This window comes from Varroa jacobsoni, unplaced genomic scaffold, assembly GCF_002532875.2.
Source record: "Varroa jacobsoni isolate VJ856 unplaced genomic scaffold, vjacob_1.0 scaffold_123, whole genome shotgun sequence".
NCBI lineage: Eukaryota > Metazoa > Arthropoda > Arachnida > Mesostigmata > Varroidae > Varroa > Varroa jacobsoni.
In genome coordinates, this window is record NW_019213025.1 from 484132 (window position 1) to 607655 (window position 123524).

At 40.9% G+C, this 123524-nt stretch overlaps 5 protein-coding genes and 4 long non-coding RNA genes across 17 annotated transcripts in view; 4 read left to right on the forward strand and 5 right to left on the reverse strand.

Moving 5' to 3' along the window:
• Positions 1–1247: 1247 nt before the first annotated feature.
• Positions 1248–50742, reverse strand: TBC1D23 (TBC1 domain family member 23). 6 transcript variants are annotated; one of them, XM_022845285.2, is made up of 9 exons: positions 50652–50742; positions 26027–26141; positions 21127–21232; positions 10190–10394; positions 7020–7286; positions 6107–6572; positions 5472–5924; positions 5062–5206; positions 1248–4775 (listed from the first exon to the last, which is right to left on the reverse strand). In XM_022845285.2, the coding sequence occupies exons 1-9, from the start codon at positions 50675–50677 to the stop codon at positions 4315–4317; spliced, it is 2244 nt and encodes a 747-aa protein (XP_022701020.1). In that variant the 5' UTR covers positions 50678–50742; the 3' UTR covers positions 1248–4314. The 6 variants fall into 6 exon arrangements, with proteins under 6 accessions (XP_022701020.1, XP_022701012.1, XP_022701028.1 ...); XM_022845277.2 differs by lacking the exon at positions 50652–50742 and adding an exon at positions 49226–50566; XM_022845293.2 differs by lacking the exon at positions 50652–50742 and having other exon boundaries at positions 1248–3970; positions 4434–4775; positions 26027–26765.
• On the forward strand, positions 50676–63143 carry AsnRS-m (asparagine--tRNA ligase, mitochondrial). Of its 3 annotated transcripts, none has more exons than XM_022845332.2 (6): positions 50676–50789; positions 60273–60514; positions 60812–60950; positions 61248–61776; positions 62252–62561; positions 62909–63143. In XM_022845332.2, the coding sequence occupies exons 1-6, from the start codon at positions 50676–50678 to the stop codon at positions 63051–63053; spliced, it is 1479 nt and encodes a 492-aa protein (XP_022701067.1). In that variant the 3' UTR covers positions 63054–63143. The 3 variants fall into 3 exon arrangements, with proteins under 3 accessions (XP_022701067.1, XP_022701075.1, XP_022701084.1); XM_022845340.2 differs by having other exon boundaries at positions 62276–62561; XM_022845349.2 differs by lacking the exon at positions 50676–50789 and adding an exon at positions 59300–59639.
• Positions 53939–59138, reverse strand: Nsun2 (tRNA (cytosine(34)-C(5))-methyltransferase Nsun2). Its single transcript, XM_022845324.2, has 10 exons — positions 58912–59138; positions 58545–58674; positions 57638–58224; positions 57223–57420; positions 56802–56926; positions 56526–56671; positions 56186–56378; positions 55559–55721; positions 55013–55348; positions 53939–54441 (listed from the first exon to the last, which is right to left on the reverse strand). The coding sequence occupies exons 1-10, from the start codon at positions 59032–59034 to the stop codon at positions 54271–54273; spliced, it is 2172 nt and encodes a 723-aa protein (XP_022701059.1). The 5' UTR covers positions 59035–59138; the 3' UTR covers positions 53939–54270.
• A 1123-nt stretch (positions 63144–64266) lies between the features above and the next one.
• On the reverse strand, positions 64267–66507 carry LOC111267254 (uncharacterized). Its single transcript, XR_002684500.2, has 5 exons — positions 66487–66507; positions 66162–66221; positions 65895–65953; positions 65583–65687; positions 64267–65199 (listed from the first exon to the last, which is right to left on the reverse strand). It is a non-coding gene; the product is annotated as an uncharacterized LOC111267254 (long non-coding RNA).
• A 381-nt stretch (positions 66508–66888) lies between these two features.
• Positions 66889–67907, reverse strand: LOC147753899 (uncharacterized). Its single transcript, XR_015313733.1, has 4 exons — positions 67763–67907; positions 67407–67437; positions 67145–67182; positions 66889–66959 (listed from the first exon to the last, which is right to left on the reverse strand). It is a non-coding gene; the product is annotated as an uncharacterized LOC147753899 (long non-coding RNA).
• A 599-nt stretch (positions 67908–68506) lies between these two features.
• RpL21 (ribosomal protein L21) lies at positions 68507–70426 on the forward strand. Of its 2 annotated transcripts, none has more exons than XM_022845571.2 (4): positions 68507–68607; positions 69035–69180; positions 69737–69911; positions 70203–70426. In XM_022845571.2, the coding sequence occupies exons 2-4, from the start codon at positions 69052–69054 to the stop codon at positions 70376–70378; spliced, it is 480 nt and encodes a 159-aa protein (XP_022701306.1). In that variant the 5' UTR covers positions 68507–68607; positions 69035–69051; the 3' UTR covers positions 70379–70426. The 2 variants fall into 2 exon arrangements, with proteins under 2 accessions (XP_022701306.1, XP_022701314.1); XM_022845579.2 differs by lacking the exon at positions 68507–68607 and adding an exon at positions 68793–68907.
• Positions 70427–74469: 4043 nt separating this feature from the next.
• On the reverse strand, positions 74470–78550 carry Ubc4 (ubiquitin conjugating enzyme 4). Its single transcript, XM_022845563.2, has 4 exons — positions 77959–78550; positions 75995–76196; positions 75765–75877; positions 74470–75510 (listed from the first exon to the last, which is right to left on the reverse strand). The coding sequence occupies exons 1-4, from the start codon at positions 78019–78021 to the stop codon at positions 75274–75276; spliced, it is 615 nt and encodes a 204-aa protein (XP_022701298.1). The 5' UTR covers positions 78022–78550; the 3' UTR covers positions 74470–75273.
• Positions 78551–78682: 132 nt separating this feature from the next.
• On the forward strand, positions 78683–84851 carry LOC111267375 (uncharacterized). The gene is made up of 2 exons (XR_002684578.2): positions 78683–78909; positions 84357–84851. It is a non-coding gene; the product is annotated as an uncharacterized LOC111267375 (long non-coding RNA).
• Positions 84852–109716: 24865 nt separating this feature from the next.
• The window catches only part of LOC147753900 (uncharacterized), a 22994-nt gene continuing 9186 nt past the window's right edge, over positions 109717–123524 (forward strand). Inside the window, exon 1 of the long non-coding RNA XR_015313683.1 lies at positions 109717–110331. This is a non-coding gene — a long non-coding RNA (uncharacterized LOC147753900). The remainder of the gene's footprint in view (positions 110332–123524) is intronic.

A 123524-nucleotide genomic window follows, 5' to 3' on the forward strand; every position in this document is an offset into this window, starting at 1 on the left:
AGAGTTGCGGTTTGTGGCTTGCTATATTTTTGGCCTGTGGCTGACGTATGTTCGTTGATTTATATGCCTCCTCATATAAGACTTTTCTGCCAACATATTACAGAAAGATACAGAGGAACTTTAATAGCTTCATCTTTTCTATTCAACCTTTATCGACTGCCCCTCTCAACCGTTATACAACCCTTCGGTTTCAAGATTATCCTAATTACCACATACAGAATTAGCTTAATCCGTGATGGTCTGGTAGCAGAGGATCTCGAGCATGTGATCCAAAGAAAATATCCATCCTCCAAGCAGCCTTGGACAACTTGCACCAGGCTTGTCTACCCCTGGCGGCAATGCCACTCTTCCTTGAAGGCTTCCGTCGCCGCTTCAACCTATCCCCAATTCCGGCGCCCTAAAGAAACCTACTCTGATTAAACGTGAGTCATGACGGGCGAGACCTATAGTGACGCGCTATATGGTGCACAGTTTCCATTATTGCCTATACAGGGTACAGAAGCTTCATAAGCCTGATGAATATCGTGTTTAGATTATATGTAAACGATTTGTGATCTGTATCATGCTGTTTACTTTTGACAAGCTTAATCGCTGGACGTGGCATAATAATAGCAGTATTATGATGTATAATGTATAGTGTAACTATTGGTAAAGCTTGAGCTCGTGAACTTCAGGTCGACCACTGCATGAAGCGTCGTGTGATATGAGCTTTAGCTAGATTCGTGAAGCTAGTCCTTTCCACGTAGGAGAAGACACTTTATAGAACCAGTTACTTTTTTGAGCCTTTCATTTTATTTAACCTGGAAGAGTATAACTTAGAGTCATTAGAAAATCTCAATTAGAGTTTAGCAAGAAAGGATAAAGATCGAGCAGTAAGTTACGCTCTTAAAACAAGAGATGACTAGACTATAACTTGAATTTCTACATTAGTTAAAATGACAGCTAACATTTCTTTACGTAAAGAAATTACAACGTCATACAACGTATCTACAATGACCAGAAAAAGTAAACCCTATGAACCGTCAGGTCTCACATCGTCCTTTAGTTTTCCGCCTTTTGAGCTGTCTAAACAGTTACGTGACCTTTGGCACTACCGGATGTTTACTTCTATTTTCACACGGCTGTATGGTTTTTTTCAAGAAATCGAGCTACTGTTTTTTGCATGGCTTCTAAACTAAGCTACGTGCATATAATTGATGTTACTACGACACTATGCAACTCGCTGCTCGATAACTGAGGACATCACCTTTATGTTAAATATATTTTTATTTACAAACATGTTCACTTTTATTATTGTTGCAGTCGGTTGTTCTTGCAGTTTCAGCACACTTCTCACATGTTCACATCGTGAAGGATGGACGGACACATTGCACATATACTCCCTCAGCCATCAGTATTCGTCTCGGTACTTCTAATGAGTGAGAACGTTACGGCTGTAAAAACCAGAAAAAGCAAACACTGGACCCGACAGGTCTCACATCTTCCATTTGATCATTTACTCCTCCTGTTATTGCCTGCGTCTTTTCTCCAAACTATCAGAGATAACGTTTCGACATTCGGTAGGATATTTTCTGCACGTCCATACGTGTAGTAGTTAACTCGGCTAAGGCTTAAGGCTGTTCTGGAGTTTAATATCTGCCAATAATGTTTGTTGCTGCTCTTTACACGACCTCATTTCTGTCATCCTGTTAAATAATATGTGTATGTGCTGAAATGTCACTTCGTACTGTGTTGTTTCCCCATAGTAGTTTATCTTCTTGAATTCGTTAAGAAAATACCACAGAAAGCATTGGAGGACCAATTTCGTTGCAGGATTAAATCGTAGCACGTTGATACACATCATATTTTCAATACGCTTGACTAGGGATGCGTCGGGGAGTTGCGTGTATCCCAGTTCATCAACTAATTGACTATTTCCTGTCCTACCGCAAGCGTCCGGAAACTCTACAGCCCCAAGAGTCTGTCCGCTTTTTTAGGCCAAGCGGAAAACAGATTTCAAATAACTAACAACAATCTGTATTGCTTTTTATATCTACGTAGGTCTGCATACAAGTATCTTACACTCATTCGTCTGTCGTCTGTTTATGATTTCGTACCAAAACACGCACAGTTACTTATCACGCGTTTTTGTATATTGCCGTTACGTATCGTTGTGTCACAATTTGCAGCGATGGTTATTCATACGGCAGTCATACGTCACCTTGTTGCAGTTCCCACTGTCCACTGCTGTCGCTTCGTTAGATCTTTTTATAGAATGAAATGGCAGATGTTCTGAAGAATATGATCTGTGCGCAACGAATGTATATATGTATCATGTTTGTTAGAATTGGCGCCTTTTCGTTCTCCAACATTATTTCTCGCAGAGAGGTACCTAGAATAACTTCGAAAGAAAAAAAATGAGTCTGAAAATCACAGGTCGTCGCGTGTACTACCGATATTCGTTCTGCTTCTGCCGGATTACGCATTATCGATTCATTGTAGCGTTTCGTTCGTTCCTTTGAGAAGCGCCAAGGCCCGAAGTGCTACGTTACTCCTACACGCTTAACTTAGATATCTATGCATTCATCATCCTTTTACACACCGATAGAAAATTTTTGTATCTATATATGTTTTGGGCTGTACGGGTCACGTGGGTGGACAAACAAGAATATGAATAGTTTTTGCAGAAATAATAACAATCGCTAATGATAGTGTTGATAATGGACGTATAATTTGAAACACCCATGTCGAACTGTCAAAAACATAAATCTAACGACGACAAAATGTGCGGCTCCATCATCCGGTCTACAATTTCACCCCAGTCGTCCTTATGTAAGAATTCATTTCTACTACTTCTGATATCCTGGTAACATACCAGCCTTCGATCTGTTCACCTTGCGTGATACCTTCTTGGTTGTTGGAGTTTTTGTCACAGGCTTGCGTCATTTGGATAGGGTCAGCAATGTCTAGCGCTAGAAAAAGTATCACTAGTGAAAGTTACTTAGCATATAGTCGTACTACAAGTACAATGAGGTGAGGTAATCTGCATTAAAATGAAAGTTTACCCTCTCGGGAATCATTTTTCAGTGCTACGAAGCTATGAAGGAAGACCCTCAGATAAAACAGTTGACCCATGAGCGAAGCCTTTCTCCTTCTTCTTCGTGTTGATAAAAGTCGCTTAAATAACGTTTTCTGTGTCTCGAATCGATTTTGTTCTACTATTGTCATATTAACTCTGTCACGCAGAATGACACGACTACCACTTTAACCATGTCGTCAAATGTACTCGTATGCCACGTAGAGTACACCTAGCTTTTAACATCTATTGCCACGATAAAACTATATATATATATATATATATATATATATATAGTGCTTTATCGTACCAATATATATATATATATATATATATATATATATATATTGGTGTATATAAACGTATCAAAAAGGGAATAAAAAGAAGAAGCGTGTCCAGTGACTTGGTGATTAAGCGACAAGATATCATTTGCGTCGGCTCTATACGAAAAAGGTCATTTCGGTTGCGTTAGGACCAGTCGCTTGCAGTAGAAGTTCGAAAATTATAGTCAGCGATTGACTATGATGAGAACGTAGTGAAAGAAACGTAATAAACCTTACCATTGATTTCTGTTCAACGCACATGATAGAGATTAATTGTTTCGAGGTGGACCTGGCTGAAGCCATTCGAACCACGAAGTCTTGATTACTATTCAAATACTATGTGTGCCAATAGGTTAACATTTATTAGTATAATGGGCAAAATCTGAAAAAGTAACTTCCTTCAAAATTAGGCACTCCTCCAGACCAGTTATTCTGTACAAGTTAAAAACAACATGATACCCTTTGTGTGCACAGTCGTCGTAGTTGTTTGTCAGTTGGAACGTCTGCATGGAGGACCCGTCAGCTCAGAATGAACGTCGTTGAACTCGTTCTATCCTTCTCCACCAACGCGCGTGTAAATCATACACTGATCCTAAATAATCAAAACTGATCCTTTATAATTTGCAATTGACTACACATGATAGCAAATGCATCCCGTGCTAGGCAGCAGGAAAATTCGCTAGAGACGCAAAAGCCATCAAGATGAAATTTCCTATGGTTGGTTGTCTTGCTGTGGCTACCATCAATCAACAAAATAGATCAATTCATCATCTATAATTGCTTAATCTAGCAACACTTGATGGTCAATTTTATGGTCGAACACTGCTTTTACTTATGGTCTTATCATTGTTGACGCCACATGGCTGTTGCCATAACTGTTGCTTAGCTGGCACTCTTCTTTTTCCGTTCCGATTCTTCCAACTTGTTCCATTCCAGCTACTTACTATTCTCAATTTCGTCAATGAGCCGCATTACTTGCATTTTGACGAGCTTAATGGCGTCCGCTGCTCTCGGTATAAAAAGCACGTCGCTACCCGTAATCTGAAATGTCTTACCGGGTTCGCCTTCATCCGCATCAGCCTCCATCGGTGACGGACAATATCCGTACTTGAATGTAATTAGCTCGGGGTGGCTCTTTTTCGAGGTTATCTTCACAATAGACACAAGTGGACGTCTTGCTACAATATGTGCAAAGTTTTTCTTCGATGAAAGCTCTCGAAGCACGAATAAATGTGTCCGTGAAATGAGCAGGTGACAGTTAGGGCAAAGAGTCTTTGCTCCCGGCCGCAGCTCTTCGCATTCGTAATGAGCTAATACATCGGATTTATGCTTCCAAGCTTCTACGCTCACTTCTTCAGCTCCCACGGATGCGTCCGAACCCAAACAGCCACCGTCATCTGTAGAGGGCATCCCGCAGAGATCGTTATAGTACTGCCATTTTGAGCTTGAGCCAATACGTAAAAATATAGGTATGCAAGCATCCTTGGATAAACTGTTATCAGGTGAGATTAATTACTATCTGTCCGTTTTAGTACCGTATATAGTACACACAAACGAATTAAACAAATATATCGAAGGGTGCACTTATAATAACGTAGCTTATAATAACCTATATACGCCATACTCGGTGCGATAAGGCTCAAAAAATGATCAAGCAGAGCACGATCAATGAATAAATCATACCAAGAAGATCATCGTCATCAATCGAAGTTGAAGTGAACATTGAATCAGCGGCACGATATCTTTTACCCAGCTTGTCGCCGCTAGACACATGCCGTTCAGGGTTGATTGGTCCACCAATTGGAGTTGAATTTCCAATCATTAGGCCCTAGAGTCAATAACAACAGTGCGACAAGGAATGCAGTAATTAGACGTACAAATAAAAGTACCACTAGATACTTTCCGCAAACGTATTCCGTCCTCCTAAACCATGACTTAAGTACATTAGAAAGCGGGCTTCTGAGCTCATTTGAAAAGCTTCTTACCAACCAAAATAGAAGATGTTCATATTCTAAATCCTGTTCTGGACCTTTGCAATTATAAAAAGACGCCGAAGCAGATAACAATCAAACTTCCGAGCCAACCATTTTTACCTTGAACTCTTCCTTTAGATCTTGTGCTGAAGAAAGCTTCAATTTCAACTTGCCCAAAAGTCCTTCTTTCTGTCGGAAGCGCGAGAAAAACGAGGTGCTTTCCTTTGACTCGTCCGTGTCGGTACTTAGATTCGAACCCGACTTGTTGCTATGATTTGATGAGGCGCACTGGATGCATTGTTGTGGGTTGTGATCGGTGAGGTACTCGTCTAAATGGGACTCCTCGCTGATGAGGTCGTGCAGGGCAGAATATCCACCGCGCACCTGCGAGATATAAGTAACTTGTTTCTGTAAGAACGATGCGACTACCATATTTACGTACTGATCTTCTTCCTCGCGTCCGCTTCCCATAAAGCAGATGTGTTCTCCTGCCTTGCCTGCTTCCACCATGTGTTTCTGTGCGGTGAAAAGCGCTTGTACAGCAATACTATATGCTGTTGGCTCGGACAGCATCTAAACAAAAGCAAAGGAAGTGTTCACCATGATGCAGGTTAACGTCGACTCGATCCAGGATAGACGTTTAACAAGACAGCTGAGTTGAAGTAACGCAAATTTAAGCTCGAAGTAAACTCACAATAAACCTTTGCACAGCTTTTTAGCAATGCCAAACACAAAGTATCGGTTTCTTAACTTACCAGACTTGCGTCTAGGTGAAACGCTGTTTTGAGGTGGCCTGCATTGTACTGTTCTGCTGGCCGGCAATCCACTACAAAGTATCGAACGAGCGATTTATAGGGCAGACTCATGCGCTGCGCTTCGTTGAGCAGTAGATCGGAAGGAGGTACAGGAAGGCACAGAACTTGAGCAAGGCTCGCCGAGATGGCCTCGTCCTCGGTAACGCCCGCTGGCCGGGTAGGATGATCCGGCTCAGGAGTCGAAGTCGATGAGGTCGCGGGCGACGCCGAACTAGACGATTGCGTCCGCAGGCCGAAGAGTGAATGCCGAAACGAGGCATAAATCGACGGCGGAGTCTTGGTCGAGTAGAAGTGCGCCAGCTGGCAGAAGTCTTCGACGTCGTCGGCATTTAGGGCGCAGGGTGCTGACGAAATCGATTCGACAATTTTTTCGCGTGGCTCGGTCTTCGACGCGAGAATCTGATCTCTGCAAGCCATTAATGAGAACATCTGCGTGATACGCCAATGATATTGAACAGCTACTGCAATATTGCATGAAATTCTGTGTAAGTACATAAAAAGCGGTTTAAATAATGCAACAATAAGATATATAACCCTAAAGTGCTGTAAGCTTATTAGAGGCTTAGCAGGTAACATGTTTCTGAGTAAGAGTGAATACGTATTACTGTGGGAAGTAGGAACAGCTAGTACTCCGACATCGAAAGTAACTTCAAACATGAATATACACCCAGAAGACCTTTCCTGGGATATACGTTATTGGCTGAGGCTCGTACAGAGATGGCAAACCGTGGGCGTTAAGGCAAGCTATTTTGCAAGATACTATAAGATTATCTGCAAAGAAAACAGTTTCAGTGAGGATTGGGCAAAACTAAACATCTAAAGTTGCAAGCGTATGTCTTGTTTTCCCTCTTACCTAAGATTGACGAGAAGCACAAGAGCAAGGTAGAAAACGAGGAATGGATCACATATTTGTAGGTAGATATCCCAAATCGATTGGGTTACGGCGAGGTCGCAGCTTTCGCTGAAGACGCTGGCGAGCCACCGCCACGCGTACTGTTCGGGAACGACCTTCTTACTTTCCAGAAATGAGCAGATCTCAGGATCGTGATATTGCAGTAACAACCGCATCAGATGGAACGCTGCGCTTCCAAAACGAGCGTCTCCGTCCTGAAAACAACTCCTGTAATCAGTCAAAACCAAAGTTAATCAATGGACATCTACTGCAACTAAACTTTAGCAAAATATGTGTGTAAAAGATACGATTTTCTGTTCCGTATAGGTTCCGGCACAACTGGCTATCATGGGTTAGCGCGCTTTACAGCAGATACAATATAACTAAAATAGTGAAAAATCAGTTTCACAAAGAAAAGCCTACGTACCCTAGATATTAAGCCATGACAAACATGCGGTCTGAGGGTTCTTGTAGCTTTTTAGTAGATTTGTTGCCATTAACAACAACACGGTTCATTGGTACCGATATTCAGGTGGTTACCCATACTGCCTTAGCAAAAATGACAACAGAATAGATCTTCCACTGATGATGGTGTGTAGTAAGTAGCGGCGTGAAATAAAACTACACCTGCGTCTTCTTACTTTTGAATTCATTTCGGTTTTCTGCGATCTGTGTCGCTGCATAGCTCTGAGTGACTAAAACTGCCCAGTCAGCTTAAACAGGTCGCTGGATAATCTCTAAGCTTTATGCTATCGCTGCTCGCCAATTTTCTCTAATACCTAATGAAATCATCCCATAATTTCGTTTCCATAGTTTTCGTGAAAATAAATACCCCGAATATGGTTTCTTTATCATTTTAATTCTGTATACTTAAAGAGATCAATTCATAACCTGTATAAACTTCTCGGACCTCATATATGATCTGAGACTTTATGTTTATTCAGATCCCTAAGACTTGAGCAAATTCACCTATCGATAGTCGCTTTGTGTATCGTCTTAGCTTCGGATCTTTGTTTGCACACGGTGTAGATCTGAACGATGCCGTTAAATACTAGTAGTTCATTCCCTACTTACAATAATATGATATGGTTTCAAACTTTCAAATTATGCTTGTCTGATAACTCGTTCAGCTTTCTAGAAAATTCGAGATTATTCCAGAAGAAATGAGTTAAGAAGAAACAGCATTTTCTAGTGAACTCATTCCATGTTCGTTCGAAATTCGTGTGCTATCTTCAATGTGCAATTCTTACAACTTTTTGGCGCATACGGCATTTATAATCGACACGCGCTTCAGTCTCTACCACCAGTCAAAGAAAGAATGGCGTCGCTTTAAGGAGAAGTAGCATTTTTGGGTAGTATCCACTGGGTTCAGAGGGAAGGTAGCGGTACTACTACAAATGAACGTTAGGGGGCATGTGCTGCTTAAGATATTTGCCGAAAACGAAACAGTGAGTACAACCCGCTATCTCGAACTCCCCCAGATACTCAAAAACCGTTGAGACGACAATCGAAAGTGCGTAGTCTGGTTACTTGATGACAATACCAGACCTTGTCGCCATGCCTCGACTGCTTACTGAACTGAACAAAGGAATGTCCACCATGCGCTTCTATTAATCCCGATATAAACCTGTGCAACATCGGCCGTCCTATGCCTTAAAAAAGCTACTGATGGGCAAGGCAATCCCGCCATCGATTTACTTGGAGAAACCCGGGACGGGGAAGTTACATATGGAACCGTGAACAAGCTTTGAAGCTGTCAGAACGCTGAGAGGAGTGGGGTGTTGAAAATAAAAGTATCTCTAACATATAGGAAACCATCATTTTAGCCCAACGTTATTTTATTTCAAAGTCTGCCGGATCCGCTTGTGACAGCATAATATTCATAGCTTTGTCCAAAGCCGGTAATCGAAAACTTTGAACGACTGGAAGTCACAAAGAATAAGATACCGTTAAAAATATATACTGATAAAAAAATACCGTTGGTGCTGGAACTCAACGCTCAGTGATTTAGCTTCTGCTTCCTGAAGGTGAGAATGCCAGCAGAATCCACTGACGGTTCGTGAAACAACTTTTACAAAGTTCGTGAAAAACTAGACAACACAACCTTCAATCGAACAACGCTCCGGTCTGTTACTGGTGAAATTTTTGGAGGTTAAATACCATAGAGGCGGCTATATCTCAGAACATAGGATAGGAGAACAAACTTCTATGTATGGCAAAGACCGGTGCCTAGGCAGGTTTCTAGCCGGTAACCGTTGAGCCAGATTTTGTCTAGAGTACACCACACGTTTATTTTCGACCTGCCAGATAATTTCAGACAACTTGTGTTGACAACCTTAAGAACGGCTTGAACCATTACAACTACCCATAGAAGATGAACCTATAGACAGGAAGACTGTCTTGTTTGAGAACATTTATCTTCATGTATAAAAAAAATATTTTCGCAAAACTACCGGATATTTATGGATCATTTTTCGGATAAAATCGAGTCATGTTGAATCCGGGTGACAAATGCATTTCCATTGTAACCGTAAACATGTATCTACCGCTGGTCCAAATTTCCAAACGGGTAGTACCGCATATTGACAACATGCAGTTTTATAGACCTGTTCGAGAAAAACTGGAATTAGATGAACACGACCCGTCCAAAATAAGACCGAAGAGCTTGAATACCGGATATAGAAAAGGTTCTCATATAAGGTACGACAAACGGCCAATTACATTTATCAGCTTCTACTGCTCGATGCAGCCGTTAAGCGTTTCGTCAAGCAGCGATAGCGGTAACGGTAACGGTAACGGGTAGTCTCACTAGCCCTTTCGTAATGGCGTAGTTAAAGATTTTTGCTATACGTACTCAGCCATGCCTTTGGAACAGACTGTTCGCATTAACTAACCGTTTTTGATTTACAGGTAAACTTAAATTGTGCCAAAGATGAAAATAATTTCAGGAGTGAAGGGTTTTTGGAAATGACAATGGAGATTAGTGGGAAACGCCCTGGGTCACTCGTGCTTTTCATAAATATTATTATTATAATGAAATGATCACAACTATAATTGCTTGCTGCTGCGAGCATTAATTCTATATTATACGCTTGATGCTCTTACTGCTATATACAATGCGGCATGCGTACCTTGGTACAAATCGGTGCACCATGTTATAAAAAGCTCCGTAAAGGTCCTCCTTATTGAGACGTAATGCTACTAACGGTTCGAGCAGCGCCATCCAGCCGTTACCGACCTCGTAGCGGAGGTTACTCTGTTTGACGAAGCGCGTGACTACCGATTCCAGGTCGCACAACACCGAAAGTTTCTCCGCTCCCTCATTTCCTAGTTTTTCTGCAATGGACAACCATTTACAGAATTAACGGATAAGGATTGTTTTTTTGAACTATACTAAAGCGACCTAACAGGAAGCAAAATAATTATGCATCATAAACAACATATAAATAGAATTAATTAAAAGCGGTTTCCCATTCGGGTTCCTTTCGGTAGTAAACTGTTGGGTAAGGACTAATCGCAGATAAATCCCACTGTCGAAATATGCTTTTTCGAATAATTTATATCATGACATAAAGATTTACCTTTGAAATTTCCCTTGAGATACGCTGGGATTTACGAGGCCTAAAAGTAGCTGGTCTTAGAGATGCAATACATATCATAGATACCAAGCTGACCATCTTTTTTTCCATACTGAAACTCGAGGTCATCTAGAATACTCGGAAAAATCCCGGTTTGACACAATGGATGGATGCAGCGAACTAATTATTAATGTTTCTACAAAATGGGTCACACGGGCAGACGTTACTACACAACTTTGCATAGCCCCACTGTTATATAGAGACTCTTGATAAGGCTTCCCGCGATGCAAATCAACGTAACCCCACCAAGGTTGTTTTTTTTTATTACCTATAAGATAGTCGCAAATTCTGTAGCAGGATTATTATTACCGTTGACGCTTTGGTGTAGCGATTTAGAATTTCAGAAGAAAGAACAGTTGGAATGACGTTTCTGTTAAATTGGCTCTAAATAGCAGCATACATGAAGACAAAAGACAGGCACGCATCCCTGAGATTTCTGCGTACATTTTGATATACTTCACCTTCTTTATTTGTATATTGGAATTATGAATCACAATATCGTAGAAGAATTAGTTGTTGCTAATTCGTGTTGAAGACCTTGTGTCTCTTTAGAGACTTTATTCAATTTTCTTGGTGCAGCGCGCCATATGATGAAAGACTTCATCCTACCATTCAGTCAACACCCACCACCATCTGCTGACCGTTTGGGTTCTGATATTCAGTTTTCCTTTTCAGCGTATTTCAATCTTCGCGCATCTTAGATGGTCGAAGATTACTAAACAAAGATGTCATTCAAACGGTTGGTACAAGCAACTTTTAAGCATGCGTCCGTGACTCTGCAGAAACTAGGTCATTCGACAGAGGCACATATGAAAAATTCGATTACGAATGAGAAATGGCTTACAGGTTAACACATTGTTGCTATATCAGATCAAAGTATTAATAAATGCTACGTTTCATCGTTCGAAACGAACTTTCGGAATCAATGACTCGGATCGGAACGAGCTGTTACGTTGTTATAATCAAGTTAATAGTATCAAGCTAATTAGTTATAATCAACTTTGGCAAAACTTCGATTATGCGATCCCGAGGAAAGGGAACTGTATTTCTAGAGGGACGACGTTCAGGTCCGCAAAACAAGGTACAAACTATACTACTTACCATCTAGATGCTATCTGGACTTGTTCTGTCCCAGCACGCGTGGATGGCAGTGGTCGTAATGAACCAGTCAAAAATTAGGTAAATGAATCTAATTGCATAAGTTGAATTTATTCAATAAGACAGTAACGAAACAAAATGCCTTTTGACCATGACTAGACCTATGAAAAGGTTCTCTTTCTTTAAGTTCTTTCATATTTCTTTAAGTTAAAGCTAAATCATAGTAAAGTTTTAGCTGAAAGTGATCAACATCCTCAAGATACGAAGGAAAAAGCTCAGGCTTTTTTTTTTATAATTCAAGCGGTCTAGAATCATGAATAGGCTCAGAATACAAATTTCATTTTTACAATTCTTTTATACTGCAATATCTAGGCGTACGAACGAACACAACCCAAAGCAAGCGAGACCTTGAAACGATGGAAAAGGCTGGAAGCTTCGTTTTGACATCGATTCATAGGTAATCGCTTCTGCCAAATGTACAATATATTATGTGAACGCTCATTCAAGCAGAAAACAAATCCTTATTTTTGCAGATGCTACTCGTTGGTACATATATGGTACTATTTTGTTGAGCGTCTAAGATCGGATGGATATGTACCACAGGTTACGTTCGTATCACCTATAGCACATAGAAAAGTGCTACTCTAGTCTTTTCACTTGCCATAGTCATACCAGGAACTATTTCGTTTTCCTGTACATTTATTATGCTAATTCCAAATCAGGATTTTAGCTGGCTGACCAAGACCGAAACATTAACGTCGAACTTGAGAAAATCGGTACCCGTGGATGCTTGTCACAAAAGGACAACTAACTAATTTACAAAGTTCATTCATTTATTATGGCACTATTTTTATTAGTGTCGATAGGCGTGGGCCAGGTTTATTAGAGTTTAGCATAATACTCTAGATAATACTTTTAGATTTCGATAAGCGTCATCGTCTCGAAGCGGTCATACTTTGTCGCTCACTCCCAGCGTCACTGTCGCACACCTGTTCGCTCATTTTAATCGCTCAAGTCGAGCAGAATCAACAATTCCAATAACAATAAACAGATGGGTTGAACAGCTTTCATAAAAAAATGCCGGGTTAGGGCTCATTTCTAGCATGAAACGTTCTAGTACAATTCTAGAGGGCCTTGTCCTTGTGAACAGAAACATTTTACTAAGAACAAAGCAAACAGCGAACCAGACGAGCGTTTTAATGGTACGAAATTCACGTCAAATATATCTTTATGTGAGCCTTAACAATATACGCTCAGGCATCTATACAGTAGTAAAAAATGATCAATACAAAAAAGTCCTGTTCATTTGAAAATTCGGGAGACCACAATTGCTTACGGTAATGTGGCCAGCATGCACGTGCTTACGTACCTAATCACGTACTCAAAACAATGGTACAAATTAGAACTATTACCATACAAATATCATAGATTAGACGATAAAATATCTGCCATGACAACACTATCAGCATTAGGTACGTCACAGACTGCCATGGCCTGTCCGTGGCTCTATGCAAGCTTAGTGTAGTCAGGTCGGGCAAAAGCAAAAGGTCGACACTTTCCGCTGCTGTCCTGCAGGAAGATAAAGACGAGGCTGTACAGGATACCGGGCTCTGATCATCCTCCAAAAATGGCAAAAAAGATCGCAACTGGATGGTAGCGTCCCGGTCTAAGCAGATCATGACAACAACGGCAGTTACGATTCGCTAGCAACAATACTGATGTACAACCGCAGATAGGCACAAGTTTTACCTTTAGTCCTGCAGGAAGCAGGAGTGATAATTAGCGTCTGTGGCAGACGTCAGTGCATAAACGGATCTAGTCGACAGACACAATATAATTGAAATGTGAAGATTCAAGCCTTTTCATTTGAATGGATTGAAGTTTCACTGGCCGCTCTCACTAAAGCACAGCTATAGGAACTAGTATTGACCTGTGATCTCAATTCAATATGAACGAGAGCGCCAATCAGAGCACTCCATCATTGCTAAAGTTCAACATTAGGCGTCAACTTTGGGTCGCTTTTGAGTGCTGCACTCTTCGCAGAAGGACAGTAAGTTGCCTGAAGCATTTTCTAACTTTAGCCCCAATAGACGACAGAATACTGTTAGCTAAATAAAGTGGGTAGGCTCTATCCGATTTATTCATGGCCATTAGGGCAAACAACAGCAAACCTACTAGTCAGCGTTACTTTCAACAATGTTACCTGTTGCGTCGATCGAAGCAAAAACGGGGATTATGCAATCGTACTGGCGCTAGTAACCGTTATTACTTATTTTTTTACCTTTACTATTATTACAATTGTGATTACCTAGCTTCGAGTCGGCCCACCTCGTGAATACGCGCATAAAGCGATAAGCGGTGACAATACGTGGTCTGCTGCTGCCTTAACTGCCGAGACTCTGGGTCACAATAGCGCTAATAAATAGTTTTGGTAATAATAAATGTGTCCTTGTAGTTAATAAAACTACAAGGACACAGTTACTTTTCATCGTTGTCGACACGGCTTCGTCGTTCTGGATTATATGAATACATTTAGGCACAACTGCGGTCGCTTGCCCATAATCTGCATCTAAATGAAGTATTTTCGATTTTCTCACATGTCACGGCGCTAACATCTCCGCTAGACTCTGGCAGACTCGATCATTGGACATTCGACATAACTAACTGCCAATTTCAGTTTCAGCTTCCTGCCTCTGCTACTGTTAGTTTATTGCGTTGTTAAAAGTGAACGGATCTTCTAGCGCAAGCATATAATAGGCCGATGATAAATAGTCCTCCACAATGTGTTCCAGTTTATCTCGAATGTCCTGCAGCGTAGTAAAAAGATTAACAAATGTTCTTCCGGATCACAGTGACAACGACATGCAAAACGAGCGCGAACGACCCAACACTGAATGTAATATAGGACTATATCTTCACGTCGCCAAGACGTTGATTCCATCTTTTCTGTGGCGACGAAGATAAATCCGGTAAGATTTAAAACTTCTGTACCAAGTTATTCCTGAACGGCACAGAATCTGAATTACGTAAAACGCCATACACGCTTCACATATTATGTTTGCGTTGGCCATTTCTGCGTATGCTACGTTTGCTCACCTGTCAAACGGCATAATTCATCTCAATCAAATGAAATCTCAATTCATGTGACACAATTTGGTTATGTTTTCCGTTTTGACGTTGATACTGATAAGTTCCAAGTTATTCTCAGCTAACGCCGCCAGTGGATAGCCGCTGTCGATTTTATGCGACCGTAGCGTTGCCTTTACGATCGCCATTATTATCTTGACTGTAACCGTCAATTCAACATAACATGCCTACCCTTTGATTTGGCATACTTCGCCATACAAGCGACCATTAAGCACTGACAGCAACAGGTGGCGGCCGTCATCAGCAGCAATGCGAACGACCGCACGTCAGGCCTGGCCGGTTGGTATTTTGCTGGATGACGTTCGGCTACTGCTATTTTCCAGCTACTGCTGCAGGCGACACCGTCAAGGTCGCATAAACAGGTCCTCCTCGATGGCCTCGGAAAGCCCGTTGCGCTTGAAGCACCGGCGGCTGTAACCGCGGCCACAGGAGCAGGGGCGGCATCATGCATCAGCGCCGGCGAGGGCTGCAGTTCCGATGAAAGCCGTAGGCAGAACATTGTATTAACGGCCAGAGCAGCAAAAGGCACTCGTTCTATCGCTGTCCCCAGCGAATGCTGGTTACGACTGGCCGTTATGGCAGCCAACGGGGCCCAACAGCAAAATGGTTCGACAGACAGTTGAAGAAATTGAGCCACAGAAAAACCGCGGCTGTTTGCTGTTGTGGGCACGAGGCAAAACGGAGCAGAAGAAACATGGGCAAGTGTTTTCAGTTAATTAAAACATAGAAGCTAACGTAACCTTCCAGTCGGCAGGTTATTCGTGTGGACGAAAACAAACATCGTCAGCATTTACTAATAAATATAACAAATAGGTGTAACCGAAAATTTTCATCACTTGTGACTACTCGTAGTGTATGGGAAGTCTGCCTCAAGAACGAAACGATAGGCCGATTGATCAGTGATTGTCAACGAAATATCTGAACCACTACCGCTAGTAGAACCAGTTAAACAAAAACTCCTCGGTTTCCTAATCTAACAATGCCGGTTGCTTTGACAATCAATAGAAAATTGCAGGTACAGCGTATGATTACTCTTGACATCAGTGCTTTTGTCATGCGAGTAAGACAGATAGATTCAAAACGAACCGAAAAAGTAACTGGAAAAGTAACGGTTGCTACAGCAGTGAGAGCTCTAGAGAGTCACAATTTCTAAGTTTCGATATGGTCTATAATATGTATACATATAACCAGCAAGATGTATTCACACAGAAAAAAAAAATACGAGTCATCTTCTAATTATCTTCTGTATATTTCCGAAGTCCATCAATTCGTGTCGTTCCACAGGTTGCCGACGTACACTCACCACAATGAGAACTCTCCTTACTCGAGACGTTCGATGATCCACTGCCCATCAGTTATAGTTCAGTACACGTAGAAGTTAGTTGGCGAATTCTGGTTCTGGCGGCTGGAGTTCAGCATATGAACATCGTCGCTAATTTTGCACACGTCTTTAGAATACGAGGCATTTCCTAGAAATCTCTGCAAAATGGTTGATGCCTTCAATTCAGTTGGAACGGCTATATGTTACTGTTCACGCTTGATATTGTCCCGAATCTTTAAAGCAGTTGATTGATTGCCAAAAAACAAGTGATAGTAGGCAACTGCACCGCAATACATCCGCTGTGCATCTGCCTAGAGACCAGCCTGAATCCGAAGGCTTCTATGAACCTAAAGATTTTTCCCATTCACTTGACGCAAATGCCACACGTATATGGCGTTACTAATGGCTAATTCCGGGCATTTTCATCGCTATCGTAACATCGCTTGTTGCCAAACTGAATCGAACTTGCGGCGATACTGGTGCGTCGTCACGATACGTCATTGGAATTGACGACAGAGCGGGATGGATGTAATGGTCGGCTAAACTCCAAGGCCGAGGTCCGTGATGAGGCGTTTGTGTTTGAAAGAAACCGCGTTTCTACGAAAGCTACTATTTCTTAATTCAACAACCGTGAAACAAATCTCTTTTGTACTAGCAACACATACATGTCATACATAGTGACATACATGTCGCGACATGACGTTGTAGCAGTTATGTATATATACATTGCAAAGTATATCTGATCCTATCCACATTGCTTAGGCGCAAATTGGCCCCTACGGAACTAAACCAAAGAAAGGCGAGACACGAGCCACCAAATCGGTGTCCGTTCTTCCTCATGTCCTTATAGCGATAAGCCATGTGGATAGCTCTAAGCGCCTGACTGCTTTTAGATTGAGCTGTCTATATAAAAAGGTCTGACTTGTTACGTTTGGCGATTGCCGATGATTGCTTTTTACTAAAATTAATATCTAATAATAAAATATGAGTGTGTATCTAGCGGAGGTACCGCTTGGACAATCTGTCAAATCAAATCAGAGTCAGGATACATGACGGCTTCCCATAATATTCAAGTGTTTTTCTGTTAACACGGTTCTTTGACTAGAACGGATTGAGCAATCATACCCGCCTTGGTTTTTTTTCACTCGGCTAAAAGATATTGTGTACGTGCATAAACAGTTAAAACGTGGTCATTAAGTTTACTCCGGAGCTTGAGAGAAGTAATGAAAACGCACAATCAGATAGATAGCTCCACCAGCCACTATCAACCATCGAGAGGCACGGTTTTATAAATTGCAGAACTCTTAGTAAAAGTGTTTTCATTGCCAATAATCGCTACAAACTTAAATGATAATGATGCATAACTTGAGCTAAAGTTTCGTATTTCCTACTTCTGCCTTTCAAAGTTAAATGAAATCGAAGGGTGGTAAATGTGTCACAACGTCACACACATTCAATGTCGTGAAGATAACGGTGTCTTTATATACCCATTAGATAGTCCTCGCTAGCATTACATCTATGCCTGGGGACGGCTCACGGTCGTAGGTAAATAAGGTTATGCGAGTTGTTATTCAATTAAATTACACAACGATAAGTTACCCCCGAATACGACCCGATTAAAGATGACTATATTGGTCTGGTATAAATAATGCTAGAGCTATTATGTGTTCCGACTTATCTGTAGATTTACAGATACAGAGGTAGATATAAACTCATTTATATAGAACCCTAAAAATAGCATTCAAGTAGCCAAAACATGAGAACATACTATGAGAAGCTTATGGTTTCGTGCTCTTTCTATTACTTGATCGGGAAAACTCGTCTTCTACGTCGTCTCATCAAGGACGTCATGCTTTTGATTTTTTCCCATCTGCGTCGGTATTGTGTCGCAATCCCTCAAGTGAACGAGCTTTTAAGTTACTTGCAGTGTGTTTATTTTGCTGAAAAACTTCCGATTCTACCGCTGTAGTCACTATAGTTGAGGTGTTTCCGATCAAACAAAGCATTCGGCCATGATTAAATACTTTCAAGCAGTTTTGCGATGTTTAATTTTATGCCTAAACCCTGTCTGCGCTTTAATTTCTTCGACGAGACCGCGGACGGACAGTTGTCAGGAGATGCCGCAGCTGATAGAAATTCGTGGTGACAATTACCGGCGCACGTACAGACACGCGCGTATAGTCTCGGAGACACAATTTACTACTGCTATCGAGGTCTTCCTTTCTAGAAGTTGACACTGGCACGTTTTGTCCATCTCTCGATCGAGCATCCCACCAATTTATATCTATAACAAATTGTCATAGGGGAGATTCCATTGTACTAGAATGGGATGTTTCAGAATGTATAGATACAACATTGTGTGCTTAATAAGGCGGGTACGTACGGGTACGCTTGTTCCGTACTAAACCTGACCTAGTGACTGTGACAGGGCGCCGTCACTACAAGAATTTACTCAGCTGCCACTGCCAGTGGCTGAGTTTTTTTCTTCCATGGTACACACATTAATATATACATACATAAACGCCAAGAACAACCTACTGTGAATGGTGATCACACCTAACGGCAGAAAGAAACAGCTGATTGCAATACACAAACGTTGTAGCCGTCCAATCTACAGCCTAATATTCCATTTGGACTAACCTGTCTCTATAGGCGCTTTCGACAAACGAGCGTTAATCACAAATCAACGATAGAAGGGTTCATGACACATCATAAATAATTCATTCACAAATAGACTAGCGCTGTTGTTCAATATGCGCCATTCCTTAAAACGATCGTCGTATTGAACTTCTACATGAGATATACCGTGGCGTACCTTCACAGTCAGTGAATGCTGTCAAATGAAAAACAGAGTTGCAAAAAACGAGTATTTCGTATATCATGCATTTGGCCTGACTACGAATCCTTCGTTTCGAATTCCTTTCGTTCGCGAACGTTTCGCGAGCAAGAATAGGTTCTAACCAGTGCCGTCCGGCCGTTCGCAGAAGAGACATCATCGACTGCTCGAAGACAATTTATACAGGCATTTAACACACTGATTGCATAAGGCAAAAGCAGTAAGCTGTTACCAAATACTTTGGTCGACCTTGAAACATCGACGTGTAGTCCGTAAGTAAGGTAAAATCGCTCAATGCCGACTTGACAGTTCTATATAATAGTATGAAGAACAACCTTAAGCTATACATATCAGCTGCCTGTCCTAATTAAGGGTAACAAATAGGACGACTGAGGAGATCACTTGCATACAACGAACGCGTGTGGCTAGAAGTAGTACGGTATAACTAAACAAACCCTATGCTGACCTTAGGAGGCTTACGCTTCAAATGCACGTATATAGTATTGATGGCAAATTGTGATACATGCAAAAGAAAAACTGATAACGCCTGGCGTAAATTAGATTCAATCGTACTTATCCCTGAATCTGCAGCCTATCTTCGAGGTAGACTATCTCGTATGATACATAATAAACAAGTGTAATTCAGGCGCCTACGAAGTCTATCAAACTGAATACAATGTTGCTGGGACGCTAGGAACCAACCACAAAGCCTCCTCTAATCAGGAGAAAAAATCGCTTTGTTGGATGCTTTTCCTCTCAACGAACAAAACTATTCCTATCACAGTGCCACCCCACTGATGAGTGCGCAAACGATTTACATAGAGAACGATACCCGCAGTTACCACCAGCGTCAACGATATCGGCATCAGTCGACCCTATGGACTATAGAGATGTTGTCCTAGCGTCGTGCTTCGCTTTAACTCTGTCCCCCTGGAATCGACGATAGTCGCCGGTATTGACGCTTTGGCTGGCAGCTCGTCCAGAAATGTTAGCAAAAAGGGCAACAATGGGCAGATCGGACTAGCTCCGCTAGAATCAAATCAGATTTGACTTTATCAAAAAATGCTATTCTCTCTGTCTGCTGTCGAAAGAACACGCTACGTGGTCGGTCAATACGAAAGAATCTCAGATACATGTCTCGCGTTCCGTGTTCAGTCCATTGTTTGATAGTTAAGTGCTAGCGCCTACTGCGATAGTATTATTTTCACGTCACGCAGACAAGCTCGTGAATATAGGGGTTGGGGTGTATGATATTTTGAAAGGATTCGCAAGACGACGAAAAGCGTAGACATAAAAGGCATCTTTTTTTCCTAGAACGTCGACGAAAAACGGAATAAACACAATCATTTTCGTTGTCAATCATTGGTTTGTTACAGTTAATATGACGTTCTGAGTGCAGCAAGCCGACACGCAATTGGAGATAACCAGCTATAAAATCAGCTTTTGTATCAGTATATCCGGAAGTAAAAACGTACTCTAATGTATATAAAAATAGAACAAAATGATTTTATATATCTACAGTTAGAAGTGTTTATCTGGGTGGCAATATACGATAACACACATGTGTTATTATGTATAGATTAATTTGAAAAAGATATTTCAAGTTTATTGTTTAGAACTAGACATAGACTTTGGTAAAATATTTCAGTCTATAACCTATAAGTTGCACCATTCCATATAGACAAAGCAGTCGTTTTCCTGCTTCACAATCTATTACGTTTTTGCGTTTGATTTACGTCACTTCCGATGACAGTTGATACAAGCGATTAAGCCTAAATCTTAGAACAAAAGAAAATCTGAAACTGGCGGAATAATGATAAAATATTAGAATAAAGCGTCAAATTATACCTGCTGACCCAATTATAGCTATTTTAAATGTTTACATAATGTTTTAGCGCCAAGCGTTGCAATGTTATTGTCCCTAAACAATTGAAACAAACTCGTCCTACTTAGATTTGTTGCTAACTGCCCTATTTTATTTTAACAATGAGCTTTGGGGAGCCGAATTATCTAGGAAATCCTACTCACCAACAAGTTTCTGACAGTCCTGGCGGATGAGCGCTTGCTCTTGAAGATTGTACATTTCATCCCATGAAGACTCATGCTTTCGGCTATTTTCGAGGCCCAGGCTAACCTGAAAGCGATATATACAGCTTAGTTTTCTGTTATTATTCAACAGGTCCCTGATTGACAAAGCTGATCGGTTCGTCGTATATTTAAATACTCATAATCAATAAAATTCTTGTTTACCGTAGCCCGCAAACACGTTCCTAGGCAAATATCCAAGTAATCAGCTCAAATCGGAACATGTTTAAATATAAAAAAGCGCAACGTTTATACTAATTTATGTCCTAAGAATAGCTACCAAAAACTTGCATTACATCTTTTCAAGCACAAGTATCTAAACGCTCCACCTAAGCAACCATATTGCAATTCAACTACGCGTTTTGTAATGTCTTTTTGCCGCAAAACTGTTACCCTGCCATTACCATTGACTGGTTCATTATCGACAAAATATATCTGGCGCGACTTGCGCCTATTTCATATTATTATAATAAGTGCAAGTCACACCAAGTCATTGTCGTCACTGAACGGTTTTGATAGTACTCAATTCCGCCTAATTACCGATACATTTTCATGACAAAATACCCATACATCCCAATAAAATTCATTACTAGCGTCTGCTACCTAACTTAAAAGCGCGATGAGACAATCAAGATCGGAATAAATTATATATAGTATGAGTAAGCAAATTAACACATGGACAATAATCAACATTTTCGGAGACAGACAATTTCATGTACACGACAGTACCGTACGTTCATGTACAGTACAGTAACACGACAAAACACCGAATATTTCTAATTTGTGCGAATTTACTTCATCGCTTATTAGCTAGCCTTTCTATAGACCCCAGAAGGGCAATCCCAGTCGGAAAAATTTGTCCGACCTTTTTTTCGACTATATATTTGCAATGAATTCATAGTAAAACTAGTACTTTTTAAATTATTGGTTATTCAAACAACATGAGATTGGGATGCCACCGCTGCCAAACGTAATCATATTTACTGAAGAGAGGTCACAAGCTCTCATGAATAGCAGAGACGAAAAAGAAGGCGTATCTGCTTCAGCAAAATCTAATGAAATGAAATTATTATTATTACACCATGTTGAGCGTTGTTCTATCAGTAAAACTGCTGCGACAAGGAAAATAAATACGCCTACAGCTCCACTGGCAAAAACGTTACTTGCAGCGTACCGCAATAAACAAGTACTCGGTGCCAGTATCAGACAACCCTGCAAAGCAATAATTATTGCTTCGTTGACACCGGCGAGTGCCTGTCGTCAGCAGCCAGAAATGCTGAATACTCCCAGCTGTAACGGCTATAGCAACAGCGGTAGTAAAAGACTCAATGTCAATGATGTTTTGGCTGCAATTGGTTCGCCAGCTTTACTGCCCAGTGACTGCTGCGCTCATTCTGGTCGTGCCCACATCACAGATAAGAAAAACAGGAGTCGACAGACACCGATGCCGTTCGACACGCACAATCTTGTTTCGTAGGAAGGCTCAGCTTTTGTTTCACGCGTTTGCATAGCACTCCTTTCAACGGAATCCTATTAGCTGGAGTAACTTGTCGCCCTGTATGGTGTTTGTTTTCTGCAATATCCCATACATACGAATACATACAACATATAACTTTTCACAAATGATGGCTTCAGCTATATGACGCTCGTCCAACGCTGGCATAGAGTTTTACTAGCACAAAGTACCAAGTGCCGTATATGCGTGATTTCGTCGCTGTCCGTTATCGCCAGCCGCGGCCTACTGCACTAATGTTATCACTACTGCCAGTCAGGAGTGGCATTTTCTTCCCACTTTCAGCGACGACTCATGTAAGGCCTTTCTTCAAGGTTTTCTTTTGGGTCCGCAATGCAGTTATCTCCGATAGAGCGTTGTGTAGTAGGTTTTTAGGCCGATCGGTGGACATTGACAAGCGGAGGCAGTCGCAATCGCTACCGCTTTAACATAGTCCGGCTACCGTCATTACCACTGGTGCTGCATATTAACGCTAGCGTCACAGGCAGCAACAGTCGGTTCGTTCCATCCGTCCACGCGGCCGGCCACCAAGCCTTATTACATACCCGTGCACGTGCCGACGCAAGCGACGAGCAGTATAACCGATTGCGAACGTCAACGGCAACAGCAACAGCAGCAACAATGGCACGCTGCTAAAACGACATATCGTGCAAACGGTATCTATGTTATCCGTATTAATATTTTGTACATTTATTTTGATGCGATATGTTTCTGAAGCGCTTTTTTCTAGCATTAGCATTTTTAAATGTACATATCAGCTTAGGACAGTATATTCGCCCCTTCTTGCCCACTATTTTGTTCACATTATTTAGTATTTTTAACATTCGAGAATGCGTAGCGAAAGTTACATACAAAAGCCCAAGTGTAATGGAATCTTTCTGGGAAGGAATGGCCGACAAGGGATACTGTATACATACGCGAAAACAGCAAGACGGAACTATTAGGCCATTTTTAAGACAACGAATTAGCTCTGAAGTTTATTTATTGGATAAGGATTAAAAATAGTTGCCCTCTAATGAGCAAATACGCAACAAAGAAAAATCAGAACCCGCCTGTACTCTATAGTTAAATATTTTATTATTAAATTAGTAGTATTAAATTCAATCGTTCGAAAATTCACTCGCAACATAAACTATATTTTCTTTCTTCAAAGCGTAAAAACTTCTTCAACAGTAAACAAACAATCATTAAGTTGGTAGAACTTAATCTTTGTTAGTGTCTTTTTATCACATAAACAATCTGTCATGTGAAACGGCATGAAAATGTTGATATATCAAGTCAATATTCGGTCTCGACAAATGTGCTACTATATTAGGGCCTTATTAGATCATATCATTGTAATTGTCACGCTAGTTTGTCTGCTTCGAAGACCATGTGTAGATATTACAGCATAATATGTAGTTACTGTGCAACAGACAATAAGAAGGGATACCATTTTGCATGGATAAAAGGTCTTCAAGTGAGGAAACCGAAGCATGCTAAAGACTTTTCTTATTGACTATGAATTGAGCGTCAGTTTGGAAGAATTATTTACGCACAGCTAAATGAAGATAAGATTGGGGATGGGTACGACCCGTGTTTTCGCTCAGGGTACCCACTAAAATAACAATCCGTTCCTTTGCTACATCGTTAATTAAACCCAACGTTTATTTATAATAAATGAATCGTATCAAACTCGTGAGATAAATGCCAAAGCTTCCCAAAAACATTAGCCTTACACGGCCATCCAGCAGTAACCTCTAATGGGCTCATATGAGGATCGGATGGCGCCGGAAAAGTGGAATTTCATTCGAGCAGTTACCGTTTATAATTTTCATTTGGAGAGCATCGACTGACTAAATTCTCGCAATAGAAAAAAAGTCTCGCAGTAGACGCACAATGGTTTCCTATAAATATTTGGAGTTTCAAACGGGTCTTGCTAATAACTTTCTTACAGTAAAGAGCTGCACACTGTGATATCTGGGCTAGAAAACGATTAGCTTTTGTATATATTTAAAGCGTCTGCACGCCGCAGAATGGTGTGGGCATCGTAGCGGGATACCTCGTCGGACCATCAATTTGAAGTAAATATGTTAGACGGATAAACACCAGCGCCGCTAGTCTAATAAAAAACATGTACTAATGTTTGCGTTGGCCGAGACAATCATCTAAATGATCTAAACAGGTTTCTTTTCTACTTACAAAAGATGTTGGCAAGGGTATTTTATAAATGATTCATAAAAACACAGCTGAACGGGGGCGTTTCACCTAATGTATGACAAACAAATAATAACTGCTTATTAAATGGTGAGCAAGGCGGCTTTAAATTTAGACGTCGGGGATCTACTGTTATCCCGTTACCCACGTTATCCCAAACGAAAAAAATCCGACATGCAGTTAATGATCATTCTAATCATTCGTACAATGTATGCCTCAAAAATCGAGTAAACAAAGATTCATTTCTACTCACTTATAACATCTGCCATCATTACAAAGAACTCACATACATTCAACGTTTGTTTGCCATTAGAAATAAGCCAGGTAATATTAACAGCGAATTTTTGTATAGTCACTTCTGGCCAATGCTAGCCACCATCCGCACCCCAGCTAACAAACTATATTCGTCTATGGAAACGAGCGCACAAATGGCGTACACAGGAGAACGCCCAATTCGAAATACCTATTTATCTTGCTTAGATGGAGACTGATTGTTCTATCTGCACCAGCGCAGTCCAGCAATTGTGTGCCGAAAAACCAGGAAAACCAGGAAAACGGATTACAAGAAAGAAGCACCGAGGTAAACAAACAGATTCTGACAGACGCATCGGGCTTTTTCGTAGTGCCCGTGAATGATGTCTCACTGCATTACTGTTACCGACAAACCGTTATTGCTCCAAATTATTTCTCACTATTACAAAAGGTTCAATCCTATCAAGTAGAACTACAACACTTTGCGAGACACTCGTCCGTACGTTCGCTGCCGTCCTTTAGCCAGGTTAGAGAGAAATACGACCGTCGTGTAAATATTGCTAATCATAATACACAAACTATTGGCGTAAAATGTTTACGACCTTTTCTACTCTTCTTGTAAAATAAAAACAAGTCTATGCTACATAAATTACGAGGTAGTGCCTAATTATTGCGGACTGGTACCCTTATCTACAGACCAGTCCGTCTAGTCGTCGATGCAATAGAGATTTATGTGGACAGCATCTAAAGTATTGGCCCATTAGTCCCTACAGGTGCACGTACATTCACTATGATAGTTACATATTCATACATAACGTATTCCACAAACAGCTAAACATATCTCACCGGACAAACAGAGTTGAAATTAATTTCTGAGCTCACCTTCCAGACTTGTGTGCGCAAATGGTCGGGCAACGTTCGGAGTTTGCAGATCTGTCGGATTCGTCGCTGATCCAAGTACGCCTCATCTTCAAGAGCACTCTCGAGCTCGAGGACCCTGCAGAAGATCAAATTGTTATCCGAGATGACTGAATAAGTGTTGGGGTCGAGGTAAACATCCTTACGAAAGCGCATCCTTGACTTAGATGTGGTCGATTTTGTTCCCAGTTCACTGCCACAGAAACTCTTTCATAACATAGAAGAACGTAGAGCCCAACCACTGCTGAATGCTAAAACCACAATCTTGTTTGGATTTGTCTTCAGTGGAATTAATCAATTGTCTTTTTGTTTTTGTTTCTGGTTTTGTTGAAGTTAACTAAGCTGTCAATAGCTAACGCTTCGTCGACACTTCGTTTGTTCACACGCGCACAGAATCGAGGGGACCACTGAGCCGTCCAAGGATGTCTTTGCAAACCAGCAAAGTAACCCTAAGACGTTGAGTCAAATGACTCTTTTTTTTTCGCTCTCTACTCTTCCACAGTCTTTCCCTCGTTATTTGATAGATTTCGACATAGAGTAGTGAGAATCATACAAACAGTTTTCATTCTCCCCTTCTTGCAAGCTCCCTGCCAACTCCTTTCAGGAGTCGTATCTGTATCGCCGCGCACTGCCCCTCATCAGCGCTCGTCGCTAGTAACATGACATGAATAGACCTACTAGTGCAAGTAGCCGGCGTCGATAACAACTACAATGAGCTCTCTGTCTCTGCGCCGCGACGAATCGTTCGCTGCTAACACTTGTCGCCGCGGTGGCAGCAGATGAGTAAATTAGCCAGGCACCTAACAAAATTTCCGCTTGCGTTGCCGTCAGATGGCGCTGCCGTGTCTGAGCCGCCGTACGCGAACCGACAAGGGCACGCGCGTAAAATGTGAGGGCAGCGAAAGGGATCCATAGGTAAAAGAACAGCAAGCAAGTGAGAGAGCGAAAGACGACCCTAACGATCGTTAATTATCGCAGCTTGTGAGATTGAAACGAACGCAAAAGAGGTGAATTATTGGAAACGGTTTGGTAGAAGATAAATAATTGAAGCAAAAGCCTTTTCCTTTGTGATGCGTAAAAAGCCAGAAGGCAAAGAAGAGCGTAAAGACAAAAATTACACATTGTCCTGAAAAGTAATATAGAAAATTTCAGATGTCGGCATGCAACACCAAAAGACCATTCGTGAGTATTCCAACACTTCCAGGTAAACCGCCGTGTCATGATCTGTTTTTATACTGGTGATGAGTTCTTCAGGTTTAAGATAAAAGAATTTACTAATCAATTAATTTACTCGTCCGTACTTGCGACTTTTCTAGAATTTTGCGCTTACTGAGAATGTTGTCGATACGAGCTTTTCATATACATCGTCTGCGGATTCAAGCATCGCGGAACAGAATGGCCACATTGAACGACAGCGTACTTGGACAAAGTCTGCGTTACGGCGGCCGTGCAAGTTGGCGCAATGCTTCCATCGCCGCGCTAATCGAAATATGAAAAGGCAATTCTTTCACCCACCGTGCTAGGGGCGGCATTAATTTTTACGGGGGGCGGGAGGGGGATAGTAACACTGAGTTCTTACAAAAGGCAGTAATTACAAAGTGCATAGGCCGTTCGGGGTATATGGGTATTCGAAAGCCCATGCAACCGTTTGGCGTTCTAAGAAGCTACACAATCCGCTGTAGAAATATTATCAAAAGGGTTGACAATGTGACACAACCTGCCACAGTGATACTATGTAATATTGTACATGCACGTTAAGAACCTTCATGTTGAGACTGTCCTCAAGTGCGCGATTACAGCATCAAAATTGGGTGTATCTATTCGCCTAGCAGGTTCAGCCGATATTGTATGATATCGTGTATCAGGTATTGTGTCATGTATCGTTACAAAAAAAAGCCCATTTCACTCTATTTCCGTTTAGTAATTAAAAAGATATTTCCTAGAGGAAAGATGCGTCCAGTGTTGAATACCGAAGGAGTAACTTGATTACCCTTACCTTGACGCAAATTTCGTAATTTCTTTGCCAAGCAATTACAGGTCTCGACTGGCCACTGACTGTATCACATTGCGACTGCGAGGATAAGCTCGTTCCTAGAGTAGTTTTAGCATATACCTATCAGTTTCGCAGGAACGAGCCAATTTCGGCAAAAATAGGTTTATTTCTACTTCTACCAATAGGAATGTGTTATTAAAACGAAGTTATTTTTCATGCCAGGACTGCATGACCTTTTGAATGCGTTTCAGAAGCTACCCAACTTCTAAAATTCTATTTTTTGTTAAAGCCTTCACATAATGTTTTTAACAACTGTTGAGCAACTTCTTTTAGAAGCTATCAGGTGGCGTCACTTTTCGAATACTATGGATTACCATATGGCGATAGGCATTTGAGCTTTCAATAAACACGCCTTTTGCCGAATCACTATTTTGGCGAAACGTTTTTTCAACGGAAAAAATATGATGCCTTATCTTATCAAACTCAGGAGCATAAAATTATGAGATGATGTAGTAAGCACCATTCCGACTGAAACGTTTTAACTGATAAAAAGATTACTGATAAAAAAAAAGTGCGAGTATAATATAGCGCTATCTGGAAAAATAAGCGGTAACCTATCCACATGGTTAAGACAATCGTCGACCACGTCGGGAACGCGTCCCCGGCATTAAGTGTTTGAGTCTAGATTAAAAAATCTTGTATCTCGCTTAATAACTTTCAATACTAAATTATAAAGCAATACTTATACTGCCTTAAAAACAATGGTCTATCGATAATGTTAATACTAATAATAATAATACAAGATCACCGTGATATAACCGTTAGATTCTAAGAAAATAGCTAGGTTCAGTTGCCCAAAATGAAATAATACAGATACGAGATTACATTTGTTTCTTCTCACAGAACCAGTATATATAACTATTAACTTACTTCATATTTGGTTTACAAAAAAATGAAATATTGGCATTTTATAATAATTATGCCTATAGTACAACAAAACCAAGGAACACCACAGTATAACTTTAGCTAAAGACAATGTCAACTCTCTTATTAATTTTCTATAATGTTTATCGCAAAAATTAAAATGACATTTTTTTATTAGTACTCCATTTTTATTTTCTTATTGCAAAATAAGGGAAGCCATGAAAATGAAGATGTGTGGGGATGTATTTATATCTGATGTAAACGGTAGTAGCCTTTCAAACGAATGGACCGATGCAATGACAAACGGTATTCGTTTAAAGAAAACATTTCTTGGCTAACGTGATGGCTAACGATAGCTAGAAGTTTTAGATAATAGGTCAACAAGTTGACGCAGTATACCGTAACACCTCAGATGATCACGACATTCTCGCCGCAAATATACGGAGAGAAGATAATGCCACTACGATTCCGACTAGTCTTACCTTTGCTATTGCGTATCGATAATAACGCACGCAGATACACGAAGATATCTGCTCATTAACGTACTATTCTGAACCATCCTTTGTGATAAAAGTCAACAACACCGAAGCAATTGAAAACTATAAAGCAAGTAAGAAACTATGAAAAAAATAATTATTAAATTATTACCTAAAAAATTAGAACCTTTTATCTAGATGAGGATATACTAAGCAAGGCAACATGTCCGGGAAAAATGAATCGTTTGCTAGAAATCACACAGCAGGCAGGATTCGTATGGTTGCTTGTGCATGACATATTTAAAACCTCTATTATTAGACCAATTATTCATAGTCACCGATATAAATCCTACTGAGGAAATGAAAGTTTGCGAAGGAGGGAAGAAAACTAACTGCGCAGTTATACGTTAACGGAAACTCTTTCAATCTATATAAGTACGAGACGATATGGGTATAAATTACGTATGACCTAAAAAAGCTTCGCTATTTTTATACTTTATTTTAGGGCCTGTTTACAACACTGCAACATAAAGTGTAATAATAGCGATTCGTTTGACTTCCACCAACGAGAAACAATATACATTGGCCAAAGTTGAGCTCCTGTACGCAGAGGAATAAGGAAAGTATAAGAAACAATGGCCGGTTTGGTCAGCTAGGACTTGGCATTAAAAAAGACATTTACAATGGTTGTTTCGAAATTGATAACGTGTCGTATCTCTTGCAGTGTTGACGCAAATGATGTTATTACGGCCGCTCAAAGCCTACTAGAGCACCACACGAAACCATATCTGTGTTTACGACCCGCTACATCAACGATTCCGAAAATCTAGCTGACAAATTAATAAAAGATAATAGCGATTATTTTAACGAGTTGTGAGCGCCACGAGTGCTCACGAAGGCAAAGGCTGTCATTTCTATGGCTGTAGGTATAATCAATTTCTGTTACACATAACATGTAAAAGCAACAACTTTAGGACAAATTACCTTGCCTAGATTAGGACAAATCTCAATACTGATCATGGTGCAAAAACTGAAACAGTACAACAGCATGGTTGTATGATAGGCCTAATCGTAAAATAGTATTAGCTCTGCATAAAATGGCCCTTATATTTAACTGAAAACTGTCGCGAGAAAAGTACGCGAAGCTCGTTTAAAATATTAAACAACGATGAACTCCCATTGTGGCTTTAGAATGACTTTTATCGAACAGTGTACCGTAAAAGATAGCATAACTTACATTTATCATTCGGATACTTATCTCTCAAAGAGATGAACCTACCCGCTATTGCCAGTAACTAAGAATCAACGGTTATCTAGGTGGGTTATCGCTTCTAGCCATAGCAGGCCTAACTTCTGTCTTCGAAAGCACCAATGCTCATATAATTGTTATTGGGGTACAAATATGTATAATATAAAAAAAAGCTAATCAGATACATATAAATAGGTGCCGATGAAATAAAAGTCGTTTCTGGGTTCGGGAGTACAAGCTTACATGAAGTGTGATTAGGATTAGGTCCCATTGGAAATGATAATATTTGTATAATAACGACCATATGATTTTCAGTCGTACCTAGACAAGCTGCAACAAGATAGTACAGTTTACAGGAAAATTGTGCTCAACTGCAAGTCGTATTTTTGGCGTGGGGCAGGGTGAACAAACAAGGTTACTGCCTGTGCGGGACCAAAGGGGGCTATTCACAAAAAGGTTCACATCCCGACAGAACGCTGTCTGATCTGGCACGTAGGCTGGAGGCATCATTAGAGCTTTTACGGTAGAACTGTGAACTTCGTTTGTTACCAAGAAAGGATCTCAAGCTTGCACCCCAAATCGCTGAAGAAGGTTCGTAAGACATGTGGTTACCGCTCCTAGACTAATGACATTACCAATCACGTTATTAAGGGATCATGTCTGTGACCGTTAGGTAGGTTGAATGGCCCCCCGGTTACGTGACACAGCTCCGGCCGACTTCTTTTTATGGGGTTACCTAAAAAGCAAAGCGCACTACGACAATTCACGAACGGTGAACCAACATAAGGAAAATATCCGTCCCGCCATTTCGGAGATGGGGCCAAATACATGCGAAAACGTGGCCAAAAAGCTGGGTGAAACGAATGACTGGCATGAAGAAAGCCAAAAGAGCCCGGCTTATTGCTGTCGCAACTAAAATTTTAAATGTGTAAACTTTGAAAAAGAAAGACCTATGTATTTACGTGCAGATATTTTTTTGTTGACATTATTTAGAAGTTGCGTCCTACCAGGTATAAGGTGAAACGAGTAAAACTCCATTAGGCAATAAATAACTGCTTCTTACCAATTAATTATGATACCATAAAACATACACCCACTACAAGTAGTACGGTGGATATAAATCATATGGGGACAGTTTTCGTCGGTAGCTGGCGTAGGTATCGAGTCTTTTTTATACCATGATTGCAAACACAATCCGCCGATATTCTTTTTATCCTATTTTCAAAAAGTTTTGGGTAATTTATTTACAAACGGTCGGGTCCAACAAAACGCTTATGTAGAAACGACTTTTTCCGCATAGGGCATTTTTATTTGTACTTAGTGCAATATCTAAATGACGCATAGAATTACGAAATCAGCTTGATCGGTTTGGCGGATACGTTTTCAAACGTCTTTAGCTCTTCACCACGAAATGATCATTTGACCTACATACAAGAATCATTATCCATTATCGATTATTATAAACACCTTGGCTACTCTCAACGTTGTTTCGACAAGAACAACCCTTTGCATTGTAGAGGCAGTACTACTTCATTATCTATGCGGCCTCTTGCGTACACAAGCATTTATTAAGATTTAGCTGCTCTGGCCTATTGCTGTCCTTTTTTTTTAGTCAAAAACGCAACGCACGAGATACTTTAATTAACAGACGCGCTGTGATAGAAATGCTAAGTGCTGATTGCCTTTCAAGGTAATCCTAGATCCTAGAACTTATCGTATTTGTTTAGGCGCAGTATTGGGTGGCTGCTTGGAACTTAGTCCACTCTATCTCATTTAGCTCCGTCCAAGTGGGCCGTCTAGCTGACCGGGCAACGAACCCAACCCTGCCTATAAAGTACGAACGCCTGTGTGAATCAAATCTAGAAACACCGTAAGCGAAAGAACTAATGATTTTATTCGGATAATTAATCCAATGATTTCCTATGCAATGCGGTCGGAATCTTGTATGTATCGGAATGTATGGCGTATACATTAGCATCGTAACCGCTCAGTTCCGAGCGTAATGTAAGCCATTACTGCAACGAAGGTTTCGCATGAACTCCTCTTCGAATTATACCACTCTATTGTTGTTTATACTTTTACCGTTGCTAAAACAGTTCAGTTGTCATTGACGAGTGAGTAAACGCCTTAAAAATTGCCTAGTACGAAACGTGAATCGTACCACAGGTTCGTGGGAGCAGATACGAGCCAAAGATTAGTATACTTTAAATTATATTTATTTCGTCTAATTACTATTGATATGTCTAAAAACTTAGCTCGCAAGCTATCTGTTCAAAATCACAGATGAGGAAAGCGTTTTTGGGATGAATAAGTCATATTTCTTAAACTATCTCGCATCTCTTTTAGGCTGGAAAGATCAACGACATGAGGCTCCATTCACCATACCGCATTACAAAGCATGCACACGATACTCTACTTTGTCGCAGACCACGATAACATCACAGTGGAATTGGCCTTCTTTACTAACGACACTTTCAGGCCGGGCCGTGTCGTATTTGGGCTGGTGGATGACGCTCAAATCATTGGCCTTAAGCAGCTTAACAGTTGGTTGAAAATTAGTTGGCGATATCTTCAGCGAATACGAACGAGTAACTTGGTGGCAAACATCACTGGCTACAGCCATACTTTAACGTGTGAATAGTATACCAAGTCTATTTGTCAAACCTTACGACTACAAGTTGAAAAATAGTCCTAGTCTGTTATTAATATAGTTTATACTTTTCCACCATAAAATTTTTGGAGAAATATTGGCCACTTGTTGTAGTCGGCGATGCTTCGAATGCTTCTATGTGCATAATTTTTATTACATAAAATTAAAAGTGTCTTTAATTAAAAAATAAAGTTTAATTAAAAAAAAGTGTCTTTCAGTTAAGACACTTGAAGCTGCCATTTGCAGAACATTTAAGTTTACGCGTACGTCGATTTCTCAGCTGTGTGGAAAAAAACGTAACAATTTATTTGTGCTTTTGTGCATTAATAGACATTTGCTGACCCCATCGCCGGTTCCTAAGTGTGAGAAGGCACTAATGAAAGCAGAAAACTTGGATACTGCTTTGCCTACAAGCGATAACTTCTGCTTTATCGTAGGTAGTTTGGCGTCATAGGCGTCTCTTTCTATAGTACGGTGTCATTATGTTCCCTCTGTAATCGTTTCTGAGTCCAACGGCTGCCGTCCAGCGACGCTACTGCGTCCTTTCCACCACCGCAGCACGTTCCGTACATGCACCCCTAGCTACCCACGTACACCAACTCTACCTGCATCCATGCGGTTAGCAAGCAGCACTAGCGATTGCCACGAGTTTATTTCTATATAATAATGAACTTCTAACATTTAGTTCAGGAAAAAGATGCTTATGGGCGACATCAATATCAACTGTCCTTATCCGCATCCAGCAATAAGGGAACAGTGGAAATATCACAGACACAAGAACAACTAGTGGTTATAGTTGCTCATTATATCGGCAAATCACATAAGATGCTCCGTCGTGCGTCTTTTCAAAAACCTAGTAAATGCTGTAAAAGTACAAGGTGTACGGGCTCGTTGGCATCAAATGACTTCTTTCTTATCGAGTAAATCCGTCCGCGAGACGGCGTCTGGCCCCGTACGCATGCGTACGCACGCGTTACATTCACGAAGCCCTTTCATTCCCGTAATGGTAGTCTTGCTTCATTTGTTTGCCTTCCTGTAATGCGACTAGCTTGGTAACAGCCGTATCGTAAGAGAAAGAACCATAGGGAGAAAGCAAATGCAACTGCGGGTCATTGTACCAGGGAAAAGCTTATCGCATAGACGGCTAAATGCATGTCCACGCTTAAATAGAACGGTGACAGCAACGGAGTCAGCTTACATTTATATGATATATTAGTGTACTGCGAGAGGTCTTAGTCTAGCATCATCATCGCCGGGTCCTCGCGGGTTCACGATAAGATTAAGACATGGAAGCGGCTGTTAACTAAAGTTATGAAAACAATGCAAATGCACGGGCAAAGTATATTCGATCTAATATTTCAACTTCCATTTCAGTAAATAGTTCCGTGCAAACTAAAGCATCTGTCAGATATCTGTCTGCGTTCGCAACACTGTAAACCTTCATAGGCGCGTACCTGCAATCAGTTCAGTGATGTACTACTCTAATGATCCATAAAATGTGCAGTCCATAAAAGCATGTTTTGCTATAAATTCCGTCTGCAACGTAACACACGTTTTTACCGTAACTCGACTTTTCGAGTTACGAAGACGACTTATGTCTTACATAGCAATATATATATATATATATATATACATATATATATATATATTGTAAAGGTATTGTACATTCATTTAAGCTTAGAGTATTCGCACATCATAATATAGTGCAAATACGACCACAGGAATTATTAGGAACGACAGTGGAGAACATGGAACACGTGTTAGGGGGACGGGTAATCGGGTCTGCACCTTTTCATGGTATATCCATATACCCAACCATCAAGAATTGTGCGATATAAGTTAGCTTGCTAGTCAAGTGTGATCCATTATTGCCTACGAGCTACACGACCCGTTAGCATAATCGACATTTTGATAACTGCGCTAAGTAGATGTGATCGACAAATATGTCTTTTGGGTCTATATATATAAGCGTCTAAATTGTTCGTTGTTTTGCGTCTACTTGTGTTTAATTAATCCTATGTAAGTAGCAAGGTTCGTTTCATCATCTGGACGGCTGGAATCTCCCTCGATGTTTACAAGTTGTCCCCCGCAAGCTTATGATTAGGGTAGCAGACAACGTCTCCACGGCGGACAATTTTCTCTCTGACACGGACATCATACAACACGCATCTTTCTTTAGAATAGCAAGATAAATTAATTATTTCCGAGGCCTGCGGGACTCACATAAACTGAACAGAGAAATGGCCAGCTTTATTTGATGTCTGGTTCGCGTGGCTTGCTGATTGTGGGCTGCTGACCTAATTTTGTAACACTATAATGTTTCGGTTTCAGAAAACCCGTACTACCATTTACAGCTTGCCCCAGCAGCGACTGAGACGATAGTGTTTGACACGGATCTGTTTATTCAAGTTTGTAAGTCATGTTCGTGCACAACGTAAGACCCGTTATTCCGTTCTGATTCGATTAGGTACTTTGAAAAACGGACCGCATTTCATGGCCAGTTGGTAAGAGTAGTTTCCACATCAGAGTGCGCATATCCCGTTCTGGATAAGCCAAAACAAGTATTTTAAAACAGACCTTATGTATAAGATACTAAGATCACGAGAAATGATGTCATCATTTGTAAAGATGTAAAGTACATAGTTGTACCGGTTGCTTTTTAATCGTCTAGATGATAGTAAAAATCTATTAAAAATTATTATTATTATTATTATTATTCAATTTTAATTTCTTTTGGTTTCGTGATTTTCCTGTAATAATGCATACTAATACAGTACTGTTAGGTACAAAAATTGCTATTTAGCCTACCCCGTAGCCGGCAATGGGTCTGATGGCGGCTGCGGCTTGTCCTGCGGCGGCGAACTGTTGATAGGGGTTAGCTGCGGTTTGTCCTGCTGCACCGGGGTAACCGGTTACTCTCGCAGCGGCCTGGGCGGCGGCATAATACATTGCCGCCGCATCGGCTGGATCGGAGAGATGGCCCGGATGTCCGGGATAGGCTCCGGCCGTTGCGGCTGCAGCGGTCGCAGCCACGGGTTGAGTGGCCGCGGCCGCGACGTATTGTCTACGCAGCTGCTGTGTCGGCTGCATTGGCATAGTTGGCCTATATTGCGTGTAGCAGCGATCGGTGACAAATGGCGCTACCAAACCGGGAAATACAAAAAACCATGACGTAGTGATAGGTACAAGCAAATAAAAGAAGAAGTGCATGAAACGAAATGTGTGTAGTATGTTCATAATGTCTAGTTCCATTCCGCAGTTATTTGCCGGACTAAATCACTCGATAAAATCTTTGTATCTTGGTCCTTCTGCTAAGCCATACGTTTGAAGCAACTAAGTCATGGTGATTTTTAACGCTTAGCACAGATAAGATATCATACACAGTTCAGACAACATAAAATTTATCCATCGGAAGACAGAGTTTAATTTTATAAAATGCAAACTACAATACCCCACCAACCTTTGAAGAAGACTGTGAGATTATAGTATATTAGGAATATTCTCTTAAAGTTATAGGTGCTTAATAAAAATGTATCGAACCGTAAATCAGTACAATTTCCGCTTACCGAATTACTGATTTTTTATGATCCGTTAATCTTTCGACGGAAATCTATCGTATCTCATAATAGTCACATCACTTGACTAAGCAAAATTATACAGTTATTTCAGTGACAAATCCTTGATTATCACGTTTCTCTGTAAGGCCTACTTTAAACCCGTTCCTTAAGCCGTTCTTCTCTTTCGCTAGAGCGTGACAGATAACTATTTTCATTCAGTCAAGCCATAATGTTCAATACCGTTGTCAAACGTCATAAGGCTGCTCTCAGGATTTCAGCAACATTGCCGTTAAGCTTATCGGCGATGTTTAGTAGACAAAAAATCCTGTTTCCCTCCGCCCTTCTGCTGAGAAAGACAATACGCACATGGGCACGATGAATCTGTTTATCTCAAAAAACCGCATTTATATCAACTGAAAAGACCCTGCCCCACACTGCCAGTGCACTGTCCAACTAAATCGTGGTTTCCTCGAAGATAACATCCATTGATGAAACCAATGCTAACCCAATACCTTGCCACACTACCACTTTCATTAAAGGAGAATCCTGCTACGCTCAAATAATATGCTTCTGTTAATACACGCACGTTCAGCGTGTCGTATTTGCCCTTGACTAAGTTTGCAATCGCGGATTTCGATATGATAAATGCCTCCCTTTACAAACCGAGCCCTTTACAGCTCTTTCAATGGTTTTTACGCTTGTAAATCTGTGAATATATAAACTTGTAAATATACAACGAATATGAAAGTGGAACACTTTTTAACGGTTACGTATTATAACTAGCTGCTTTATAGAGCCGCACAACTGCCTCAAGTAATGTGAAACTAAACAATACCGAAATAGAAAGTAGTTACAAATAACAAACAAACAAACTAAATGCGCAATTGCGGCAAAGTATGACTAATTTCTTTAAAAGTTCATTCTTTCCAACATAAAAAAACAACATTAGAATGAGTGTTAGCTAGTAACGAAGCAAACTAGCTGCTAAACATGTTTCTCTTTCTACGATGCAGACGAACCAGATAAGGTGTTCGGTTATCTAATAATCATTGTGTTATTGCCAGTCAAGCAAGTGCTTCAATGGTTATTATCGTGTTTTTTCAACTTAGACCAGAAACCTAAATGTAGCATATATATATCTAAAAATAAGATCTAGGAATAGAATGGGAACTAGCAACACCGAACTAGACCAAGTTTATCGTTATTATTGTCAAACTAATTAAAAAAATCTTTTCCACAATTATGAAAAACGATTAGTAGACAAAACGAAACATCCAGACACAGTGAAATCTTCTGTAGGTTTCCGACACGAGTTTTCCTAAAAAATTATAGACGGGTTGACTAGAAGCTTTTGACAATGGTTCGTTCGTGTTAAAGATATTCAATTACGCTAACGCTCGTTGCGACTAGGATCGAGGATGCATTTAATAACAATAGGTTACGTTATGTTTACAATTTGGGCTAAAATCAATGCCCAGAGCAAGATGGCTGGCTACCGTGCGCGGATCTCGTATCTAATTCTTGCTTACTCAAAACATGCGCTAGCAGATTAAAGTCTTTTAGTGTAGGTTTATTCATTTGAATTGCACAGAATATAACCATTGTGTTGACAACAAAAAAAAAAAAGAGGAAATTCTTCAATTCCCAGAGCAACGAACGAAAAGATGTTTTTTTTTTTCATTTACCTTTTTTGTCATTTACCTTCACTGAGGTAAAAGTCCCCTAAACGATTGTTTCTGTTTTTACGCGAATTTTCACTCCGTAGATACCATATGACCGCACAAAGTTTAGAGCAAACCTCTCATGTGACCAAAAGTGTCCATTTGTAGTACTAGACGGGGGTTTCATGCATGACAGAATGTTTTCACAGTGAAAATGCTACAAGCGATATAATAACAGTCTTGACAACATTAAACCGATAAAGCTGATGAGATAGGTGTACACACAAAAATATCTCATTTTGGACACTCTGCGTTCCTGTATTGTGGAAAGCAGCTCTTATCGGTCGTGCTCTCAGGTCTTTTTACGTAGGTTATCAGAAATGTATTACCCATCAGCGTCAACAACCATATTTGAGAGATGGGAGATCTGCGGTAATAGCTTACGTATACAACCGTGCATAAACGCAGATGTTGCTACTATAATGATTTTGTACGTAGCTCTGCCTGGTCGAAAAGAAGCTTCATCTACAGGAACCGTTTCCTTATCCCTAATGGATAACTGCTAATAACAGAAAAAAAATATTCACCTATGATCTATTCACGCGCACGATATTTAGCGCTTTACATGATACGTAAGCATGAACTTTTACAGAAATTCTTTTCGGCGGTTGTGCAGCCGCCCGAACAACGATCATCGAATTGGTAGCATAGGAATGCAGTGTTGCAGTAGCTGAAATTGCAGGGCCAAAGGAGGACGTAGTTGCCTCTGTTGATGTCACCCGCTTACCCGATTATAGTGATGACTCCATCTGGCAATACGAACGCTGAGCTTTGAGACGGGAAAAAGTAACGTAGTGTCGTCGTTCTTCAACGGCGACATCTGGCGGTTGCCAGGAAATCCGAGAAAGCTGCCAAGACACGGGACGAGCACAGACCGGAGCAAAAGGTATAGACTGGTGTATAGGAGTATTTGTTGTCGTCTACACCCTGTGTTCATTTCTTTTCGGACTCCAATGATGCTTTTCCGCGCTGAAAAGCTGCCGAAACAGCCTCGAATAACGTGTATGACGAGACTCTCTAGCTGACAGTGCGACTCAAAAACTTCGGAATGACATTTCGCTCTAGATAAAACAGCTCGTTGAATTCGAAAGAGAACGTCCATCTGATATACCCATATTGTGAGTATTTGTAAATATACATAGTTGATGCCCAAAGTAAGGCTTATACAGGCGCGAAAGGTGTTTTCGGTGGCATATGAGACCTGACTACCAATAGACCAAAAATTAAAATTGGATAGCTACAGAAACCAAATTTTACTTCTATATCGGTGTAGTACTATAGAAGCTGTCTCCGCTGCCAAAGTGCAAAGTCCATCTTTTGTGTAAAGATAGGGACACGACAAAATATTAGGTACTGTATAAAAGGCATTTTTATGAAAATCATCGTAAACAACAGGCTCCTTGACCATATCTATAAGTTTTGGCAGATGTCTATAAGTAGCATTTTGATATAATCAAGAGCCGACAATTCGAATGTTAAGTCAAAAACCGTACGTGTACATTAACGAGGGATTTCGGTGTATCATCGTAAACGTCAAACCTTTACCGGTAAGTACGAGAAATTAGTGAACGTAAGCTAAATCGGAATGCCCCAGAGGAACAAACAAAGGAACTAAGTTGCCATCAAACTCGACTTTATGCATGAAAAAAGCTCCTGACTGGCACTTGATGATTATAGCAAATAGGAACAACATGTCTGTAATGAAACGACAAGGATGACTGTTTAAGATGCAGCTTTTGCATGTAGCAGTTGACAGCTAGGCATTTTCACTTGTAGTACAAAGCAACCAGCTAACATCTTCAGTCAGTTAGCCACTTCTTAATAAAGCATCATTCGAATGAGTTGCATCTCATACGAGCTTGACGACCAAATGAATTTGATCACAAAATGCTTGGTTAATAGAAATGCAACGTTTGCAGTGCTAATTCCTTAAACGATGAGAGTGTATGAGGTCGTGGGGCAGGTCAAAAGAGATTTTTTTAAAATTTTTGTCTAATTTGTTCACAACAAAAACTTTGCCCTAGACGTAGACGAACTAAAATAACAGCCTTGCGTGTAGGTAACTGCTGCTCTGCGCGTCATTTCTTGAGGGGTGAATTCGAGCCGATTATGGGTGATCTCACCCGGGAAGAGCAGAGGTAAATGAGGGGATGACGGGAGTCGATAGCCGTCGAGTCCGGTCATAATTCGATCCTGTCGGCGTGTCGACTAAACGCAAATCACTAGAGTAATCAGAAAATGCAACTACTATAACTAACACTGTAGACGTCAAAAGAAAACTACAGGCTGCTTCCACCTTTGCGGCGGAGACTTTTTTTTTGCTGATTTACAGTTGACAGTTGTTCGTAGACCTATATAGTTTGCTCTGATATATATACAAAGAGTGTAGGCAATCTTTAACAAATTATGCTTACCTCGATAAGTCAAGTGATAGACAGATCTACCAAAAGATTGTGGCTAATTTCAACGAGGATAAGTGTCACTGAAAAATGTATCGTAACGTATCAAAAGCATAAACAAAAGGGCCAAAAGAATTTAAAGAACGTTGAAGGTTCTTAGATGAATTACGACTGTGTCATGGCTTGCTTTGGCGAGTGAGTGTCTAAACAAGTTTGATCCCTAGTCTGCCTTTTAATATGCGTAATAATATACGATACTGTTCTGTTACAATTACCTTTTTCAGCGTTGCAAAGTTTTGGTCTTCAAGAAAAGTCTCTATCCGATTATTGTTTGAAGTTAGTTATATCCACCCTCATAGATTCGCATCTCTTCCAAAACAAATCTTTGATTGAAGTCCTGCAGCCAACAAAAAAGGTACTTATACTGTCAAAGGTGAGGTCCGACGGATATAGAAAATTTGGTCAAGTCATGCCAAAGTAAATTTGTGGTATGCGCGGACAACGAGAAAAACTCGTGCGAGGGCGCTCGTCACAAAAATGATTAACTCGATGAATAGGCCTCGGTTGTTCATGTCTGGCTCCACTTACCCAGCGATACCTCACGACTCGAGAATTTACATCATCGGCGAGGTCTTACAACCTGTGAGGCAAGCAACTTGTGAGGAGTTACATTTAAAACACTAGAGCAAAGTTGGTAACGCACTTAGACATTGCCACACCAGTCATTTTTAAGACGCGTTTGTAGCCAGCGCCAGCTGACCTGTCACGCAAAAGACACACAGTATCTATTTATCTCTGACCCGTTTGACCGGATGAAGGACAATTCCACACTGCCATTGCAGGTTGTTGGCCACAAAATGGAAATCGGCGCACTTTATTATCGTATTTGTCTAACACTTGTGTTTATATTCTTCTCTAAAGTTCTATCTTCACCTGAAGCGGTAATTGATATTTGCCATATTGCAATTTGGTAACAGCAACGGCTTTACCTCTGACTAGCTGGCAGCCATCCGGAATTATTTGATGAATATAAAAGTGTATTAACCACTGAGCTCTTTCACCTAGTTTCTGACAATAGATCTCACTTTATCATCAAAAAAAGGTTTAAGCACTCGTACGCCAGAGCCGCTCAGCGTGGCCCATTGTATCATTGTTAATTTTTCTTTGCCGGCACTTTTGTTCGAATGGCGGGGCCCTCGCCAATTGTCGAAGACACGATTCCCTCGCCCAGCAAGAAAAATCAGCTACAGAAGCTCGTTAGTGAAACTATTACTAGAGTTCTCTGTAAATTTTACTCAACAGGCAGATAGAAAATTAACTGAGAAAAGATGGACACTCTTAAGCCGAAAGCTAGTTCTGAGATATAATCTCGGTATGCAACTGATCCATTGGCTTCTGTGTAATAGTACTAGCTGGACGCATTGTTCATACTAGGGATCTAGACTGTGCCTACGATGACTCGGAGAATAATAAACTGAATATGGGGCTTATCTGTTTGAGCACGGCATCTGTCAAAGAACGGTGTCACCTAACACTTCAATGGCAAGATTGATTTACATACACGCTTACTTGCAGATGCCCTCGTTACAACATTTCTCCTTTGTAGATACGCAACGAACGAAACCACTAAAAGCATGACGTTACTTATACATTTTATAGAAAACAGGCATTCAATTTCGCCGTTTAATAAAAGTACGTAAGACGACTTGGTGCGTTTTGAAGTCTAGTCAACCGACCAATCTAGATATATGGATAATTTCTGTTAGCTCGTTAACGAAACAACATGACAAATTTGGTAAAATGACTGAAGTTGGAATGGTAACGCTTAGATAAACCGAAAATTACACTATGGATAAATGGACGGCTCAAAACTTGGCACAAGTGATCACAAATACCGTACTGGTCCCACATTATTAGCGACAGTAACTTAAAACGGCGTATTCAAAACAGAATTGTTTTGAGGCTTTGCTCAGAAACGCTACCAGGTTACCAAGTTGAACCTCATTTCACACTCAAAGGCTTCAAAAAGCATTCTCTTTAACAAAACTTGCATTAGCCTCAAACGAATTTTATAATAAATTATTAGTTAGTATGAAATTCTGCTGATAATTATCTCCTCCGTTCAGAGTCAATAAAAAAAAAACATTACAAACTAAAACAATACAATAGGTTTCAGCAAAGGCTCTTCTTGCAGACAGTAGTATTCGATCTGCTTCTCGCTTTCCAATAAATTATTCGGTAAAACTTTTCGTTCGTTTTCTGGCCCTCTATACTAAAACTATTGCTGCTATTGACCCTACTTCAACAACTACGACTATAAAGATTTTTACAGCAGCGCCCGCGACTCCTATTACAGTTAATATACCGCTGCACAAAGCCCCGAAAAAACGCGCTACGGAGCCCATAGAGCAATGGCAGCAACAACCGGAAGAAATAATTCAGCCATTTTTTCGTCGTTGTGCTGTCAAAACATTAGAATTGGTAGACCAACCAAATACCAGCGAAAGTAACAGCAATTGGAATGGGTCGGGCAAGGATGAAGCGGGTCGCAGATGTTCAAGGACCTTCACAGCACATTCTTTAGTGTGGCAAATACCCTATTATCAACCAGTTGTTGTCGAGATCACCCTAAAGTAGATAGTAAAAACATGAGCATGAATTTCAGTCGATCACTTATCTAAGGCGTCACTAAGTGATCGATCCTTGGTCAACCTGAACCCAGTGATCAGTCGACCCCACCTTTATTGCCGTCATTGATAATGGATTCAAGACAGGTCAAATTTTAAAACTGAAGCATAAAACATACGCTCCTAGAAAACCAAACGGGTAACTAAAGCAAGCTAAGGGTTTGTTGCGATCGGCTAAAAACAGAAACCTATAGCTATATCGATACATTTGCAGTGCGTCAAATGCACGTTAAACACGCTGATGAAGACGTTCGATTAGATCGGACTGAACTTTCAAGCGTAATGAGTAGGAATGGTTAGAAAACAAACGGTTATTGCTACCAGCTACCATAAATGGAGCCGTCAATGTACAACAATGTTGATAATCAGGAATTGTTTCGGCACAGAAATACACAATAAAGCTCAAACGGAGCGGCTCGACTAGTCGATTCGGATCATTTCTCCAAAACAGCTTTTGAGTAAATCGCAAAGTCTTGTAAACGTTTGAATCCACGTAGTTGTACTGATCCACGCCGAGATAACAATTGCACAATGAAATATAGTTACTTTTAGCTTAAATACCGTTTCTTTAAGCCTTTTTATTACATTAAACAAAGGAGTCAGACTGCTAACAGGCGTACACTTACAACTAGCTATAATACTGATAACGAAAGCAAGAAAAATTTGCTTGGCGGCCACAACGAATATATGGGATCCCAGTGAAAAGCTTCAGTTTTTCTTAACTGTTGCAGCTATCATACAGGGTGGACTTTATCAACCATTCAAGTGCAGCGGGCGGCTCAAACATAAATCAACAGATTTTGAAATTACAACAGATTTAATTTTGAAATCATACATAATGGACGCCGTGTATAACATATAGAGCTCAAATTTGTACAGTACTGGTGCAAGCTCGTAAGCGTCTTGAACTTAATTGGAAGCCACACTGATTTATTTCATTGTAATATGCCATTAACGTTTTTCTGGCCTACGCTGATGTAGGCAGTTTTTTTTTATGGTTGCTGTCAGTGCAGGTAATATGTACCGTAATTTTTCAAGCGGTAATATGTTTGTTCATGTGATAATGAAATACGCATCCAAATAAATGTTCCTGTACTAAGGTAGAGGCAAAAAATTTAAAAGGCCACTACAGCATTGTACACGGGTTGGAACAAACTTGGCTTGAAAAAAAAACAAACATTGCATTGGAGATCAATTCCCCGTTAGAAAAGACTATCTTTGAGAACTTTGCATAGCTTTTCGTAGGATTAAATATAACCCAGTCCTAAGCACATTTTTTATAGAGCCTAGATTAAAAGGAGGAACGCAATCTAAACACTTCTGGATATTTTGCTGCGATTGAGTAAGATTCACACCCGCCAAAATTTAACCCCTGTTTATCCCTGGAATGTAACTAGGAACTAGCAATACTTGCCTAATTTCCGATGGAAGCAATTGATCGCATTCATAGTAGTTTTGGCGGTATTCAGACGTTGTTACATCGATTTCAGTTAATCAGAAGCAACAACGAACTTCTTCTAGCTGAGCTGTCATTGTAAACTATTAATTTTCTCAAAATGTTTCAGGATTTACTCATACACTAGGTCACTAAATCACGATACTGAATCCATTTTCTGGTCAAATGATAATGACACGACAATACAAACTAAACAGATGCGCACACACATTTAATATGCCAGAGAAGAAAAAAGAGTGGTTCAACTTGGGAAAAATCGCAGAATTAGTCGTATTGGTTTTCCTGCCTCGGTCGATTTCCATTCGGTATGGTTGGCCTGAGATATTTATAAACGGAGGACATGTTTGCCCTTCCCGAACACACCTTCGCTGTGTCTCCAAACAAAATGTTGGACACTGAAGAAATCTAAAGATCCCAATAGGGAATAGAGTTAGGTTCTTCTTACTCTGGACGTGTGAGTACCCATTATCACAGTAATCATTAGCCAATCCCGTTATCAATTTTGAAAAGTAAATCTGAGCACATTAGTGTTAATCACACCATGTGGTAAATGTTTCCTGCTACCGTATGCGAAACTCTCGCTCAGCCTGAGTTACTCATCTTACTGTGAGCTAATACATATTTAACAAACTATCACGTAACAGATGTAAATAAAGCGCTTTTACCGCGCTTTCCGCTCTGATTGTCGTAGCTGTACATTATCGAGAATTCGATCGAATTGAGGTTTATTCGGTAAAATACATATGGAACAAGATCATGCACGTAAATGTTATACCCCCTCTTACGATATATAAAAACCTAATTAGCAGTAATGTTCATCGTTCTTAACTAGCGACGTTGAGTTATTTAAAAATACCACACCCTTATCAACTCCTGATCCAAGTATTCTCTTTTCTGCTGATGCAAGATGAATAAGTAAACGTCCGAATTCTAACGGTGATCGAAAAAGCATGGTGCCAAATTGAGGTAGCACATTAAACACCATAATTAAAATGAAATGCTACATAGCGTCAACGAGTTTAGATCGCACTCACTCTGGGCTTTTATGATGCATACGGTAGCAAACTCAGAAAACAGTTTGTATGAATTATTTACAGCCACACAATATATACCCTATAATGTAACAGGTAACACGGCACGAAACAACCCTTTAAGACTTTTTTGTATAAACAGAAAAAAGTGTCTTCGATGCAACCGAAACGATTAGAAGACATGTTTAACAAGTAAACCCACTTCGTTTGCATCATACGATAATTACTAACTTTTTTATGGTTAGTACTTGATTAAGTGTATAGTAATGTTATGTACTAATCATGATGAAACAATGACGACTGTAACTGTCGCAATTCCCAATTACAAATAATCAAGTAACTCGTTAACTAGTCATAAAATACTGCAATAAAATAATTGCAGGCGAGGACTAATAAAACCACATTTGAATCCATGCCAAGTGAGTTAAGTGATCGCCACATAGAGTGACATGGTATTAAACTCAAATTATTTAAATTTAAGTGTGGGTAGGCAGTCCATAACCCAGTAGCCAAATTATTTAACATAATTATGCAGGATACATACTAAAAGTGTGTTCCCGCATAGCCCCAAACAAGCGTTTTTTAACGTCTTTCATGTAGATAAAAAAAAAACTGATCCCAATAATTATTGAAAATAATGACACCATTACTAGATCATATCGGTCTGCTGGGAGGTGAAGTTGCTTCGCAGATACTCATTCAGACACTCAGAAATGAAGATCGCGAAATGAAACTAATTTGGGTACAACGTTGAGGTCTTTCTCATATCCGTTATAGAGGTGCCTTTATAATACTCGGTGCGTTTTAGCTGTATTCAACAATTACTACAAATACCTAGTGTGCCCCACAAACCAACTGATGCTCTTTTAATTAAAGTATAATAAAATGAACTTGACAACGACTGGAAACGTATTTTGATAAATGTTTTTACAAGTTTCATTAGCTTTAACAAGTTGTATTGTAAATAGCAAGGTACGTGCAACTTGATTCACACGCTTAAGTCAAGTAAGTCACAGAGGCAGACGTGAACGTGTTGAATTTACACTCCGATTCATCGTCCAGTGTCGTTTTGCACTCAGTTAGATAAATAATAAACATAGCAATAGCTAGATAGATAACAAATAGAAAAAAACAAAACTCAAATTATACTTCTGTTGAATCAAAGTGCTGATAATGTTATAGGTCGTTTTTATGAGGAGCGCTTTTTGAGTAATCGAGGATCCAGCTGCGTTAGTTGATCCGCCTAAAATTCAATTATTTACTGTTTAATTAATTATTACCTTAATTATTATAAGGAAATTATTTGGCATGTCGATTGTGAACACCCGATAAACAGACAGAGCAGTCCAAAGACCTCAAACACTGACAATAAGAATTCTTTTTTTCCAACGAAGATTATTGGCGATACTTCCTTTTACGGTTCTATTTTTCGCCTGCGAAAGCAACAGACACTGCAAGCAGTTAATACAGACACTAGCTGGTCCCACGAAAGCATGCGACGCAAACAAAAAATAGCAGACACAGATGAATGAACTTACTTTGGGAACTACTTGTTCAACACGTACAGGTGTACCGGTACTATTACTGCGTCTGCGATTTGCAATGATCTGATTTCATCATCATAAAATTCAACGACGTAGCGAATTGTATTCCACATACAGATCAGCATATTTATTGGACTAATATTGATGATCACTATATAAACCGATTAAAGCTTACTACCCAAAAAAAAAGTCAAGCTACAGTTAGCTAGCAGCTGTTTTATTAGCTTCTAAAGTTAGCTTTATTCTGTTCATTGAGAATCGACTCGTCCAGGCACCGCATAATAATTATAGTAAAGTTGTCTCGGTCTTGGAAGACACCATTCAAGCAGGTCTTAGAAAATTAATCTAACGTTTAGTCTATAATCTATTGTGCGGATTTAATTATTCGTATAGTAGTCAATTATAATAAATATAAAAGCCAATAAACAGAATAAATGTTAGTATTTGCAAATACAACCAATCTAAACTCAGTCGTGAGAACAACATTTGTTTCCTATTCAACCACGAGGCTGATCAAGTGCAACAATGAATCAAAGTGCACGATAAGTTACCGACTCAAAGGACCGACTATCTCTGCCCTACTTAAGATTAATGTCTGGGTGCCTCGGTCGATACATTCAGAAAGTTGTCGGCTTTCAAACGTTTCGAATAAAAGTTTGTAATTGTAAATTAAGTTGTTCTTGATTGTGCGTTTTTTCACGAAAAATAATAAATAGTCACATTATGTAATAATATTAATAATATTGACTTTGATCACGTCGTAACCAATTTATCGCTGACTAGATACATGTATCTAGTCAGCGATAAATTGGTTTAATAACATGATTAATTTATGTTGCGCACAAATAAACGGTCAAGTGCATTCGGCCTAACCTGTGCAACCTTGTTTAATGCTTGTCCATCATCTGTCGTGCCGAATAATAATAATATTTTTGGTTACATTTTTATGGTCATAAATAAGGTAATGGAAATCGTTAAGAAACAGGCTCTAACCAGGACCCTACAATTATAGTTGTATAAAAAATGGTTAACGTGCACAGCGTTCTACTGCGCAAAGTTCTGAAATAAAACTGCCTCAAAAGTTTCAACATACTGGTACTCAGACGTAGGAAGAGCTTTACCCTTTCAAACACAAGATGGTTGACTCCGTTGCACTAATTAAACCTCTACGTAACACACACCACTGATGTTTTTTGGTTATTTGGAGGAAGTAATCTAATGCTCTCGCTTTTAAACGTCTCTAAACTATTACTACTCGTGTAATCCACTGCAATATTAGCTATAGTCTCGAAATGCAGAGAGGACACGAGAGCATTGACTTCTAGCAATAATCTTTGTGTCTTTTAAGTCATTCACAAGCCACCTAGAGTAAGCTAGATGTAACCAACGAAGCTAAGTTCTGACCAATTAAAACTCATATAAGCTGCCAATCGCAACCTGTTGAACAACGTATGCCATTAATAATTACGATTCTACCGAAATCGCTCTCCTTCTCTCACTGTGCTATCACAGGCCGAATCGTACATAAGCGTCGAAAAAACAGGCCACGATATAACGTCCTCTTACGAGCAAGCAGTCCTCTCGATGGCTGTTTCACAATTGCTGTTACTATCAGTTTTTTAACACAAAACAACGACGCGAAAACCTCAACTGAGGTGAACGCTAGTGTTTTCAAGAAAACGACGATGACGACAACAAAAACAGCAGTAGCAACAACAACAGAAGAAACTGAAGAGAGATCGCGCACTGAATGCTCTTATCAACGCCATTCTTGTTTTGTCCTGCTTGTAGTTGCGGTACCATATTATTTGTATAAAAATGCAACAGCATCACTTGTCCGTAGGTACCCGGAACACTTCGGAACACCCGGGCAAGGAACTGAGCAGAATGCTTGCAGCGATTATAGGTTTCCACTACCAATTCTTTTTTCGGTGCTTTTTTTCGGTACTATGTTGGATTTATTTGAGCAACTACGGCTGACGCGATATACATTTCAATAATGTACACACCAACGCACATGGTCTTACCATTCGTAACCGAGTTCCCGCAGAAATAAGCGTTGATGAGCAAGTGCGTTGTACTTCCGTATATATGTATCTATATGTATTAATAAAATCCTCTCTTCGGTTGCCTATTATGCAGGGGCGCAGCAAAACTGTTCGAATCATTCTTCTCATGCGAACTTCATCATAGATGTCGTACATATACGCAGCGTACGCCGCCTGAATACACCGTGTTATTTCAAAAATACTAAGTAACCTACTAAGCAGGCATATGCCGGCATAAATACTCTGCCCGTAATCCCATTCCGATCTAAGATGCCGTCGTGCCTGGAAATATAGAACCCTTTTTGAATACCACCTTCGAATAGCTGAGCGTGCTCAGAATTCCAACACGTTTAGAGTTAAATGTGTTTAGTTGCTTGCCAGCCGAAGTGATATGTCAGTCAACGTGCTTTATATTGCACGTTTTTTATTCCGTGGAATACTTTCGCCGTCGCTAGCAATTCCCGCTTGACCTATCACAAGTCCGAAGAAGGGAGGACGCCGGAAGCACTCAGTTATGTATTTTTCTCATCCGCATTTGACGACACAAAAAACTGTCATCCGACTGACGTCAACTCGTGTGCTCCATTGTTTATTTACATATATTCTATTGCAGTCTTCTACTAGTAGTGTTACTATTACTGTTATTATGTACACACATATCCATTGCGATTTGTTTGCCGTCTGTTTCTTCTTGTAAGAGTTATGTCTTATTCTGTTGGGTTGTGTTGGGTCCACGTCACTTGCGAGGGAGACTGCCTTCGCTTGCCAACATTTGTCGCTGACGGACGACCAGCAGGATCCTGCAAGTGGCGTGAACGTGCCGTCTTTGATTATAGCGGTCAAACAAAACTTACCAGGCGGTGTCGTCGAGTTCATCCATGACCGACCTTTTGCCAGTACGCTTTACAACAGCACCATCACCCAAATGTTCTAGTTTTCAACAGATAGGACGTCCGGGACTAAAAGCGTCACAATGCCGCAGTTTTTGTCCGGTATTTTCTCTTTTCTTTTTGCTAGTTTTATTTACCAAAGAGCACGAACAAAACTTAACAAGTTCACGGTGGACACCCACTTCACCAATTAATCGCAGCCCGTTATAACCCCCACAATACTACTATAATGGGTGCAGTTGCATGTAAATGTCTCTATATTAGTAATTGAACGCGCTTACGTACCACACACTGGCAGTTATTATATGGCTCCTATAACTACGACTACTAATATTATCACCGGTCACTCCAATATGTCACTTTCACAATGAGCAGCTGCACGAGCACACTGAACTATCAGCAGCAGCCTTCCAGCCCGTTTCACTACCAAAGGAGCACACGGACAGAGTCTGGCAATCTTTCTTCCATGAGAATAGCGGCCGCTGCCTACTGCTCCTGCTGTCGTTAACACAGATCGAGTGTGGAAGGCAGAACCGCTGTGATGTACATAGGCAGTCAGCCAGATACAAATATACAGACACACATGAGTAAAAAGCGGTCGGTACGTTGGTCTAAAGGGAAAATTAGACAATCTAGGTTGGCAACAGCTACGACTGCAGGCATGCAGTTGGCAGAACGAATACAGCAGTTTAATCTAGCAGAACGTAGCCTCTATGGGTGAACTTTGCAGAAACGACCCATACTGAATCGAATAACAAGCTGATGATTTCTGCCTACTGTTTGTATCTGTCGCCGGCCAATGCAAAAACTACAGAACAAAGATAACGGAACAGCTGTTCACGTCACTATTGCTTGGTCGTATCCATCGCGTTTTAGATAACAAGGGATGGCGCGCGAATTTCGAATCGCAAAAAAGTTACGCGAAATAGCGGGATCGAAATGTCGGAAAACGGCTCAATAGATGAATATGCAACTTGACAAGGTGTGTTGAGTATATTGACGCATACACATTTAAAGCTTTTGCTTTAAATGCGTATGCGTCTTTTAGCTGCAACCATAGCGGAACTGCAATACAAGCAGGCGGCGCATGTTAGTAGCACCAGATACCGAAACAGTTGAATGAAGGAATTGCAACACCGTACAAGCTAAATAAAAATAAATAATATAATATCAAATGGGGTGACAGTAAATGATGACTAATTAGCAAAAAAACTTTCAGTGAACATTGATGAATACCAGAATTATGATATAAAGGGTAAAAAATGCCACCTGTTTAACTATTATGAAGTTTCATAGGTCTGTTGAAGAAACGTCGGAGTTGAAGTTTAGCAAAACCCGTTTTGGCTGGACCCCTAGCAAGAACAAGTGTTTAGTACTATACCAAAAAAATGATTTCAAGGACTTGTGGGCACAGAAAGAATAGCTGAGAGTAAACGACCTTTAGATTAAAAAATAACCTTGCACATCTCCCCAAAATATGGGCGACTACTGCCAGTAGTTCGATTGACACTACCATTATGCTTAGGCTGGTTTCATACTTTAGCAATTTAAATCAGGCATTGCAAAATATATATCAACCATGCATTTGTATAAATGAAGCAAATTATTACATCAATCATATAGCATGTTTGCAAACTGGAAGTTAATCTTGGGGCTCGATAAACGTATCACTTTCCCGACTGGACTGCTGCTCTACATGTCATAACTTCGATCGAACTACTTGTAAAACATATCCTGTTTCGTTTTGAAGAGATATCACTCAGAATTATGTAACCACTACTTCGATTGAAATTGTACAGATATACTTTACTGCTTTACTTTCTAAATCCAATTATACGTAAATTGTAAAATTAGGCTCAAAAATACAAACATTGTATTCATTTCGCGTGCCGGTCTAGCACTAGAATGAGTTTGCTAAAAACAGTTTGGTTTCAGCCAGTAATCTAAGAGCGACCAATTGAAGAAAACACTCTTCCTCTTCGTTGATAATTCATGAAACTGAGAAAACGCGATATATTTTTTCTTTGGTGCAAGTTATCTTGCAAACATTCGGCAAGTAGATGACCCTTTTACTCAGATACCAGATTTTGCCACGACTGATTTTTAATGCTGCGACCGTCAACCAATTAATAATTCCACTATGTACATACTCAGGTTGCATAACCGGGTTGTAGGAAACAATCTCCCAATAGACAACTGTCTAACTGCTGTGTTCCAACGCATTTTGCGACATCAGCCGGCCAAGGATCTTTCGATTTGCACGTTTTGAAGACGATCGGATCATACGTCACTACCACTAGTCTTGTAGTTCTGTCGTATAAGTGTCACTGTAAATGCGGCCAACGTTTCGAAAATCCTCAGTCAAGAAAAATCGCATATACCGTGCCTATCAAATTTAGACAATGAGAATAATTGATTATTCGTAACTATCTCTTAGAAAACAGCGTATCTCAATTGTACCCCTTTAAAGTTGCCGCCGATATTAATAGAGCTATCTCCGTATGAAAGATATGCATGTAAGTGATGTATTATATACATTATATTTTGATTAATCTGTGAAAATTTACATAACGCACGCTTAAGATCCCAACAGTATTGTTTCGCTCTGAATGTTCCCGTCTAATGAAGGTAAAAACTACCGATATTGTCACTTCACAAGTCAATCACGTGCTTTAATGAATCTTTCTCTAGTAGGTGTTGGTTGTTCCGCTACGATGCAGACACGCCCTTATTATGTTCTCATCATCTCGTAAATCGGTACCAAGTGACCTACTTCACTGTGTCATTTTCGCTACAGGTTGATTGAGTGGTTAAAGTGCTAACATATACCTACTACTTTACCGATTTTTTCTGTGTGTAAACGTGTCTCGATCGTAGGCCCGGAGTTTTAAGAAAAAGAAGAAGAAACGTACTTATAGGTAAATGGTTTACAAATTGTTAAATTCAACAAAAAATTAAATACAAAAGTTGTTTAGCTTTACGACATATGTACATATGTCGTAAAGATATATATCTTTATGGGACATATGTATATATATATACAATATACAATAACATATTATAAAAGACCATACGTATTTGGCAATACGGGAAGCCGACGCAAAAGCACCATTAAGTCCAAAATAGGGTATTTGACAAAGCAGGGTGTAATTTAGCTTTTATTGGAGTCCCAAGTTTTAAACAGCTTAGCACGGTAGTGCTGAATTGTGTGTAGCGTTAAAAATATAAGGTTTTAATAAGGGCCCATATACTTTTATCATTAAATAAACAGTGGCTTATTTATTCCAAAATACACATTTCAATATAAACTAAAGTACTGTACACATATATCCAGTATTTGGATACGCAAGATTTTCATATAAACCAACGTCGTTCATCGTCAACAGAACGTAGCCCCTATCAAGATAGGGACCAAAACTAACACCTTTTACCTCGTCTAAGCGACGTGACTTTATTCAACCTAAGTAAATTCAGCCTTACCTATGATACGAAGCCCAATTTATATGCTGGCCCGTAACCGAGCTTCCATTGTTTGTGCACAATTTATAAAGAATGAATAGATAGTCAGATTAACGAGCATTTGTCAAGCTTTGACATCCTCCTTCCGAATCTCTATCTTCGGTTTTTTTTCAGGCACTTCGGTTGAAACCTCTTTATCGGCCATCTTTTCTTTATCGCAATTCGTAACCCCAGAGCTGTTGTTACTTCCCTCTTGCGAATTGTTGTTCGTCTCCGTGATTGCCACAACCGTTTTCTGTAAAATGTCAATATCATATCACTCAAGTTACAATAGATAGCACACTTAATTGGTGATCCCGTTTAGGAAGATGTTCTAGTCGGTAGGTCTATTTGTGTGTTTTGCGGGAACATCGGGATATTGTAGAACGTGTTAAATGATTAAAATCCTTTTACTGAACGAAGGGGGCATTTTCCTTGTATTTTAGGTCTTGCGGCCTAGATAACACCAATAGACTCAAAAATCGTTAATAATACGAGCCAGATGCTATTAACATGAACACTAATTTCACTGATAAACTTGCAGCAAATTGTCCACACTGGAAGAAACGATTTCATAATCTTAAGTCTCTTATATATATATATATATATATATTCCTAAAACAAACCGTTGTGCAATAAACTGCAGAGTAAGTTGCAAGGAAATGGCTGAGAATGGTTTATCAATCAACTTCTGTCAAAAATGACCTTACGAAAGACAAATGGATTAAAAGAAAATATACGCGTAAAGATTTGTAAAAAACAGACATCTATAATGGGAAGAGATAAAACATACGAAGAAAAGTAGTACAATGCATAATTCAACTCACTTTATCACGTTCAAGGACACTGTCGCATTCAGAGCTGTCATCGAGACCACATAAGCGTAGATAATGTGGTCTTTCCTGTTTAGCGATGTAGCACCGGAGCGTAGCCTTCCCTAACCGGCCGGAGAAGCTCACATCAAATTCTTCTTCCTCTCCCCGGCACGATATATACGAAAGGATTACACAGCCTTTTTCCATGTCTTTGAAAGCCTCTCGTAGTTTAGATGAGTACTGTTCCTCAAGCGGAAATTCGTGCTGCAGCATCACCGCTGTATCCTCAATTGATAGCCGCAGCCTACGTGCCTCACCAATGTATGGCAACATAGTACTTAACCCCTCCTATTGAACAACAATGAGAACTGAATATAGTTGAGTTACAGAAACGAAGACGTACTTTTTTTGAATCACCATAGAATTAGTGAACGTTATTTCTGAAGACCGTACACACGCCACACACTGCTGTTTCAAGTGAGGTATACGTATTTTCATCAATACAGCACAATTGCACGTGATAGCCTTGATTCACATTCTATGAAACATTAAACGAACCTGCGCAATTCTGAAGTCACAACCAAGCTCCTCTCGTCCTTCAGCTCTGGAGAAGACTCGTACACCTGTGTTGATAACTTTCAGTCGACTCTCATTGTGTTGAAGGACTTCCTTGACTAGCGGCGACACTAAATAGATATTGCGTCGCTGACCCTCTGTAGATCTGTTACATCGAAACAAAATTTTTCAAATTCGATAAAGATACTAACTATCCAGCAATGCTGAAGATTAATTATTACTGCAATACATCACATATGAATTACCTTGCATACGTAAATGGGCATTTCTAGACATTACGGTCAGACATAAATCCTTCGGAAAAATTTCCAATGGTTTTATGAGATAAGCCGAGTAACCCTAAATGTTGAAAAACTCATATGGCCAGTTCCATATCGCTGTCTGTATTAGTCTGGTATTGAGAGATCTTCCCCTAATTCAAAAGCTGTTCAAAAGATGTAAATTGCTGACCATGTTGACTCGATTAGGTCTAGTTGCTTTAACTACTGGTGGAGAATTGGTGGAAATTCGCGCCTAATCGTTTGTTCGAGTTTTATTTGGTTGACTTTTTTCTCTATAATAAAATTAATAAAACATGCAAATAAAGTAACAGCTTGAAATAATTCTTACCGGCACAGAAGTTGGTCAGCTGGAAAATCTTCAGTGAGTTGGTAGAATTTTCGGGTGTTGCAGATGGCTTCATCGAGAGGATCAATGAAAATGTACGGATCTTCTTTGTAGCCTCGAGGCTTCTTCAGTTTGCGATTTACCCTTTCAGGATGCGGCTTATTGGGCATGTCACCAGATTCATCCGCGTCGCCATCTATAAGACACATTATTTAAATTTAATATTATTATTCGTATTGCCTTAACAAACCGTGTAATTGTCTTTTATGACAAAGCAATGTGCCCTCATGTGTAAGTGCACGAACGTCACATAACAGAAAATCGGAGAAAATTTTGATCGCACCTGTCGGTTGACCACCAGTCTCAGACACCTTTTCCACTTCTTTGCCGTGTTCCTTTTTACTTTCCCATGGCAAAGGCTTCACTTTATGGAAAACAGTCACAAAAAAGCCACCGGTATCTTGCTGGTGAGGGAGAATACGGAGACACCTGTCGAATTTCATATAGCATTAAGGCCTAATCATTTTATCACAATACATTATTAAAAGCAACCTCTACAAAAGGACATTAAATGATCATATTGCTTTTTTTATCTTTACAAAATGCGTTTACTCTGTACCTGTCGAGGTTATAGTTCTTGACATCTTCTGGAGCAGGCGGGAACATCCTTGCTGTTATCTGAGTTTTCATATTTTCGGGAACTTTCTCGTAACTGTCGAAAAGCTGAACATCTTTTGATGCGACCTGGAAGGCAGCGAAAACATGTAAAAATAATTTACTCTTTAAGCAAGCTATGCGAAAACGGCTCAGTCAAAAAAATAATAACGTGTAGGCGCTGGCTGAATGAAATCACATTTGATTTTTGCATTATTTCTTTTTATCCTCCTTATTTTTTACGCTTGTTTTATATGTCGAGATGCCTGGCCTATAATTAGATATAGAAGTACCTTTCCAGTGTTCAAACTTATGTACTGCACAATTAGAGAACATCGAAGTCCCACTAAACTGCTGGGGCCGTCAGATTGCATTCGTTTACGTACTTTCCATGTTTCGAGGCCAGGAGAAGCTACAAGTCCTGGTAGACGATGCCGAACATCTTCGATCTTAATGGCTCCTTCGCATTCTTTTAACAAATGTGCTACTACAGCTTCATTTTCCACTGGGTTTAGAGAGCACGTTGAATATACCATAAGACCCCCAACAGTTAGAAGTTCAAGACCCCGGCGGGCTATCCGCACCTAATGGTACAAAACAAAAGTCATATCAAATAATACCGTTATATTAGTAGGTTCTTTATATATGATATATAGAACCTACTAAAATACCGGTACGCATAGCACTGCAAATGGCTTTTGTCTTAAAATCTTAAAAAGAAATTTTGGTGAGTTTGCAATTACTGTGGATAACGCTTCGATAAAATATAAGTATCCTGGAGTATTTGATTGAAATATAGACCTGCAGTCCATTAATGCTGTTTCCATTGGCCGTATTCCATTTCTTCCACAAGTCAGCATTCTTCCGTAGAGTACCATCCCCAGTGCATGGTACGTCGCAAAGTACACGGTCGTATTTCAGCATCTGGCCATTAGCCATGTGTAGGTTAGGCAGCTGAGAGGCGTCGTGGTTCACTACCAGAAGGCACGAAGAGCGAAGTCGCTTTGCCTGATGCATGAGCATGTAGCACCGCTTATTATCAACGTCATTTGCAACAATAAGGCCATTTGGAACTTTCGTCTCACCCTGGTGCAACATTTCTATTATCTGTGATGTCTTACTGCCGGGCGCAGCGCACAAGTCGAGCACCATCTGGCCGGGCACGATGTCCAGCACGACCGGTGGTATCATGGACACAGTCTCCTGTCGGGAGATATTTCCATTATCGCATTCGCTGATTAGAAAACGATGCAGACGTTTGTATTCGTCGAATTTGCGTATCTTAACTCGCGACATGTCAAGCTGCCAAGCCAAACCCCCAGGGTACCAAGATATCTGCTGAGGTGTTGTGGCCTCCGCGCCTCTTAAGAGTTCTGTGAAATATTTCCCTAAAAAAAATAGTGCCTTCTACATTAGTTTTTGATTCAAACCTGTCATTTACATTATAATACAATGTAAATATTCATTATGGCTTATTCTTGAATCAAGTGTCGTTCGCTTAATCAGGAACTCGTTTTATATACGAAGCTGTAATGGCCATAAACAACAAGTACTATATAGTATTCATTTCAAATATTTGCGTCCAGAATCTTTTTTCACCTGTGTATGAAGTATACGTGGACAGAACACAATGTGTCCATCATAACTGTATTTGTAATTTCAATTATTTAAACCGCTTAGTCCAATAAGAGATCAGATAGTTACTAACCTTTGACGATCTTGAGCAAAAATTTTGTCTCTGGGAGTCCCGCAGTAATGCGAAAAGAAGATGGTAGATCCGATTTGAGGCACTCTACCATTCTACCCCATTCCTCATCAGAAGCGACCAGCTTTTGAGCCTGTGAATTTAAAATAAAATAATTATCTTGATTATTTATACACGGCAGGCTTTCTTTTCGTTTTCATAGGTTAGCAATTTATTTTTAAAAATATACCCATGAACCCACAAACATATGGGATGCCCACTTGTATAACAACATTGATTAACAGTGTTTTTATAGAAAAGACTTCAACTGGACATGTTTCACTATGCTACATCTATAATAAGTAGTTTTTACAAACTTCAGACAATCTACCTTGTAGTATTTCTCAAAGCTTCCGTTCTCCCGAATCAGATCCTCGTACGGCGTATGGCGTTTGTTGTCACAGTTATCGCGTCCATCCTTGTGCTGTGGCTTTCTCTTACGCTTATGAACCATTGTGATCGGATCACACTTGGAACTCACCAACTGCTACAAATGTACAAACAACAGTATTTCTAATAAGTGCAAACGATACCTATGTAAAAATTTCAACAAGATTTCACTCCAGACAGCGCGCCAGAACCAGCAAGTCGAGCACCACGTGAGCCCAAAATAATGGAACGACTTTTGCTATGTCTGTAGACGGTTTCCGAAGGATTGGGTTTTGCGGACCGGCAATTGCTCTTTATACAGCATGCGATTTCCAGTTATATGCGCAACTTAATTTGCCCTGCTTAGAAGACATATCCAGCTTTAAGGTACAAGCGCTCCGTTATGTTAACAGTACAAACGCGACGGAGAATTAATGTAGAAAATACACTGCTTTCAAGCTCCTTCTATACCTATTCTACAAATTGTTCTCCGCTTACATGGGTAAATTTTCGCGTAACCTACTGGAAGGAGTTGTACTGAAGACATGCGTACATTCTTTACCTAGTGCTTCAAAAACGCTTTAAGGCATCATTGTTGAGATGTTAACTGTGCTCAAACGTGGGTTGACCAGTTGTCTGAACACACCTATACATCGTCTAAACAGCCCGCAAACCGATGTGACCCTCCTTGTAAGTCAGCTGAGGTTAAGACCTGATAAGAACAGTTATGTAAAACACAGCGAGGATGCAATAATCATTTACGAGATTTATGGATGAGTCTGATACCGAAAGCGATAGTTTTTTAAATAGTCGCAAAGCTAGATTTAATCAGATGTCAGCTTATATACTTGCATGCCATAGCTTTATGAAATCAAATTATAGTACAAAGTATATCACAAAGCCTCTGATTTGTGTATCGATACCCCAAGACGAAGCGCTAACAGAACGGCGCAGATGCCGCGTGGAAAGAACTACCAGTATATAATATTGGATCTTCCCTAGAAGTGTATTGTGTCGTCAACAAAAAGTAACAGTGAAGCTTTACAATAACTTTGCATAAACAAGTATTCTACAGTAGCAAAACCTAATATGTGTTGAATGTGAATAGTAAAACTCTTTATAGATTTTGCTTTAATAGCAACTGGAAAATATTCAGAGCTATGTTGAAAGAAACGTGCGTTCAAACTATTCAGCGACAACAATCAACAAAACACAACTTTGTGGTACACAAAAAGTTAATTTTTTTTTGTCACTTGCTTAACGTGAACTATATAATTTGATTTATTTTGTGCAAACTTTTTTTTACGCCATATGAAATTTCAGTGCTGGGTTCAGTCTGTGCGGAAACACAAAAATATTTTCTTCGTTGATCTTTCTGATGGACTCTCATCACATCGTCTTCAAGCCGTAATTCCGGCAGATAAACTGGATCCACAAGGGATTCCACTAAGCGTCGGCTGCTCATTACGAATCAATGGTGATTTGGTTCCAAGTCCTGGCAAGAACCAGAAGCTCGAGCTGGTGACCAAACAGTTCAGTGTTCTGGGAAAATGCGATTTATCGGAGTAAGTAGATTTGTTTTATTATCGTATGCGCTAAACTGTTTAGTGGAGGAATAAGCCACTCTAACATTCTACATATGCTGTTACGCGATGTTTTTGTTTGCTGAGTGTTACATATTATTCAGTGTAAATAAATAGTTTAGGCAAATGAGTTCATTCCGAAATTATATATCGTGTTTAGATCAGCGGTGAGATTTACTTTTGGTAAGCAAGGTGCAGTTTTATGACAAACCTCACCTAAGAGCGATTTGTGGCTCCCAATGCTGATAAGCTGTCACCCATTTGCTTGAACTATCGCAGCTATCCATTTCGACCTCGAAATAAGTATAATGTTGACTTCGAGCGAGGTCTACAGCATCTACGACCTCGACTAGAAAAGTATGCCGCAGTTCATCGAGTACGGAACAAACTTATACACGCAATGCACTCATATTTCCAAGTAAGTTACTTACCAAGTTTACCGTTCTTTCATAACAGTTCAAATTTCGTGTTGTATTCCATCTGCCTATTTGCATAGCTTAACGCAGTGTATATCTATACCAACATAATTTGAAAAAAAATTCGGAAAATGACAAAAGCCGTAACATATAATGTATTTTGTAATAGATTTTTAAGCGACAGTGGTAACTTAAAAACGCTTTAATATCTTAATTTATTATCAAAAGAAAATCAGAGAACCGAGAATCATAAAATTGATTCGCATTTTTCGAATTTTTTGAATGGACGCATCGTAAAGGATCTGGAGTTCTGCCAGGTACAAACCCCCATTCTTACAACAAATGATTGTGAAGGAGCGGGAGAAACATTTCTCGTACACCACGTCGATGATCTAAAACAGGTGCCGGCGTCACAGGTTACCCCACAGTCTATACCAGACAACACCGAAAATGAAAACCGTGGACTTCGTATGCAGCCCACATATTTCCCATCTCAGTGTCATTTAACCGTTTCATCACAGTTGCATCTCGAGGCGCTCATGCACTCAATATCACGCGTCTATACTATACAGACAGCATTCCGAGCTGAAAACGCATCTTCAAGGAAACACCTCTGTGAGTTTGCGATGCTCGAAGCGGAGCTGGTCATAGAGAGCGTCGACGGCCTTATAGATTTAATAGAAGGTTTAATAAATCGAGCGTGGCAAGAGGTTTGTCAAATGGGGGAGTTCAAGACAGTCGGCGAGGAATGGAGAGACACTGTTGACGCTGTTCTAAAGAACAGATTTATTAGGATGACCTACGACGACGCCCTTGAGGAACTCAAAGGTAATTAGATAAGACTTGTCATGCCGGCTGACCAGTTTGAGAAACGCGTTTCAATTAAATACAGATATCTTGAGGGCTGTATTATTATAAAGGCCCTAATTAAAGTCGCTTCTTTAAAGCTATCTGTATAATTGATATAATTAATTAATTTAATGCCTTTAAGCACCGCTTCAGGCTTACAAAAAGTACAGTACAAAAAAAGTGCTTCAGCAGGAACGTCAGTTAGAAACGCGTGTTACGTCTTTTTACTACAGACGTTCCTGCTAAAACACTTCCGAGTGAATGCCTTAATACAGAAAGCGAATTTAAGCAATATTTTTCATTCAAACAGGTTACACAATATGCAAAACACTATACATTGTAAATAATAATAATTACGAAGTAAATAATAATTTTAATAAAAGTATAAATAATTGTGTCAAGGCTATATTTATATAAAATAGGTATGAGATTGCAAACAATTTTCATATGGCAGTACTTCTTATATTGAGTGTTTTAGATAAGAAATTCCAGCATCCGTTGAAATGGGGCGAGGACTTCAAAGTGGAACACGAGAATGCGCTACTCGATATTTATGCAGAAAGGCCAATTGTGGTAACACATTTCCCCAGCATCATAAAGCCGTTTTATATGCTCGAACGAGATGGAACGTATGGTCCGGTCGCAGAGTGTTTTGATCTGCTGCTTCCTATAGGCGGCGAAGCTGTTGGCGGATCGATGAGGGAAACTGATCGTACGAAGCTGCTCGAAGTTATCGAAAAAGCCGGCCTTAAAGGTCTTGAATGGTACGAGAGTAATGTTGATTTTTAGTAATTCCAAAAAAGCATTAGTTGGTGCGAGACTTTTACCAATAACCAATTAAGTCACAATTGTTGATTTAAAAAAAATTGATGGTGCCTGCAATTAATGGACATCTTTAAATCATATTTTGTTTTTAAAACCTATTTAAATCTATCCTCAGCCTGAGCTATTACTAATAGTTAAAGTTTCAGTATCCATGTAACTGCGAAAAAGCATATGACTGTTAATTAGCATTCACAGCATCATTCATGCCTCATCATCGATTTGTGTGGCATGGTTGTTTATGTTAAAGTTTACGTCGTTTAAACTAAATACATGAGCTTAATTTTAGGTACGTGCAACTTCGCGAATTTGGCACCATTCCACACGGTGGGTTTGGTCTCGGCGTTGACAGACTTCTACAGTACTTCACTAACACTCACAACATTAAAGACGCTGTTCCGTTTCCGCGGTGGCAAAGACACTGTCAGGCTTAGCAGATTATGCCTGGTTGTAGGAATATACTACGGATTTTTTCATATGTATTATAAACCTAATAAACAATTTTATTACCTGCTTCCCCTTGATTACTTGCGACTCGTTTTTTTTAAATTTACTACCGATTCGGCAATACATCATATCATTTTTGAAACCCTGTGGGGATTGTAGACGTGGAAGATTTTACACGGACTATTTTTTTAAAGAATATTTTTTCCTTATTGGTTGGCGAGGTTACTATCAACTCAAAAATCAGGAATTCAGTTATTAGATTGTTAGAAGCGAGTCCAGCATTTTTTAAAATTTAAAAACTTCTGATGTATACGTCGCTAGCATATGAAATTTGGCTGAGAAATGCTCCAATTTCCAGAAAATATCTGGAAAACTTAACTTACTGGAAACTTTTATAGACTTTATAATCAAGTTTCCAGTAAGTTAAGTTCCAGATATTTTCAAGTTACTCCAGTGGATTATGGGTTCAAAGGGAAAAACATCTTTATATTAAAAACAATTATAACTCAATAGTGAAGTTTTCGATCATCGAAGATTAGTGAGCGCGTTGTGCAAACAGGTTTTAAGCAAAAGCACAAAACATGAAATGGTACAAACTTTTCAAGCACTAAGAGAGTGATTATCTAATATCGAGCCCCGAAGTATCAAAATGCATTGTTGTTACAATCCAGAAGACTTAACCGAAGCAGAGTCTTAAAACTGTGTGGGCCAAAACTGGCATTTCACGTATGCAAAATGTAACTGAAAACGCGGAAACTCGGGTAAAAACGGGTCTCTCCTGAGTTGAGTTCATCAGTAGGAAGCTATCAGGGTGCTGGGACAGTATTGTGTAATAGACTTACCTCTAACGCATATTAGGTCTTTAAAAAGTAAATTGCTGTGATCCATCAAACATCCTTGTTTGTAACATTGTAAACCTAGAAAATACAGTACATATATATATATATATATATATATATATATATATATAATTTAACAACTACATACTCTATACATTGTTTGAATTTCACTATTTGTTTTCCTTTGTTTTGAAGTTGCGTATTACTGAATAATTCTGAAAGGATCACGTGAACCCGATGTGAGATTTCTTCAGGGCGCGAAAAAACCTCGGAAACGCCCTTGGAAAAACTCTCTTGGGGACTGATAAGAACCTACGCATTTCTTTTACACTTGATCCCGAAATAGGATTACGACGAGAAGTCTGTCGATAAATTGTTTTATTTGTATAAATTACAAACTAACTTTGGATCGGCTGTATGTACAGTTACAAAATTCACGAAAAATAAGTGCTGCAAATAAAGGATTACTTATTATGATTATTATTATTCATGAGCGCTTCGATGAATGTGCATTTGTGGTATTTTGCATTCCAATATCTGAATCTTTATATATATATATATAACAATATATATAATATGAAAATATATAGCAATCACTTTTGTGAATAGAGAACGTCGAACGTCAAAATCTACAAATGTTTTCTATACGATTACTTTTAAAAGAAACATCGCTACTAGAATTATTAGACCATGTTAATGTATCATGTTCTTTGGATACACTTACTAGCGTGGTTGCTTATAGCATTAAACAAACGAATCAAGCGTGATGGTGTTTGGAACAAATCGCCCCTGAATCAGCGAGAGAGCGTTTGTGTTCATTGCAAAAAAATAATACTGCATTGCAGAGGATCGAATTTTATTTTTTGACAAAAAACTACATTCATTGCTGTAACCTTGGGGTTACTTGCTGGGGTATTACATACCCCAAAAACTGAACAGGCTGTTTAGAGCTATTTATAGCGCACACAAGATAGACTCGGTGTCACCTGCTTTGATTGCCACTAAATGCCTTGAGACGAGTTGTCGGGCCTTACGTCGGGTACGGCCATTAGGCATTAAGTCGATTGCCGTTAAATGTGACAAAAAGCAAATCACACATGTTTCCATTTCATTATCCGATATCCTCCACGATCCTCTGCCACCAAACTTTCTTTTCCAATAACACAATCGCAGATAGCTAAAGGCCGTCCATGTGAAACTAATTTGATGTACTAATAACGCCTAGTTTGAATAATTTGATTCACCTGAATCAACCGAGCAGCGTTTTCTTAGGTGAGACATTACCGGTCCGAACCTGCAGCATAGAAAAACTGTACGAGTTAAAACGTCATGCCTTTTATAACATGAGCATACGTCAAATTATCCCCTCAAATTATTATCGAAATATCAAATTCTTCGTTGCCCCAACACACTTGTAACAAACTTAACAGACCAAGTCCCGCTGCAAAAAAGCAGATCCCGGCGTTGAAAGATGTACTTTTATATACGAAGTTTTTGGCACCCCCGATCGATAATACAACCTCGGAGGTAATTTGACATAACTTCGTCTATTTTGAATTGTGTGATATCGTTTAAAACATACTTGTTGAACATTAATCAACTCTTTGATCAATGAAATCGTCAGCGAATTTTCATCCGGATTATTAATAACGAAAGTTATGAAGCAGAGATACGAACCTGCCAATTTAATACCAATATAGGTTCTAGCGCCCCCTAACTTCGATCAACCTCCTGCACCACCCCCATGTGACTTGTACTTGCGGATAATTTAAATACGGTCACCTGCAACATACATTACTATCAATTTTCCCACTTGTGGGACTGGAAAACCATAGTTTATACTGTAGCGGAAGTCAGGTATCTGATCTATGCATCGTCAGCAGATAATCGGCCGGTAATTCCAGCTTTAAAATTTATTTTTCATTGTTTGAAATGAACAAAGCGTCAAGCAGTTAACTACAAAAACGATACTGTGAAAGAGCTACTCACGACTGTAAAGAGCCTCGAAATCCTACAGGGGGAACTTTAACCTCTCGGCATACAGCAGCCTGTAATCAACACCACTTATCCCGTTATTAACCGCTCAAACAGATGAAAAATATTAATTTTGTTTTCTGGGTCAGGTGTCTGATCTTTAAATCGTCAGCAGATTGTCGGCCGGTAATTCCAGCTTTAAAGATTTATTTTTCATCCTTTGAAATGGACAGATCGTCAAGCATTGAACTACACAATGACTACTTTGAAAGGGTTACTCACGAATGTTAAAGCGCGTCGAAATTCTACAAGGGAAACCTTAACCTCTTTGCATACGGTGGCCTGTAATCAACACATTTATTCAGTTATTAACCGCTCAAGCAGATTACAATGTTACTTTTCTTTTCTGGGTCAGGTGTCTGATCTTTAAATCGTCAGCAGACTGTCGGCCGGTAATTCCAGCTTTAAAGATTTATTTTTCATCCTTTGAAATGAAAGGACCGGCAAGAATTGAACTGAAGATCGAGCTTCACAAGAATGACTTACGAATGCAAAAACCTCGGGTACCTTTGTATTGACAAACTATGTACCAAAATGATTATCTTACCTGTCTACAAACAATTGAGATTTAAATCATCAAATAACGATAGACCAACTTCAGTTACGTCACGCCAAGAAAGAATACTACCTGTAACATTGGAAAGGTAACACGTTAACGTTACACAATTTTTGATTAGGTCTAGGGCAACAAAAGGATAAACCTTGTCAGTGTAACTATGACCAGTGGCATCCTGTGATTTACCTAGAGAAGCAATAACTGCATCCCTCTATGGCGTCAGATTACTCGTAGGTGTCATCATCTCAGTGTTATATCAAAAACTGGCGCATAATTTGGAATATCCACGTCTCATCTGCAGGCGACCGGCTCGAAATAGATTTCTTTTTATTTAACGTAACTTTACAGTACAATTAACATGTGTACGTGTGAAAACACTTACCCTGAAATTGTGGGTTTCATTAACAGCTCCAATGTCATTGTTGGTCAAATTTACACGTCGCATTTTGATTGTTTCCACACACCTAAAGAAATCAAGAGAACACATTTAATGGTACAATTAAATGCAGTGCTTGCACGTTAGAAACCAATTATCAGACTGAAGTTATTCTGTATTCACCCACCGTCGACGACGTCGAGCAATCAAATCCGTCATCACACTTTTTTTAAAAGAACTCTAGAAGACCTCTCGAAAAAGTTACGAACTTACCTGTCTTTAGTTTTAGACAATTTACGCACGCTTCTTACCTGGAAGAAATTTAAAATGATAAGTTACAAGAAAAACTTTGTCTGCATTAAAATTAGTCTGTCCTCAATTAAATCAGGCTCATTAAATCAGTTTGCTCTCACAGTGGGGTCAACAAAAAATTACTCATCATTTCAAGGAGTGAAAAAAAGCTTATCCTCAGGGATAATTGTCGAGCTAATGCTTTCTACTAAACAAGAAATCAAATCATTTGCACTGAACTTACTTGTAGGAGACGCCAAGGAACGAGCAATATCCTGTAAAATAACAAAATCCTGTGCAAGTAAGATTCCTAGAGATCAACTTTGATAAAACCAAGAAGCAGTATGCTCAGACAGCCAAGTTTTGAATCATAAAAGTTCATTAAACTTAATTGCGAAACCTTTTTGGAAAATCATCATACCTGACAAAATTTATGGCGAAATGGAAAAGTAAGCGTGTTTAGCAAAACATTGTAATATGAAGCATCATTAACACGTGTTTGCGTAGATATGTATATATACACGCTTATCTTATAAAAACGTTTCAGTAGACCAGTTTGCTTGATAATGAAAAATATAATCTAGCAATGATGACACAAACCAATCACAAAGCTGAACGAATTCATAATCAGCAGCTAAATAATATCACCACCGCCAATTTCGGTCCTTTACTTGAGAAAACTAGATCTTATGTACATTTTGCGCACGTGCTACCACCACAACAACTAGGCGTTAAAAGGGCTCTGTGCTCACTTCGTTGATGGATAAATACTTGCGCTTGAAGCTCCCCCAAACGGTTAGAAAATAAGGCTCTGCGCGCGGGACATTCAAAAGCCAGTAGACAAACCTCAATAACCTTTTAAAGGTATTTTAATATTTTATTTCGCCAGCAGTTAAATTCATATTAATTCATAAAATTAAATAAAATAAGAGTAAAAATTTAAATAAAAATAAGGGGGGGGGCTATGTAATGGAATTTCAAAAAAAAAGAGCATAAACTTATGAAAAATATTAATTTGAATCTTTACATAAATAGTGATCAAAAGAGAAAAAGGTTGCCATAAAAGTGCTCTTTAATTCAAGACAAGAGCAACGAACTACTGACGCTGATTAATTATGTGACTGTGATTCTAGGTGTCACACAAAAAAGCAGAATGGCATATTTAATTATATGCAGTTTCCCCCTATTATTGTACTATGAAGTTTAGTGTGAAGTTGAATGCAACTCTTGTATTTGAGTAGAACTCGACCGTACTGCACCAAATGTAAAATTTATAAGTGAAATCCAATATAAGGTTTGACAAAACTGTGTGAAATAAGTATATCATATAATATATATGCGGAATATTTTCGTATTTCCTGTTCGCAACAGCCGCATCGAAACCAAAACCACTAACTCATCAGTTTGCCTTATCCTCTTCCTTTTCCTGTAAGACCACGACACTGGTACGGTTTTATTTGTGACTAGTGTCACAGAATTTCACCAAAACTGTAGAGATTTAAACGAAGTTTTCGTGTACAGTAAAAGTGGTTCTTGAAACTCTAACTAGAGTATTTTTAATGTCTGTATTCCACAGCGTAGCACATTTCTCGACTGTTCGATCCTATGTACCACGTTACCCATGCTCGGTAGAGGTTGAATCGCCTGCGCCGGCTTTCTATCTGGAGAATAGTATCTCATTATTGACGTTCATATTTCTGGATTATCAAATGTGGAAGTACAAAAAGACGTGTTGATTCAACGAGGTACTATCTAATTTAGTGGCCAAAGATTGTGGCAAACAAGCTTTTGGTACCCTGCAGTTTGTTTTGTGCTGCTTCCTGCGCTTGGTGTTTATATATACAGCTGTTATGTGTATATTGTCGATTACAGAGCCGTAAGGTTTCAAGATGGTGAACACCAAGGGATACCGCCGCGGAACGCGGTATATGTTCGCTAAAGACTTCAGGAAACGCGGAGTTGAACACCTCTCCACTTACCTGCGAGTGTACAAACGCGGCGATTTTGTTGATATTAAGGTATGATTAAATATATAAGGGAGTACAGTGAGAAATTCGCAGAAGACACTAGTTAAGTGTATTTCACAAATCATTTCGTTTCACTGTAGAGAACGACTAAAACGTCCTTGTAGATGTTAAGTAACAGACAGATTTTCATCCCACCATCATGTTAAATTTTCACCCCATATGTGATCACTTGAATGTTACAACATTATGTAATTAGCAGACATTTTTAAAGCATTACCCTTCAGCCCCTGTTACTACTCATATATCTAACTTCTCAATGAAGTAATGGTTTGCTATCTGTTAGCAAACCGTTTTTTCAAAGACACGTTGACATGCTTCAGATTAATTCCTATTATATATATTCAACTCACCTATATTGTTTAAAGTTTCTACAGTTTTGGCATTTGACGGGAGGAAAATAAATTCGCTTAAAACCCAAATAGGTATACTATGGGCATCGAGATACAAGACACTCAGTGTAGCATAGAATCACATTATAGTCGATATCAGCATAGCAATCAATACGGTTGTGAAGTAGTAGCAGAAGTCAACTATTTGTAATCTGTAGGGCAATGGAGCCTTCCAAGGTGGAATGCCGCACAAGTCTTACCACGGCCGAACTGGTCGCGTATTCAACGTTTCCCATCGGGCGCTTGGCGTTATCGTCAATAAGAGAGTTCGGGCACGTATCATACCCAAGAGAATTTACGTGCGAATTGAACACGTTAAACCGTCGAACTGTCGTGAGTTTGCAAACAATTTAAACTTAATTGTTTTAATGTTTTCAAGCGTTCGATGAATGATAAGTCACTTTATTTGGCTTATTAGAAACAGAAATCATTCTGCGTTATACTTTAATTACGATCGTTCGCTTCTTCAATAATGTGTGAAAGAAGAGTGTTCTTTTGTAGATTTACACCCGCACAGAGCTGGCTCTGCAGTTTACTGAAATGGAAGAAATGCAAAAACTTTTCTTATAGTTCCTATACCTCTAACGTATTCGTTCTCGTTCGCTGTTTTTTTGGATACGTCAGGCAAAGATTTTCTTGAACGTGTAAAGAAGAACGACATCCTTCGGCAGGAGTCCAAAAAGGCTGGCAAGAAGGTCATTATCAAGCGAGAAGTTGGGCAGCCTCGGAAGCAGCACGTTGTGCGGGCGAAGCACGAGATTCAGCTTGTTACTCCTATCCCGTACGAGTTCATGGCTTAAATAAACCATACGACTTAATTGGAGCCATGAGAGTTCCTCGTACATAAACGTCTTTTTATTAAATGCGATTTTAGTATAGTTGTGCCCAAATTTGACCCGGGAAGAGAAGTCTCTATTGTTGGTGTCAGTGCAGCTTATCTAGATATTCGACTTGCAAGATGCGGTTCTGCCTTTTTAGAACCTTAATCTAGCCATTCAAACCCTAGCGGAATATATGAACAGTGAGTAGATGCCTCAAGTGGTATTCTACTTAGTTGATGAAAATATGAGCTGTGCGTCGCCACATGATTGGTAATCACATTTTGGCAGACCTCTAGTCCAGTCAAAAGGATGCTTTCCCAGTACGTTCAGATAGCATTTTAACCTCACTGCGATAGAGGTAAATAAGTATACTCGTGGCTTTGAGCGAAACTGTTTGAATTTTTTTTTTCAAACATCGTGGAAATCGTTATTCAATTAAAGCACTTTGACAGCAGTTTCTACGACAGTCCTTCCATGTGCATTAACCTAAACTTATTTTTATTCGCGTTTATAATTCGTGTAAGTGTGACGTTAAGCTCATTGAAATATTATTCCGTTCAGAAACTAGACTTCCCGCTTGAATATATGCGCTGTCTGATTCTGTAGATTTATTGACAGAAAATCTTGAAAATGCATGAGTCCCTTAAACTGAGAATGTGAGACCTCTTTTTTTTGGTTTTGTTTATTACAACCCATAGCCTGCTTAAGCTCTCAAGCACTATTTTTGTTGTACATGGAGCTTCAACAAGTTTCTTGACTCGATATTATCCGTCGGCTTTAGTTTGAGCCACAGAACCAGAACTTAAAATCCAGCTGTGGATAGGAGGTTAGGTAAGAATCCTGTGTTAATGCAAGTGGACCCTTAAATACGCGCTTCATATAAAATAACCATAACGAGTGACAGTAATGATTACGCCAGTAATCTGATGATCATTTTTATAGAAGATAATGCGTTCAAGTTGAAGAAAACTTTGGCGAGCTGTTTGCCATCACAGACATGAGTTCATTAGCTATTCTGGGCACCGAGAAAGCCAGTTCTTGCTAGAACAAAGAACTAATCACGGTGACAATCGGTGCTTCGGTTTTGGCATCTGAGCGAAAATCAACTATTACCTAAGCTTTCTAAGTGAAGTGCACCAGAATTAAAAATTTTTTTGTTGGAAACCGACGGTTTATATTATAATCATTGTTCATGCGGGTTATGAAAGCTCAAAGCAGGACGTATATGAGATTTTCAATAGCGTGAACGCTTTTTTGTCCAAGAGTGGCGTTGGGAATAACGTGTTTACCTTTTAAACACGGGATACGTGAGGTCTCGACTCGAATTCAGGCATAGACATTTAATTTGCTGGTGAAAGCCAGGCCTGTGGTAGAATTCCTAACAGTAATAGAGGGCATAGAACTCTGAGCAGCAAAAGGGTTTAGAATTAAAAAGCTCGAAACTTTATCAAAACGGCACTAGAAGCTTTTTTTTTTATACATCTGAATTTTTGATATAGAAGTAAATGGCTGTTTTACAGAAGAGAATATTAGTCGCCAGTCGAGTCATTTAAAGAAGCTCCAAGGGTTAAACTTCTTCACACTTTTTTATACCTTTTGGTATTAATGCGTTTTTGGGGTCTTGATCTGTTATATGCTCAAATTCAATTCCGTTGAAATTTATTGTACGCAGCGTATTTGAGTAACACTTTAGCGGGTTCACGCCTACCAATATCTAATAACCGCATAATTACTATCGAAAGGTTTTTGTTATTATGTTGTTTTTTTTTCAATGACAACTGGTTCTCAAGTCATCCTAATGCTCATCCTTGTTGAAGAGCCTACGCGAAAAGTCCATGTATTATTATTATTATTATTATTATATATTATACATCGGCTAGAAAATGTGGTTTCTGTGCAATAAGCCTGAAGTACATAGTGAGTTCTTACGTAAAAAACACTATGCCCGTATCTTATATGAACAGAGATTTGTTTATCGGAATGCCGCACCTATTTTTGAGTTAGGTGCCCTCTTTTGGAAGACACATGACATAAAGTAGTTGGCTGGTTATCAAAATATTTATAACACAGAAATACTAAAAACGCGTTTGCACGAAAGCTCATACTATGACCCTAACGTTGTCTAGGCATGAAATGTTGCCGTAGAATCAGATATATATACAGTTTGAACAAAGTTTATTAACATTTGAAAAGTCTTCATTTCACATCTGTTATTGTAATAAAAAATATTACTGTAAATTTTTGCAATAAATGGTGGATTGAAGTGCGCAACACGTTTGCTAGACGAAGATTCTAGTGCTATTTCCATATTCCTATATGCACAGCACACATCATTCTAGCCTATTTTGGAGACGGGGTTGAACAGCACTAACAGTATAACTATTCACAGTATATATTGAAGTGACAGAATATGGTTCCTTATTGTATACCTTAAACATTATCAGATGTGTATTCGCGTATCTTTGTAGTCAAACGTTCTCGTCTCTTAGGTTCGGGCTTTCAGGTTTGTAGACCAAGCACAGTCATAAACTTATCGCCTGTCGTACAACTCTTTTACTAGGTACAGTTTGTCATGGAACTCGTTATCTGTAATGTATTGAATGACGTCAAAAGACAGAATGGCTAACTGAACAAGAAATGTCTGACAACAAACAGTCTATATCTACAAGCTTGCGTCTACGGCTTCCAAGCTTAGCAGCCTCGTATACGAAAAGCATTAGGTGACACCTTGTGACTGTTGCTTCTAGGTCTACGCCTATAGCTTTCCCACGTCTTCTATTGTAGATAGGTAGCAAGAATGGGAAATCTTTTTAAGATCAAAGAAAAATTAATATGACGCTCCTTTTTAAAAACTTGTACTGTGCTACAAGATGTTTCATGCTGATCATGTAGTATGACTGCTTTATTGTGTTTTGTATACTAATTATTTTTGCATGGTTTTAACCAACGATGAGACGAAGTGGATCATCAAGTAATCCTGGAAGACGAAGGACGTTGAGCAGATTCGACAAATTGCCGAGCAGATTCGGATATGAGACTTTGGAGCCACACCATCAAAAAGGCAAACAATGTTCGCAATACACGACAAGTTCAAAGTTACTGGATTCGTCTGCAATGCCTTGAAAAGTGGCAGATTGACAACGGTTATTTATAAAGGAAATCTGATCTTGTCAGTTACATATGTTTTGGATATCTGTGCAACGCGTATATAGCAGACTCCATCAATAAATTAAACATGTATGATATGAGGCTTAAATGTTGTTATTCTGATGTTAGCCCATGGAACCATATGGATAACTACATTTTTATTGCTGTTGTGTCTTTTACATACACTAGCACTATGGCATAATCACATCGTATTATAGAAATATAAAAATGATGTTCAGCTGCACCTATTACAAATATGCTGCAGAATAAAGTATACTTCTTATTGTACCTTTTGTTACGTCAACAGGTATGATGTGAAAACTTTCCAACTATCGAGTGACTTTTTTCAAACTGTTAAAATATTTTTTAACCCGCCTATAAACTTTGTTTTACCCTGTATAAATAAGAATCTGGCAGTAATAAATTTTCAAGCGAAGGATTTAATAATTGCACACCTCAAAAATAGGGGAGCTCTTTCTGTGCAGACGGTCCAAATCCATAACTGTACCTGCAGCTATGATAGAAACTACGATATCCAGCATTATTAGACTTCACAAAAATGCATATTAGGTTCACTAACGGTCTTCTCTGAAAGGAAATTATATGAATTTATTGTTAATTTTTTATTTTTACAAACGATGCCATAAATATGCAAATATTACAAAAGATGCCGAAAATAAATGAATGATTTATTTCAAGTAATTTGCCATCTCTTTAATAACAACTTTGCTGCTAACCTTAGGTGTATCAGGCAAGAGACTGGAGCCCATATAGTAGAATCATTTTAACTGCCCCTCCCCCCCCCGCCCCAATTGAACTTAACGACATCAGAATTTGCAGTGTTCCTTTTATGATATAACAACTTATTGCATGTACAAGGTTGGTCAGGATCCTCATGCATGTCGAGAAGAATGACTCAAATATTGTTGAAGGTATAGAACATTTATTTAAAAAAAACGGTTCTCGGTTGTACGCCGGCGTACTGCAGGCGGTAAGGGAGTACAAAAAATGTTCAATCCGTCTCAAGAAACTTTTTTGCTACCCGTAGCAGCGAAATACAACGTGCATTCCTGTTTGACACTTCAACACAACCACTCTGTTTTAAAACCGGGTTAATCATTTATTTCTAATATTTTCATTAGTACTTACTACATATTATGGAAATTGTCGCCGTTGATTTCGAGCATAGCCGTTACTTAAAAGGCGCTTATCTTCCATACTTGCCATACTGTCAAAAAAATAAAATTGATGCAAGAGAAGGTTTTTAATACAATCAACGCTAGATGTACCCATTTTGCGTGGGTGTGGAAAGAAACTTTAGTGGTTTATTGATGTTGATGCACAGCGATAACCACCCGGTCGTTTTAACTGGTTCGGATATATTACTATCACACTTAACGCTCGACATTGTCAATGCATGCATAATAATAATGATAATGATCAATGACGATCCGTCCATTAGCAGGCCGAGGCAACAACCATTCTACATTCCCTGTGTAATCTCAGCTTACCTTACCCTTCTCCCTTAATTTCGCTACAAAGCTTCCTTACTAATTGTAAGAGCATCTCATGTTCTACTGTAAGGAAGTAGTTCCATTTCATTCTCCGTTCCTTTCTCTCGCTTTCTCTCTTTGTGGCTTTTTCTTAACAGGGGAATATCCTTGCCTTTATAATCATTACTTTGTATATATTTATGTATATGTAATTCAATCTATTCATATTAACATTCATACGCCCTTGTATACGTCCTCAATGGCTTTATCAATATTCCAATCGAAGTTACTAAGTTGTTGTACTGCTGTCTGCTTATCAGTCCCTGGCGCAACTTCAAGAAACTTGTCGATTTTTTTCTGAAAGTCAAGGTTTACAGGGCCTGGTGCGGATGCAAACATTTGAGACCAAAAGCGCGCAGTTTCTCGGAATAATGGCTGATTCTTCTTATATTGAGTCGCTACTACGGCGTCCTACATGCACAAAAATAGATCAACACGAAGTCAACAAAACGATTGCCGGTAGTTTGATATGATGATTGTTATACTTTGAGTTTAAGTTCAGTGATAGCTGTATTACTAGGCTGAACAAAGCTTGCATGTTCTTTAAGGTATAAAACGTAGTGTCACTTTGAGGCTCGCCTTGTTTCCCCGCAAGCTCTAAAATATACGTACAGTTTTGTGAGAACTTATTGCCGCCACTAATTACAACGTCGCCAGCTGCGTACCTGAGGGTCGTCGGGCTCTGCTGCTGCTAACAGTGCCTGTAGTGACAAAAGTACTGTCCGTAACGTCATGGCTGCAGCCCACTGATCCTTCAGGATATCGAGACAGATCACCCCTGAATAGAGAAAAATAAGGAGCAGAATTTATGCTTTCTCCGATATAGGACGATCAGTTTTGTTATTTGAATAAGGTATGACGTACAATGAATCGAGCTATAAAATCATTTTAGTACCTGTTTGTGAGCTGATATTCGGATGCCAAAGTCTTGTTGTGAATTTAACGATGGGAGGGTTAAACGGATACGTTTCAGGAATTGTAATGTGAAGGTCGAACTGGCCACCCTCGTAAGGCGTATCGGGCGGTCCCATAATGTAGCCGGTAAGCTCCCGAAAGTCGTCCCCCTTAAGTTCCAACTTGATGCGCGCTGCATTTTGCTATAACATCGTTTAGTATATAGATCAAAATATACAGGTTATGAGATTTGTATAGGATTGTTGAGTATGCCATGCTGATTGCTTCTCAACTTTAGTTACATCTTCAGAATACGAAGTAATTTAGTTGTTCAAGACTACGAAACTTGGTTTTGCGATTTTGTGACGCTACAGTAAAAGCACATCTACACTAAAACTCCGTAAGTAACATCTGCCTGAATTAAGTTTCGAACCTGTAATATTTCTCTCTTAATTTATTATTTTCTTTAACTTTATTTTCTTTCGATAAAATTTCTTTAACGAATCTCTTAATTTTTAGCTATGATGTTTAGTGTGTACGTTTACTCACTGGTGCAAACCGTATCAGAACTTTTGTGAACGAGCTAATTAATTATCTTCTTAGAGATTAAGATGATACAATATTACCTGTGTAGATCTCATATCATATTTGTACCGTTATGCGATACGTCCATTGACTACACTCTTTATACGGTCCTAAGAGTTAGTCTAATTACGTCACAAGGTAATTCAAGAGGCTTCGCTATACAAAATAGCATCACAATTCCAATATTTTGCGACGCCTAGTTACCGTTTTAAAACTGTCAGTAATAATTTGATTACATTGAATATTACATTAATAACCTACTTTAGCCGTATTTAAGGCTGTTAGCGGGTTGTAAAACGGAGGATAATGTTTAAAGCATACACCAGTGACTAGTGACCTCAACTGGATGGATACTTCTTCAGTCCGATGCGTCGAACACAAACCACATTTACTCAGGTGCTCGTGAAAAAAAAATGCCGGAACAAACAACTAGTAACCTTTAGGTTTCGAGCTTTTCAATCGGTATCGCTGTTAGATATTCCATCAAACACTATAAAACAACCAGTATAAAAGTGTAATTTATTTTGACATTTATGTGTATTTCACGTTTTTTTTTATTTGATGTTAATCTCGACTTAGATGTTTTAGACCAGGGACAGGACACTGAATTTCAGTGAGTCACTGCCCGCTTTAAAGAAAACTGCACTAGTTGGTTAAAATTGATTGTATAAACATAAGTCACTGGAAACCCCGGCATTAATATAGCGTACGAGGAATCATTTGATCGTAACTCACAGCAAATAAAGTTTTCGTTTTATTGTAGCGTAATGGTTTACCGAGAAACGGTGTGTATTTCAAATGACATTAACATGCCAGCATCAAAGTTCAACAAGTTTACTGTACTAAACGTTTCGATTGTTGATAAAAAATTTACTGAAGTGCGCATGGAAGAACGCGCCGCCAGTTGTTGGAGAAGTGCAAACAAACGTGCCGTAAACTCTAGTAACGTTTGAAGCCGCACCAGTGACCGTTGCCGATTAACTATCTAAAAGGCTAAAGAGGTGAATCGAGTGGTTTGGTTATTGCGGTATTGCACTCTTCCGTTGACTACATGAAATCATCTGAGTGACCCCATTAAGCGGTAGTGAAATCTACCCATCAGTCTGCCAACGAAAAATTCGTTCTGGCGATTGCGGTTTCCGAACTCAACAGTCACAGACCATAATGGCCGCAGCAGCGGGAAGGCAGTTCATTAGTTGAGGTCGTAAAAATAAAAAAGATGACAAATAATAGCAAGACGGCTGAAACTATTAGAAGCACATTTGTGACGATTGTAATTAACAACGTTTTACCCGTAATTATTGTAACATTGTACAATATTTCAGCATTTGAGCCTGTCATCGTGTGATGATGATATGACCTATTACAACTATCGCATACCTCTTCGGACTTTATCACTTCCTTGAACTCTCTCCGGATACGCTGCATTGCTATGTTCGCCATTTCGGTCTGTCGCCGTTTTCTCTCGGCAGGTTGAGAGGCTAGAGCAAAAACGGGGGTTCGTCTCCGCTGTATCGGATCAGTCAGAGCAGATCCTGTCTATAGTTCATTTATCTGCTAATGCTAACACAGAAAAAGAGATATTCTACAATTTAATTGTGGCGTATTCTTCCTAGCCAGGTGTCCGTTTGCCCGTTTCACTAGCAAAAGTTCTTGTTGATAAATGGGTCTTTAACAAACAAAAGTGATGATGGTAGCCCCGCCAGTGGCCCGCGTGTACTGGTTACGCTGTCGGGGCTGCTGCTGCTGCCACTGGAAAATATTCAGTCTCTTTTAGCACAGCCCACGACAGAACGAATGTGTCCAGAAAATATATCGGGAGAGACCTTGTCCATTCATTCGGCTAACATTCAGACGACGTGATACAGGGCAGTTCACTGCGTTTTGGACACCCAGTGAATAGCACAGCACATCCAATGTGAGTAACGGCTCGCAGAGGGGATCAGATGAGAAGTTCAGAATAGTGGAGGCAGTGGCGGCAGCAACATTACCAGCAGTGGTTACCGCAGCAGGAGCAGCAGTCTTTAGACCAACAACATTGATGAACGCATTCGGATTTGGGTAATATCGCTCCGGGCGCTTGGGCAACGTCGTATCATCGTCATTCAATCGAAAAATGCTATATCGAAATGACATATTAAGGAGAGAGAAAGAGTGAGACAACGAAAGGTGATAGCTACTCAGTCAGATGAATAGTGGACAGCGTTTCAAGATGTGAACAGCTCTAATAGAACGAAAACAGAGACACAAAAAACCAGAATGCGACGCCTCCACGGTAATCGGTCGTACTCTCATTCTACCTACGCCACATATAATCATGACCAATAACAGGTAATGGCCAATTTCAAGTCATTTCAATGATCGATGGTAAAGATAAAGATTACTCGCTTATTACTGTACACTGATTGACATGAGCTGCATGAAATGTGAATTAATCAAGGACAAAGATGACCATGCATGCATGAAAAACGCGATACGCAACATGAACTGGTTCAGGGTGGTATTATTTTAGTTATAAGAATACCAAGTAGACAAGCTATGTGTGTCAGCTTAAATTATACATATTTGTCTACTGAGGACTGTAGAATTAACCTAGGCACATTACTTTAGTTGGCACCACTGACTAGTACTTTGATTGATGTATGTAATTAATAAAGGAAGCACACTCTTAACAATTGTAAAACATCACATCGATAGTTACGGAATATACAAACAGATTGTACGTTTAATTTACTAGATAAACGTAGCTTCTAATATCAGTTTTTTTATACCAAAAACCCATATAAATTTTTGCTAAATAAAAATATCCCAAAAGTAATTTCATTTGGATTATTTAATAGTGACATTGAAATTTAAACCTGCAACACGACGACGAAGCTCGATGCTTAAGGTTTTCTGGTGCTACAGCGGTATGCATAGGAGCTTTGGGTTTTCTACAGCATGTAATCATCTGGTATGCCCTGCTAGGTTCACCTTAGGCTTTCCTAATATTAATATCATAAAATGGGTGGAGTCTCTTTAATGATAAATACGTAAAAATTAGTAGCAGTTATTTTTTATACTGTTGCTGACTTGTTTAAATAAGTGCCGGGCAACCTACCACTACTCAAATTAAATCATATTCGCATGCAACTCCGAAAGCTGCTAATTCGGACACCGCGATGGGACATGTTCTCGCACTGAGCCCTAAATTAATGGGCTTGATGTTAATAAATCAAAAAAAAAAAGTAAAGTATAGATTGTTGTACACGATAAACTTTACTTTTGCCGAAGATACAGGGGTGCTGTGCGGTCCCTTAATGAAAAAAATGTAATGCAGATTATGTTCTATGGAGATCGATGCAAATGTATTCCCCGCTTAGCAGTTTATTCTAGGGCTTAAGTCTTTTTATGTTGCAACGTTGCAAACCAATTATTATTACATGGATAAAGGAAGCAATGCAAGTATGTTTATAAAAACTGCTTTATTACGTGAAATGCAGGCGTACTTTTTAATCAAGATATCCTGCCCTAGTGACTCTATTCTGATTTAAACTAGTAGAAAATATATATGCCTCGTTAAAACAATCGAGATTTAAAATAAGTGTAAAATCATATCATAATTCTACGAGTTTCTCTATTTGGTTAGTCTGCACTTTTAGGTCTTAAAGGTTCGTTGTGACCTACAAAAAGTAGACAGATGGGCACCGTCTGGATTGATTAAAAGTAGTGGACGTTATTTGTGTAAGTTCGTTTTTTTGCTAGATACCAGTCTAAATCAGGCTTATAAAATTATAATTTTAATTATATAATTGAATCCAATGTAAATAATTGTTGGGTAGGTTTAGTGTTTGTATGTGTAATGTAATAATAGAAACAGTGAGATGCTTTGCTTTCCCAACGTAGATAGCACTGCTATATCTCTTTCGGTGTTTTCCAGCATACCCAGACACGGCGCACGACAATCTAGACCTACATCGTGTCTATAACATGTACGGTGAGCATATTAAAAAAAAACTGGGTCGAAAAACACCGAGGACACTTTTTTTATTTGACCCATCGTATAAGGTAGACAATTTTATTCATGGCCTTTAGTACGTGTTACCAGTAATTTGGCAACGCGTTGCCGACTAAGATAACCACCGTCTTTTCATGCAATGGATGTTTTAGTTTAAATGTTTTGCACATAGGATTTCAATGGCCAGTTCGAGTGTCTTACGGGAACGATAAGAATAGACTTGATATCAGGCCAACACATACGTCAACCTCTCAGGACGAGTGATATCGCTTGAGAAAGTCCTCATGAAGCTCGGAGTAATGTATTTTGTAATGTATGTGTAGTATTTGATCCCTGTTGTTTATAGCTACTGTTTTATAGATCGGCCGGCCTGCATCCTCGCCAAGGAGTGGCACATTTTGTAGTAACAGTAATTGTTGTCTATCCGCTCACCATAAAACCAAACCAGTTTAGTAGAGCAAATAATATTTAAAAGATGGCTTCCAGTGGTTTCAAAAAGACAGTACGATTTTCTAGACTCCTTTATTAATTAATTCATTTTTTTTTAAATTAATTAATCCATTATTATTAATTTGAGAAATAATAAAATGTAACTTTTCCATAATGAGCTTAAATCCCTTAAAATGTTAAGTCCGTTGGGAAGCAATTTCGATAACCTTTAGCTTTTGCAGCTTAAACTTTGTATTAGCTCATTTGTTTCAAACATTAAACATGGTACGCTGTTTCGCTGTTACTCTATATTGATCTGCGTTTTCTACTCTATCTAGTTTTTATCAGAGTTCATTCAACGTTCGTTCAAATTTCCTGAGATCTAATTATCTAATCAAAAGACTCCATAACAAATATCGCTTTGTTCAATTTTTCTTAGCTGAAAAATAGACAATTTAGTCACTACGAAGCGTTGAAACGCTAATGTGCGGGAGCTCTAAAAGCCTTCGTCTAAATTGATTATAGCGTTTTGGAGCATATTGAATTTATAAGATCAAATCCGCGATTGGAGCTATGAATCAAAATATCGGACGCACAAAGAATTCTATGGACAGTCGCAAAAAGCGGACGACCATGCAGGACACACTCGAAAATGAGTCCCACACATTTTAACAGGTTTCTACATAGATAGAAGCAAGTGCTTCAGTGTCACGGATCGCTTAAATTACGCACAAAGGAATATGTCAAGGGCAAAAAAAAAAATGAATGAGATTGGCAAAAAGTATTGTTAGCGACCGCTTCATTATATGCGTATCGTTTGCAAAAATCATTTCTGCATGAGACTGTTAACATGATAGGGATTTCTTTACAACATCTTTTACCTCGAAAAGAAACGTACATTTAAGAAGGTACTTTCGTAGAGACTTCGAAAACACACAACGGAATGATGAATACGGTTTGCGGCTCAATTCGTCAGATTGAGTAAAAAGAGAGATAATACAGAATGCCATTGTTTTAACAAAGCGGTCTGCTGCTAAACACACGAATATATTATGTTTTTTGTGTTGTATAATACGGCCTTCTAATTTTACCATACAATCATGGTAGTAATCAAAAAAGGGGTGATTTGTCACGTGTGTAAAATCTGTTATTACATCCAGCAAAGTCAAGAGTCTATAGTAATTAGGCTCAAAACAACTCGATATTTCGTACGCTGGGCTGGGATACTTAAGCTTTATTGATACGCTTTCAAGAGGCAAACACAAGGGCTTTGTCGAATTAGGACAGGCTTCAACTGAAGGCAGTTTTTCCTATAATAATATAATTTTGTGATATAATATATTATTCTATGATAACTTCCTCACCAGTCATCACAATAATTTCTGGGTCTATCATTAGCGTCGTGTACGCACCTAGAAACTGCAGTTAGTGCAACGTTATCAGACATCAATCATATTGTCAGAGATACTGCATGCACATGCCAGCCGGGAGCAACAACAGCTAACTTGGCAAAGATCATTTATGTTGCCTCATCTTTAGCCATGTCTTCAAGATAACATGCCAAGCCGTAGGTAATCCATATAACCTATATAATCCTCGGCAATACGCATATAGGAGGAAGAATCTTAGATATTTATCCCTTTACCAGACACTCTTGTCGCTCATTACCCGACGTTATCCTCATGGATTTTAGCTTGTTAATCTTCCCTTCAGCGATTTATTTTTACTCAGGATACTTTCTGGTTTAGTTATAGGCTAGTCGTTTGCAAGTGAGCTTGCCCTGGGGCTGCCGCTTCACTTTGGGCATTTCTTCATCCGGCCGCTGCGGCAATCAGGCATTACATACTTGCAGTTTTCTTTCTTTTTGCCCTTCCGTGCAAAAGGGTACGTCGCATGAGGGTAGGCCAGCGACTATCCAGTTGGCCAGTAAGCGTCACAGGCTAGTTAAAGCTATGCGGCTGGCTGATATGACGACGGAATCGCCGGGGATCGGGTAGTCAGGCGATAGTAGCAACGGTCGGTGGCAAGGCGGTCGTTGCTACGCATAGCAAATCAATCAGGCTAAATTACATCTGAGGAGTGAGAACCCCCAGGTGGCCGCCTATCGAGAGGACACACGGCTTGAGGTAGGGGGTGCACACCAAGCCGTACAGATGAAGGGGTCGATCCGACTAAAAGTAAGTTGGCTGTTCGTTCAAGGAAAACGTTATGGTCTTGGAGCAAGGTGGTGTTAGAGCTAGTGGGCGCCGGTGGGGAATTAGCTGATACTAGTGCCCCTGTCGTTGCTACTATATGTGGGCAAAAGGTATTCTTGAGGCTGGGGATATTCGGATATCTTCAGTCTAATAAGAGCAGTATGAGAGAGAGTTGCCAGCACAACTATGAGACGTACCGTGCGTAACGGATAGATATTCCGTCGAGGAACTAAGCTACGGGATACTTAGGTGAGCAGAAGGGGATGTGAAAGTAAAAGAAGCATTTTAGGTTGACTTGGATGCTGTTATGCTTCATTTCGTTCTTATATGATTTGCTTGCTTCGTCATAAGCGAATTTTCTTTCTCACGAATTGAATCTAACGTAATCGAACCTAATTGGGGACTGAAACCGTCTTCTTTGCACTGAATAATGTCCAAAACTATCCGCTCAATAAGAAATGCAATGTTCTTGGACCCATCGAAGAGCAAAATATTTCCAAAAATAACAAGACTGGAGAAAAATCCTTGATCTGTATGGTGGTGGTGGTGGTGCGCAAAACTAGAAGAAAAAATCTGCGGAGCAACGGACACATTAAAACGCTTTAAGCCAATGGCCGATAAGCTTCTAACTGATGAAGCATGTGGTGTTATATATAGTTGGACGAGCCACTGGTATGATCCCGTTCAAAATTTAATTTCTCGCATTTACATGGTCTAATCTCCTAATTATCTATCTATGGCATCGACGCATATTGTTGTTACAATTCGCCCCGGTTATGCAAATCACTTTTACTTGCTCCCCTTTTGCATTAAAAGACACCACTTAATATTATAGGAGATGGAGTTCGCGTAAAACAAAAGTCACTTTGTTGCTTTTTTGGAGCATCAGGCAGGAACGGCGTACAATACAGAATGGAAAAACAACAGAATAATTATACGCAGTTTTTTTTTTGCTAATCAAAGCTTCTACTGTATTGTTACTGGTAGCTATGTGCTTCTTCACAATAGTCCACTTCTTGAAGCTGATACTATTAGTAAGGTTCACGCAATCGGATACGCTTGAAATTTCCGCCCCGACACCTTGCACGACCCTCTGACGCGTGGAAAAGAAGTGCGCCCATTATTGATATGGTATTTATTGCATTTCATTGTTCCAGTGTACCACACATTGATGCCACATTTGCACTCGCATCGGGAAGGCGATGCAGTCTGGCAGCAGAAGGATCCGACTACCCCCCTAAGCTGATTCTGCTTGTTCAGCAACTGCTAGGTCTGTTTCAACGATCAGCTACTACGTGAGCTTATCAGTGTCAAACATCTACGCTATCATATCGCGCATTCGAGAGCTGTCACCGGCGTCTCATAGCTCTACGCGTTCAAACAGTTTAGTGACAGTTACTTCAGCTAATTCATCATATCTGGATGTATATATTGAACTGGCTTGTACTCAATAGCATCATGTGGCGACGGACAATTTTAGCGAGAGTGTTATATCTAGAGTTTGGAAATGGGTTACCCGGGTTCTCATGTGAAAACGTTTACAATAAATTGACTTGATGTGAAAGGATACACAATCAAGAAAAATGATGTTTATACTTACTCGTTCAGAAATAAAATCATCGAAGTCGACCGTTTAAATAGGTCTTAAGAAAGTTATAGCATCTTAGAAAGACTTGATTGACTATGGGTTTCCTCCTAGCATATATGAATACTTTCATATTAATTAGAAAAACCGGCTTGACAAAGACGAGTGACTGTTATACAATCTATTGCGGGTTTTGATAGCATGGGCACAGATAGCACACAGTGCAGGGATGACAGCACAGTATGATTAATATTAAATAGTCTATAATTAACACGACTAGCTGGTTAGCTATATTGATTAGGTTTTCACTCTGATTGTCTTCTATCAGGCGTTCGTTAAGCCTTTCGGAGCACGTTTGCTGTTCCACCCCCCGCACCTTTTCCATTTCGCAACCATGTCCGCTTTAGGCCTGTCGATATGCGTGGTCGTCATTGGTACCTTCATCTAATGTACCTTCGATATACGAGTATGACTCCAGGAACGAGTGCACACGGAACCACCCTGTCTTGGTTTATCTAGGCTTCTCCCCGTCGTCTTCTCTCCCTTTCTTCTGTCATCTATTAGTGCGCAGCCTCACTTGCTGGGTCCATAAGCTAGCGGAGCTTCCGTTGCCAACTCCAACAGCCAAGCCGCTAACGGCGACTGGGCTGCTAGGAGCAGAGGGGTTCAAGGGGGAAAATATGGACAATATGCCGACTGATTCCAAGTGGCTCCATTGGCAGTTCGGCCCTGCCGTAAGATGAAAGGGGACAGGTTATTAGTGCCTCCATATTCGGGAATATGTCGTCGGTCGCACAGTAGGGTGTGTCGACAGATAGACTTTGGCCCGAACGAGACCGTGCCAAATATTAGACCCGGTAGCTCGCCAGCTTTCTATCGTCGTCCTACAGCCACACTACTACAGCCATTATAGAACCCGCGGTTGCCTCCGGCGTCGGTCGCTGTTTCTGGGTTCTGACTTCTCGCTGACCGACAAACCCTCCCGGTAGGCGGTCCCAGCCAGTCTCCGTTGTGCTGCTGCAATCCTCCAAACAGCAGTGCTAGGGCGCTAGCATTCCCCCGAATTCCTCTACATGGCACCCCAACGTGCAGCCTCGTTTTGCGTAGCGTGCCTTTATGCTCCTGGACTCCTAACAACTCGTGCTAGGTTCGTAGTACGCGTTTAAGCATGTGAGTGCGCCAAGTTTGTGTATGTACACATATAGCGTCGGAGTGCCAGCCGATTGTGAGGTGGAAGTGATCGCTGTGGATATGAGGAACATTCTTCAGCAGGTGGCTCTCTCTCTCTCTCTCTCTCTCTCTCTCTCTCTCTCTCTCTCTCTCTCTCTCTCTCTGCTAGTCTGGGTCCCTAGGCATCCTGGTCGCTTCGCGCTGTCCCTCTCCCTACTCCTGACTAGCGCATTTCCAGCCCATTCGTTGCCAGCTTTAGCAGAAACCAACCAACTCTGTTTGCTTCGTCATTGTCATTGCCTAAATGGGCCCTGCGTACAACATCCTAGGATGAACCTTCCTTATTTCACATATGTATGGATGGCTGGTCGGTCGTTGAGTTGAACTATAACCCTCTTTTTCTTTTTACCCGTCTTGTATTCGCTCAGTTCGCTTTTGCTTTCTGCACATAGGTTCTCCTTAGAGTGCCCCTTTTCCTTGTGCCTAGCCGTCTGCCTGTCTCTTCGTCAGTAATCTATCCCTGTAATCTATTATCCATCTATACAGCAGCTATGGACCGCTCAGGCCTGAGTCTAGTATTCTTTGTCACTCTTGTTCGTTGGCTCTCTCTTTCGCTGTCATTTGAATCATCCTCAGGCCAGTGCCGCCAGACCACGCTGAAAACTGGCAGCAGACAGAGTCTATGTGGCTGACCTGCAGCAGCTGCTTCTTCGAGTGCTGCTGGCTCCTGGGTATGCCGCAGTGCGCTAGTCACTCCGCCAGCGGCCTGCCTACAAATGCTATGTTGTACTAGGCGGTCTGGCTTAGCCTGGCCAAGAGGCGACATGAGTACTGAGTGCTTGGTTCCTTGGTGCGACTGCCACCAGCGCTTGCCATCGCTGCCGCCGCTTGCCGTTGCTGGCCCATTGCAGCCCCCAGCATAGTACGTCAGCGATGCTGTCGTTGCCGCTCGAGTTGGTTGCTGCTTGGTGATGCAAGGAAGGAAGGCAAGGTAGGTGCAAAAATGTGCCTATTTATCATCAGCCTCTATTCAGTGGCTCGCTCAGATGGTGGTGATGAGGACGAGAACGCCAAAGGCTGGGGCAAGCCAGGGCACGATATTAAAAATTCCACGGGAGACTGAATCGTCTCGGCCAGCAGCTGCCAGTAGTAGCTTGATGAAGAGGGCAAAACCGGCGCCGGACCTTCCTTTCTTTGCTTGGTCCGAGCTGCTCACTCGCACAGCGCTTCACGGCGCTTCTGCGCTCTTTTGCCATCCTTGTCATCGCCCGCGGCCTGCGTGCGATGTGACCCTCGAACGTCAGGCGACTCTCGCTCCCAAAGGTGAACTGGCGGGTTCTGTTCATCCTCGACGTTGGAGGCCTGTGTCGACTAGCTTCAACGGTCTGTTCACAGGTCCGGCCGGGATTAATCGGACTGTTCGTCCTAGATCTTTGACTCGTGATATTTACTCTTTAATCTTCGCTGCTGCTGCTGTTGTCTGCAAAAGTTTTTACCAGAAGTATGCACATACTCGTGCTTTATCCGCCTGTTCAATATTATAGCTATATCAAGCAATACTCATGAGGTACGTGCATATTGAGCACCACATGCATCTCTTTAGACGACACAATAACTGTGCTTCATTTTACGAGTTGAAAATGTGCACCAGTTTACTAAGCGAGCATGGAACACTAAACGTATGACTCCACAGCGAACAATTCTTTTAAGTTATGAACCTCTGGTGTCAGCTTAACGAACTACCACTTTTTAATACAGAATTTCCAGGAAAGCGAACCTTTTATTTTTGATGTACACATTCAATATAAGTATAAACGTACAATTCTATCAAGGATGTCTGTCGAAAGCAAGGATCGAATTATTGCAGTATCATAATAAGGAATTCGTAGACGGTTGTGGCAATGATTTGTGTTGAAGTCATGAGCTTATTTTTGATAACTCCTTTATTTACCGATCTGTTTCGAAGGATATGGACGTATTATACATAAATTAGATGTGCTAAAAGTGTTATTACTTCTATTTAGTGATTACAAGATCCCAAAGCATCTGCTAAACACTATATGACTTGCCAAGAAACTTGGTTTTTTATCAGTATTTAATAATCAGCTAAGTACTATGACGAGCCCTGTGCAGACGTCCACGTGTACGCGCCACGCTTAGGAACTGAATGTTTGTCGCTAGGTCAAGCGAATTCGAAGACCTGTCTAAAATGGGAAACTGACCGAATGAAGCACATCATCCATGGTCTGACTGTGCCCACACAGTTTTTTTCCTTTCAAACTAACCGTACTTTTATTATTTCAAAGTAAGCTAAATGGATAAGGAAAGCATTAATTAATGTTTAAAATCAATTAGCTAGACTTTCGGTTTGGAATCTAGACTTGAGAAGAGTCCGTTTGTAAGTACAAAATATAAATAGTAGCACAGTAATAGCCATTACTTCAAGGGGCAGATCCACCACGCACACGCCACTCGCAACATTTTAACGGTGCTCAGATTAAGGTCTAGGAGTAGCGAAAAACATTTCAATTTAGGTCGACCATGTGCAAGGCTGATTTTGTGAATTGTTGGCCTACTTCGAGATCGGCTTTAGCTACTAACCTAGGTTCAATAGAAGATGGTTACGGTGGACATTTTAACGATCGTTGAGCTTCTTCCCTTCGTAGGTTTGTCACCATTTTTTTTCTAAATATAAGCATCCTTTTGTACCCGCTTATAATACTTGCAGTAATTTCAGATCACCTAACCGTTTTCATTTGTATGTAATCTCATTTACATTACATCATCGTCATGGTTTTTAGGAGGCAATGCGTGGTGTCGCTTTCCATATCCACTCGGTAGTGAAAAATCCGCTTATTTAATTTAGCTAATGAAAATTGTGTTAAACTTTAACAACACGACACTCACAGTGAATAGATTTAAAAATAAAACGATAGGGCTGTCTTACTAACATTAGCGAATCTCGATACCTTAAACGATCCACTCGAGGTAGTTCACAAATACTTCAGTTCCGTAAAAATGTATTTTTTTTGGAAAACTAGACAAGAGAACACCGTTAAGCGTTGTACGACTTTGCCACGTTTGCAAATGGTCACGCGCGCACCCACGCAGTGTGGAAGGCTCCTGATAACAGGATATTAGAGCACTCGTAAGACAGGATTGATCCTTTGTTTAGAGTTGGGTAGTACAAATCAGTTCCGGTAAGAAACGAGCGAATTGAAAAAGCTCTTGAGCTTGGTCCATTAAAAATATTCTTCGGTAGGAATTTGTATTTGAAAACGTGCCATGGCCAAAATACTGCATACGAGGAAAATCGATGCAAAGTAGGTTCCTTGTAGACTACTTTGGTTAATTATTCGACGGCTCAAGATTTACAGAGAGCGAACGGGTTGCTTAGAACACGGCATTGATTGGCAAGGCGTGGTTCCGTCTGTATAGACCCACTGAGGAGAGCTAAGCAAAATAGTAGATTTGCCATGAAAAAAAAGCCAACGTCGATGACAGCACAAAGATAGGGTTTGATGACACTTGGCCAGGACATCAATGCAATATGTTACCACGAGAACCTGAAAAAGAAATACTTGATTCTGACCAATATCTGGGATTGCTTATGGGCCGAACGGCAATCAGAAGCACAGAATGGCTCCTCATTAAACAAAGTTGCGCGATCCCTTTGAACCCGTTACTCTTCTGATTTAAGCCCAGATATGATTATGGTCGCTTCGGCGCAATAAAAAGCCAGAGATGATGTTCAAGGTGCGAAGATCGATTTAGTCCTGAAAATAGTAAATAATGAAATTACAAACGGCAGCGGCAATTGCAGTGGTTATCAGGTACTCGAAAGTCTCGAAAACGCTAAGTGGAGTGTGTGCATAATAAACGAGAATACCTACCTCTCAATAACACCAAAAAATATTTTAGCCGATTTCTAGCTTTAGTTAATTCAAATATAGTTGACCGACTTTGATCCGAGCCCTGGTAATCATAATAAGTGATAAGGATCTAACGTTTCAAGCAATGCTATTGCAAAGTAATAAATTCCTATTGTCTTCGAAATGTACTGAGCACGGGACTATTATTTTTTAAAACAATTTTATATAATATCAATCTAATTCCGAGCCAACGTAGTGTACAATCAGTGTGGTCAGCGTCCCCGCTTAACGAAACGAATCTACCGTTAGGTGTGCTTTCGCGATGGGCAGCGTGCAGGCTAACAAGCGTCTGCAGACCCGCCGCACCACTACATGCTCATTTTTTAATTAGATAGTGTTCTTTTTATTGCACACAAATATTCAACTCCATTCTCTTCGACATCATCACGCGCTTCATCACTATGATCATCATCACCGTCGTCGCCGCCGCCGCCGCCGCCGCTTTCACTACCATGTCATGCGAGTAGGTCTCGAACATATGCTGATCACGACGTTCACTTCAATATGCTAAACATTATCGCCTTTTTTCTCCTCTCGTACTCCAGCTTTGTCACTCGATCTCATCGGAAATAGCGGTTCCTTGTAAAGAGACTAGATAAAAATGTGCATCTTCGTTCGTTTTAGTGCTGCATGCTACTTGTATCCGTGTTCCTTATTTCTTGCCATACTCGCTCGATTCCGTTCTGTTATTCAAACTATCCGACATCTCTACCTCATCATCGATTCCTTCGGGAGAAAAAGGTCGAGAGAGCGTACACCGACAGAAGTGGCCACAGCCCTAAGCTCGTTCCTCGCATAAGGGCGTGCCAGGCATCGATTTCCACGTTTCCCTTCACTCAGTCAAATAAAAAGCAAAAAAACGTGGTTTTTTGTGCCCCTCTCGTGGCTGTCTCTCTGTTCCCCTGTCTTATCCAATGTCGGTTCCCCGTAGTCCACTACTGCTACTCGACGCGTGAAGATGTTCACATTTCGAACTATCACTTCGGTCTCGTTCTCTTCTTTGAGATACGTCACGACATTAGATACCGATACGAATCGGTTGGCTGTTCGGCAGTAGCCAAAGCTATATGATATTTGCACAGCAGTTCATCGCACGGGCTTCTGTCGCGAGGAGATTCTTCTTCTTTTTACCGAAGGATAGCATCGTACGGGATACAAACTGTGTACGTCGGCGTTGCTGGAGGTATATAAGCGAAATATGATGATGAAAGGACCTCTGAAACGATAGCTATATAGATATACACCAGCTTGTCAGAGCGACACAGTCGGTTAGGACAGGCGTATCAAGCTCGCACGAACGGGGTAGTCTGGAACATTCTGGGGACAGAGGAACGAATGCTGGGTATGCCGATGTTTAAGCTGCTGACCGTTACTCAAGAAGCTGAACGTACGCTTCAGTGAGTCCAGGCGAGTTCAGCATCAGGTGCCGCTTCTGTTTCTGCCGTCTTCCCCGCTGCCGCCGTCGTTCACTGTCCTGCTTCCTCACCTGGGATTTCTTTTGAAACGACACGAAGTCGCCAAGAGCTTCTTCATCCTCGTTCTTCGCACTCACGGCTGATCGACGACTCGCTTCTTTTTTCGATGCACGACGCTATCTTCGGCGTTACGTTAGGTGTTTTTCGATATATCTCGCACGCGTTCCGTCGTTTCTGCCGAGCGTTTGCACTTGGTCGGAAACGAAATTCGAAATCAGCAGCCGATGCCCGGATTGCCGGTCCTGCTCAATGGCGACTATGTGTGTGTATTTCTCGCAGGCGTTTCGCACCGGGCTTATTTCGCTCTGTGTTTCACAAGGGAACGCAGTACATAGGGGTATACAGTATTATAGGTATAATAAAATGATACGAAAACGATCGAGCTGTGAACTGGGGCTGACGACCGTGGATATTAATATAATCGAAGCCAAACGAGCTGCGAGAAGAAATGCGTATATATTTTATCATAGGTAAAAATTATATAATTAGTTCGCATTTTTATGTGGTATCCGAGGTAAACAAGAAAGCAATAAGCGCAAGACCCTGGACAGTGCTAGAAAATCCATTTGATATGCGCGTAGTACCAACTATTCAAATGAGATGCGTAATCTCTAGATACTACACTATATCAAATAATACTAAATTTTTTTATATGCTTCATAACGAGTGTTGTTCTTATAGATAAACTCGTTGCATTCGTCTTACTGTAGTAATACATAAATTCGCAGCAAGGCTGTCTATGGCGATGCTTTTTGGTTTGTTTTTTTTGATAAAGGTTAGTAAAAGAACGAACGTATAAGAACTGGATGAAACTTAATCTGCTTTGCTCGAAGACCGGGCTTTCGGAAAAAATTGGAGAAGGTTGTGGCAAAACGTGATTCCAAGCCGTTCATATTGAACTGTAGATTTTCTATTAGGGCTGTCTGCATGGGCATGTATGCACCATTTCGCTAGGTTACTCAGTTGAAATAATACACAGCAAATATGATGCATACTTTTTTTCACTGCAGAGAAATTGTTCCCGATGACGATGTGTGTATATCAGAACGTTTCTTGGATACGTATCTTTGCCTTTAAGTTATTCCACGTCCAGTTCACACTTAATCACTATGTTTCTCCAAATATGGTTGGGCATGATACATGATTGTTTTTTAGCGAGTGACAGCTATCAGTGAGCTGTCGATAGATCGAGCGATTTTGTTAGGGTCAAATGTTAGGGAGAATTTTGCTAGGGTTGTTAGAATCGAAAGAATGATAACGTGCATTGGCCAACGTGCATCATGGACATTCCAAGCTGTTTCCGTGCAACGAGCTTGTTTAACATGCACTTGAATATAATGTAAACAAAAGCTGCTATTGCAAATTACTCTGAGATCGAGTGAATGAGATATGGTTAGATTAATTCTTCATAGAATACAATTTTGTTGCTACAGAACATGCCTTAAAGGAAGCACACAATGACTGAAGTCCCACTGTAGCATATAATTCATCGCTTGATAAAGTGACTAAACCCTACTTACGATCTCTCTACGGTTTACTACGATAAAAAGTACACAATTAATAAAATGCAAAATGCCAGAGTAAAGAAATTCAAGCCTAGGGGCTCCGGTCTATTTTTAGTAGTAAATGAATGAATGAATGATTTCTTAGAGCAATGTACTTTTCAGTTTTATACAAATGGCTGGCTTTATGAAGGAAATTTTTGTTTTTTTGGAAAACACACTCCACGACGAGGAGAAGACAGGTTCACTTAACGACACCCGGTTTTGTTTTAGGCTCTGTCAATTATCCTAATCTGGCATTGTTGCATTCCTAATAGCAACTGAAGGGAATATCTCACTTGTGCCTCATAGAATTTATAAATTCAGTTAAGTCAATCTGGTTTTAATACGCAAATTATTAGCGTTAATAAGGCCTTATTTGTACTTATTTTAGGCAAATGCTTCTCGCTTATGAAAAAATACGTTTTGCTAATCTATGAAGTTAGTAGGCTTTCGAAACAAGAAAGCCATATCAGCTAGAATCACTTTCTTGTGTTTTTCCTTTACTTCAATACTCCTTGAGTAGATCGATACGGTTGAGGTATGTCACTGCTTCCCATTTCAAAATATAGAGCTGCAGTATTTTTGGTCCTCGTAAACTCCACACCAACTAATCCGCTAGCACTGTCTAGTTTCGAATCGACCAACCTTCCGGGCATAAGGCTAGTCTCCTTTTGTTATTCCGGTATCGCATCACACGTACACATGCACCCATTTGTGTTATGACCCAGCACTTCCGTCGCTGGGCTTCTTCGAGTCATCGTAAGTGGGTCATAGACGTTTTCTTTCTCGCGTCTTTACCTCGAATAGTACGCCTTTTTCCTCTTGCTGGCAGCTAATAGTGTCCCTAGTGTTAACGTGGACATCGAACAGACATGTGCAGCTCCTCTAATTCGCTTTCTCTGTGTCCCGGTTGCCGTCTCGTTTGGGTCTCTTCGTATATCGCATAACTTCTCTAGCTACCGTGAAGATACAGAGTACATGAACTTCTACCGTCATCACCACTCGCTAGCCATATCAGTAAACAAGCGCAGAGGTTTCACGCGCACACATTTGCTGCACACCAAGCCATTCAATGGAGTCATACATTCTTTTTCTCCCGCCTGCTGCCAACTTGAATAGGTGGAAGAAGAGCCAATGGCCGACTTTACTAACCGGGTATCGCACGACAGCGAGATGGGAGCGATAAAGAGGGAAGGGGAGGAAAATATGAAATAGAAATGTGACAAGTCAGGAGCCAATCCAATTTTTGTGGTGACACTGAAGAATGCTTGCATTGGGGTGGAGGACAGGGCGTGAATATGGGACGCTACGCTGAGACAGGACGGAAACAAAGTCTGGCTCTGTTGTGACGCATGATCACAACCGCTACACCCAGATATTGAGGCATAAATGATGTCAGCGGCGGCAGCAGCGGCACACGCAAATGCTTCGATACTGCCGTAATCGTCGTTGTTGTCGTGGCTAAGGAGGTTCGCGCATGTACTTGGTGAAATGTGCTTCACTTCAATTGTAGACGCCTATCATATCGTTTATTAACAGCTATTGGATTTGTCGGATCCTAGCAGGAATCGAACGAAAGCCGCGGCTGGCGAGTAACTTGAAGTATGAGCGACAAAGAGATAATGAATGAACGGGAAACGTAGAAAAGCTAAATGAAACAGGAATATAGGGTGAGAGCTCACGCTACCTATCAGGTATCCGTGTGGTACAACACAGCTTAGGCTTAACATAATGGTGTCAAATGGAAGGCAAAGATTCTGTTCAACGAAAACGTTCGATGCAATGCCAGCTTTCTCTGTACATACGCCTATAGTAGCGCATACGATGGAACGAGTGCGCTATCTATGAGTTACACGAGTGAGTATAGGATATAATTAGTTGACACATACGAGCTCGATATAGTAACAGTTGACACAATGTATGGAAGCAGGTTTTATAGGCACGGTTATAGAAAGTGCCGATATTGTTTCAGGTGAGCTTAGTTCAATACTTTTTTGCATGCTAGTTTACATCGCTAGTGAACTGAAGGAAGCAAAATAGAGAATCGGTACCGATATGGCTTATCTAAAGGTAAAACAAAAAAATCAATACAAAACTGCGGATACGAAGAGGATGGCGCGCAATATAAATATCTGAAAAATGATAGAGCTAGGTTCTGTTTAGCTTACATTATTTAGATGCATATTATTTAGATTAAAATGTTGTCCAATAACCGCGTAATTTGGTGTGGCTGTATACGAATGAAGATGCTCCTAACTAAATGGACGCGGGCACTGATATAATGTTCTAGGTGTGTTAATTTTGTAACCATTCCTAAAGAAGGTCTTCGTACGCTTTATAGAAAGCATTAATCCCTCTGCGATATCGTTTGACCTATACGATGCGACAAAATTAGAACTGTGATTATGAGCACCTAAAAGGTAACTTTTTTCAGTTCTAGGATTTGACAATGAACCCGTCTGTATCACCATAAGAAGTACGTTGCTACCATATTTAGTATCGATACCTACGGGTTGATTATGATCGTGAGTCGCATCGTGCTATATTACTGAATGCCAAGAAATTTTCAGCCCAGAATAGTTAAAAAAGTGCAGCATAAAGCAAATTATCATTTTCTGCTCAAATGGCAGAAGGCGATAGACATTTAAGTTCGTCGAAGTTATGTCGGTTTACTTTTCCTAGAAACGGTAAGATGTTTATCTGTTAGTTAGTTAAGTGTCTAAATGGTGTTTATGTAAGGTACGTAAAAACACGAACGCAGAACGAATGAACGACGAAGGGTCGACTTGTTACGATAGCCGCACCCTGCTTCGAATTTTCTCCCTTAGCTATTGCCATAGCACTAACTATTGGCGCTGCCGCGCAATGCCCCCAAGACAAAGCGTACGAATGAAAAGCAGCGGCAGCAATAGCCGCACTACAATGAAGAACTGAAACGACACAAATTAAAGGCAAAAAACGGCAATATTCCCAACGCCCGCTTCCGAACTATGCCCGTTCCGCTCTGCTTGGCTCGCCTTTGGCTCTCCAGGGGGCTGTACGCGCTGTCTACCTTCCATTCTTTCGAGCTGTCTCTCTGCCTCCAACATTCCCCCTTTGGATCGTCTGGCTAGAGTTTTGCCCCTTTATCCACTAAAAATGGATGCGCCCTTGCTTTGTTCGTGCTGCTATCTAGTCGTCCAAACTGCTTCGCATGCCATCTCTTCATCCTTATCTTTCTTAGATTGGCCGGGTTGACCGGATTGTGGTTCTATGAGTCGCAGCCAATGCCTCATTCATCGCTTCCAGCGGCGGCCCTACTCTTCCCCGATCGATTCCAGCCATTTCTTCTCTAACCTTCCCAATTGTGCCATGCCTTTCATAATTCTCTTTTCGCTCTACCTTTGGCATGCTGTCCGCTCCTGCCGACCTGAGTTTGCGGTGTTTCGATGAGACGACTCCACTTGAACGTTCCGTCTTCGCAATCTTCCGCAAGCACCACGCACTGTTCGTCTCGACAAAATTTGGGAAACGTGTCGAAACGCAAACAAATATGCCTGAAAGGGTTGCAAAGGGCGCGGAAATGCCCTAATATGTTGTTCGGTGCATTTGAAGTTCATTTTGTAATATCACCAAAGCAGCGGAGAGTCAACTGCAAACGTGGAACGACAGACACCTCACGCCCTTTTCGCTTGGAGTTCAACTTACTTTTCCCGGTCTACGTGCATTGTGAACATCATAAAGGCATGCCGAAAATCTTACACTCCCCGTCAAAGCTGAAAGGACGTTATGTTGAGGTCGGCAAGCGTATTTGAAGCTGGTTTGTTTACCCAGTTTATCACATGTCATTTTTAAGAATGCTTTGCTAATGGCAAAATGATACAGAAATTCAAAGAGAATAACGCGTGGTAAATACGATAAAGCCAAGCAACTTGTGGGTTATGGAAATCCGTGGATGCTTTAGACGTGCGTGTAAACAAAACACCTACATAATTATCTATTTAGTCTGTTGCTTACGAGTCTTTTTTTTTGGAAGATGAGATTGTTGAACTGAATCAAAGGTGCACGGCAGATCACTAGTTAGCGATGCTAAAATTACCTTTAACTAGAAACGTACTTTTGCCGGTTCCTGTATACCCGACAGAGCATTTTTTTCATTCCAGTCAATTACTAATGCGAGTCTTAAGTTTCTTCTAGGTTTCTCCCTGTATACTCCTAACTTACTAAAAAAAAAAATTTTTTTTAGCCAAAATGAGAGCCTGCTCTCTAACTGAGATTAAAATCAAAGCTCATCTCGTGTTATTCAGATTCATAGTTCATAAATGCAGTTTATTTATTTATTTTTTTTTATCTACATCCGCTGACGTCTGACATCCGCTAAAGAGTCCTAGATGAACCCTAGATGTTCAATGTCAATTATAATATATAGCAAATGCAATTGGCATTTACAATGGGTAGAAGCGAAACTCTACCACTGCTCAATTGTTCTCCTATCTCTAGCAAGGATCTGGCAGGACAGCTAATGTTACTCCAGCATGGATTCTGTAATGGAAATTATTGAGCACGCCGTTTTGCGTAGATGAATCCTTATTTGTAAATATTATTGCCTAAAATGCGGCATTGGATACATATTCGAGATTGATGCTCCAAGCTTCAGATTGAAAAGAAGCTCCTAAGTGGCTCGAGCAACAACACTTACAAAGAGTAAGCAACTTAATTATTTTTTTTTTCTATTTAGTTTTATCACTTTGATAATTCGAACTTAAGACGAAGAAGCGGAAAAGGATCTGCACTGCATTCGGTGTTGTCCTCCTCCTCCTCTAAGAACATTTAGGTGCCTTTAACAGACACCTCTCACAACGGTGTCCCACGCCCACCAAGACGTAAGTTAAACCAGATGCGTTATAATTTTCAGCAGCATTCACTTCTGGATCGCTTCTCCCCAGAGATAAAAATGAAAACCGCCCAACAAAATAGCTAATCTCCAGAGGATAGACAGTTCCATCAGATACTGGCAGAACGCTTAAGACGAAGCGGGCAAAGAATAATCTGTCGTTCAGTTCTTGAGTTGCGATTTTATATGGGAAACAACGTATAGCCTCTGTTCAGACATTTACATTTCTTGATTAGATGAAAAAGAATAAATGATCGAAAAAAAAATATCAAGTTCCCCGTGAGTCTATTATGGTTAAGGTCACTCAGAGCTTCCGCACATCTGCAACAGACTGGTCTATAAGACAGTTAATGATTTAAGCTTGTCAACAAAAACGGTAGCTTTAGTTAATAGCTGAAGACTGCTCATTTTTAATGCTTCCGATTGTGTATGATGGACTCTAATAGGAGTTAGAACTATTGGCGTTTGACCACGCACATATATATAATTAAACTGTAAACAGACCTACATATACTTACACGTAAGTATAAATAGGAATGGTTAGCTGGTCGGTAGCTACTTCAAAAATACGCGAACAAAAAACAACTGAATGTATTTACATGAATCCTTCTTTAGCACAAACAAATACATCATTAGTAAATTAGGCTTTCCTATGTTTCTTTATGGCAGTTGTTTGCTTCACTCAGCCACAAACCTGTTTTTTGCATACACCTGGCCCTGTCTCTAAAATAGCGCTACTGATATTTTCCTGAAATTTAGCGGCCCTCCGAGGATTATCGTGTAGCGAGAGTCTTCGGGCTATCCACAACGGGAACGTGCATCCCGAGAAAAGCGCCGTCTGGTGCCGCATGTGGACTGTAGAAATCACTGGTGCCTTTTTTTTTTGCCCAAAACCATAAACTCTCTGCCTACCATGAGGTATTAGCCTTCCTTGTACTGCAAATAGTTGAAAAGGGTCTATAAGACATACGATGTCAGTAGGCAGGTCCACCGGTCCACTCAACTAATAACGTAATCGTATTACCAAAAAATCACTTCTCTGAAAGGCTAATTTCGGGGCGGGTTGACGTCGAAATGCCGCCCGAATCATTTGATATCACGCCTCTCGATCTTTTTAATGGAAGTATCTAAGAAACAAGCTATATAACAACAATAGACAGACAGTGGATAAACCACAAAAATATCTATGTCGCCATTTCAGACCTACTATGCCTACTGAGCATTACTAGGTTTAAAGCCTATTAACTCGATTATACGCATATTCAATTATACACTTTCGGTAGCACTCCAAAAGAGTTTCTAACTATTCTGCAATTACCTTCGTAGGACTCATCAGGAACAACATGTTCGTCTTATTTCCTCTATAAGATGTTGAGCCTAAACCACTATCTGCTTTGCATTCTACGAGTATTTCCAGTTTAGTGTGCCGCAATATTTCTGTTTGGGCCTTCTTACCGTGTTTTGTCCGAAAGAGGTAAAATATCCCTTCGGCACATTGCTTACCGTGCTCCCGTACATAAACTACTTACTACAGACCTCTACTATTCGTTGTTACAGCTGCGCTGTCGGATAACGCCGGATAACTAGCAGTTGAATACACGAATAGACTCTTGCATAGCGCATTTGCCACTCTACAACCTGTTTATAAATGTGTTCGCTGTTAACAAAATTGCCCCCTAAATAAATATGGCCGCCTAGAGTTTTATTCTCTCGCCGACTATATATGTACTCTGCTATTTCGGTACGTTAGGCAGAAAATGGCATTTGGACATTTAAATGGGACGTTTAAAAAGAAAGCGCTTAAAGCTATCCACAATCCCGGAATTACTACATCGTTTGGTAGAACTACGGTGGAAAAGTTCGTTAATACGTCCAGCGATAGGCAGATATAGGACGTCATTTCGAAATAAACCATAGACAATGTAAGAGTTTGAGCTAAAAAAAACAGCTGCATTACACATTCCGTTAGTCCAATATCTTTAAACCAATGATCCGCTTTACTCTCTTGCGACCACTCTATGTGGTATGCGTACTTACATGGTATACTTTAGAGTCGGTTACCTTTAATTTCTGACATATGCAATTATTTCCACGTATGCGTAGTGAGGACACGATATCAAGCCGGCGGCGAGGAACGGCCAAAAAAATCCAGACACCTTCAAACAAAACGAACGGTGCGTCGTTGGGATTCCGTGGGCGATAGATTCACAAGCCCGGATTTAGGTAGCGATGTGCACGAACCATAGGACAAAAAGGAATGGAAGGAACCTCCGAAACGTTCAGAAAACATCGGCGTGTAAGGAATGTCTCGCTGGCCACTGAGGTCGTCTAGTATCTGATTGTATGTCGTTATCATGTGTGCGAGGCTATAGCAAGAAGAGGTAAAACCAGCAGCGTCGTCTGCATAAACAGACGAAGATGCTGGCGGCGTATAATTCGGCCATGACAGTAGTGGCCTTGGTCGAATAAAGAACAGAAGACGACTGGGATGTAGAGAGGTTGAAAGTGAAGCAACGAACGCACACGCGGCTGACGAGCGGCCCGCGATCGGTTCGTCTGTCGTGGAATCCGACTCATCCTTCTTCTTCATTTCGTCCCGAACAGCCCAATCTCTTTACCCCTCAAATCCCGTCACCCTGTCTCACACGCCATTCCTCCCCCTGAGCGGAAAAGCTTGCTACATGCGCGACTCAATTTCCGGAGGATAAAGACGGGACGACAACGACGAGAATCAATGACGCAAGCTGAGCAGGGTGAACGGGCTGGTGAATACGCGCGCCAGAAATCGAAATCTCTTATGTTCGGCTGTCAAGCTGGTGACCCAGACGACCTAGACCAACAGAGTAGGCGATGACGTTCGGCGACAAAGACGCAGTTAGAATCCGTCCGTCCGAGGCAGCGTCGACGAACATGATAAGGGCATACACAACTGACTCTGTCGCCACTAAAAGATGACAGAACCGAGAATGGACGACGGACAACGACGTGCGGGAATGATATTACAAACTTGTAATAATCTAAACAGACAACTATGGAAAAATCAGGTAAGAAAAACACTCAACGATAACAATTAGCAAACTGTAAAAAAGAAAATGGCTGTGATAATTACGGCCGATAAGAGCACTGGCAATGTATGTAAGAAAGTAACAGAGCGGCGAAACAAAGCAGTTGCTTGCCTCATGTTCAGTTGAGCGTATGAAAAGCTGCGATGTCTAATTTAGTATACCGATTTTCGCTTGGCCACGTGTCACAGACTCACACTAGAAGACTCGAATTCAGGTAATTTAGAGCGTTGTAGAAATCTTTTTCTAACTAACAAAAACGCTTTTGTCTTTGTACTGTGAAAAATAGAAGCGGCTAACGGTGGTGGAACTGTCCGGATTGCCTGAGAAGTAAATAAGTATGGAGGCTGATCTGGGAATTTTCCGTTGGCTCTTTTTTAAGTAACTACTTTATCATCCACTGAACCTTAAACCATTTGAGGTTTTCTCTGCGTGAAAAAAGACTGGAAAATTAACTAGAGGTTAGTTGTATTATATATCGTATATGACTTTCGTTATAATGGCAAACGAAGACAAGAAATTAACAAATACCCGCGGTGTAGCTGCGATAAGGGTTCAGTGTTAGTACCTGTTTATAATATTAGCAGCGATAGGCAGACGCTGTAAACAAATAGGCACAACGTGCTATATAAATCAGCGGCTATGTACAAAAAAAAAAAAAAAAAAAAAGAAAAAAAAGTAAAAACCTTACTACTCTTACGCGTCAACGCGCAACGGACGTTAGTTCTATTCATTATTAGAATAAAAGAGGTTTTTCTACGAAGAAGCAAAGCAAGCCAACTTCGATACGCCAAAAAGGCAGGACTGAATTTCGATAACCTCTCTATTTGTACTGATCGCATGTAACTGCACCTTAAGCTGAGACATAGAGGTTTATAAATTTAGAAAAAATTGTGTGCACGTACTATCGACGGAATACGGGATCCGTGCGATACGTTTATACTAATCTCACTAGTTTGACGAGCGCCCAGCTCACACATCAAAAAACAGTCTAGCTTATGAGTCATTATAGAATTTTACCGCTGTAATAATCAAGCCAATACGACTTCAATAGGCATTCTTAGCGACAATACTATACAGTAACTGGTGATATCTCGTTCCTTATCTCTATGCGTTTAATAAAACGCAAGCGTAACTTTGCTAGACAATCCTCTATCCCATGCACATATATTAGCCGTAAATTAACTTTACGAATATCCTTCAAGTTGTTTGCAATAACCGCCTTTCAGAGCGGTATCTTCGTCTATAAGATAGCACCTCAAAACAACCGGCAGCCACATCCATAAACGTCGCTGCTTGGGATTGTTTCAAAAGATAACTTACATGGGTCGAAAAATCGCAACTTTCCTTTAAAAAATGAAGATAATCGACCACATATCATTGCTGACGATTCCGCCGCCTCAGAGCGATTGATTCGATTTCTCATTCTTCTATATACGACTAGACGTTTTGTTGTCGGGCTTCAAAATGACAGCTTTGCCCTCGTCGGAAATGCCTGTGGGATCTATGGAATATTGCAAATTTATTCAGACTTAACATGTATGGGGATCATAGAAGCGATCTTTATTTCATACTCTGTCTACCCGCAAAGACAGAAGAATCGCTTTGTAGTGCGGGAATCACGCTGATCGAATGCGCGCGGTTACTATTGTTTAAACGTTTTCTAGGTAATTCTAATTCCTATTTTTTTTATGAAGCTGGTTCATTTACAACAGACTCAACCATACTCAGATACAGAGACACGCAGAAGCACACACGCTTATCTATAATTTCATTTTTCATAGCGCTTTCTTTTACGAAAAAGTCTGCTTAGGACTTTCACAAAAAGATCACATGCAAACATCTTTATTGATGTTCTCTGCGTTTCAGATACATGGATACCGAGTTACTATTCCTATTTGAAGTTTCATTGACGGGCCTCTATTCCGCTTACGGTGAAAATCAAATGGGACATGTTGGAAGCGGATGTTTCCATTTAAGCCAAAAATTAGATCTTGTAAATTTGTCTTAGATAACGATCAAACATGCTTGTTATATGTACCTTCTGTATATCAGAGTTAAGACAGATCTTCTGGGTACACTTTACTACACGCACTGGGTAGACCGCTGACCCGCTTAATATGTACGCAACCCTCGTTAGAGGAACGTCCTATTATAGGCCAAGGTATCTTTACCTGCCTAGAACATAGTAACATACCCTCTGCATAGCGTATACTTCTGGTATCAAAATGTGTGCGCGTTTCAATATTTCGTCTTTATCTTTATTTTTGCATTGAAAGCGGCTGTATAAAGAACAGATTAGCGACAACTGTTTCGACTCAACGGACTCGTTCCGCTCCTAACCAATTGTGGCAATAAAGATCTCAGGGTTCGTACGTGCCCCATGAGTTCCGATTCTGATTTCAGGTGATATAAATTATCTGACAGCTAACTTCGATGGCATTGCAGCCAATCCTAGCTTGACTGACAAATCGCGATTCTTCGAGTGCTACAATTCAATAACACTAAATAATACTATAACCCCTAATCTTGTTCTATTCTATTCTTTTCCGTTGACTAATCCGTTTCGTTGGCCCAGCAAATCTTCTCTACGGTCAATACATTCATTCAACTTTTTTAAAAATATGGAGATGCTAGCCGGATGCTGAAGTGGAGAGGCACTTAACTTGCGAGAAAACTTAACAGGCACGCCAACCCGTACAGCGGTACTCCTCTATCGATCATGGAGGATAACTTTCTAGCTTAGAGACAGAGAGAAGAATCGTTATAGTACCCTAGAGGTGTCTTCATTTAATTGTAAACCGGTCCCATTAACCATCACATTAAGCAGCATAAAGAAAGAAAAATTTTTTTAAAACTCTCGTTACGTAAAAAAAGTTACGTCGCCTTCGCGGTGGTGTTTACCATGCTCGCAGGTGTTTTAACAGCAGCTATTGCAGTGACAAAACAGGATCAAACTAGATTCGGATATCAGTTGCTACGCCCAGACACAAGAAGGCAAGATCCCTGCTGGAAACCTGCTAGTCTAATTCGCAATGCTTCGTTTGGTTATGGAAAAAAATGTTGTGGAAATGATAACAGCTCATCTTCTTGCAAACAGTCGTTTACATTCAGCAACATGGTTTCACTTGAAATTTAGCGATTCCTATTCAAGCACCGGAAAGTAATAGGACCAGGCTTTCTTTTGCAACCACGGGCTTACTTCTTAAGGCTTTTGGAAAAAAAGCTTCTTCTGTATCCTATTTCTCGAACTAGACTTTTAATGGTAAAGTGGGAACCGATCTTTGCGACCTGGGGCCGATATCTCACGAATTTCCCAGCACTCGTGCTTAGGGCTTCTCACGTACATACAATTCTTCATACAGTAATCTTCAGCCAGTCTAAATGTAAAGCTTAGATGTACACAGATGACAAAATGTGCATGAAGCAGCGTAACCTGTTTAGAAATAACTTCGTATGTTTATATAAGTTGTGCATGCAGCTGCATGTGCCGCGGACGGGACTTGAAGCAGCAATGATCTCTGTTGGTCCGTCGCGATGTAGATTGCTGAGGACGCCTAACAGTGCGTGCATCTTTGGTTCGTAATCGAGTGCATGACTCAATAATTATACCTAAATAAACATATTATGCCTACTTAGTTGACAATGTCAAAAGGGGTTATCTGTTGCGAAAAGTATAAGGCAAAGAAAAAAACAAGAGGTCTTTGTTCCATAAAAATCGTATAAAGCCCCAACGAATAAGTACAACAATTCACTAGAGTGAAACTTAGTGTGTTCCGTTTATTGAACACAACCGTTATTGAATGTAATATAGAGAAACCTATTTCTGAATACAAGCACGCTCTATAATTGGCATAATCTTGTATACTGTTTACATTTAAAATGTTCTTCCAGTGAAACTACTAAACCTATATCTCTGCCAGTTAGCCCGCGATCGCTCGAAAATTATGCAGAAATTTACGTATCGAAACATTGTCATATCGCCGTTGAACTTTCAAAAGTTATGTTTAATTATAAAATCAATAATTTTTTCCACTATCGATCATTTTAAGTGGGCGTGATCTTCATTGGGGTATAAGAAGCGTCAGCGGGTCTAGTGCTAAACAGTAAAGGAGCCACTGTCTGTATGTGTATGTGTATCCTTTCAAGCCTTGACAAAGCATCAAAAAGTGGATTTAGTCCTTTTAGAATAAGTATTACCTTTATTTTAAACGGAATATTTAGCAGCCAAAAATACGCTCAAATAATGTTTTTATAAATGTTTAAAAGAGGCCATATCACGTTGCATTCACCTCGAAACTCTGCTTAGGTTTACATAGGATTTACATATGTTGCCAAATGAGTCGACGATATCCTATCCAACTAACAGTGGTTTCGCGTTTGAAGACCGTTTCCATTCAGAGGTTTTCCATTCAGTTGGAGTTTTCGATAAGGAAAGAATAGTTTCTATGCAAACATTGGCTAATTAATATCCTTGTACAAAAGTGGACTCTAATACAAGGATTTATCACAGTCTAGGCTACGGACATTCACATAGAGGGAAAGAAACATAGAGATATAGAAACCTATTACACTAAAACATACATATATATGAAAAAATCCGTCATATATACCACTGTCTGACATAAAGTTCTGCTATAAAGCTGTAGAATTCCTGTTATTTTTTGTTTGATAGAAAAGTGGGTCCCACTTAAATAAGGTTGCGTAATTGAATTGCCGAGGTCTAAGTACGTAAAAAAGTAAGCGTGACCAGCTAAGATGCTCTTGGCTTGTTTCAAAATACTTTACACTGGGCAACGCGGTGTACAACACACAGCCCAGCTACAAATATCGGTTACACACAGGGCAGTCGTTCTAGCCACTTTGGTGTTCTACCGTCAACAATGTATTCATATACACATATATTTATCTATAAAATGGTGGTTTTTATCTTCCAATTGCATCCTTTTATATTTTATATTGTCTCATTTACAAATATCACATTTCCTTAAAAAGAGAAACCTGCTATGATGTTAGTATAGGCTGTTAAATATCACTTCAAGGCTGTTTGAAGCTGAGAAATTCAGGCGCAAACATCGAAGGGCCATGCTATCTGAATAATTCTAGTCTGACTACGGGAATGGTCGCATTACTACACAGATTGCCTGCCAGGCTACGAGTCTAAGCTACATCCTCATTCTGTCCAGCTGTCATTTCTGCTCACCGTTGAAGAGACTAAGGAGAGTGGAGTGCGCCTGCGACCCAAAATGCCCCTGTCCCCGACAGCTAAGATAATCGGCCAGAACGGTGCACGAGCAAAATGTGCTCTCTTAAGGCTGGCCGCCACTTTAATTGCATTCTTGGTACTACTGCCGCTATCTGGCCCGGCAAGACCTCTGTATCTGTCCCACTTAGCCAGCACACTCTGCCTTGCTCTCTTCTGCCAACTCGACTACAGGTGGGAGTCGACACAAGTTTACCACACGCGGCTCCTTGTACCTTGCGGATCGCTACTGTTAGCCCCCACCTCCATAGCTACCGCCAGGACAGCATCCTCAGACACCGTATTGTCTCGATCCATCGATGGACAGTGCGCAGGGGCTCCCGTCGAACGAGACAACATCATAGGACACCATTATGTGTCGCTTGTTTCTAACTGGGTCACGCTCTTGCTACTAGATTGCTTTTGCCGTTGGGTCAATTGCTCGATGCCAACGGTAACAGTAACTGTAATCTGGAATGAATAGACACGGTAATTGGCGACAGTCAAAAGCTAAGATTTGCTCAATTGCTTCTTCGAGAAGCTGTTCGTTCTGTGACAGGCTTGAGAGGTCCGAACTGTGAACTGCTCTTTTGTACAGTGCGGTCTAATGCCGCCCGGGTCGTATCAAGTTTGCAGCTTCATACAGATTTCGTTCCACCTAACGAAAATAATCGGTAGAGCAGCTTATGGACGTACGAACCCACTTACTGTTGACTGCCCATCGAGGAACCTTTTAAGGCAGCCCTTAGCGAGCGAGATTAGCATGGCATTGGAAGCGACTAAATTTTAATTTCATAGAATACAGCATAGAGTTCGTTTACTGAAAGTTGGTGTGAAACCATTTGGTCAAACATTCGTAAAAAAAAGTCAGAGGTTACCTGCCGATTGCTTATATATCATAGTGTGGAACACACGGGACTATTCAGGACTTCAAAAAAATGCTACAGGCTTTCCATTCAAATTTCACGCAAATTACGTCGTGTGTCGTCTGCCACTTGATGTCTGGGATTAATGACCAGCACTGTGATGACGTACTATTAGATATATGACAGGTTTCACTATATCTCAACAATTCAGGATACAAAAAACACTGTAAGCGATCCGATAAAAAGTCCAATGTAAGCGAAAATGATTTTCTTTTTAATATCAAAACTAAAAGTACATAAGTGGAACTTAGCAATCAAAATAAATGAAAGGTAGATTCGTACTGCGGGTTTCAGATTGTGCTGTAGAACGAAGATTGAGTCTGGATGACCACGACTTCACGTTATGCTTCTGGTGATACATCATTCATTTCGAAATACTTCGAATGGAGGTCTAAAAATTGACGATCAGGCAAACGGATGTTCAAATGGACAAATGCAGGCAGGGCTATGATATTTTTTCTTCTTTCTATGCGAAATGCTCCTACACTTCTTACAGTAAAATGAAAAAACAGACGCCTTTAGCGACACTCTGCGTTGAAAAGGTGCGCGAAGTTCTTAACTCCTGATAGAGTTCTCAATGCTTACCTCAGAGGAAGTGAACTTTTTGTTCCGCGAACCATGACCAGAAGCAGCGGCATCGGATGGAATGAACCTGCACTTGGTCACAGCAAGCAAGCGCACGGAGCCATGAAAAGTCGATGGAATCCAGACCCGGTCAGGCAGTTTTAGGAAGCTGAGCGAGTTGCTTGCCAAGTTGTGTCAAGACTTTCCGAGAAGGCGAGATGGATGACAATTTATTTTCACATTACCAAGTTAGACATTTCAATCGAAACGCGTTGAAGTGTGCCCACATTGCTCCAGAGGGCCTAGCATCGTTGGCGACACATCGGGCTTTTTACTCTAGGTCTTCGTTGGAAGGCAACGTTTACAACTTCGACACCAATACCCATTATGCTCTGACCATTCTCCAGTTTAAGCTGTTGCTGTGAACAATGATACGACAGAAAAACCAGTAACTTCAAGTTACGTGTTCTTTCCTGGGTAGTCAAGACTATCATCACTATTGACAAGCGCGTCCTTAGGAAACAAGCAGGCCTTTGACACCTCTTCCTTTCGTGGTCAGTTCAAATGTCATCAGCGGCCTTCACCGAACGAGCCAATAAACCTTATTGCCTCCATATCTGATTTGGATTAACTAGCGGAGTCCGTCGAATGACTTCTTGCGTCTAACCGAAGTACAACCCTCGAGCAATCGAGGATTTCTGCTATAAAGCGAAATTCTTCTTGGCAAGCCTTAACCTCTATCAGGCTTCACCGCAAGCTGGTAGCGACATTAGGGATGCCAAGATTCCGTTTTGTCTGGCAAGGGAAGAGAGATGCTGTGGCTCCTGGGAGAACTTGGACAGCTGAACTGCGAATCTAAGTGTTTATTTTAGGCCACTGGCACATTCTATGCGCGTCTCCGAAGACTCGTAAGCAACTGCCATCTCCCGCCAGGCCTGGCGAGAGCGGCTGACCCAGCAAGTTAGATCTACAGATCCTTTCGTGTCTTAGTGAGCAAGTAGTGCGCGAGAGAGCTGGGTTTGAACGAAACCGTAGTGGTCCAGTTGAGTTGCCCGTTGCTTCATCGACCATCCAATTGTCGAGATGCAGCTAGACTAGCAAGCAAGCAAATGAATGAGAAGTTCTGCGCCTAAGAAAAGCGCGCGGAAATTGTACAGCGATGTGCGCTGAGTTTCTAAGTTGTTGAGAGTGGGACTAGTGGTACAGGTACTAGTAGTAATAGGCTGTAGAGTCGCCTGTTCATTAGTGATCTGTTGTCCTGAGTGAGCGACATCTCGCAGGCAGCGCAGCAGCAAGTCCTTCGAAGTCCCTTCTTCGTCGTTCTCTTCCCGAGCCCCGAGTTCCGTTCCCGAAGACACCAACCAACCTTCTTCAAATCGTGTGCTTCTCTTCGCCTTTCTGGGAGGCACGTGGAGTTGCTCAGGGAAAGCCGTCCGCCATTGGTACTCGTTTAGGGCTGCGCCAAACCAGTTAGCCGCAGTTCTCTTTATCCATGATCCTTGACAGGACAACCTGCAGAATGACTTCCCGACTAAACCCGTTAACTTGACCAAATAGAGCGCTATCTTCGTTTGCTTCGGTGGTGGCTCCTGCTGCCGCTGTGGCTCAGACGCTGGTGTTCAATGAGTGCCGATGACAAGGCGTTTCCGTGTCCGGGTGCTGCTGGTCCCGGTCAGGCTGCAGCGGCAAAGGAGTTAAAGGCTGTTTCTGCTGGTGATTATTTGCTGAATGCTGTATTCGCTGCATTCGTCTTCTATAGCCCTCTGATGTCCTGACCCCTTTTCTCTCTCTGCCACCCATTTCTCCTTCTCATTATCGCTCTTTTATTTCGCTTCTCACTCCACTTGATCTGAGTTCTTGATCTTGACTGGGTTGGGCTTCCATGGCCTGCTCGCCCTGGGGTTGTCTTCGTCGGTTGGGTTGGACCTGGCTGCCGTCGAGCGCCCATGGGTCCGGTGGTCCACTTCTATACTTGAGCTCACTGGACCACTTCCCGCTCTTCCCTGTTGATCGAGGCTCTCTGGACCAATCAGGGGCTATGCTTGCCCTCTCCCTTCCCTTCCTCTCTACCCCACCCGCTATATAATGCCCCCACCCCGGACCCGCTCGTCGGAGATCTCCGGTTCAGGAACTGCTGGGCCAATAACGGCAGATCTGCTATCCGTGTGTCTCTCGGACGTGTTATTGCGTGCGTTACTCCATTGGGCCGCCACCACCATTCATTGCTCGATTGCTTCCGTTTTTTTTCGTTAAGATTCCCTTGGTTCGATCGAGTGCGTGTTATAGTTTTCGTTCTTGCCGTGGAAGCTGCCAAACTGTCTTTGTACCCAGGTTTCTCAAGTTGCTCGTCGGTTTAGCCTATTGTTAACATCCAGCTGTGTATGAGCCAGCTTGTAGACTTCACGGCGGCGGTGTTTAGCATAGAAAGGTGTTCTACTGAGAATTTCGTTGTTCTTGCCGTCGTCATCGTCGTTGTTGTTTTTTTGCGGCAGGTTGTGTGTTGTTACTAGTAGATGTTCATCCGTTATAAATTTACTACATAAAAAAACTAACACACATCTATAGTCACAATGGCGAGTGCGCGCGTGCTGGATGATTCAATGGTTCGGGACAACGATCGTGCCAAGACGGCGGGCCTTATCCCGAGTTTACTCCCTACTTCTTCATCCAACTGCCGGTTGCTCGACTTACTGGCCTATTTGGCCTTACTCCTACTTCGCGCCATCTGTTGCACCTGCTACGTTGCTCCGCCCGGCTCGGTGAGTTTCGTATACATTTTATACGGTGCGTTTGCTTTTCTTCGGACAACATGAGAGAAGCGCACAGCTGTCACTATGTGCAAGCATACGATGAACGGATATGTCTAATGTTGATGGAAAAATATAGGCGAGTGCTGATAATGGCCAATGTGCCATTTTCTATTCCCTCCATCTTCTTCACCTGGTTCCTAAGTTCGTCCCGCTTATAGCATGTACGTTGATCATTCCGGCCGGAATGTTCCAAAGTTTGTCTAGCTAGAGATAGAGCGATAAAAGGAGCTTTTACGGTACGTTTTGAACTGGCGTATGTTTGCGTTTCGGCTATTCAGCGGAGCGGTGGCGGCAGCGGCGGCGTTAGAGTGGGGTGGAACCTCGACGTAAGAACAGATATATTCGATGAATAAGCTTCGCAACTTTGACAACCGAGCTCCTTCAAGTGTCTCTTGACAACGCATGGGCCGCGTATGAACTTCATTTTAGAATCATTTCATTCAGTATGACTTCAGCTACACCGATATTGCAATACCATAACGTACTACCGTGATGTAATCTGACTATATTGAAACAAGCGTTAGCCGCAGTCCACGTATGTGTTTCGACTTGATATCGTTCTTGAGGCCTCCTAAGTTACAATTTTGCGCGGACCAAAGGAGCTAAATTAATCGACCCCTGCAAATCGTATTTCCCTCCCTACTAAAAGAACAGGACTAGTCTAAATAACAATGTCAGTCTTTACCCTTATACATATCTATATACCTATATACATATATGACTGTTTTGTTAGCAAGAATTTACAGGTGGACTTTTCATGGTGGAATCAAGCACTCGAAGCTCGCGATTTCCCGCATCGTGAATCGGTCACAGCCGCTGCCACCTTCTCCTATATCCTATACTTATTTATTCCTAAAATAGCAGCGGTATGATCGTTTGTTGCCGGCTGCGTGGATTGTCCGGAGGCCCCTGTACCATCGTCGTTTGCCCTGCTCGCGTGCCTGTCGGCCTGGCTGCCTGTCTGCTGGCCTCCTCGATATGACTGGGATGCCCCTTTCCTGGTCGGTCTCCCAGCGAAGCGAATCAGCGAAGTCCCCGCCGTTTGTATAGCCTCCAGCATAGTACCCTCTCGCAGACTTACAGATGTACGCTCCACTTCGCAACGTATATGTGGGTAGCTGCTTGTTGGCCCCCGGACAAGGATTTGCTCAGTCCACAGTGGCGGAGCTCGTGGCTATATTTGAGAACTATTTGTAGTGTCCATCGTCTGTCCAACATTGGTGCACAGTGTAATTCCAGTGTAGTTAAGCGTCTCGTCCACATAGCTAGATTTGTTGAGTTGGATGTCGGCGCATGCCAACATGTCAGTACAGTCGTGCGTTCGTGAACTAACAACGACTATCGACGCCTACTGCAGCCAGCTACGCAACTACTGATTGTCCAAACGCAATTCTTGTTCGTTATTAGCGTCCTTTCAAGAACTGTGAGTGGACATCATTAGTTATTCTTGATATTCCTCCAACGACGACGACGATGATGATGATAAACAGGCCGACAAGAGAGTTAACCGGGGCCCAGGAGGTGAGTGCGCCTTGCACATGGTACTGTGTCGTCGTCCTGCGACATCCTGCCTGCCAGCTTTCCTGTCTTTGTATCACTATCCAACGGCGTTCAGCGTAATGTGCATTCAACGTCGTTTCTGAATGTTCGCTGGCGCTGGAAGCGTCGCGGTGCAACGTCTCCTCGGTCAAATCGGCCATTTCTTCTGCATCTGCTCCCGATCACCTTGCACCACGACGAATGGAGGGGCAGGCGGATTTGTTTGCGTTTGCATGTCATTGCCCATTCCTGTCACCCTTCTGGCATCGTTTAGTCATCGTTTTCGCCGACATTATTGTCACCGCCACCATTTCATTCCTATCGTTACCGAAATAGTCATTTCCTTATTATTCTGTGTTGACACTTTTCCTCCGTATAGTCCTCCCTGTTTTTCTGTTCAAAATGTCCTGTCCTCCTTTTCGGCGAAGCAATTTTCATCTATAAACGACCAAATTTCAGTTCTTTCGCCCCGGTCTTTTTCTCGATTTCCACCTCTTACTCCTCTCTATCAGTGTCCATCCACCCACCTGCTTGCACACACAAACAGACTTACGTTTACACACGTGTTGTGCCTACCCAAATAGCAGGAGTCTCTCCGGGTTGTTTGAGCCCAATAATTCAAACTGACAATCCAAGTCCTCCTTACCGTACGTACCTGCTTGAAGCAATCTTTGCTTGCCAGATGTAAATCAATTCTTTTTCCAAAGGGTCCGCATTCACCGAAGATTTAAATGGTTCAGCCGAAACGCTGTTGCACGCAGGTACTCACATATGTACGATTTTTGTCTCATAGACACCTTTTATGATTACATCCAACTTCGAGTAACATCGTCATCAGCTAGCGTTACTGTTCGAGCAGCTGTGACGTAACGCTCTACTGACATGTGTCACGCGTTTAAGTTGAATGACCACCAAAGAAAGGAAAAACGACTTTTTTTTTGTTTTGCAATTCGTTCAAAATACCCGCGCCAATTGACACGATCACCAGTATGAAATGGGTGGAGGTGCCAAGTCTGGATGAATGATGCTCCTTAATTTTCAGTTCGGACGACACATAACCACTATCATATGTGCCCCATGATGTCCTGGCGTCATTATCATTTTTGTCGCACAGGCAAGAACATCTTTGGTTGGATGAGTGTTCCGAGAAATGAGCTTTTTTCTCAGTCTTACTTGACACTTCGTTCAACGCCGAACTCGCGAGGCTTAGCGTTTTCGTCATTTTTCACGCGTGTGTCAAGTGAATATTTCGTTATAGCATACAAACAGCATGGGCACGCGAACGTCTGAGGACGTGGGAGTAAAGAATTCGTTGAAAATCTTGTTTATGATTGGACACCGTTACTGTTGTTGATGCCGTCGTTGTCGTTGTCATGCGCCTGTTCCGTTCCTGCTGGTCCTTTGCTATCCTATCCCGCCCCTGTCATTCGTGTCGTATCCTATGTCGGTGCTTTTGCAGCCACTGCTTTGGGTGCTGGTGCAGCGGCGCACGCTGGTTGAATTTTCTTCTCAAGCTATTTGGAGTGCTGCAATTGCTGGGGGAAGGGAAGGCCTACGAAAATGAAAAGACCCCTCTCTCTGCTTCCCATCTCCCTCCCACCAGTCCCATCGGCAAGCTATGTCGGGATGTTTGTCCGTATTTTGACATTGCATGACAATGCAGAGAAGCTCTGCCATTGTTCATGCTAGCTTCTGAGACTTAAATAGTGTGTGCGTTTTTCTTGGCGATGCAAAAATGAAACAAGCGGCGATCGACAGTGCTGCATACTGTGTCTTGGTAATAGTACCCTCTCTGATCTCGTGCGGCGTGCGCCTCACTTCGGGCGGCAAGGGGTAAGGATAGGTTATTGATTAGCTGTCTAACAAAATTTAAAAAGATTGAGGTGCATACATTTGAGCGTATAGAGGTAAAGTTTGGCCCGCCTTTTTAGGTGTTTACATTCAGATGTGTGGATACACATCTGTTTCTCGGCGGATGAACAACGATACAAACAATTTTCTCGAGAAATAGTAGAATCAGATGACGATAACGCTTTCGATGACTATTCCTTGCGCCAAAATCCTCTAGTCATTTTTTTTTTTTATTTACGTGCAATGAACATGCTTAAAGTTATCATATTTTTTAAAAGAAATTCTGCTGCGTATATTCTTTATAAATTGTCCGGTTCATTAAGTTCTCGACCTTAAACAGCTTGCGTGGACAGTCGTCACTGCGAAATCTATCGGCTGTTCGATCTAACTTTAATGTGTATAGCTTTGTAACCGATAGATAATTGAAACTTCTAATAGATTTCACTTATTTTGCGCAGGCTATTTTAGAGAAGACGTCACGTGACGAGCTTGATATCGGCTTCACAACGAGAAATTTACGTCCCGTATTCCCTTACCTCTTAGCTCCTCAAACCTTGACGACCTCACGGTGTATTCTCGTGCCAATTGGTAATGCCCGAGAAGCACGTATGTCTAGAAACAAACCTGAGTAATGGACCTTCAGCCGAAATATTGATTTGCCTGTACGATACAGCAAGCGGATAGCGGACAAAATACGAGATTAGCGAGAGAAAAACAAACGGAGCATTTTTTAACAAAACAAAAACATTAATATACTAACTATATTGAGCTTCCCTCAATCGTGTTAGGATGTGTTAATAGCGGAATTAAGATCACAGCGGTCGTACAGTGCTAGCCTTATTCCTGCCATAAACGAAACGTTACGAAAAAGGCCGTTTAGCTACACAACCAATGGTACCTCATCCTTTTTCGCCAGATCATATCAATAACTTAACACCCTGTTAGCCAGCTCGCTGTGGATACATTATTTGTTGTAGTGGGTTGAAGCTTCCGACGATGACGTTTGCAGTGCGGCGTGACGAGTTGACAGCGAACCTAGATTGGAGCAGTAACAGCAGCCGTAGCAGCAGTGGTGGTGTGCCGACAGGAAAATTTGGAATTGTCGTGCCATCCCGACTTCAGACAGCAGTTGCTTGCCTCCTTTATAGATAGTAACGCTGCCGGATAGCAAGGATGCTTGGAGCCAGTGCGGATGAAGGGTCCGGGGGAAGGCATGAGTCGGTGACGAGTATGGCGCGCCTAGGCAATGGCTGCGGCTACGGCCCTCTGCTGCTCGTGCAACTGGAAGGACGAGCCCCTCCGAGAAGGAAACGCTTTGCTAACACGAGAGAGTGCCAAAGATATGTGAATCCCCACAGTTTGCCTATGACGTCGCAGAAAGATCTGCTGCGCAAGAAGTGGTGGGTTTTCCAATAGCGGGCGCTCGTTAAGGGACTCCGTCGTCGACCTACTCCCGCCGAAGATGGCCGAGTCACCAGCTCGACAACAGTCGTTATCGATCGTTGAAGACTACACAATTACGTTACAGCGTCTGTTTCCATTTCAAAGAGATCGTCAAAATGAAAAACGACACGCTTATCAAATAGCAATTTGTTAAAAATTCTTTCATGCATGCTTTCATTATACAGGCTATATTTTTTGAGTTCTAATAAATGCAATGAACTGGGAAGAGATCAATGACGAGACGCGATGCTCTGGCTCATCAGATCCTCCTAACGAATGGTAGTAACGAATGGTAGTTTTCATCATGCTTCCTATAAACTACATCGCGGTTTAACTTTTGGACCGTAGCGACACGCTTCGCTATCGTAGTTCGCTTAGAATCATCACCTTAAATTTATGTTCGGTTTGCTTAGCCCTTGCTTACATTAGAGCGCGATTGAGCTATCACTCTCGATGGTGGACGTTACCGACACACTTTGTCATTAAGTATTCCAGCTGTTCTCGTCTGCCTGCTTACGTAATATCTCGTTTATGTATTGCTCACGTTAGTGCCACATGTTGCTCCACGGCATCGCAAGACTCACAAGCACTTTCTTGACCCATGTTTGGCAGTTCTGAATGTTTCCGCATGTGAACCGTGTATGACGCTTTGTCCATTTAACGTAGCAGCAGCAGCAGCAGCAGTAGCAACGACAAAAAGAATGACGTCTGCAGGACGCCCAAGTGAGCGAATGGCCCGGTGAGGAAAAATCGCAATGGGACGTTCTTGCGATCACTGGCGTTATTTTGCTAATTATCGAAAGATTTGCCACTGAAACACCCTAGCGCTAGCAAGGCACGGGCTACATTTTACTTACTTAAACCCTTGTTGATACTTTAACAGGATTCAGGAACAGCTTAACATGGTGTGCGAAACTACCTTCTTAAATTATACAACGATACACATATCGTCATCAGTTATATTTATGCATCGTCACTTCGTTGAATTTTTAGGGGTTGCTAGCAATTCTTAATTTACAAGTATATGAAATGGCAAAATAAATTATGCCTATATGTTTGCTTTGACAAATAACTTATTTAGTCATTATTAAATTTATTTAAAAATGTAGTTAAAAACTTTTTCGGAAAAAAAACCGGGTTTTCTAATGGATTGTTTTTTTTTTTATTAAAGTGCCTCATTTCTGAACAGATTATAAGCCGTACTGCATTGTAATAATACGTGATATGATAGTGTAATATTCTGTTCATACGGAGCATACTTATGCCGAATTGCGCCGGACATAACTCCACTGGAAAAACGACCCATATATGTATACAGGGAAAAACTAGCGTGTGTTTTTTGCTGTCAAAAAGTGAAAGCTAAATTCAACCTGAGGCTCGGCCTTTCTTTCCCAAAACCCGTTAGGATGATCAATCGCAAAATATACGAGAGGCAGGAACAAATGTTCAGAAATATTTCGAATTAAAAATACAGTTCGACAAAACCAGATAACAATATATCAGAAATAACCGCAGCTGTCTACGAACCAGCATGTCCTCTAAGATAGAATACACAGACAGCAGACATAGACCATGAAAGTAAGCCAGTCTGGGTCGTTTGATTTTGAATGGTTGAACCAGGATCGATGATGAGGTTCCTTCTGGATCGACTGAAGATTCCTCCAAGTTTTCGATCACTACTTAAATTTTTCCCACCTGAATCTAAGTAGAGCAGTAGAGTAATTTGATGAAAACCTCGGAACGGTGCCCACGTTTCACAGATTTTACGGCCAACCAAGCAAATGGTTGCACTTTTTTTTCCTTATAACCGCCTGCGTCGAAGAAAATTGTAACATTTCCGACAATAGCATCGGCAGATTCATCCAGAAACAAAGCGCACTTATATTTTACGAAGATGAAATATAATAAAAATCTGCCGCACTTTTTAACTCCCCAAGAGACCCGAGCACCGAGAACGCATCAGTTGTTTATGCCGTATACTGCACGTCATGGACAATATTCGGAATAGAAATATACGTTTTCGTATAAACATCGCCTCGTGTTCTCGACGAAAAAAAGAAGAAAAAGTTATTTGAAAGATTCTCAAAGTGTCAACCAAAGGAATGGACTCAACATCAGGCAAGAATAATATCGCGGGCTCTCCTTTGTAAAAGAGTAAAGGGCTATCTTCATCATTGTCTCGATTGGCTGGTAAATGGATATAGAAGATGGACAAAGAGGTAAGCAACAAGCAGCGATTGCAACTCCCGCGATCACTATCGCTAGACAAGACCCGGGACCCAGCAAATGAACGAAGCTATGATGATGTACAGGGAGTACTCGACGATCTAAAGTATGGGCGCTACTGGTCGCATTGCCGAAGCACAAGCTGATGAAATGGCAGTGCAGGAGAAGCGCGGAAACCCCAGGGAGATACTTGACCTACCGTCTCTTCGTTCTCCCGATGCTGTGTTTCCTGCTGTGGCTGCCAAACATCGCCCCTTATCATACCTTGTCCCCCTGCCGTAACTTCTCTTCTCCATGCATGCTAGACCCATATTCCACAGAGGTGGCCCCTAGCTGTGCGCTTTCGTTATCGGATCGGTTCGCCTCGATCTGTGGTGGACCGGCCAGCGTCCGAAGCATGACTATAGTCAACGGCATAGTACCAATCTTAATCTCTACATTGCGAGTAGTATGGTCAACGGAGGGATATGGCCATGGCTAGCAAAGTTGGTAGCATATATATGGCAGACACCGTATGGCGCAGCGAGCAGGACGACGAAGGGGGCAGCAACGCGTTTGCGGGAACCATATAGTTGCATTACACGGGAGAGACAAAGTGAATTTATCAATGCTGCCGCACTGACTATTACTGTTATTCACGTACAATGGCAGGCCGACGCCAACATTCATATCTGCGGGCCTTTCCGCACAATTCCCTTTTTCCTATCTACCGAATGAACGACCAGGTAAGCCGAGCCTATCCAGCTACGTTACCATCCGTGGGTGTCAGGGCACTCGTTGGTTTTGTGGGCTGACTCGTTCTTGGTGGTTCTCTCTCCAGCTAGGCAGACCTGTCCGACCGGCTATGGCAGTAATAACATCCCGGTCCTATCGGTGAAGGAGACTATTTAGCACTGGCTGCTCGAATGGACACCACAGCACACTTAACCCATTCGAGCAGAGTGTAGTCCGCCGACGCCTCTATTGCTGGCAACACCCCGAACCTCAATCGGTCAACGAGTACAACGACATATAGGAACAATAACGCGAAAAAGAAGAACGAGTGGGGTAAGAAGCATTGCTATGCCAACGGCCGCTACTACTGACAGTAGTCGCCGTAACTGCCAGTAACAGTAAAGGTGCGGCATGTCGACCTATCGATTGCATTATTTGTCGTCGCCTCTTATATTTGTCCGTACGAGGAGCACGTCGGAATAGTAAAGGTACTTTGATAGTCACTGCAAGGGCAGCAAAGTAAGCAGCGCCGGGCAGCCGCTGGGGAAGCAAGGGCAAGCTGGCATCGCAGAATGACGGCTTACGGGCTTAGTATGGCAGAGAAACAGAGGGCGAAAGAGAGACCCAATACATGGTTGCTACTTAATGGTAAAAGCGAAATACGTTTCAGTTGTAACACAATACGGCAACCACCGAGAGAGCTGCCGCAGTTCCTCTGTCCAGCAAACCAACTGGATAAAGGCCAGCTACTGTTACTTTCAAGACAGACCTAAGCTTCATAGCAGCTGCTAAGCAGACGGGCGCGACGACAACAATCAGCTGAGCAAGGAAATGAAAGCTGTTGCTATTTGATGTTTGTCAATAAGCATTGAGCTTGGTGAGCCATTGTATGCAGATAAGCATAGTCATTTATGTTCAATATATAAAAGGCGCTTGGTTTTTAACCAGGAGGACTGACAGGCCGGCCAACTGAGGCCTACATACGAAGACGAGCAGCACACAACTTTAGCTTCCACACAACTTTAGCTTCAACTAGCAGGCTTCAGGGCCTGCCAGGCTTGGTGGCTGGATTTCTGAAAAAAACGTCGACCAATAGCAAGCAAGCTAGCTAGCTTCCGATTTTAGGAACCTGCACTTTCAACAGCCAACGGAACAAACAAAGACACTCAGCGAGCACTGCGAAACTGCACGAGTAGGCGATGTTAGAGGGGGAGGGGGGGGGTATGAGTCGAGAAGTGGACTGGAGTCTTCGAGGGTAAGGCAAAAGGCGATGGTTCACGCTGGTATTCTGTATTGTCCCGCTGTCATTGTCAGCCGATATCGATTACATATTTTGATTCTACCTACACTTACTATATACAAACTTAGGTAATTTTGCTTATTTGAGATAGTCGGCTCGTTTGCCGCCTAAGATTAGCGCTAGGGTAGAAGTCGACGTTTAGGTGAGTGGGAGGCAGAGGGAAAGTAGAGGACAGTTTCATGCCGACGACAACAACAGGGTGCTTCTTTGTTTAAAGGATGCGGGTACATGGAATGACTAGGCCGTTAAGTTAGGTGGAATCAGGCGAATAGGCGAAATAGGTGGAAGCAGGAGCAATAGAAACAAAACAGAAGAATGGTCTGTAAGTTGCTTGCGTAATTGCGTAGGAAAGAGGGAACAATGAGATGGCAACGAGAAAAAAGTGGAAGAAATTCTAGGAGAACTACTTGAAGGGAAGATCATTTGGCTGTTGGCCGGAAAACAGGTCGACCTTCCTCGCCAACAGATCGGCTGACTTGAAATGGGGTATGGCAAGTTATATACTTCTGCTTATATATAAGGGTTGTAGAGGAAACGCGCCATTGGTAAGAGTTCGTCCGCCGCTCTTCTACGTCGACAGTGGACGACGTAATACTAGGGGAGAAGGTTGACGGGAGGGTGGTTAGGACAAAGAAATCCGATATCGTCAACTGCGGTGAGGCGTTCCTTCGGCTCTATTCCCCCCAGCCTCAAAGAACCCCCGTTGTTTTCTTCGTAATGCTCTGCTTTTCCTTCTTCGGAAAGCAGTTTGGTTCAAATACTGCTTCTGCCGTTAGTGGCGCCGCCATACGAACTGCTGCCGTGACTACTAACACTGCTTCTACATTTCTACAACGGTCCACTCACTGGGCACTCGAAGCAGTCAGACAGGCAGTCAGCCATTCAACTGAGGTTCTTCACTCGCTCCTAGTTACAAAAGAAAGTCGCAGATTGTTCTTCCGCCCTACTCGTTTTTCATTGCTCGGCTTTACGCTAGTCGGCCCTCGCTGACCCCCTGGTCGTTCCAACTTTCAATCTTTTCCAAATCCTCTCTCGTTTTTCTTATTGCGAACAAGCTCGATTTGAAGAGGAGAAATCTTCGGCTCGAGGGGCCGAGGAATAGACTTTGGCCCTGCTGATAGCAATAGTTTTCATCAATCACTGGGATTCAATTTAAAATACTTACGGAAAAAGAGACTACGTGAAACCACGGATAGGCACTAGTAGAGGCTGCTCATAGGATGTAGAACGTTAAAAATACGTAATATAATGCCGATAGAACCATTTCATGCATAGGCCTGAAATATAGTACGTTCATCCTTTTTGATGGTTGGGTCCAAGATGGCGATGTCAAATAGAACCGCGCACAATAGGACGGAAGTTGGGTGTAAGGAGTGAGAGTTTGGCTTACAAAGAATGCCCTAAACATGGAGAGGTGGCCTGCAGAACAGGCTATATGAGGCTCTTGGCAGCGACTGTGAAGACGAATTTGCCTGTCTCTAGCTAGCGACTGATGCGCCTCTTTCTCCCGTTCCCCTCTTTAAGCGTTTCACACTGGCGCCTTCCATTGTCACCCCTACTTTTCTCATTGCTTTCGCAACCCTGAATCTGTACCCGTAAAGCTTCTTCCTAACTGTGCCCCACCGGTCTTATCAATCGGTTGCACCAAGATTAATCCTGAGCAGAGCTTAGTTTGTGACCCTATTTCCCACTATCCGCAGTGATCAGTCTGTAGCTACTGCCGCTGCTGCTGCTAGCACTATTGCTCAGTAAATTCGGTTCTCTTAATCCAGCCTGTCGGCAGCCGAATGGGCAATGAATACTTGTAACGAAAGCGGGAGACATCGTCTCCGATGGGCGACGTTTTTAACCAAGCCAAAAATAAGGGCTACTTGCCCGTGCAAGTATTTGTATGTACGTATCTGGACTCATGGGCTATGCAGATATACAGTACATCATAATAGGAACCACGACAACTACTACTGCTATTAGTGGCATGAAATCTGACTAAAAGAATTGGGCAGAGTTCATACACCATCTAGTGACTGTTTTTGACAGCGCCTTTCCAATGAAGAATTGAACAGAGGTCGCCCATAACCCGATTGTCGTAAGAAGAACTATACAACTGGAATGTGTCCCACGATCGGTCACGGGCCGGTAGGCGAACAGGCACGCTACTGTGACCCGGCATCAAAAACTCCATTGATTTATCCCTGGCTGTCTCCTACCGACAGATCGGTTCTCGTAGGCAATACTAGAGATAGGTTGCGTTTGGCGATAGGAGTTGACAACCGTGAAGATACGCGATTGGCCAATCAAAGGTAATGGGCCTAGCGGAAATGATGAACACTCCCTCGCTATCTCTTTTGACCAACGAATCACTATCATCCAAGGTTTGAAATTTGGATTCAAAAGGCTGTGCCGAATCGGAGCGGCCTGCCAGAAAAATGCTGGTCTAACGCTTTCGATATCAGCTAGCGCTAGAATAAAAGACAATATCTCAAATGGTAGTTTTGAAATATATGGTTACAAGCAACGTAAAATAACTTCCATGACGCCGTTACTTCATTAGAAATCCGCAAACCGAAAATTAGGGAATTAGTATTATTAAACCTAAAATTAAAATATGTTTTGATGTTTCCGCCGTAATAATACAAACAGCCTTTCTATACAGGCAAAATCTGTAGAAACTTTTTCTAGGGAGTAATTGTCGGTAGGCTATCGGTAGAAGAGTTGCGTACTCGGTCTGACAGTGTGTGCCCAACAATAAAGCCGGTCTCCGTGAAAATCTGGTCACTATTGTGGGGTGGCGCGGCGCGGCTGATCGAACCGCACCTCTTCCGCTTTCCATTAGTGAGGTACCATAAGCAATTACCGATAGTGCATGTTAAAAAAGCTACAATAAACGTCATTTCAATGTATCAATAGAAATGTTCGCATCTGGCGAATCAGGAAGTGAATCTATTGGGTCAGGTATCAAAATGAGCGGCATGCGTAGCATGAGTTTTTGTCTTCGATATTAATTCAGTACCCTACCGCCTACTTCCAAAAGCTTATCCATGCATGAAGGGATAGAGAGACGGTCCGCGGTAATATGGTTGTAAGTGTTGTCCGTGACAACCCAACACTCAACGGACATTGAAGATGCCGGCCGAAGCTATTTAGTGCTCTATGCGCTCGCTGCGCCACTGCTATAGGTCGCTAACTCCAAAGGATGGTATTTACTCAATATGCGTTGAGTAAATCCCGACTTAGATCACGCATGGGAGAAATACTCCAGATTTCTCTCGGTTTGCGCTTCAATGTCGGAATTAGAGAAACTAGAGCGCTTCCAAATGAAGTCATCGTGGACGTTCACTCGATGCTAATGCAATTCAACGGAACGTGTCCACTCTTAAAACTGCGCGTGGTTTTGTAAAGTGGCGGTCATATGGTAAGGAACGAAGGACTCTGGTTCCGCAAACCAGTTATGTAGAGAAGTCGCCTACAGAATATGAGCTTCGGGCCCTTGAGTAGCAAGTTCCTATGGGAAAATTATCGTAATGAGTCGGCAATGCTCAAGATAACGCCATGAATATTATATAGGCCAGAGGCAGAAATACATTACCTCGTATAATCATTGATCTGGTCTAGCGGGGTGTGTCTGACACCCGTGTACCTGACTGCTGCGAGACGATTGCTACAGGATCGCTGAGTAGCCAGCTTTTCTTCCGCCGTGCACCAAAGGTATAATTGTTCGACAAACGTTGTTTTGCGAAATATTTACCCATAGATTGCTGAGATGCTTTTCTACCTACCATCTCATAGTTAATTGTAACATCATAGAATTAATTCAGAATCTCAGTGGGTAAAAACACAAGCATGGTATTTTATTATACATTTTGGTTCAGCACTGAACTCCGCTTATCCCTAATATCTAAGTTGCCAACTTACGTTTAAGCCTTAGCTTGAATATCACTAAACCTCTTTAACTATAATTTATCCCAAAGATGTCCTACTTGAGGCATCTAGGAACGATTTTTTTTCTAACCGTCTTTGGAACAAAACAAATAATAAGCTCATCATAAAATATTATTGTGAACGTCATTCT

Coding starts and splice junctions, on each gene's coding strand:
- Ubc4 (XM_022845563.2), bottom strand. CDS start 78,021: ATGGCGAACATAGCAATGCAGCGTATCCGGAGAGAGTTCAAGGAAGTG. Junction 76,197..77,958: donor AAGTGATAAAGTCCGAAGAG/GTATGCGATAGT, acceptor ACGATGTTATAG/CAAAATGCAGCGCGCATCAA. Junction 75,878..75,994: donor GAATATCAGCTCACAAACAG/GTACTAAAATGA, acceptor TTCTCTATTCAG/GGGTGATCTGTCTCGATATC.
- Nsun2 (XM_022845324.2), bottom strand. CDS start 59,034: ATGGTTCATAAGCGTAAGAGAAAGCCACAGCACAAGGATGGACGCGAT. Junction 58,225..58,544: donor TTTGCTCAAGATCGTCAAAG/GTTAGTAACTAT, acceptor TATTTTTTTTAG/GGAAATATTTCACAGAACTC. Junction 55,349..55,558: donor GTGACTTCAGAATTGCGCAG/GTTCGTTTAATG, acceptor GTTGTTCAATAG/GAGGGGTTAAGTACTATGTT.
- AsnRS-m (XM_022845332.2), top strand. CDS start 50,676: ATGACCGACCTTTTGCCAGTACGCTTTACAACAGCACCATCACCCAAA. Junction 60,515..60,811: donor GGAAAATGCGATTTATCGGA/GTAAGTAGATTT, acceptor GAACTATCGCAG/CTATCCATTTCGACCTCGAA. Junction 62,562..62,908: donor GGCCTTAAAGGTCTTGAATG/GTACGAGAGTAA, acceptor GCTTAATTTTAG/GTACGTGCAACTTCGCGAAT.
- TBC1D23 (XM_022845268.2), bottom strand. CDS start 26,218: ATGCGCTTTCGTAAGGATGTTTACCTCGACCCCAACACTTATTCAGTC. Junction 6,573..7,019: donor GTGCTTCTCGTCAATCTTAG/GTAAGAGGGAAA, acceptor AATGGCTTGCAG/AGATCAGATTCTCGCGTCGA. Junction 5,207..5,471: donor ATCTAAAGGAAGAGTTCAAG/GTAAAAATGGTT, acceptor TATTGACTCTAG/GGCCTAATGATTGGAAATTC.
- RpL21 (XM_022845571.2), top strand. CDS start 69,052: ATGGTGAACACCAAGGGATACCGCCGCGGAACGCGGTATATGTTCGCT. Junction 69,181..69,736: donor GCGATTTTGTTGATATTAAG/GTATGATTAAAT, acceptor TGTAATCTGTAG/GGCAATGGAGCCTTCCAAGG. Junction 69,912..70,202: donor CGTTAAACCGTCGAACTGTC/GTGAGTTTGCAA, acceptor TGGATACGTCAG/GCAAAGATTTTCTTGAACGT.